Source organism: Punica granatum, chromosome 1 (assembly GCF_007655135.1).
Source record: "Punica granatum isolate Tunisia-2019 chromosome 1, ASM765513v2, whole genome shotgun sequence".
Taxonomy (NCBI): Eukaryota; Viridiplantae; Streptophyta; class Magnoliopsida; order Myrtales; family Lythraceae; genus Punica; species Punica granatum.
In genome coordinates, this window is record NC_045127.1 from 40,709,273 (window position 1) to 40,853,451 (window position 144,179).

Sequence of the window (144,179 nt, forward strand, 5' to 3'; positions counted from 1 at the left end):
ATTAGGGGTTTAAGACTTTAATTTTAAAGGTTTGATAAACTCACTTGAATGACCACATAGCTATTAATCTATTTAACATGATGGCAATCTGATTAGTGAAACTAGGGTGGATTCTGTTTTTCCCACTTCCAATTGATATATTTTCATACAATTCTCTTTCTGCTCTTTGTGACGATTTAGGTTGGTTAGTAGTTAATTAGTTAATTCTCTCAATTTGATTGCCTAGATAATAATAGAATCTAATATAGGTTTAGCACTTAATTAATCCTCGTGGGATCAACACTCTATTCATCACTATATTACTTGATTTGACCTAGTACACTTGCTGGTAGAATTCGCGCTTATCTTTATATATATTAGCAGCGGATCAAGTTTTTGGCGTCGTTGCCAGGGATTAACTTAATATTAGACCACCTTTAGTTCTATTGTTAATTTAGGCGCACATTACTGTGTGTTTGTTTCTTGTTCTCTTTGTAGGTATTGTATGAGCAGGAGTAGAAGTGTTGAACTTCTACCATTAGATCCTGAGATAGAGCGCACCTTGCACTAGTTAAGAAGAGTAAACATAAGAAGGGAAGAATTGCAGGTAGTTGAGATGACAAACGATGACATCAACAGCCAGATAAAGGGTGCTACCAACGCACTTCGAGACAATGCAATACCTACTATTATGGGTTCTGCGATCAGAAGGCTAACTATTTCGGCTAATAACTTTGAACTGAAGCCCGCACTCATCCAGATGGTTCAATCAAATCAGTTTGGAGGATATCCCAACGAGAGTCCTGATGAGCATATTTCAGGATTCCTCCAATACTGTAACACGGTAAAGATGAATAATTTCAATGATGATGTTATTAGATTACAACCTTTCCTTTCTCACTTAGGGATAAACCGAGAGCCTAGTTCAATTCACTGCCACAAGAGTCCATCACCACCTGGGCTGACCTCTCATCTAAGTTTCTCAGGAGATTTTTCCCACCAGCTAAGACTGCAAGATTGAGGAACGAAATCACTAACTTCACCAAGTTCAGTGGTGAATCACTTTATGAGGCGTGGAAGAGATTCAAGGAGGCAATCAGAAAGTGCCCACATCACTGATTGCCAGATAATCTCCTAATTGAGGTCTTCTATCTTAGCCTGGATGAGACGTTGAGGTCTCTAGTAGATGCTGCAACTGGAGGCGCACTAATGGGTAAGAATTATGATGAAGCAAGTGCTTTGATAGAAGAGATGGCCCCCAGTGCATATAATTGGCAGAATGAAAGAAGCAAATCAAGAGTGGCGTCAGTCAATGACATGGACACTATTGCTAATTTGACAGCCCAAATTTTAGCTCTCACTACCCAGGTAAGTAAACTCACCTCAGCACATTCTTTTAATACTAATCAGGTTGCTTTTTGTGAGTTGTCTTCAGGACCACATTCGACTCTTGAATGCATGTCTGGAAATCCCTCAACTTCACCCAATGGAGAGCAAGTGAACTTTGTCAACAACTTCCAACGGGGTAATCAAGGACCTTATTCGAACACTTACAATCCAGGATGGCGTAATCATCCTAATTTCTCATGGAGGAATGAGAATAATGCACTTAAACCGCCATCTGGATTCTAGAAGCAAGGCCCCGCTCAGAATGTTCCATCTCAGCAAAATCAATCTAGAATGGAAGAGCTCATGTTGAGCTATATGCAAAAGACTGACACCATGTTACAGAATCAACAAGCCACTATTCGAAACCTAGAGGGTAAGATTAGTTAGATTTCTCAACAGTTAAGTAACAGACCATCAGGGTCTTTACCTAGCAACACTGAGGAGAATCCCAAGGGTGTCAATTCTATAATGCTGAGGAGTTGCAAGGAATTGGACACAGTCAACAGAAAAGCTCAAACCCAGGATGAGAGTCCAGAAAAAAGACAAAGGTAAGCAAAAGGTGGAGGAACCAAGGCAGAAGTCACCAAAGGTGAAACCGTATGTTCCTCCTGTCCCTTTTCCAAGAAGATTGAAGCAACAACAATTGGATGCCCAATTTACTAAATTCCTAGATGTCTTTAAAAAGCTGCAAATCAAATCAACATTTCATTTGTTGAACTACTCCAGCATATGCCTTCATATGCTAGACTCATGAAGGATTTGCTCACTAAAAAGAGAAATATTGATGGGAGTGAGCCTGTGATGCTTACGAGGGAGTGTTATATGATTCTCTAGAAGGACTTGCCTAACTTATCACACAAACAAAGAGATCAGGGGAGTTTCATTGTCCCTTGCACTATAGGGAATTTCCATTTTGAGAAAGATCTTATCAATCTTTCAGGAAACTTGGACTTGGAGAATGCAAGGAAACTCATGTTACCTTGCAACTTGCTGACAAGAGTATCAAATACCCAAAGGGCATTATCGAGAATGTCCTGGTGAAGGTAGACAAACTCATATTTCCACATGACTTCATAGTCCTGGAGATGGAGGAGGACAAAGAGGTGCCCATGATCCTTGGCAGACTGTTCCTTGCGACAGGTAAAGCATTAATAAATGTGGAACAAGGTAAGCTTACTTTAAGAGTTATGGATGAACAAATAACTTTTAATGTTTATGATGCCATAAAGAAATTTGATGATGGCAAATCCCGTTACACCATTGATATTATTGATGAGCTTATCTCTGAGTCTGTGGAGGAGAAAGCAGATGTGAATATAATGGAATTAGTCCTTAGGGATCTGGATGAATGGAGTGATGATGATGAGCCTGAGGAAGAATGTGTGAAGAAGGTGTCAGAAATCAAGACTCGCTACTATGAAGAGTTGGGCACAAGTGCGACAACTCTCGGTGCTAGAACTTAAATCTTTGCCTAGCCATCTAAAATATGCATGTCTTGTAAGAGATGATACTTTGCCAATAATTATCTCTTCTTCCTTGACAGGTGATCAGGAGCAAAAGCTCTTAAGCGTACTGAGAGAGCACAAGGAGGCAATAAGATAGACCATTACAGATATTAAAGGGATCAGCCCTCTGATTTGCACTCACAGGATACTGTTGGAAACTGAGTGCAAACCCACAGTGCAACCACAAAAACGACTTAACCCAACTCTCAAAGAGGTAGTGAAGAAAGAAGTGCTTAAATTGTTGGATGCAGGTATTATCTATCCTATCTCAGATAGTAAATGGATTAGTCCTATTCAAGTAGTGCCTAAAAAGGGTGGTATGACTGTGGTTAAAAATGAGGTCAATGAATTAATCCTGACTCGTACTGTGACTGGGTGGAGAGTTTATATAGATTACAGGAAACTGAATGATGCTACCCATAAAGACCATGTCCCCCTCCCCTTCATTGATCAGATGCTAAAAAAGCTTGCAGGGCATGATTATTATTGTTTTCTAGATAGTTATTCTGGTTACAATCAGATTCATATAACTCCCACGGACCAGGAGAAAACCACCTTTACTTGTCCCTATGGCACTTTTGCCTTTAGAAGAATGCCCTTCGGTCTATGTAATGCACCTGCCAATTTCCAGAGGTACATGATGTCTATATTTTCTGACATCTTAGAAAATTTTATTGAAATATTTATAGATGAATTCTCTGTTTTTGGGAAGTCATTTGAATCATGTTTGACAAATTTAGGTTGAGTGCTTAAAAGATGTAAGAAGACTAATCTACTTCTGAACTGGGAGAAATGCCATTTTATGGTAAGAGAAGGAATAGTCTTAGGTCACAAGGTGTCAAAGAAAGGGATTGAAGTTGATCGAGCAAAAGTGGAGATAATAGAGAAGTTGCCACCACCTACTTCAGCAAAAGGAGTCAGGAGCTTCTTAGGACATCCTGGCTTCTACGAGAGATTTATCAGGGACTTTTCTAAAATCTCTAGACATCTTTGTAATTTACTTGACAAGATTCTGCTTTTGTTTTTTATGATAGTTGTTTGCAGGCATTCAATTTATTGAAGGATAAGCTCACTTCGACACCAGTGATTGTTGCACCTGATTGGGAGCTTTCGTTTGAGCTGATGTGTGATGCCAGCAACTATGTTGTAGGAGCAGTACTTGGGCAAAGGAGAGGTAAGGTATTTCATGTAATATACTATACTAGTAGAACTTTAAATGAGGCCCAGAGGAACTATACCACAACTTAAAAAGAGCTTTTAGCAGTCATATTTGCATGTGACAAGTTTCGGCCTTATTTGATAGATTCTAAGATCATAGTATACACAGACCATGCCGCCCTGAAATATTTGTTTGCTAAAGCTGATGCTAAACCTAGGCTAATTCGCTGGATTTTACTGCTGTAAGAATTTGACTTGGAAATTAGAGATAAAAAGGGAATTGAAAATGTAGTGGCTGATCATTTATCCCGTTTGAAATCTGATTGTTTAGATCTACCCATTAATGAAAAGTTCCTTGATGAACAATTGCATGCAGTAGAAATCCAAATATTACCCCGGTATGCTAATATAGTCAATTACCTGGTCAGCAAAATCACACCATATGATTTGTCATCTCAACAGAAAAAGAAATTTTTGCATGATGTGAAATACTATTTTTGGGACAAACCATATATGTTTAAATGTTGTGCTGACCAAGTAATTAGACACTGTGTGCCTGAAACTGAACAGCTTAGCATAATACATCACTGTCATTCTAAGGAAGCAGGAGGCCACTTTGGCGTGGAAAGAACTGCAACTAAGATCTTACTTGTGGATTTTATTGGCCTAGAGTATTTCATGATTGCAAGAATTACATTATGTCTTGTGCTCAATGCCAAAGGACTGTCAATATTTCTAGGAGACATGAATTACTACAAAACAACATTCTTGTAATTGAGCTTTTTGATGTGTGGGGAATAGACTTTATGGGTCCTTTTCCCTCTTCTTTTTCTAATAAATATATTCTTGTGGCTGTCGATTATGTTTCAAAATGAGTAGAAGCAGTTGCTCTACAAACTAATGATGCCAGAGTTGTAATCAGATTTTTGAAAAGGAACATCTTTTCAAGATTTGGGGTACTTAGAGCCATTATAAGTGATGGGGGATCGCATTTTTGCAATCGGCAGTTTGAAAAATTATTATCAAAATATGGAGTTATTCATAAAATTGCCATCCCTTATCATCCACAGACTTGTGGACAGGTTGAGGTGTCCAATAGGGGAAATAAAGCGTATCTTAGAGAAAACTGTCAATTCATTTAGGAAAGATTGGTCTTTAAAACTTGATGATGCATTATGGGCTTACAGGACAGCTTTCAAAACCCCTATAGGAATGTCCCCGTACAAGATTGTCTATGGTAAATCATGTCACCTACCAGAAGAGCTTGAACACAAAGTATACTAGGCCATAAAATACCTTAACTTTGATTTACAAGCTGCAAGTGAAAAGAGGTTGCTTCAGTTGAATCAGATGGCTGAGATGAGAGAAGAAGCATATGAAAATGCCATGATATACAAGGAGCAAGCCAAGCGATGGCATGATAGGAACATCCTAAAGCGAGAGTTTTTGCCTGGTCAGAAAGTCCTATTATACAACTCTCGCCTGAAGTTATTCCCAGGTAAGTTAAAATCTCGATAGTCTGGACCATTTGTTATTTCTAATGTTTTTCCCTAGGTGTAGTTGAGCTGAAGTTAGAAGACGACCGCACTTTTAAAGTAAACGGTCATCTTCTAAAGCATTACTTTGAAGGGAAAAACATTGATGGTGATGCCACTAGGGTGGATCTAGCAAATCCAGTTGAAGAACTGGAAAAGTCGACCTAGCGACTATAAACTAAGAGCTTCATGAGAGGCTGCCCATGTTTAACGCTGTTATAAAACTGTTTTATTTTGTTTTACTGACTCTCTAACATTAGTTTAGGGGACCACGACTCCTCCATGACCAGCCATGACTCCCTCTTGACCACCCTATCTCCTTTGGCTTCTTCTCCATGCAAGTTGCCTTATCTTCCATTCAAAATATCAAGCCTACAATTTCATTTCAACACTTCACCTTCACTTCACCATCAATGCATTTGGCTCTTCTTCATTAATGCATTTCAAGAAGTCTTCATCCCCATCTTCATTAAAAATTCGGATCCCCCCTAATCCGTGCCATTTAATCAAGCTTTTTCTCACTTAATTGCACTTAATCTTTACCTATATAAATCCTTTAAGTCATTAACCTAATCACAACTCATCACACATCATCTCTCTAGCATTCCTTACTCTTCAAGAAGCTCTCAACTTCCCCTTTAGTTCCAGCAAAAATCGCAGCAAGCAAGGGCAAGCAAAACCAAGCAAAACCCTCAAAGACTTAAGTCGGAATCATGGTATTTACCATCCCGCCTTAAATCCAAACTTCACCAAACTTTACATCCTACATGTTTTCGACCCCCCTATCCATTTTTGGGCTTACATTTTAAGTTTGAAACCTCCAACCCATCGAAACAGCCACCACAGAACCAAACCCAGAAAACAATCTTCTCGGGTCAAAAATGGCAACCCGAGTTTCAAGGCCTTCGAGTCGGTTTGAGTCGCCAAAACCCATCAAACACCTCCCCACACAACCCTAGGGTGTCAAGGAGTCAAGAAATCCAAGAAAAACTCGTCGGTTAACCTAGCACAAGAAACAGCTCGACTGCCCAGTCCGGTCGAGTTTTCTGACTGTTCTTGTGGTTTTCTTTCAGATCGGGGGTCAGTTAGGAGTCGGGAGCCGTTGACCATGTCTCAAAATTCAATCGGGAGACACCGTGGCGATTTCCGACCCGACTGGTGCTAGACGAGTCCGAAATTCCATACGTGCTCTGTTTTCCGTGATCTTTGCAGGGCTGTACGGGTTGACCCAATACTCTGGGACCAAACGACCACCATAGTCACCTCCGGGGGTCAGTTAGGAGTCAGGAGCTACTGACCTTGCCTCAAAATTCCATCGGAAACTTCCGTGGTGACGTCCGACTTGACTTGTGCCAATCAGGTCTTTTCAGTGTTCTAGCCGAGTCTGTTTGTGCATTTCGGGTCTGTTCAACGAAAAATAGCCCAAACCCGACCTAACAAAGGTCCAGCCCGACTTCTAAAAGTCTCATCTCGCATCCCGGGGACTAGGTATGACCATTCCTGACTTAAAAGACCTAGGTCTTTTACATTCTCGTTGCGTTTATGGAGTTATAAGGGGTTTTATGCATGTTTTATTTCCAAGTTTTAATCTTTATGCAATTTCCATGTTATATCATGCATGTTTGTCCTCGATTTACGTGCTAGCATGTCGGGAAATACTTGGATCGTAGTCGAGAAGAACATCCCGACCCGGGAAAGGCATGAGATCTCATGGGTTTCCCTCCAAGGGAGATGACCGAATGTTCTCTTGCTCTTTTCGGGCAAGGAAAGGTCTTCTTGGCCCGATCCAAGTTTGATTCTCGAGTTTCCTCGTGTTTTTTCACGTGCATGAAGTCGGTATTGTTTTATCGATTCCTTAAATAATATGTTTGTGCATATTTGCATGTTTGAATGTGTTATTTAAATCATGGCAATACCGACTTTCATTTAATCGTGTCATTTATCGTGTTTGTTGCTTGAGCATGCAAGAAATGATTCGAAACAAGACGGGAAAAACTCGTGAACCCCGATGTGGGCCATGAGGCTTCTCGGTTTTCTCCAAGGAGAAATGGCCGAGAGTCTCTTAGATTCATACGGGTTGCACGAAGCTTCCTCTCCCCGTTTTAAGTCCGTTCTCGGATTTTGTGTAATTTACAATTTACATTGTCATCGCAATATCGCATGAAAACATATTTTCCAAACAATGCATGCATGGATTCGGGTATCGATGACTCATTCGGGTCCATTCGGTCATGAGGGCATTTTCGGTCATTGGAACAAATTATCCTCGATCCTTATGAAATCGTCTTGGTCGTCGAGTCACGAATTGTTTTCATAATTAATGCATTCTGCACAACCCTTAAGCATTAATTTCATGAACAGGTTAATCAGGACGCTCACACGATTAATTCATTCAATTTAAACAACTTTGCACAAATTGGACATTAATCTATAACTCGCGTTGACGAATTACAAAACGGTGTTAATGCCATTTTCAAAATGCGCATACTTCTAAACCCGAGACATGCAATATGAAGTAACATGGACGTCTAGGAGAAACTTGTGTGTTTTGACTTGAGTTTCACCTGACTTCAGGTAATTCAGGTTGGAATACAGAAGTTCCTTTTAAACCACTTTCGGATAAATCGACCAAATTTTTGCTTTTATGGGGTTTTCGCATAACCCTGAAAGATCCAAGGAATTGGTCAACATCGGTTACAGGCCGAGGTGGCCCATATTGCGTTGTTTCCCTTTTCTGAAAACACATTTTCAAGTCAAGGGCAAGAACATCATTTTCTGATTTGGCGACATCGTAGGGTTAGTTTGACAGAAACACGACGGTGTTGGAATATGAACAGGCTACCTGTTCAGGTGCAGGTTCATCTGCATAGCCTTTCTTATTCCCACTAATGAGTTTCTATCATCCTAATATAGTTTAGGGTGCTAGTCGGGTATTCTGTATCAAAATGCAATTACCTGACTAATCATTTCACATGATCTAACCAAACACTAGAAATTTGTTAGGTGGAATTCTAGGTTCCAAATCTAGAGTCCAAAACACAAGTGGATGAATTCAGTGTAACTTCAGTGTTGCAACACCGAATCACTGTAAAAGCAATCCACACACATGAGACTTGATTACGGACACCCGGGATGTCGAGTTCTCAAACCAAAGCCGAATGCTAAAACATTAGCACGCGTTTGTTTGTTTAGGGTAGGATTTGCTTGCAAAATACCTCGGGCTAATAATTTGTTAAAACACGTACACTTGACAATAACAAAAACCTTGCCTGTTATTAACATGTTGCGCGTTATCTTTCTGCACTCGTTTGCCATGCAGGTCGAGCCTGATCCCTAGGCCGAATAATATTATGGTTCAACGCCTTAATAATCGAGCACAGGGTCCAACGCCCTAATCATCACTCGTAGGGTCCAACGCCTTATTCATTGAGAGCGCATGTCGAGTTTCAATTCTTTAGTTTTTCCCTAAATTCACAGTGAGTTGGAGCGGAATAATAACCGAACGCGAATCGACTGGAATTCGGCCATTTGTAATTTGTATTTATTGTTTTCGAAAGCATTGTAAGGATTTTATTTTACATTCATTCTGTAAGAATTCCAGTCGGTGAGCGAACGGTCCGAGAATCGAATTGATCAAGTCGGTCTAACGCTTGCCCAGACACGAGTAAATCTAAGATCTCGCGGTTTCGGTTCACGCAAGGATTCAACCTCCATGGTTCGATGAACTGTAACGCAAGATTGTGAACCAATTCCCCGACACACAAGTTTACTTCTCTATCGGCTTCTCTACCGATCGTTTAGTTCGTCGAATTTCCGGTGTCAAAATGTGCGAGCCGAGCACAGCTTAATTCACGTGGTAAATAATAAAACATGCAAGCCTAGCAAACCAGAGTACCGAAAGGGCGTGCGGGATATAGGCCCGCACGTAACATGAACCCCCGAACTCGGACTTTCCGGTTCCGCACAGACCAATACCTTAACAACAACTAGGTGTTCCATACCCCTAGACCTGGATAACTTATCCGCCCTCGACCTTCGAGTCGTAAAATGATAGGTGGCGACTCCTTCTTACGCGTGTCCGTCACGCATCCCCGGGAAGGTGAACACTACCAAGTCGCGCAATCCAAAAGCACACATGCGGGCCCCTATGAGAGTCCACATTCGGGTTAGTACAATCTTGGAGCAATATTTCCCAACCAAATTTGCATTTTTGACCTGCACTCTCGTCTCATTTAACTCCTTCTACATCATTTCATTCTTCCACTCCAATGTGGCCACTTTGTCTTCGGTTTCTGACAATTTTAAAAGAAGAAGTTCATTCTTCTCTTCGACATGGTTGAGCTCCATAACAACATATTCTTTTTCTTTCATCAAGACCCTCAATATATGCTTTTTATGCTTAGAGTCTTTAGGATCATACTGTTCGAACGATTTACAATCATTTTCCTACAATTTTAAAACTGATTATTAGCATATAGCTTATCACATCATAAATAATCAAAATAAAAACAGAAATAGTGGTACCTTCCAATGCTTGCAACGAAAAAATCTTATTCCAGGATTGCTCTCACTCCATGAAGTCAATAACGCGACTCTTACCTGGTGATGGCATTTCTTATAAGCCCCAAAGCTGTTATTTGCTGCAGAAGACTCACCCCATTCAATTGACCCACCTGTTGACATCTCAACTCACCTGCTCAGCTAATGCTTGCTTGTCGTCTTGCCCCGATTTCCAATTATCGAAATTGAGTGCAAGGGATGTCATTCATCAAGGGCTCAATTGAACACAACAAGAGAATCGCAGCTCAATCCAACCCAAAAACTCAGAAATTACCCAAGTTTCAGCTATGTTTCTTGCCCTAATTTTTTGCGTGAGAATGGTAGAGGGAGGAGGAAGAGATATCCAAGGGAAATATTTTTTGGCTTGCCAATTGGACTGAATGGAGTTTACGTGGAAGATAACAACCATTTGTACCAAATGTAACGGCCACATAAGCATATCACAGGGGAGTTTGGACGGAAGGAGACGGCGTGCTAGATAATGGAAGATTTTGAATCATTGTGTTTTCATAGAAATTTTTTAAAATTCGTGCTAGATTATGGAATTTTTTAATAGTATGTGCTTTTTTATGTTAAAAACCCTTATTAACATAGGAGTCAACTTTAGTTATATGACCATAACTTTGTTGAATTGATGATTTGTCATTATTTTTTGAGAAATTTTTATATGAAAAACTAAATTTTTTTTAGTGTTCTATCTTTGTATTATAAGATGTTTCATGTTTTCATATATTTATTTCATATATATAATAATTATATATATGTTATAGAAATAGTTTGCTTCTAAATGATCATAAAATTATTTAAAAAAAGCTTAAAGTTTCATAGAATAATCTTTGAACAATTACCTTCGATGAAGTTGGACTAATTAACTTATTCAATATTTTTTCTTTCAAATTTCTCTTTCAAATTTGATTTATTTTTATACTCAATTTCATATATTTTAATTTCTTTCACATGCCAGTAATTTATGGTGTAGTCCTATATATGATCAGTTAATTATTTTTCAATATAAGTTACATAATGACATCAAATTAAATATTTCATTGTTATATAATTTTAAATTGATCATTTTAATCATACTCATTATAACACTATTTAATGTGAAGTGGAGTCAATTTTACTTTATCATATATTTTAATTTCTTTCTCATGCCAATAATTTATGGTTTAGTCCTATATATGATCAATTAATTGTTTTTCAATATAAGTTACACAAGGACATCCAATTAAATATTTCATTATTATATAATTATAAATTGACCATTTTAACCATAATAATTATGACACTATCTAATGCAAAGTAGAGTCAATTTTATTATATATATGGTGGATATGGATTCCCAATTTCCCTTCAATCTAACAACTATGAAATTTTCATATTTAATTATAAAGGGCATTTTCAAAAAAGGAAAGTTAGACAAACTATTTTCCTTTTCACATATAGTAATATAAGTAGACAAACAAAGATCATAAATTATAATCCGGGATGTCGCCGTTTGGATTAAATGTTTTAATTTAATATATTTAAAAGTAAATATCTATACAATTATCATTAAATCTACTCTAAATCACAGTATCATAATACAAATAACAAATAAAATAGAAGTAAAAATAAAAAGCATATCATATGTCATACAAATCATTGTGAAAGGAAAAGAAAAGAAAAGCCCTATCATATATCATTGCCATACATATCATATATCATACAAATCATCGCCTTTTTCGATAAAAAAGAAAAGAAAAGAAAAGTCGTAACATTATGGACATGAAAATCGGCATAGAGACGGACCCGCCTCTACAAATTAAACTATTTTCGACAAAGGGGAGGAGGCAAGTGTCAATTTGCCTCATTTTTCGACATGGGTGAGGAAACAATTAGGGATATGTCAATTTGCTAAAATTCCGTAAAGGAAAAAAACTAAAACTTCAAATTATCCTTCACCACTTTAATCAGGTTTTCTTTTTTCTTTTTTTTTAATTGTGCCACCGAATTAATTTTTTATAATATAAATTTTATTTTAAGAATTGATCAAGAGTTGTAAGCACAAGTAATTGTTCCTTAACATAATCAAATAAGCTCTCAATACGACTTTCAGACACAATACTATTATTATTTTAACCATTAATTAAGGTCTTTAAAAGAATTTTCATTTCACTTTGTTGATGGAAAATTCATCCTTTATTTTTTGAAAATACTTTTATAAACTCAAAAGAATTTCAACTCACCACCGTGAGAAAAATGTGCGTTCCTAGCTCCTGCCATTCTATAATTTGACCTGAATTAAGATAATCCATCCGAATTTCATCTCATCGGGGCCCGCATGCGTGTGCGCAGATCGTACGGCTTGGGAGTGTCCACCTTCCCAAGAGACGCGTGACGGACACGCGTAAGAAGGAGTCGTCACTACCTGTTTACGACTTGGAGATTGAGAGCCGATGAGTTGCCTGGGTGTAAGGGTAAGGATACACCTAGTATGCTAAGGCATATAGTCTGCGGAACCGAGGGTTATGTATTCGAGGTTTTGTTAAGTGCAGGCCTATATCCTACACGCCCTATCGGGTACTCTAGTTTTTCTAAAGCTTGCCATTTTTAGTTTATTTACTGCGTTGATTAGGTTTCGCTCGACTCACCCGGTTTAACACCGTAAATTCGTGGAAATGATCTATTCGGTCTAAGAGACCTAAGAGGAGTGGATCCTCGAGTCAAGGGATTAGTCCACCGTCATCGCGTCTCGGCTAAACGGACCGTGATGGCCAGTTCACTGTGTGGACTGGGCCCGTGACCTATGTAATCCCACTCGTCTCAGGGACCCGCTCGGACCATTCACTTGCCGACTGGGGTTGTTACATAAATAAATTTACAAATAAATGTACTTACATTGTACTCTCAAACAAATGGATCCCGGCCAGTCTACATTCGGCCAATATTCCACTCCTACTCACAGTGAGGTTTGGAAGACCGAAAATGGAATTAATCGAACGAGAGCTCATGAGTGTCGGGGGTCGGGTCCCATGAGGACCGTGCAGTCCTTGAGGTATCCGTGGGGATCGGTCGAGCTCCCAGGTGATTGTCTAACCTCGTTTCATGCATCCCAACTCGAATCATCCTCCACTTGGATACTATTCGTGTCAAAAAGGGGTGACTCAAGGTTAGACCCAATTCCGCACTTGGGTCGCATGCGCTCAGGTGTATGAGGGCGTTGGACCCCATGATCTATGGTTGGGGCATTGGACTCCGTGCGTATTGTGTCCTAATGGAGTCAAACTCGACCTGAAAGAAAGTAGATGGAAACAAATAAACACAGACAAAAACAGATAAAAACAAACAAGTTGTGTCTTATTGTCGGATTTACATGATCTGGAGTCAAGGCTCGAATGTGTGGATGACTTTCAAGTTGTTATGTTTCGCGATATTGAGGGCTTTAACAGATCATGAATGAGGTGTGTTTTTGCCTAAAATCTGAAACCTGATGTTTTGCCTAATTGTTTCCCATGTTTGATTACGCCGGGTTTGAAATTAATCAGTTTTTCATGTTTTAACCCATAATAAGCACGAACTTAGGGAAATGGGAGCACGAAACACCATGAGGGTGTCAAGGTCGCTATACTTGTCCCACTAGGGACCGGACAACCTTTCGCAGGCTATTCTGCTCGTGCCTCTAGTCCAATTCCCTAAGCGCCCAAATCTACGCTAGGGTGACAGGAACATATAGACAGGAAAGGGGGGTAAACAAGTGACAATCGCACCTTGACAGGCACTCGCCCCTTTCCTTATTCGGTATGTTTCAATCATACTAACACCTAAGGTGTCGGCAGATCATAAACCGTTGGCTATGCCCTTGAACCGGAAAAATGTATGACTGTGTGTATGAAAAGTTGAGACCACTTGACATGGTATCAAAATTAATAGCCGGTGTCGACCCTTGGACCCATCGGGGTTGCGAGGACCCTAAAAGAGCAGAGAAATCGATTGCTCTACCTGAGAGTGGTCTAGAAAGAACTCATACATCCCGACTCGAGTTGTCTCAAATCGGGCCCAGACTCGAGTCAAGACACACGAGTGCTCCCTAGATGTCCATGCTACGGGTGTCACGTGTTTCGATACTTTTGTGAAATTATGAGTTTTAAAAGGGCATGGCCATCAGTTCGTGAACCATCAGTGTGATTACAGATTATTGGTTGGTTCGTGCAATTTATTAGAAAACCAAGTGGAATAATTAGCTAGGTGAAGCGCCCCGATTGTTCTGTGTGTGGAATTATTAGATTAAGTGAGATTTTGCAGAATACTTTAAATCTGTGGGTTTTAGACCATCAGACTAATCATGAATTAACCGCCTGAATAAAGCCTTAGTCCCAGATCATTTTGATTAACAGAAACGACTTGTGCCACGATAACCGAGACGGGTCCTCAAAGGCCAAGAGGGCCCGATCAACAGTGGCCGAGTCAACCTTGGGACCTGGTGGGCTCGAGATAGTCATCGATACACAAATCCATGCAAATTACTTGTAATTAATGCATTAAAAGTGTGATTAATCATAAAACTATTGTCGGTGTAGGGAACATGATTACTACAATCCGAGAAACGAGTTTAGATTGAGGAAGGGAGGCCAACACTTGACTCGAGGGGGGTCTAGAGGCTCTCGGCCATTTCCCCTTGAGGGTGGCCGAGGGCTCCCTTGACCCGACTCGAATCTCGTGTGGTCTTATCGCCTTGATTTCAAACGTTTCTCACATTCATCAAACATCAAACACGACAATAACAAGCATTTAAAAAACTGGTGCCGCCATGATCTCGGGAAATACAAACAAACTCTCAAGCATGCATATAAAAACAATATCAGTCAGAATCGATAAAACGACACTGGCATATAAAACGGAAAAACGTGAAAACACGACATCCATCAAAATCGAGGAAGAAGAGGTCGTCTTTGGGCTTAAAAGAGCCAAAAGGTTCTCAGCCAGCCCCTAAAAATGTGGCTGAGAGGCCCCTTGGCTCCCCCGAGCTGGGATGGTCTCCTTAGCCTTGATTTTAACCTCTTCCCGTCATGCTAACATATAATACACCGTTAAATAAGTAAGCAAATGATCTAACAAGATACTAAACAAAAATATGGATGGAACCGGTCGGTGACCGCCTTATCACCCCACAAGACTTGGAAAACTAAAAGTCCTAGCCCCTCTAAGTCGTGAGAGTGTTATACCTATGCCTCGGGGTGTAAAGGAAGTTCGGTGAAGTGCTGGAGGGTCGGCTAACCCGGTTGGAATGAAAGGACCCAAGAGGGAGGAAGGGCACCCGAGAAGTAACTCGGCTTAGAAGGGTGGATGGAGGTGGAACCAATGGTTAAGCACGGGGGTTTTGGACCCTTGGGAGGTCTCCGATGACTACTGCGGGTGGCGCTTGGGTCAAGTTTCCCTTAGCTGACCTGCTTGCAAGGAAGAAGCCGTGAGGGAAAGAAAGAAACCCGAGAGAGAGTGGGGTCACCCGAGTTGACTTGCTTGATGGGATGGCTCTCGAGACGTGACCTCCTTGTCACGGGGAGAGTAAGGGTCGTGGGTGAACCATCAATGGGTGTGGGCACGACTCGCCTAAGTCATGGGCATCGGAAATGTCATCGGGAAACCGAAAAACTTCAAGGGAGCTAACTTTGGAGCAGGTTGGAACGGGATGAAGGGAGCTTCATATGACAAAACAATACCACCAATGGACCCAGGAAGCCGAAAATAGGGGGAGTATGTACTTTGTTCGAGACTCGGGTTAACTCGGGAGGTGATCGTCGAAAAACTGGATGGTTTCCTAACAAAAATGGCCGGTCTTGGCCTCGAGCGAGTAGTTGTAGAGGGCTGGATGAGCTAGGGGTGAGGAGGGGAGTTTGAGAGGATTTTAGAGTGAGAAAGGCTTGAGAGAGAGTGGAAGAATGGAAGTGATTAACTTGTCTTGCACTTAGGGTTATATATGGATTCTAAGATGCAAAGTTAATGAATATTAGTGAAAATTAAGTGGAATTAGGAGGGAATCAATGGAGGGCCAGCCATGTTAGTTTATTGGGGAGGGGGAGACCTAGATCCACATTTTGTGGATGCTTGTTGAATGGATGGATGGGATGTGTACTTAAATATTAAATAATGGGGCTAATTTGAATAAAAATCTGTAGGTAGAGGATTTGCAATAAAAAAATGAAAGGAGAGAGGCCGACCATAGTGGATCTGGCCATGGGTCCCACATGGCTTGAAGAAGGGTCAGGAAAGCTCGAGTCTCGATCGGTTGCGCGTTCGAGTTTTGTGCGTCGAATGAATGACGCATTGTCGATGTATGCAAAGAGAGAATTCTGACAAGCTCACTATTGACATGTTTTGCTTAAGTGAAGGACTTGATGGCCCGGAGGCTCAGGAGTCAATTTTGCTCGATTCGAAGTTAACTGTTTTTTTCGCCTATTCGTGTGTCTACGTGTTGTACTGATCGTGTTGATATACTTTGTCGCTTGGGAAGAACAGCTGACTCTGTGACCTTCATCACAAATCGAAAACCAGAGACGTCTCGGGAACTTACAATCGGAGTTTTCTCACTATTTCTGAAGTTTATTGATGTGCCTAGAGACCGTTGTATTCTCCGTTTGTCGAAAACAGATCTCAAAGGTTTGTTGGGCGATGTTTGAGACCCTTATGGAGCCAATCGGGAAACCCATATGATTTCTGCAGTTTGAACCGAAATGATCTCCCTGGCCCTTGGGGTTGTTGGGATTGGTTGGTACAGACCCCGAGCATTAACATTTCGCCAAACGAGTTCCCGGTGCGAGAATTCACCTGAAATGGGCCCTCTTTCCACCTGAATGGGACTCGAGAGAACTGAACGACTTGTGTAGCGTGATCAGGCATAACCTCCCCAATCCTTGATGTCCCTGGGACTGGTCGGGCCTGATTTCAGGTACTGACATTTCGCCGAACAGGTCTCCGATTAAAGATTACTATAGAAAGGGGCTCTTTTTCCAACTCTGAACCCACTTGGGAGACTTGAATGATTCCCGAAGAACAATCTAAAGCCTATTCCATGGTCTTGATAACCCTTAGGTATGGCTAGACATGTCCTCGGACTTCCTTGATTCGCTTGTTGAGTAGTTGTCTCAGGAGCCCCGCTAGAAAAGTTGTCTGCGAATACTCGGGAATGCCTCGAGTCAAGTAGATGATCTGCAAAATGTGCTCGGAGGTGATATTCATCAGTTTGGCATCATGAGGGATTTTTAAAGTCTCATATTATATACCTTCTGATGTCCCGGCGAGCTGACGATGAATAGTGCTACAGTGAGTCGGTTCCCACTGACCTGGTATTAGAAGCTTATGTGGCATCTCTGGTTCCTTTCTGTGACTTTTTTGGGAATCCTGGGGTCTTCTCTGTCGTCATGCCCCGGGGTTATTTGGTTGGCCCTGGTGACCCGGTTATGAATAGTAACCCGGGTTTTGCCGAGCTGTCTTCGGTCGGAGCTCAGGAGCCATGGTCGAGTGCCTGTCGATGTCCCCTTTAGAGCCGATGGACCAAAACAAGGTATTGACACATGACATTAAACAATTAGTTTAACCAAATCTGATCTTCTTGACACTACCACCGTGAAAATGGAAAAGCAGGAGGGGATCGCTTCTCGTATTTGCTTCTCCCACCATGATTTTATTCTTGACAATTTACCAATTTTGTCCCCTTTCCTTTTCTAAATTTCATCCTCATCCTCAACACTCCTAACATATGTCGAAGCTAAACTGTCTATTATATAACCCTTAATTCTTTACTCTTTTATGTAAACTTTATCACTGCCATAATCCTAGCCTTACTCTCCAATCACTGCCCGGCGATAACATTCGGCGTTCCAGTCAAAGAATTAATCAACTGCCGCAAATGGGCCATAGTGATTTAGTGGGGATTATGGGCGTCCACCCCCTGTTGGGCATTCACCCCTTGCTGAGCCTGCTCGGCATTTTCTTGCACGTCATTGGCGTTGGGGCCCAGGCCAGCAACTGCTAGTGTATAGCATTGTCTTGCACGTCGTTGTTATCATTGGCGTCGTCGGCGCTGTCTTGCACGTCATATGGAGTAGATGTTGAACCGCAGCAGTAAGTTCGATGAGGCGAGAAATTTTTCAGACTTTTCGTAAGCTATCTCCTATGCATGCTCGTGTATAGCTTTGTTCATCGATGTGCAACTCGACTTTTTTATTACTACAAATGAAAGCAAAAGGGAATTAAGAAGTCGAATTTTCATGTGTACCTAGACCTTCACTTCGTTAACAAGCCCGAGGTCATGCTATTTGTGTATCGTCCTCAGGGAAGTTTGACAATGACGGGAACCTGGTCGACTAGAAGAGCAAGGAGAAGCTGAGGCAGCTGCTCGTATCACTGCTAATCACACGCTCAAGCTCAAGTGCCCCTGCTAGCTAATTAATTGGCATGTCAATAAAGCACGAAATCATCAAGCAAGACATGCATTTTTTTATAAATATAAACTTATATGAAGAATATTTTACTTACCTAGGTACATTGTTTCGGTGTGAAACGCATCATTTTTTCGTATGAGTAATTGCTTACAAATTACTAGTTGATAATTTATCGTATTCACTTGATCATTCTATTTAATTGCATGTAATAGTAGTAGTTATGAGCATGTCTACGTTTAAAATCTAAGGTTTGACTCATTTGTAACTAACCAGTGCTTATGCACGGCCAGTGCTCACTGTCTGTACGTAGAATTCGTTAAGGTCGTTGACAAGATAAAACGTTACTCCCACTGCTGCATCAATTCCACAGGCAAATTTGTTAAAAGGAGAAACGGATTTCTTTCTTAATTGAAAGTAATGAGGATTTTATTGTTATTTAAAAGAAAAAATTACTCTTGTAATAATACAATAATAATGATAATTAGACTATATTACCCACGCTTCGCTGCGGGGTTGAAAGCTGCATCAATATTTCTAATTCGAAAATCATGATCAAAGTATAATAGACCTTAAATGATCTAGTGCATCGAAAACTTCTTTTGTTAGGACAATAACTCAATATGACAACCACGCAATCGATAAAAACTCTCGACCGCACTAATCGAAGCAAATATCCCGCAAGTTCCGATTGAAAGAAACTATGCATTGTTATGTTAAAGCAACATAGTTATAATTGAATAAGCTATTTAGCATTATTACTTATAACTAGGCTATATCACCAGCGCTTCGCAGCGGGTTTGAAAACTATATCAATATTTCTAATTTGAAAATCATGATCAAAGTGTAATAATCCTTAAATGATCCAGAGCATCGAAAACTTCTTTTCGGGGCAATAACTCAATATGACGACCGTGCAATTGACATAAACTCTCGATTGCACAAATAAAAAGCAAATATCCCGCAAGTTTTGTTTGAAAGAAAATATGCATTGATACGGTAGAGCAACATAATTTTGATTTAAAAAGCTATTTAGCGTTATTACTTAAGTAAGCTATATCACCCGCGCTTCACTGTGGATTTGAAAACTACATCAATATTTCTAATTTGAAAATCATGATCAAAGTATAATAGACCTTAAATGATTCACTAATTTTAAGTGAATGAACTTTATTTTCATACGAGAATTCAATTCATCTCATGATCTGATGCGGCAGAAAACCTGGCAAGTCGGTACATGGAGAAAATTAGGTTCTGATGACCCTATTTTGAAGGAAATAGCCTCCAGAGCAAAACTCACCGCTTCGCCATGATTTTTCGATATTTAAGGCAAATTCCATCCTTTAGGGCCTCAAACAGGCAATTTATGTTAATTAGGGTGTTTTTGTAATTTTAGGAAAGTTTAGTTCTTTTATGCAATTTAGGTTTTCTTAAACCCTATTTAAGTTTTGTGTAAGCCCTAGAGCTGAAGGAGTCGTCTTTTGGATTATCAATAAAATTCAAAGCTTTCGTGTTTTGTCCAATCTCGGATCGATTCGAGTTTGATGCCTATTTCCTAGTATTTGTAGAATCAACAAGTATAGAAGGTCGTAGTTCCGGTATTCGTGCGCGAATCAATGGGTCTGTGACGGTTACTCGCGTTGTACGCTGCGTCAGTTGGTATCAAAGCTGCGTTCGTTCTTGGATCAACGATGCCACCCATGAGGAGGGATCGTGTGGAAGATGTTTATGACCATGAAAATCTGCAACATCTGGAGCAGAGGCTGGATCAGCTGGATCAGAGGGATCAGTAGAGGGATTAGAGGCTGGATCGTATAGTGGAGCAGCTAACACAGCAGATGGCTGCACTTATGGAGAATTAGAATCGGAGAAACCCTAATCCGAATTCTGACCTTAATCGAGAGGAAACTGAAGCAGAGTTGGAAAGGGAGAATTTTTTTGCTGATATTCCACGAAGACAGCAAAGAGGCCTAATCGAGGAAGACAGGCAGCAATGGAAGACGGGCATTCGGATTGATATTCCCGAATTCCAAGGGGGTTTGCAGCCAGAAGAGTTTCTAGATTGGCCGGCAACGGTAGAAGAGGTTTTGGAGTTCAATGGGGTACCTGAGACCAAGCGGGTACAGCTTGTGGCGATTCGGTTGCATGGTAGGGCGTCGACATGGTGGCAGCAGGTGAAGCTTACCCATAATAAGATGAGCAAACCGAAGATCACGTCGTGGGAAAAATGAAGAAAAAGATGAGGGCTACCTTTCTGCCCTATAATTTTCAGAGGATCATGTACCAACGCCTGCAGAACTTGAGTCAGGGCAGTAGGTCGGTGGATGATTACACCAACAAGTTCTACCAGTTGGTTGCTCGTAACGAGCTTCAGGAAACCGAGGATCAGCTGGTGGCGAGATATATTGGCGGGCTGAGAGTGCAGTTACAAGACACGGTTAATTTGTTCGACCCTATTAATGTGTCTTCCGCCCATTAGAGGGCCCTGATTATCGAAAGACAGCAGAAGCGAGCGAGCAGCGGGGTGTTCGGTGGAGGTGTTGCCGTTGCAGGAACCGGTGGGGCCGTCCGAGCTGGCGTTAGTAGTGCTGTTCTTGGACATCTGATGAGGCCTGCCAACATTGGGCCGAGTAGTAGTAGGGCGAAGTGCTTCAAGTGTGGCGAGCCCGGGCATCGACAATCTGAGTGCAGAAAAAGGGAAAAAAGGGCGATGTTTATTGAAGAGGAATTGTCTGATGACGTAGTTTATGTAGCTGGAGGCGATGGAGAGGTCGAGTTTGACGAGGAGGAAGAAATTGTGACTGGAGATGGAGTGCCCAATCTGGTGGTGAGGAGGTCTTATATGACCCCGAGAGCTGCGGACGAAGATTGGCTGCGAAACAACACCTTCCAGTCCACCTGCACCATCGAGAATAAAGTCTGTCGTTTCATGATAGACTCGGGCAGTTGGGAGAACATCGTATCTGTTGAGGCCGTGCAGAAGTTGATCCTGCGAAGTGAGCCACATCCCAAACCTTATAAGCTGGCATGGCTGAAGAAAGGAGGTGAAGTGAGTGTGTTGAAGCGCGCGCTGGTTACCTTCTCTATTGGCCCTTAGTATAGGGACTCTGTGTGGTGTGATGTTGTCATGATGGACGCGTGTCACTTGGTGTTGGGAAGGCCCTGGCAGTTTGATAGGAGCGTGAGCCATGATAGACGGACCAATAAATATAGCTTCACGCATAAGGGATTAAAGATTGTACTGGTACCGAACAGAGGTAGGGACGCTATCGAGCCCGAACCTGTGAATCCAGTTACCGCAACCAACTTGCTGTCCCTTGCCCGATTTCAGGAGGAGTTGCATGATGCAGAGTTTATGTTTGCTCTCGTGGGCAGGGAGGTTGTGGAGGAGGGTCTTACGTCTTGTGAGTCCTTACCGATCTTGAAAGAATTTCAGGATGTCTTTCCTGAGGAGCTGCCAAATGGTCTACTACCCTTGCGGAACATCCAACACCATATCGACCTGCAGCTTGGTGCAGCCCTTCCGAACAAACCACACTACAGGATGAGCCCGGCTGAACATGAAGAGTTAAGGAGACAGGTGGAGGAGCTGATATCGAAAGGGTTTATTTGGGAGAGTATGAGCCCGTGTGCTGTCTCGGCACTTCTAGTGCCAAAGAAGGATGGATCATGGCGTATGTGTGTAGATAGTTGAGCCATCAATAAGATAACGGTCAGGTATCGTTTTCCCATTCCTCGCTTGGATGATCTGCTTGACCAGCTGAGTGGTGCCAGGATTTTTACGAAGCTGGACTTGAAGAGCGGCTATCACCAGATTCGGATTCGTGTTGGAGATGAATGGAAGACCGCATTCAAGACTAAGGAGGGGTTATAGGAATGGCTGGTAATGCCATTTGGGCTGTCGAATGCGCCGAGTACGTTCATGAGAGTGATGAACCAGATTCTGCGGCCTTTCATTGGTCGGTGTGTGGTTGTGTATTTTGATGATATCTTGATCTACAGCGCCGACCCCGAGCAACACCTGGCCCACTTGCGAGAAGTCCTCTCTGTCCTTCGACGCGAGAAACTATATGCGGCGTTGAAGAAATGTGTTTTTATGATTTCAGAAGTTCTTTTTCTTGGTTATGTTGTTGCTGCTGATGGTTTGAGGGTTGACTCGTCCAAGGTCGAGGCAGTCAGGCAGTGGCCTAGACCTACGAGCATTACTGAAGTTAGGATCTTCCATGGGTTAGCCTCCTTCTACAGGCAGTTTATTCCTTATTTCAGCAGTATTATGGCTTCCTTAACTGACTACATGAAGGGAAGCAAATTCGAGTGGACTGAGGGGTAGAAATGGCATTCCAGAAGATTAAGGAGCGTTTAATGACCGCCCCGATTCTTGTCCTGCCGATTTTCAGCAGCCTTTTGAGTTGCATTTTGATGCATCAAATGTGGGATTAGAACAGTCTTGAGCCAAAACAGCAAACCAATTGCTTTCTTCAGCGAGAAACTGACGGGGGCGAAGGTGAGATACAACACCTACGACGTGAAATTCTATGCTGTAGTGCAGGTGGTGAAGCATTGGCGACATTACCTTTTTCACAAGGAGTTCATTTTGTATACCGACCACGAGGCCCTGAAGCACCTCCATAGCCAAGATAAGGTATCAGCTCGTCATGCATCATGGGTGGCTTACCTGGAGCATTTTACTTTCATGGTAAAACACAAGAGCAGAGTCACTAATCGCGTTGCAGATGTTCTTAGTCGGAGACGTAGCATTCTGAGCAGGATGACGGTTGAGGTACCTGGTTTTAGTTTGTTTACTGAGTTGCTTGAAATCGACCCCTATTTTTCTGTGACGCTAGCTAAAGTTCAGGCTGGAGAAAGAACATAATACGTGTTGCAGGATGGTTTTCTTTTCAGGGGAAATCAGCTCTGTATTCCTGATTGTAGTTTGCGAGCCCACATTATTCAGTAGCTACACGGCGAGGGTCATGTGAGGAGAGACAGGACTTTGCAGCTGGTCCAGTCATCGTATTTCTGGCCTACAATTCGTAAAGAAGTGGAGAAGTACGTGCAGCGCTGTAAGGTTTGTCAAGTGTCCAAAGGTATAGCAACTAAAGCGGGGTTGTACATGCCCCTGCCGATTCCCTCGCAGCCATGGGTGGATATCAGTATGGATTTCGTCCTCGGCCTACCCCATGCCCAAAGAGGAAATGATTCTATATATGTGGTCGTCGACAGGTTCTCCAAGATGGCACACTTTATTCTGTGCAAGAAGACCACTGATGCTGTGCGAGTTGCTCAGTTGTATTTTCGGGAGGTATACCGTCTGCATGGTCTGCCGGTCTCTATTATGTCCGAAAGGGACACCCGCTTCTTGAGTCATTTTTGGCGGAGCCTTTGGAAGATGGTGAACACCCAATTGAATTTCAATACTGCGTATCACCCGCAGGCAGATGGACAAACAGAAGTGGTTAACAGGTCATTGGGCAATCTATTGAGAGGTTTAGTAGGGGAGCACGTGAAGAGCTAGGATCAGAAGTTAAGTCCGGCGGAGTTTGCGCACAACCACGTTGTTAATCGCAGCACTGGTTTCAGTCCCTTTCAAGTGGTATATTCTGTTACTCCCCGGAGTCCCCTTGATCTGTTACCCGTGCCGGATAAGACCAGGGTTCATGGTAAGGCGGCTGACTTCGTTCACGGGCTGCAAGAGATTCATGAAGCTGTGCAGAATAATTTGAAGAATGCTGCCATGAAATACAAGGCTGTTGCTGATCGAAGGAGAAGGCACGTGGAGTTTGAAGTTGGCGATTTTGTTTGGATTGTCCTTACGAATGATCGATTTTCTGCTGGTGACTACCACAAGCTCGCTACTAGAAAGATTGGTCCTGTGGAGGTCGTTGAGAAGATCAATTCGAACGCCTATCAGCTTAAACTGCCCAGCCACATTCGTACTGCCGATGTGTTTAATGTTAAGCACCTGATTCCTTACACAGGTGATAGCTCGGACGATGACGATTCAAGGGCCTCAAACAGGCAATTTATGTTAATTAGGGTGTTTTTGCAATTTTAGAAAAGTTTAGTTCTTTTTATGCAATTTAAGTTTTCTTAAACCATATTTAAGTTTTGTGTAAGCCCTAGGGCTGAAGGAGTCGTCTTTTGGATTATCAATAAAATTCAGAGTTTTGTGACGTTACTTGCGTTGTACGCTGCGTCATGATCATTGCCAAATCAAAGTTCAATGAGAGTTTAATCTCTATTTATAGGCCAATGTAATATTGCGTTTCACCGAAAAAAATTAGGACATTTCTAGTATCACAATAAAGAGGCTATATAAATTAATGACCAATTGAAATAGGTATTTATATGCAAATATAGCTTCATTGTAATATCAACGGGATTATCCTATACTCTCATTAAAATGCTAAAGATGCAGATTAAGCAAAAAAGCACAACCCTAAAATTAGTGAGAACCAAATTACTGTTTTGGTGCGAAACGCATCATTTTTTCGTATGAGGAACTGCAGTGAAATTACTAGTTGATAATTTATTGTATTCACTTGATCATTCTATTTAACTGCATGTGTTGACATTAGTTATGAGCACGTCTACATTTAAAATCTAAGGTTTGACTCATTTGTAACTTGCGAGTGCCTATACACGGTCATTGCTCATTATCTGGAAGTAGAATTCTTTATGGTTGTTGACAAGATAAAACGTTACTTGAATGAGCATCTCCTGATGGCTTTTTGCCAATTGCCTTGTAAACCCCAGGTTCCCTTAAGAGTTACCATCAAGTTCAACTTAATCCCCTTGATGTTAACTCAGAAAAAAGTACTTAATAAAGGGATTGAAGAAATAAGAAATCATGTTCGGAACTAATCCAACTTAATAACAATGATAATAACAATAACAATTCTTTCATTCTTTTCTGCAGATACATGTTGGGCATTTGGCTCAATTGCTACCATTAAAGCGATGTACCGATGGAACGGCCAGCCTATTCCCTTGCTGTCACAACAAGACATAGTGGACTCGGAGCTGGTGTCCTCAACCATTTGAGGTCAGCTTTGCGATACTATCGCGATAGGGGGATTCATGCCCTCCATCATTTCCCTTTCATTGGGCGAGGTATAACCTAGCGCTTTCGTTCGTCACACCGGATGAGTCGGATACGTATAACTAAGTGCACTAGCAATTTAGTATGTATTTGGATTGCGTCTTACTTTATTTTTTGAAAATTTATAAATTTATATTACAGTTTCGCAAAAGATATCAAATTCGTGGCTGGCCTTACTTACGTCGCCTTGACGAGGATTCGCTGATGGAGGCCGTTGACCGGCGACCTATCATCATAGGCTTTCCGATTGATTCTGAGTTTTATTCCATAACAAGGATAATATTATATACTAAAACTATTTGCTCATTTTATATCTTTAACACCGAATTTGAATTTCACTCCTTAAAAACTATTATTTTTCTTTAAAGGAGACGAGGACATATTTACTAGACGGACGCACATAACGATGAGCACCATATCATGTTACTTATCGAATATGGTACAGAGTTGCAACGGGAAGGTGGAGACCGACTCGAGAGCCCTATTGGATAAGTCAGAGTAATCATGGGACAAGATAGTGTGATGATGGATTCGAAAGGATTTTGAGACACTCGGCAGGGGAGTACCGATCTCGGTAGCTTGCTACTTAGGGGTGATCGGTTTCGGGTACCATATTTTTTTCACGATAATCGGACCTTACCCTATAAGGGATAGGTTACAAGATTTTAGAACCAGATCCTATTCTGTTGAATTCTGGAACCGAAACCTACCTGGAACCTATGTTATACCACGGGTTCCGGGTACCCGGTGAAACTTGTAAATTTTTTTTGTTCCAGGTACCTAGTGCTTGCTAGTCGGTCTACAAAGCCAAGAAATGTCACTGTAGCTACTACCTGTGGGCTGTGGCCAATCGAAAGAGCTCGATTCCTAATTGGAACTCCTTGAAGAGGTTAAGTGGGGAGCGCACGGGGTCCCAACAATCGAGAAGGGGGTCGAGCAGGCCAAAGGGCCACTTGAAGGTGGAGGCCATCATGTTGAAAGAGTTGATGTACGAGTCGAGGCTCCTATTGGGGTCCAAGAAATCTCCACCCCCTGTGAGGAAGGCATGACCCCCAAGATCGGGTTGGTGCAACTGGGCGGCCCTCTTCCGCTTCCTCGAGGCGATCAAGATGGAGGCAGTGTCTTCATGGATAGAAGCGAATTGGCGGATTACGAGGAGGAGGGTGGTGAAGAGGCTGTTGGTGGACTCGTCGGAGGTGAGGGAGAGAAGAGAGGATGAAAGGAAAAGGAGGAGGAGGGCCAGGAGCAGCTTAAAGATCAGTAATTTTACCTTTCTTTTTCTTTTTTTTTTAAGTTAGTAACTATTAACAGGGTCTAGGTATTGGTTCCGGTTTTGAGTACCCCGTATGCAAGAATCGAAACCGGAACCGATTTTTACTGGTTTCTTTTTTTAATATTCGAACTCTACCCTATTTTCAATACGAGTTACCCGAACCCTACCCTAACGAGTTCCGACCGATTCCGGTTATACCACCCATGCACACCTCTGCTTTTGACCGGATTATATTTCATATGGCTACATGCATTCGGTGACGTATTTCGTGGTACCTTATATTTTAGACAAGCTACTTTCATTCTCAAAAACAAAGGTCACAAACTATAATCTGCATTGTAGTCGTTCATATTAAATGTTTTAATTTAATATATTGAAAAATTAATATCTCTACAAATACCGTTAAATCTATCTAACTCTATCTTCTATGAAATATTTCATACAAATATTTAATGTTCATAATTTTCTAAATAAATCCCTTTCTTATTCCTTTTACTAAGTATATCATATAGCACCTACAAAATTGCTTTTCCCTAGCTTATTTTCTTCATTATATTATAGGTGCTATACGTGTTTAAAGTAAGCTATAGTTGCCTAGCGCTTTTTTTTTTTAGCGCAATCGTATCTGCATGCCTCCTCGAGGTAGACATTCACTAGGGTTAAATTGTGATCATTATTTTTTATTATAATCGGACAAACCAATTTTTATTGTCAGACCTTATTGAAATCAAAGGTTTGCGAAAACTTCCTTATAGAATCATTATTAGTCCCAACTAATGGTTTCCCCCAACATAATTAATTAATGAACAGCTTATATTGCTCTAATTTCTCGAGACTAAAATGATCTCTAATTAATGACCTGTCTTACCTTTTAGATTTTTTTATTGAGATCATGATAAGTGGCTTGGTGCAAGATCTTAAGATCGCACTATCATGTCCACAATTTTCTAAATAAATTCCTGTCTTATTCTTTTTACTTAGTATGTCATATAGCACCTACACTATTGTTTTTTCCTAGCCTATTTTCTTCTTTATACTATATGTGCTATGCGTATTTAAAGTATGCAATAGTTACCTAGCTTCTGTATTTTTTGCACAAATGTATTTGTGTGCCTGCTTGCGCTAGACATTCACTAGGTGAAAACTATGGCAGCTAAAACTTAACATTGAGAGGCAAATTTTGAATTTAAGCAAGAGATAATAGATTTATGAGTTTAAAACTCTATTTTTTAAGAGTAAGGCTGTCTTAAGCTGGATACCATATGAGGTATTCAATATTTCAAGTAACGCACATTTAATCCAGAAAATTATATCCCAATGAACTCCATTCAATTTCTTATTATATTAATACTAAAACAAACAATTCCACCAGGAAAAAAGGTTTAAAATAAAGGTAACTAATGAAAAAAAATAAGGAAATAATCCTGCATATAAATGACATTAAATTTTGAGTATATTTATGGCTTTAAATTATGCAATTGTGAATGCAAAATGTCAAAATTCATTAGTCTCATATATAAAAATTATTCACTGGTAAAAATAGAGTTTTTTTTTATGCTTGATTTGACTTTGAAACTACATGCATACGCTCATAACACAAATCGGCAACAATATGGAGAAAAAAATCTCACTTAAACTTGTTCTGGCTTGCTAGATCATTATGCCTCATTAGCTGCAAAAGATACCGCTTTGTAGAGAAATTCTCCACCGGCGACCAATATGTATTGGAAGAGTACCGAGTTGACATGACCAATTTTAGTAATGCAATTTACAAATCATGCCATTTCTAAAATTCATATAAATGTGAATGTTTCGCTAGGACAACCGATGCTATTTCTAAGTACCTTTTTTAGTATTGTTCCACAATACGAAAAAATATTGAGATTAAGACACAAATAAGAAATTAGATTGTGACTTACTTCTTCCTTAGCCTGAGAAGTCATTGAATCAACTTGCATTATCATAATAAATAAAAAGGATGATAATTTGTCAAACTGGAAGTTTGAATTCTTTCATACTCTGATCATGTACATATATTTCTGGTTTATAGAGAAAAGAGGAAATATATATCTATTGCCTAATATACGTGTAACTAATGAGGCTAGCTATAAATATATGTGATACAACATATCTCCGCTAATCTTGGCAATATATCCGTGATATATCTTGTAATACTCCCTCTCAAGTTGGAGTACCAGGATCTCAAATGCCCAACTTGCCCAAGAGAAAGCGCAATCGATCTCATCCTAAAGCCTTCGTAAAGATATCTGCAAGCTGCAGCCTTATCGAAACATGCGAAGTCTTAATCACGCGAGACCAAATGTGTTCACGAACAAAGTGAGAATCTATCTCTATATGTTTTATATGTTTGTGAAACACCGGGTTAGCTGCAATATGTAGAGCAGCCTGATTGTCACAAAATAGTCGAGTAGGTTCGCTATAATTGATCCCAAGAGAATGGAGAAAACTCCGGAGCCAAATGACCACACTGACTGCTCTTGCCATGGCTCGATATTCTGCTTCAGCCGAAGAACGAGACACCGTTGTTTCTTTTTCTTCCAGGAGATGAGACACCCTCCTAATGTAAACAAATATCCTGTGATCGAGCGACGCGTCATGGGACAACTAGCCCAGCCCGAGTCACAATAGACTTCAAGTTGCAATGACCTTGGCCATAGAAAAATTCACTGTCCTGAAGACTACTTTAAATAACGTAGTACCTGCATCGCGGCATCCGTGGATCCTGCATAAACTGAGAAAAAATATGCACAGGATAGCTAAGTTCCGGTCACATAATCGTCAGATAAATCAGACGACCAACTAGCCGCCTATACTAACTAGGATCACTGATAGGGGCCCTTGATCCTGCTGACAACTGATGATGTTGCTCCATTGGGAATGAGGATAGTCGTGCACCAAGCATCCTGCACTCCGTGAGTATATTGAGCACATACTTCATTTGATTAAGAAAGAGCCCAGATTCCATTTTGTTTACCTTAATCCCGAGAAAATACCATACTGGTCCTAGATCTTTGATGCGAAAACATCTATCAAGATATCGTTTGAAGCATGTGCATTGTGTTGGTTTCACGGGGCCTACGGAAGCGAAAAATGAAGAGAAATTCAAAATTTTCTATCCGTGAAACTAGATCACAAGACCTATTAGAAGAATATGAGTAGATAAAGCGTGAAATTTTAAAATTGTTGACTGAGCATCCCACGCGTGACGCCTCTACCGATATTCACACCGACTTTCTCGACGGGTCTTCGAAATCGGTGGTGCTAGCGGCCAACTCTCGAAGAAAACACCAGTGCGACACCTAAAATTATTAAACTTAATTGGACCTAATGAGTTGAACAATTCAACTCAATTATGCCCATTTATATACATACATGTATATCTTATATATACGTGCATATAAATGTACATATACATGCTAATGCACTGCCATATATCTACACATATATATAGGCTTGGGGAGGGGGGCAATTTGCTTGTCCCACCGGTGTGGGATTAACCCAAAATGGGTTACCACTAGCCATGTGTCAAGATACATGGCATCTCATGACTTTTCCATGTGTATGTATAAATGTATACATGTGAATGGCCCATGTGTACATATAAAATAGGTTCTAATTAATCTAATAAATCAGGTCTAATTAATCGATAAATTTAATTTTATTAAATACCTGATTAATCGGTCGTGCCTTAAATCGTCTACTCACTATTAGATGATTTTAATGTTTCAAAATATCCCGTCGATTTAGTCATCGTGTGTGACCCTGTAGGTTCCCAATTACGTTGACAATAATATCGAAATCTCTATTTCAATATTTCAAACAGTGAGCGGCATCTAGCAATACATCACTGTTACTCAAGTAATCGGAAAGTCAATTTCCGACGAACCTTGTGACTTATGTTATCGTGTAGTATAATCCATTTGTCCTCTATATCTCTATTGAGCCCAAGACATGGTAAATATCATCCTTATATGGCTCAATCTCTTTTTCTTGGTTTACCGGGTAAGTTTATCCGAACAAATGAGCTCGATATCCCTATATCGACTCATCTAGGTATGCATACACTTTTAAACTCTACCCACTAAGCGGTCGTGAGATATCACTTCCGTTATGTAGGAGGGACAAATTCTATCTTAGTTACTCATATTCATTTCCATGCTCTGTGGTATACCCAATAATTGTCTTTATAACCAGCTTGTTCTGGTGGCATTTGACAGTATTAAAGTATACGACATTACATGTAGGAATCCATGGTGACCTCAAGTCAAATGACCAATGCACCATAGTCACTATGAGATCTGCTAATGATAATCACGTAACAATCCATGTAATAGTCTCATGGCAGGTCAATCCAATATACATTACTCCTAATGTATACTTATGGTGTGACTTGATATCTTCACATCCATGACCTGTAAGATTTAGTCATCAGTCAATACCCACACTAGTCTAACCGCATTATCATTGTCCTAATTAACGATAATACTTCGACTAGGGACGTTTAAGGATAGTATTCAGTAATTATGGGATCTCATAATCAAGTCACGCTTGATTCCTATTGAACATACTATTTCAAGGACGTTTTTGTGTAAAATTAATATTTAGCGCAATCCACACAATAACAGAAAGGCCTCATATTATAATAAAATACATGTCATATTACAGAACTGATGATATATTACCTCTAGGGTATACACCAATTCCCAACACATTGCTCATGGTTGTTGCCCACTACGAGAATGTCATCAACGTATACCAAGGTCGCAAGAAAAATGTCACCATGATTAAATGCAAAGAGCGAATGATCCGCTCCAGACTGCCAAAATCTTGATACCATTAAATTTGATTCATCATGATGGATGTCCAAGTCACATGTGCCACAAATCATCCGTCTCATCATTGATGACCCGATTAGCCTACTCTCGGCTGCCTACACCGAAGATAATACACGCTCGTTGGATCTCATCCAGTCCAATCGTCCTCCTCGTGGTGCGGTCCTATATTAGACAAAAATCAATGTAAAATATCACACAATAATCCAAATCTCAAGATAGCTGGAATGCAGAAATAAGATTGCAATTGAATTCCGGAACCAACAATACGTCCAAGAGAATGAGAGGGCTTAGACGTATTCGTCCATTTCTGCAAGCATCAGAAATTCCTCCATTCGGTGTATGAATTTTCGGCCTCTTGGTAAGTGGTCGTGACTCAATAAATAAATATGCACATCCTGTCATATGCCTAGAAGCTCCGCTATCAATTATCCAATCATGCCCAAAATTTATCGGAATAAAATTTTTACCAGTATTAGGATGCACATTATCATCATCGGGACCAAGGATATCAAGTAACTTCTGGAACACTGAGTCCGAAAGACGGGAAAGTCCGTTCAGCCCGTTGTTATTGGGCTACCTAGACTGCGCCTGGTAGGCCTACAGTCCACTAATCTAATTTGGGCCCAAGCTTGATTGCCCTAATTGAGCCTGATGGGCCTGCAGCCCATTGAATTGGCTCGAGCCCAACCCACCTCCACGCTACAACCCACCGAATTGGTTTTGTGCTCCCCCTGTCGTCCCTCCCATCCTTCTCCCCAAAAACCCTAATTTCCCTTTGTCCTTCGTTGCCTTCAACTCCTAGTTCGCCGGGTAGCTGTGTAGCAGCCAGCAGGAGCTCTTGATGTGGCCAAGACAATCACAGTGGTAGCATGTCTTTGTCCTAGTCCCGCTCGCTCCTCCTTTGCTTCCTCCCTGTCCTCCATAAGCCTGATTATTGCCCCCTTGCAATTCTGATTTTGTCCCCGCCACTCTACTCAGGAATACTGATCCATCCGGCGCGGCATTTTCATGAGATAAAGCCACCAAATTTTTCCTCTCTTCATGCGGGATCATTGCAAGCACCTTGTTCAGGGAGTGGGCTGGCTCGTGACTTGGTATGTTTGACCTCATCGTGTTGAATTCGGAGCCCAATCCCAACAGAAATTGATGGGTCTTCTCTCGCTCCCTCTGTGCCGCGTACATCCTGGCCGCCGAGCACGTGCAAGTCGGTATCTCCAAGTAATTGTCTAGGTCATCCCAGAAAGTCTTCAGCCATGAATAGTATTTTGGAACCGACATGCCTTCCTGTTTCATCTTTCCATCTCGGCCTTTAACTGATATATTCGTGTCTCGTTCACCTGCAAGTACCTTTCACGGAGATCCTCCCACAATGTTTGTGCCACCGTTGTACATGCCACACTGGATTGAAGCTCAAGATCTAGTGTATTGAATATCCACGATATTACTAGGGCATTGCACATATCCCACCGTGTCTGGTTGGGGTCGCCATTTGGTAGTCTTGGCACCAATCCATCCACCATTCCAACCTTGTTCTTGGCCGGCAAGGCTGTCATCATGGCTCTCGACCATGTAAGGTAATTCGAACCATTCAATTTGCAATTGATTAAACTCACTCCTGTATAATTTGATGGATTAACAGCAAAAACAGATGACTGGTCAACTCCGATAGCCTCAATGCTGCCCTTTCCTGATGATTCTTCACCTTTCTCCATCCCTGCAACACTCACAAATGGCAACAGCAACTCTAGACAAGGCGTGACTCGAACCCAGAACTGTACTGCTCTGATACAATGATAATTTGTCAAACTGGAAGCTTGAATTATTTCATTACTCTGATCATGTACATATATTGCTAGCTTACAAAGAAAAGATGAAAGATATATATATTGCCTCATATATGTGTAACTAATAAGACTAGCTATAAATATATGTGATACGACATATCTCCTCTAATCTTGGCAATATATCCGTGATATATCTTGTAATAAAGTACCAGCAAAGGTATCTGGACGAGGAACAATATAGAAGAGAAAAAGGGTGGGAACATAAATTCAGATGACAAAGAAAAGAAAAAGAAAAAGGAACGACAAGGTGAATTGGGCTTATCAAAAGTTAAATGAAATGGGGGTAGATGCTCGCTCGAGCTACTCCTTCGATTAGCCAATTAGAGCTAAACTCACTAAAAGATGTAATCGAAAGTGCAGCTTTACAATGGGAAAATAATTGGACCTTGAATTTATATCTAGAGAAGATTATCTCATTGGGATCATACTTTAAGTTACAATCTAGCTTCTCAGCAAAAGCTAAATGCGACTTAGTTTATCAGATTTTGAAGGTCCTTGAAGTACGTACCAAAATGTTTTACCTAATGAAAAATAAAATTGCATTGAGACCGTTCTTATTTTAAAAGAAAAAATTCTCGGTTTTTGCTAAATAAAAAATAAAAAATTATGAAGCTCAATGATTACATGAGTTCATTTCAATTTTTCAATTTGTTATCATCTCAAACTTGGAAAATACATTGAGAAATAGCAATCGGTTTGTCATGTATGTGTGCTTGAGTGAGTAAACTAATTTCACTTACCTTTTGGCTTGTTAGAAGTACCAATATGGTTCAAGTTTTTCCAATAATGCCTTTCAAATCGAAATATCCTCTGGCCAATCAGAATGTTCTACAGTTATTCAAATAGAACACAATAGAAAAGTTTCAAATCAATCTTATACAACGAATATGATATATTAAGTGCTTAAATGATTACAATAAACAAATTTCACTAGTTTGAACATTGGCAATGAAATTCAAGAAGTGAGACCAAATCTAGTAATGAGCTTCTATAGTTTCCAAATTTGAGCATGAACTATCGGAGAGATTTACTATAAGGAGGCAACCCCTTGACAGCATATACAGATAACCCCTTTAATGTTCAACGTGTTGACCCCTGATTTAATCCACATGAATAACGCAACTCTTCTATACTTCTCGAAACAAGAAGCAGGAAAACTAGTTCAAAAATTGGTTAGTGCCTATCAAAAAGTACATGAACAATAGCATATTAGCATACCAGGGCAGGGTAGTTACCAAATGTGAAATATCTAATGTGTTTATTCCAAATGATTGACCTCTTCAAATTTGAGCGCCACTATTCAGTGTAGTCCCATGTCAACCGCATTCAAGACAACCTAACATATGCGAAAAATGACATATTAGGCAATACAGATATCATACTTTAGTCACCAAAAGCTTATATGAGCCAAAGTTTCTTCAAGTTCTTCATTATTCAATCTCTTATGAACTTTTGCATTTCTATTTCATTATTCCAATGTGGGACAAATCATTGATCTGCCCTCAAGAACTGACTACGAGACATAACCACGAGCTAGACATTCTTGTTCCACACTCAGTGAGAGGTGGGACTACTAAGACTACGAGGCGGGCTTTCTTTCCACACTCAGATTTTTCAAAGAGACATTAGACTTGTCAAATTTCACTGGGCCTATAAGCGATTGGACCCATTTTCAACCAAAAAGTTTAAGCTAATAGTTTGTGATACCCAATTTCTTATAAACTCTTGGATTTATCTTCAATATTCCGATGTGGGATACCAAACAAATCACAATCAACATATTATAAGCTATTTGAATTATTCAATTCCGTAAATATCAGATTTTCATAAGGTGAGTGTAAGAAGAACATATGCTTCCGTCTTCCAGATGCATGTAAGTAAAACACACAGAGCATATTCCGGGAGAATTTCATATAGGAAAATCAACGAACGCTTTATATTCAGTGAGAAACTGGTGTCAGCACCCCATTTTGGTCCACCAGCTTCGACAGAGGACTTCCGATCAAAGTTCAGGTCACTATTCACGATCGGGAAACCGGAGGCGAACATGCGGGCACAGAGTCATGAATTACGGGAGAGAAGCATGGTCCACTAAAAAGGCAGAGGAGAGCAATCAGAAGAACAGACATACAACGAACCCTGAAAACAGCGGAGACTGGCACTGTGGCACTATTCATCGCCGGATCACCGGAGCGTCAGAAGATATATGATATGGGACTTTAAAAATCCCTCTTGGTACCAAAATGACCAATGGCGCCTCCAAGCGCATTTCAGAAGCCTCCTGCTAAAGCCGAAGCACCCCCGAACTCTCACAGACGCTTCCCCTGACAGGGTTCCCGGGGCGCCCGATCCACGAATAAGTAAACGACACCCAGAAACGAACCTGCACACACCCGAGGACCACCAGGACCATGGAACAAGTTTCAGACTGCCTTTCGAAGCTCGTCTTGGTCTCCCGAGTGAGTCCCGACCCGGAAAAGGGGACCCCGTCAAACAGAATCTAGCATTCAGAGCTTATTCGGTGAAAAGTTGACATCCGAGCTTCACACCACTCACTCCTTACAACTCCTAAGACTAGGGAAATCATTTCGGTTCGGACCAAGCAAGTCATACCGATCTCCCGAGTGACGTTTCAATGGTCACGAACGCCTCCCGACAAGCCTTCGGGACTCATTTTTGACAAACGGAGATCACAGTGGTCTCCGAACACATCAGAACACTCGGGAAACACTGAGAAAGCCCCGTTCGCGAATTCCTAGGTCATCTTCGGTTATCGATCTCCAGCCGGGGTCGGCGAGTAAGTCGTTTCGCTCAATGCGGAAAATACACCGGTGCGAGCCTTACAACACGCAGAAGTGCAAATAGGCGTCAGAAGTGGACAACTTCGCTCAGATCATTCAAATAGAGCAAAAGCGGCTTTCGAGTCCCCGAGTCATCCGAGCATTCGCTTTCAAGAAGCATGTCAATATTAGGCTCATTAAAATCATATTCACGCGCACATTGATAATTCGTCGTTCAAGTGAACCACGGAAATCGAACGCACGATCAATCGAGCCCCGAGCTTCTTCCGGCTTTCTTTCTAGTCAAGGGGGACCCTTGAGCTAGCCAAGCCAAGCCGAGCCAAGCCAAGCCAAGCCATGGCTTCTCTCTAGGGGTGGCTAAAAGCAAGCCAACTCTCCCCCATCCACCCATTTCAAAATATCTCTTACACACTTCCCATCCATCCTTCCATCCATCAACTCTCATTTCCCTTCTCTTCCTTTCCCCACACTCAACAAGACAACTTTCCCACCCTAATCTTCCCTCCAAAATTCGGAACCCCTAAGTCCCCCCATCTAATTGCACTTAAACTCATTAATTTGGCTCATTAAGGCATCCTATAAGTGCCTAATTGCAAAACACTTTAATCACAACTCCTCTTGCACTCTCTCTCTAGCTTTCTCACTCAAAACTCTCTCAAATTCCTCTCAAACTCCAACATTTCGTTCAGTCCAAGCACAGCCCGGCTCAAGGCCAAAATTACCGGAAAACTCAACCGTTTTCCGGCGACCGCCACTCAACCGGAACCAAACTTGACCAAACTTCATATCCCACATGTTTTCGACCTCCTTAGTCCATTTCCGAGATTAGTTTTTGCATTTGAACCCTCCAGCCCCGCGTTCCAGAGTTGAGCAGAATCGGGTTTCACGGGTGCATCCCGGGCTTCCTCGATGTCTTCTCCATCTCACGACTAAGGCGAGTCGTGCCATCACTTTCTAAGGGTTCCTCACGACCCTCACTCTCCCCCGTAACAAGGTGGTTGCGTGCCGAGAGCCGTTCAACCATGCACCTCCGCCATTTCTCTCATTTCTCCCTTCTCGGATCTTTCTAGTTTTTACCGATTTTCTTTGCATCTTCCAGGAAAATATAGGCATTCAATCCTCATGAAACCACCACAGGCATGATCCTCATTCAGTTAGGCGTCCAATGCCACCGACCTTGCATCAAAAGACCACCGGGAGCCTCCTGTGGAGCCGTTTCTTCATCGGGTGCCAGTCGGGTCTGTTTTGACCCGACTGGGCCTGTCTTTTTTTACTGACTCGACTTTGTTTTTGATTTCCGGAAAATTTACGCATGCTTTCCTTCCGAAACCACCACAGGTGCGATCCTTAGTCTCTTGGGAATCCAACGCAACTGGCCCTGCACGAAAATTGCATCCCGATCAACCGGTACAGCCCCGACAAGCCGGACTGCCAGTCGGGTCTGCCAGTCGACCCGACTGCACCGGTTCGGGTCTGTTCGTTCTAGCCGAGTCTCCCGACTCCCTTTGCCACTTCTTCGACTCTTTCCTCGTGTTCCGAGGCTAGGTAACATTTCTCTACGACTTAAATGGGTCTAGGTCTCTGATTTCCGCTTGTTATGGGGTGATAAATTGTTAATACACATGTTGCACGTAAACTAGGGTCTTCATGCGATTCCATGCACTACCATGCAATTTCATGCACGTTTACTCTCCGTATTATATCCGTATGACATATAAATGCATGTATCATGATGGGAAACGGCTTGGATCGAGATAGGAGAGACCCCTTGGCCACGGTAGAGTCATGGGAGCCCACGGTCTAGTCCCAAGGGAGGGACCCGTGAACTCCCTTGACTTACCCGAGGCTAGGACGGTCTCTTTTCCCCGAAACTAGCCGGTTCCCATGCCTCTGTCATCTATTTCCGCGTGTAATGTGTTAACATGACGGGAAAAAACTTAAGTTGGGGTTAAAGAGGTCGCCTTGACCCGTGTAAGCCACGGAAACTCACGGTTATTCCCCATGGGAGGTGGCCGAGAGTTTCCTTGGACCACACGGGTCCAAGGAGCTCTCTTTCGCCCTGAAATAAGTCGGTTCCCGTATTTATTTTATTTTATTTTATTTCGTTGTTGCAAGAGCCGACGCCGTTTTATCGATTCCCTTTAAATACGATATTTGCGTTTGCATTATGTGCTTGTTTGCGCACCCAAGATCATGGCGGCATCGGCTTTATAGAATGTGTGTTATTATCATGTTTGACGTTTTACGCATGCAAGAAACGGTTAAAACCGATTCTTGGAATTGATTGTAATCACAATTTTCATTTAATCATTGGTTTCATGTTAATTCGTATGCTAGGTACGTTAATATCGAACAATCATTTCATTGATCCATAACAATTGAGGTTCGCGGTCTCAATCATTAAACCACCTCACAAACGGGCAAAGGGGACGTATCATTCGGTTAATTAAATCATCTTGGACTAAATAATTGGATAAATTGATTATTAATTCGTAAGCGCGTCGATGGCTCACGGAACAGCGAGAATGCCCTTTTCCTTAAAAAGCCCACAATTTCAAAACACCAAGATGTGTAACACGAATAGAATCGACGTCTAGCGAGTACTCGCGTGCTACGACTCGAGTCCGGGCCCGATTTGAGGCGGCTCGAGTCGGGACGCGCGAGTCCTCCCTAGACTTCTTCGTGTCACACGATCTTCAATTTGTACACGAACATCACACGTTTTATTATCCAATGGCATAATCGTCATTCCGAGATTCACCGATATCCTAGGCGTTAGGGAGTTGGAAACACCTCGATCTATGGGCGAGAAAGGGCAACCCGTTCGGGTGCGAGTTTCATTCGCACGGCCCATTCCGTTCACTTTCGGTGTTTCTATCTTCCTATCGTAGATTCGGTGGTGAACATTTTATTTCAGTTACGAAATACGAAGAACCGGATTAATCATGGACTTGACTTAAACAAACATTAGATAATGGATAGGTGGAATGCTAGATTCCAATCTAGAGTCAAAACACGAGTTTGGCTAATTCGGTGAAACCGCAGTGTCACCCCACTGAATAAGAATTCTAAAACAAATTTACACACATAATTGACTTAGAACCATACTCTAGTCCACCATCTATGTTTGCCTAGGTTAGATACATTGTTTGTTAATCAATCCTGGTTAATAACCGATTAAATCACGTACACTCGACTTAATACACCACTTGTCTGTATTCACCGGTATTTGTCAGTTATTGTCTGTTTTTCGTCAGTTTTATCATTTTTCTTCCGTCTTCCATTTGTCTTTGCTAATTTGTTGCGGTTCGGGTCCGAACCCATAGGTTACGTAATACACGGGGTCCAACGCCTCAAACCACCGAACACGAGGTCCAAATCCTCCTAACTCACTGAGCGTGAGCAACCCGAGTGCGGAATGGGATCTAGCCTCGATTCACCATCATACTCCAAACATGGCCTATGTGGAAGGCAATTTGGATTGGATGTGTGAAACGTGTTTAGATATCACCCGGGAGCTCGGTTGGTCCGACGATTACAGCGGGAATCAACCGGTTCTCCTGCAGACCGTTGGTTCGATCGGACCCGACCCCCGGCTCCTTAAGCCCGCGTTGCCTTAATTCATCATCGGTTATTCAAAACACACGGTGAGCCGGAGCAGAATATTGGCCTAATGCAAACCGATCGGGATCCATTTACTTATTCAGTTACACTTTGTAATTATTCGAGAGAACATTGTGAGGATTTTATCTGTACACTCACTCATTCATTTGTAAGGATCCCCGATCGGCGAGCGAGAGGTCCGAGTGTCGAACCGGTCAAGTCGGTCTATTGTTACCAAGAGATGAGTAAGCTCGAATACTCGCGGTTTCAGTTCGCGCAAGGAATCGACCATCACGGTTCGATGAACTGTAACGCTAAGATAGTGAACCAATTCCTCGACGCACAAGCCTACTCATCTTTCGGATTCTTGGCCCAACTTGATCAATTCATCGACTTTACGGTGTCAAAACGGGCGAGTCAAGTGCAACCCTAAATCACGCGGTAAATAAACAAAACGGCAAGCCTAGCAAACTAGAGTACCGAAAGGGCGTGCGGGATATAGGCCCGCACGTAATAGAACCCCCGAATTCGGAATTTTCGATTCCGCATGACCATTGCCTTAGCATTTAGGTGTACCCCGTACCCCTAGACCCGGGCGACTCAACGGCCCTCGACCTACGGGTCGTAAACAGTAAGTGGCGACTCCTTCTCACGCGTGTCCCCGGGAAGGTGGACACCCCCAAGCCGCGTTGCATAGGTTTCGCGCATGCATGCCCCGACGAGATTAAAATTCGGGTGCGCACAACTGGGAAAAGGGTACCAAATAAACGATTGAAAGGACTAAAAATTAGAGAGAATAAGTTAGAGATGTATCATGGAGTGAGGTCTACATTATATGATGGGCGAAAACAGCCGCAAAGTTAACCGGGGAAAGCAACTGACCACGAAATTTATCGTGGATAGAGGGAGGCGGAGATGAGATGGAAGTGCAAGAGAAACTATATGGCTTGACCCCTAATAGTTTCAAACAGTTGAAGCAGGAAACGTTGGGTTGACAATTTTGAATCTTAGGAATCGACAGAGATATCCAATGAATCGAAAAAAGTAAATTCACAACTGAAAGTAACACTATTTCACGAAAAAAGGTTTGTTAACATAAAATAGGCAATGCTTATAGTAATAATGGAGAAGAGTTGATTCTGCCAACGCATTTACGGTAGTATTACCATTGACAAAGGTAGGCACCAAAGATCTGCTGATAAAGGGAAACGCTACAAAGGAGGAAAAACAAAATGTAGGCAACAAGTAGTTTAATTACCCAAATGCAGATGGAATCATCTATAGAATTTTGTGGGAAAAGGGAGGGAGAAAAACACCTGCCAAAGAAATTAAGATGGTTGTTAATGGAGCGAGCAGCAACGAGCGAGAGGGCACAGGAAGGAAGAAAATTAGGAATAAAAAAGAGTGTAGCGTAGTGGCAGAAGTCCATGCCTAGAAAGTCAGATGTTCCAAATTCGATACTCGGGTAGGACTACGCGTGCCCCTTCATTAGATGTGTACGATTTTTATTTCATTTTATTAAGTCCGTGAACTTCCTTTGTAATCGAAAAAAGAAGACAATTAAGAAAAGTTTGATGTTTATATATTGACGGCAGAAAACATAAGTAGATAGAAAGGTACAATAAGTCTCTAAGAGCATGTCCAGCAGGAGACAAAATGGATGCCGATGTCGCCACATGGTGGTAACGGCATCAGCACTCCCGTTGGACATGGGCCAGCGTGGTGGCACTCTCAGGGGAGTGCCAAGCCAATTGGAGTAGGCCACGTGCCTGCCCCTTTTTATTTTTTGTAGTTTTATTAATAACATGGCTCTTTGACGAGTTTTACTTTTTAAAAGATTTTCAAAAAAAAAGAAGAAGATAATTATGTAAAAATAATTAAAACTAACATAATAATAAACATAATTAATTTGTAAGGTTTAATTAATTAATTAATTTAACTAATTAACAATTATGTTTTACAAACACATAATTATACACATATATATATATATATAATTTTAATAGCGTGTGAGTCTCCCGTTGGCACTTAAATTGAATGTTTAATTTAAATAGTATGTGGAGTGCTAACCATTGGAGGAGATTTTTAAAATTGAATGTGAGTGTCTTGCCTTTTTTGGTTACAAAGGAGGCCCAAAATCTAGTAAAATGAAAGATAAATCCTAAATAACTAATAAAGAGGTATGAGTAGTCACATTAGGTATCGAGCTTGCGACACCACCAAGGTGGTAGCCCAGTGGAACGAGTTTTGTCTTCCAAATGGGAGGTTAAGGGGTCGATTCTCCACTTAAACACGAAAGCGCTTGTGTTAATAGACCATTGTCCTCTACCCTATGGGATTTGTTCTGGTCCACTGTGCATTTTGGTGGGGCCATTGTGACTTTGGATTGATATCTCACCGAGCCATTTACTCAATCGGACGAATGGAACATTTTATGGCAGCCGGCGGCTGTGAAGCCCTTCCAGCCTTTATTCAGCAATATATATATATATATATATCGAACCTGCGACCTCTAAGTCAACAGGCGAGGGTGTGCGCCATTGCGCTAACCCTCTTTTGATTGGGTGTCATGCATTTTGATGTGGCAAATATGTGGCAAGTAATGGCCCCATATTGGCACTCATTTGAGTGTCAAACATTGGACATACTCTAAGCGTGAAAACACACATGAGGGCTCCATAGTTTTCACACAGAGTTATAGACTTTTTCATTTAGTATTAAAATTTTAAAATATTTTTTATTTCTATAATTAATTTATATTTGTTCAGAAATTATTAAAAGATAATTATAGCTTTTGCAAAAAATTTAAAAGAATAAAAAGAAATTTATGTTTTAGACAACGTGTAGCAAGGGTACGAGTCTTGTATTACAAATGGGAGAAAAAGTTAGCCAATGTAACATTTTGTTACAGAAAATACCCTTTAAAATTAAAATAAAAACTTACGAACTAATAAATTGTTCAAGTTAAAGAAAATTAGCAAATTTAGGAAATTGAGAGGAGGGAGAGAGGGCATAACTATTATGAAAGTCAATAGGCATATGGGATGAGAAAAGACACTTTCAAAAGACACTTGGGGTAGGGTTATGTTTAGAATATTGAAAATTAGAGAAAAATAGTTACAATTTTTATAAAAAAATTAAAAAATAATAAGAAACGTTTATGTCGGACTCCACATAGCATGGTATGAGTCTTGTATTACAAAATGGAGGAAAAGTTAGTTGATGTAACATTTTGCTACCGAAAATTTCCTTTAAAATTAAAATGAAAACTTACGATCCAATAAATTAACTATTGAAGTTAAAAGAAAATTAGTAGATGTAGGAAACTGAAATGAGGGAGAGGGGGCATGACTGTGATGAAAAATCAAATGGCATCTGGGATGTGAAATGACTCTTCCAAAAGACACCTGCAGTAGGACATATATATTTGGATTTTTGAAAATTGAAGACCACAAGGTGGCCTGTACTTTATATATAGTATAGATTATTAAAAGTTATGTTTTAAGACTTCAGACTACACTGTTCTATTCGTTAAATATGATTTAACTGATTATTATGTGTCGTGTCAGCACCTCTTCGAAGAGAATAAAATGAGAGTATGAGAGCCAAGATGGATGAAAAAAAGTATGTACATGAAAACATTATGATTTCCCTCTTTTCAGTTGTATATTAATTTTATGTGATTGGATAAGTCTACGATTTAATTCTTTATATGCTAATACTACGATCACGGGCTTCATATGTATAAAGATTAACATATTTTGTTATCTCAATCAGATTGATGGTTTAAATTTTATGGGAAATTTGTAACGGGAATTTTTTGGTCTTGATTATTCTTTTTGCATCACTTACGATAGTATGGAATTTTATTTTTTTGTAAGTCTTAGCCTTTAATATGAATCATGTGAAAGCCTCTTAATAACTCAAACAAGTTACGTAATTCTATATTTTAAGAATATAAAATGAGTCAGCTTTATATCTAACATACTCATTATATGTTACTTTGCTAGAAGTTGTGGACCAGTTTTTAAGGTTGTGAACCTTCTGGTTGACACTACTAAACTATACATAATTATTAGAGGTTAGTGTACTTTTCTGGAAGACGCTCGGAGAAAAATAATAATAATAATTGGAGTACTGTAGTGAAGAGGAAGACCTAGATTTCGCAGTATTATATTATATTGAGCACAAAATTCTTTTCTAATCTCATGGAGTTAGTTGCTGCTTGATGATAAAACCAACCTATCGTTCGGTATTCTCATGCATGAATTCTGTTCGTTAGAGTTCCCACCAGTAGTTGACATAAGCTCAAACAAAGAAAAAGATCAGAGTGCTGCGACCAGGTGGCATCATCCATGAATATAATTTACTCTCACAGTTCAAAAAAAAAATTTGTGCCTTTGTAGATGACTGATTCTGAACCATCCATTCCTTGAAAAATTAATCAGATGGACAGGGTTGTTTGTACTGCATCAAATTAGAAAGTGGAAATGAATAGCCCCTGGGAGTCCAAAGGATCATGAACTGCCTATGTCACCGCAGTCCAACAGGATGTGTCTATTGAAAACTTACCCATGATTGCTCACGGGCATCTCTTGTGAAAAAACAAAAAATTATACCCATGATTCTTCAGGACAACCACTGGAAATATCTTGCAGTACCACATATTTCCTTTCGAAAGAAGAGGTTTCTATTACCTGCAAAAAGATTAGCTGGTGACCAATTAATCAATTGGGCCGACCCCTTAGTGGGACAATCCGGTTCTACTGAATTAGTTGGAGCCTAATTGAACTTTCGGATACTAGGGTTCGCCCCAAAAAAATATTAGCTTGTGACCATTTAACCCCTTATCTCCTAATTCTATCCATTGTTTACAGATGACTGATAATCATATTCTTGAGATTTGGGGTTGGTCACGGATATCCGGTGAATGCTAGAGCAGCACCTACCAGATTTGGCTTACATTCTGATCATTGATAATGGCAGGCTTCATTTGTCGGGTCTCAGTAGGTACTTGCACGGTAGGTACTTGCATGGACGATGTTAAGAAGGAAGGCGAGCCAAATGCAGCAAGAAAACATAACTCCCAACATATAAGGATTGGATGGTATAGATACGGTCTGTCCGATGATTGGACCGACACTATTATTTTGGCTTCACGCGATGTACTAAGGAAGAGTATCGTTTTCTTTCCTCCAAACAGATGATTGTCTGACCTTTCAGTAATATCTCTACCCTGAGAACATTTGGTTTCGGTCGAGTACTGACCACTTGATTATAATGAAAAGGTCTAGGAATTATAACAAGAGGCACTTCATGTGGATCACAACGTAAGAGAACGTTTCCATGACGATCAAGAGAAGCAACAACCCATTTAAATGGATATCTTATAAAGTTATTGAAAACGTGCAATGCACGTGCCATACATACCGCTAATAATTAAAATTATCCAATAATAACTCCCTAAAAATAAAAGTTCGAATAATATGCTAATATGATAATTTTATATAGTTTTACTTGTGACACGTTGGATCTTCTCAGGCAGTAGAGTTAAATGAGTTCCCAATGTCTATCACGAATCGGAATCTGACGTCCGCCTTTTCAAGTCTCTCCATTGCGGTGTTTACATAGTCCATCTTAATAACTTCGATGTCCGACGTGATGTTGTGCTTTGCAGCGAAATTTATCATCTCTTGTGTCTCCTTCAGCCCACCCATCAAACTCCCCCCGACAAGCTTCCGACCTGTAATTCATTAATCATATCTTTAGTTCAAAATAGATGATTGTATTAGAAGTCTCATATGGTCTACTTCATGATATTACAAATTCAAAGTAATAATTCACGATAAGAGCAGGCATACCCGAGAGCAGTGGGAAGGCGGGTAACTGGAGTGGCTTGTCCGGTATACCAACCATAAGTAGCTTGCCATGGCTCTTCACCAGACGAATCAAAGGTAGGAGAGGATGAACTACCGGGACTGTATCGATGATACCATCCATTGTGGCCATAGCGGACTGTATTAATTCATAGCAAAATATTAGAAAATCAAGAGCACAAAAAGTTTATAAAGAAGGTTGTCAATATATATATGATTGTAACCGAAAATGGTTAGCATGTCATATCATCATGTACCTGCATTTGTTCATTGTCTTGACTAAGCATGAATGCGTCAGCTCCGAGGCGCTCCATGGCATACTGCTCTTTCTCGGGGCAGATATCGATGACAGTCACCTTGAGGCCCATGGCCTTGGCAAACTTGACGGCAATGTGGCCCAATCCACCGAGCCCGACCACACCGAGATGAAGCCCGGGCTTATCAAGTCCATAGTACTTCAATGGACTGTAGACAGTGGCCCCAGCACATAGGAGTGGAGCCACCGCATCGAGCGGCAGACTGTCGGGAATCGCCACCATGAAGTGCTCATCCGCCGTCATGATGTTGGAATAGCCCCCGTAGGTCAAGGTGCCATCATGGTATATGCTATTGTAGGTGGGAATGAATTTAGGGCAGTAGTTTTCGAAATCACTGTCACAGCTCTCACAGGAACCACATGACCCGACCAAGCACCCAACACCAACCCTGTCACCAGCCTTAAACTTCGTCACCTTGGAGCCTACTTCTTCCACCACTCCCACGATCTCGTGCCTGCAGGAGATAGCGCATGATCTTTAGGCTTCAATTGATAAAATGGCTCATGCCGCCCACCGATGCTCGCGGATTTGGAAAGATCACTCATGTCAACATATTAGAAGATATTTTCGTATACATACCCTGGCACCATAGGATACATGGCATCTCCCCATTCGTTTCTAATGCTATGGAGGTCGGAGTGGCATATCCCACAGTACAACACCTTGAAGGTAACATCATTCTCTCCTGTTGCCCTGCAAAAATAAATCATACATTTCAACCAAAGAATCCATACAATATAACTACACTTTTCCATCAACCGCAAAATAAGAGAAAAATCAAATCTATAATTGGTATAAGAGCCAATGTATTAAAGAAAAGTACCTTCGAGAGAATTGGAAAGGAGAAAGATGGCCGGAGGTGTCCCGGGCAGCCCAGCCGAAGGCCTTCACGGGATGCTCTTGTTCGGGCGATTTTGCCATTTGAGATCGGTGTTGTTACGTGCTCCGGGAAGGAAGATTTTGCTATCTGTTCTAGGAACAGAGATATGTGCTTTGATGATACGGGAATGTGTAAAGCGAAGTGATGAATTATGAGAGGCAGAATGAGGGTATTTATAGTGGTGGTGGGCTAATTATAATAATTGATGAGAAATTGAAGAAATTAATTTTAAATTTTTTATGCTATCAGTCAAATTGTTTCCTGCACTTTCTACACGTTGACAAATGCACAAAACAGGTAGGATGACGCATATTCTTTCCTGATAAATAATAAGCTCTAGGTTGGATAATTGATGAGATTATTCATGCCCTTTTATTAGTTATTAGAATTTATATTTTATTATATTAGTTCAATGGACTTCCCTGGTAATAGAATAAAAAATATATATATTCACTCACTATTAATTACAAAAAATATACATGAAATCATAATAAACTCCACATAGGAGAAGCATGATGCGTGTGGGCCCCACGTATAGCACCACATCCGATGGCTATTATGGTCGTATTAACATAATACGGTGTCATGCTAGAAATTATCGAAAATATATTTACATGTATTTACAGTTGCCCATCTGTCAAATCAAGAAACAAACAACAAATTGTAGGCAATATGATCCACTTGCGAAGCCAAATTGTAGGCAAACATAATGAGAAATCCGACTTGGTTTTACCTAATAATAATATCATATCATCTACAAGTGAAAGCCAAATCTATTAAATAAATAAACAAATTTATCCTATAGCATGCACACATATAATACACTAGCCACGGCACTCTCGTTCTGTACAGATTTGTTATTTATGGTATAATTTAGTATATCTATCTTATTGTTTAAGTCGATCATAAAAAATAATAATAGATGATTGATATAAAATAATTATATTACATGACATAAATTAGGGCAAATTTCATATGAAATTATAAACTTTCATACTTACCTCACATTTATCGCGTAATACTTGTTCTTTTTATTTTTAAGCATAAAACCACCAGCTTTCATTTTTGTTTCATATCTATCATACTAATTTATTTTCTGATTTTTAGCTAATGTGGATCCATGTTATTGTCTTTTAGCTGGTGTGGCATTACCATGTCGCAGAAATATTAAAATTAATATAAATACTATGAAGTTCTGAAGATTTAGAGAAAAACTACAAAAACGACCTGAAGTTGGTAGCTCGCCGAGGTGAGGGACCTCAACGGCGACCCCCACCACTCGGGATGATGTCACCGGCAATCAAAAAAAGTTCCAGTGGCCTCATGCTGCTGGTGAGAGGCCGCCTGCAAGACTTCCAACTTTACAATTAAGCCCGAGCTTGAGATCCAAGTCTTGAGCCTAATTGAAGAGGTAAGAACCTTGCCAGCGACCTCAGAATGGTCACATTAGCTAAAAGACAACAACACAGATGCCACATTAGCTAAAAAATAAAAATATATATACATAATTTTATGATAGATCTTTGAAAAAAAATATTTTAGTTAATAAATGAATTAATTGTCACCAAAAAGAAAAGGTAAATTAATTTCAGCACCTCTATATACATACATATATATATATGTATGTATGTATATGCATGTACACAGATATAGGCATGTCTCTTAAAAGTTTAATTTGCCTGCTTTTTCGATATATTCGGCTCCCCATAGTTAGGTTAAATTACTTTTTCAGTGAGTGTCTTAATATTCAAAAATTTAATGTGCTTTAATTAGTTAAATTCGAGTCGAATCAATCCGTTAAAAAATAAATATAACCCGGTCAAGTGAGATTACATGGATACACATCAGCATGCCCATAATTACGTTATATAACTTTCAGTCCAGCTAGCGCACACAAACATCATGTATATGTATATGTCGTTTGTTTTCATATATATATATATATATGTTGTCTTGGAGCGATCAGATTACATGGATACACATCAGCTTGAGCTGTCAAATATATTTTAAGCCGTGAAAGAGGATATGCACATTTTAATCAACGGTGGGTCGGAGAAGCGATCAATGGCTAACCCCGACAAAGACAACAAAAGATAAAAAAATATCAGCCAACCAAAACTCTTTCTCGCTCCCAGTTTGGCGTTAATCGAAAGAAGGAGGGGGTGCATATTGATATACGTCGCTTTCTCATTCCTGCGTGTCTATGACTAAGTTGGTCCATCCTTCAATCATGCATATTTCCGGCGATCAAATAATCTATTAATGCATAATAATAAATCTATAGATTTTCTAAAGAAAAGTTTTTTCCTATTCTTGCAATTGTTTTTACGTTTGACAGCATTTTAATAATTTATCGTATCATATTATATATTTTATTTAATCTTTAATAAATAAAATGGCAAAAAGAAAGAAATTTTGTTTGTATGCAAATTTCATTATTGGGCGATTTAAAATCTATCTATCTATCTATCTTTTAAACTCACATAATTTTCAGGTGAAGCAAAATGCGTATGTTTTTCTTACTCTAGCATATTATTTTTTCTAGTTTTACATTATTTTAATAATTTATTATATCATATTGTATTATATTCAATTTATAATAAATATAAAAACAATTTTATTGTTTTATTAGGTGAATTAAATTAAAGCCTAATATGTTATGTCATTCGTTAAAAGGAAAATGAAATAACCGATCATATTAAGTTTTCTTTTTGTGCTTGATCTCCCTTATTACTTCTCTCATAAAAAGTAAAAAACTGAATAATAGAACACGATAGACTCGGAGACATGACCCAATGATCATGATTTTTTAGGCAATGGTATTTATTCTGTCTGTCATATCTTATAAATAATGACAAATATTTTCAAGAAATGCCTAAATATTACAACAATAAACTTCATTAGTAAATTAGTAAAATAAAAAAGGAGATAATACAAAACCCTTATATGAAGTGGCAAAATATTGTACACCCGTGACAAAGTACATCTAGCAAATCTTAAATTACCTTTTCATAAAAGGAAAAAAAAAAAGAAAAAGAGGTGTAGTGAAACAAACTCTTTCGCCTGCTAATCTAAAAGATTCATGTTTCATTTTCATAGTAGGATTACATTTTGTTCTTTTATTATTTTTTTATTTTTTTATACTAGAATCATAAATTTCCCCTATATTTTCTGGAGAATAATAAGTTAGTTCACTTTTTTAGAGAATTAATTCACTTATTAACTAAAATATTTTTTGGTGAAAGTAATTCAGCTTTGTTTTTAGTTTTTCTTCAATGTTTGTATTTCATCGTATTTTTATTATTTTAATATTTTGGTGACCTGACAATGTCACATCGGCTAAAAGACAACAATACAAATGCCTCTTCAACTAAAAAATCAGAAAATATATTTGTATCAGATATGATATAAAAAAGTTAGTGTTATTAGGGTTAAAAATAACAAAAAAAATCGATTATAAGAAAGGCTCAGGGGCCTAATACAATGAAAAAGAAATCATAATCTATATCTAATCTATATCTATATAAATATTAAAAGATGAGGCAAAATACCAAATCGTGACACGTAAGATGAATGAGGCATTATATTGAGTGACTATTCATGTGTTAAGCAATCGATGAAGAACACTTGACATAATATTATAATAATATGTCATTAATATATATTATGAAAGTATCTATACTATGAAAGAAGGTGTAAGGTATAAGCAATATATTTGATACAATCTTCCAAATTATTCTATAATTTTGAATTATGATTATAAAGAAAATCTTTTTTGATAATGATTCTAAAGGAAATTTGAAAAAAATAATATGTGAAAAGTATCTAACAATTATCTTCTTTCGTGTTGACTCTTCTTCCTGTATTGCTCTCTCAATGAATAAAAATTTATCAACAAAGATATTAAAAATTGAGAAAATAAAAAATTATTGAATCATATGTTATTAACAATGATCAATTTCTATGCTCAAGCCTGACGACTTGTATCTAATAAAGGGGCACATATGGTCCCATTGAATATCGAAATTGGAATCTATTAGTTATCAGGCGAAAGCGTGCATTACTGTGTTATACCATCTTTTGATAATAACAAAAATATTTCATGATAGATATGAGACAAGTATGAAAGTTCATAATTTTATATGAAATTATGCCCTAATTCATGTTATGTAAAGTCAGCTTTTTCTTTATACCAATTATCTATAAATATATTTGAAGATCGACTTAAATAATAAAATATATTTACAAATTTATCTCATGAATACCAATCCCACGCGAAGCTTAGGATGCCATTGTTCGACGGTTATCTTCTACTTCTATGGCAGAGGAGGTTTCGCGTTGTGTTGAATCTCTTATCTTGACACGCACTGCTCCGTCAGCATGGGAATGAAGCCAAACAAAAAAGTCAAGAGGTGGACCCTTCTGTACTTAAGTTATTTAAAATTAGGGTAAATTGTACTGGTGGTCAAAAAGTTTTATAAATGTTTAAATATGGTACAAAAAGTTTTTTTTCTACTTGATGGTACAAAATATTTCAAAGTTATTTCAGTATAATATAAACCATCATCTCGCCATTAACGTCGTTAAGCCGTCCTTAACAAGATTGTACATTTTGCACCATCATGTAACTTACGTAAAACATTTTGTACTATTAAGTTACAACTTCAAAACATTTTGCACTATCATGTAACGTCCCACAAAAACTGATTTTGCACAATCAGCGTCGACTTGATGGCGTCGATGATGAAATGATGGTTTATACTATACTAGAACAATTTTGAAATATTTTGTACCATCAAGTAGCAAAAAAAAAATTTGTACCATATTGAAATTTTTGTAAAATTTTTTGAACCACCAGTGCAATTTACCCTTAAAATTATTATTCAATCTTAAGTTATTATGGAATATATAAGCTGTTGCCTAGTAACTTCGAGTAGTTAAGCTGCAATTGTATCCGCATGGGAAAATTTTCACATGAGTGCGTGTTAGTTGAATTTTTTTCAAGCATTTAATACATTAATTTTAGTGTTTTTAATACTTTATTATTTGTAATAGACTGCATAACTCTCTAAATACCTAAATTGAAAGAGAAAAGAGATTTGTACTAATCGTGAATAGTAAAAGTATTATATATTTGAACAAAACATTAAATACTTGAATTGAAATTACTAAATGTGTTATCGTGACATTATGTCATGTCAGACAGACTATATTAAGGATTCAATAGATGGGAATAAACCCATTTGTCCTATTATTATAAAATAATATTTATGTCACTTGGCTCTCCAACTTGCTTAACAAGTGGTAAAAAAATAAAAAAAACCCAGTGCATAAACTTCGTGATCTGTCTGGCATCTTGTTGGCCAAGTAGTAGTATAAATAGGCCATAAGCGTCAAGAAGGGGGACCGGCCAATAGAAGAGGGGAAAAGAGAGTGTACGAACCAGTGGCCAATAGAGAGGAGAGAGAGATAAGGAGTGAATATGATTAAGGGGACTTAAACCTCATTGTTCTGGGCGCATTTCCATTCAATAAAAGTTCATCGGTATGATTTTTGCATCAATTTTGTATGATAGAAAAGTATTTGATTGTGCTTTTATTTTTTTGTGGGTTAGGATACTTTTATTTGGGACTTCTTGGATAAAATCCTTTTCTTGTCATTTATTATTTAAAAATTGTGAAATATGTTTTGAGTAATATTATGGATAAGTGTATATGTAGAGCGAAATGAGAGAACTTTTCAAATGGGAAGTTTATTGCAATGATTAAGAAAGCAAGGGATGATAAATTAAAAAAAATTTGCACCGATTTTGTATGACAGAGAAGTATTTGATTGTGCTTTTATTTTTTGTGTGTGAGGATGTTTTTATTTGGGACTTCTTGGATAAAATACTTTTCTTGTCATTTATTATTTAAAAATTGTGAAATATGTTTTGAGTAATATTATGGATAAGTGTATATGTAGAGCAAAGGGAGAAAACTTTTTAAATTGGGAGTTTAATGCAATGATTAAGAAAGCAAGGGATAATAAATTAAAAAAAAGTGACTTAAGGAGTTTAGCCATAGTTAATTGGAGTAATGTGCTATAGAGGGTAATTTAGTACGATGGGTAACAAATGAAGTGAATTAGCCAACATGGGGTGCAAAAAGCACCAAACTATAATTAATTGCCAACGGGAGAAAGTGGAAGAGTAATGAGGTCGGAATTGCAAAACGACATTTTCCAGCTTAATTACCATAACTAGCTAGTGATTTTATTTTTAAACCAAAAATAAAATGGCTAGAGAAAACACTTCCGAGAACTGATTATCTAAATTGAGTGTTTATAGATCCTCAAATATTGTAAACGGAAAAAAAAAATTCTCAAATATCATTACTTGGATAATGCTGCCCTACTCATTTCATTTTTTACACTTGCTTTCATGTTAGTTGTTATTCTAGCGCTAGTATGGTACCTCCTACTTGGCATCATGACAATAATTAATTCGATATTCTACGAGACTGGATGAGTTTGTGTTTGTTATATATATCATGACTAGGATATATAATTAACAAAACAAATAGAATTGACTATCTTCCGTTGCAAGGGACAATCTTTTTCTTTTAGGTTAATTTCATTGTATGGTATGATATTTTGAAAATTTTCACCATATAGCACATATCGTATTAATTTTACAAAATTGCACGATAGTTTGAAAATTTTTAATGGCATACCATGACGTCAATTTTTCATCGATTCCCTCATGGAGAGATGACGTGATCGACGTTTTTGGCTCATTCTTGCACTGATAGACTTTTTGTGGGTCCTGAAATTTTTCATAATACAGTACGAAACTTTAAAAATTTTCACAATGTAACATATATAGTATTAATTTCACCAAATCGCACATTTTATATCATGAGAAAAAGCCAATGGTGCCCATAAAAAGTCCAGTTGTGCAAGGATGACCCACAATATCGGATACGTCAGCTTTCCATTAAGAAATTGACTGAAAATTGACGTTGTGCTATGCCATGAAAAAAATTCAAAATATCCTGCAATTTGATAAAATTAATACGTATAATATTTTCAAAATATTGTGCAATACAATAATATTTACCCTTTTCTTTTTTGGCTTATTAGGTTTATCGGGAAGAAAAGACTATCTGCTGAAAAAAAAAAGGTACATGTTGAAGTTCAGGCAAATATATATATTGACAAATTCCTATTAGATATTTCCATTTAATTTATCTTTGACTTGACATGAAATAATAATTAGCCAATTTGAACCGGAAACCCCTCTGGGATTTCGACGGTAGGATTTGTAATTAGAGGTTGAAATATTATTAAAGGAAACACCGGTGAAGTCATAATCGATGGTTCGATCAAGCCAATAATATTCAAGTCATAATGTGGCTTGTGAAGTATTTGCAACTTTTAGCATGAGATCAAATTTCATTTCTAACTAGCACCTTTAATAATCTATCTATATATACTATTGTTTCACTTGGAATTTGCGATCCACTCTCCAGCTGCCACGTGGCATTTAGGTTGCCAAGCATGCCAGGACGCAATCGCAAGATGTGAGTGAAGGCGAAACCACCAGCCATCCTCACCGAGCTAAAGCATTGCACCACGGCCCCCGGGGTCCATAAGATTAACCGGCGACTGGGTTTAGGTGTGATGAGGTGTGATGATGTTGGTCGGGAGGTTGTAGAGGTGTTGCAGACAATGTCACAGTTTCGAGGGTTAAGTCGTTTAAGTTCTCCCAGACGTGCACATCATGTTTAGTCCAATACTTAAATGAGATGGCTCGGAAGCCGGTCTATGTGATGTCGAGACGGCTAGGGAGCCAATCTAAGTGATGATGGTCACTGCCTAGGGAAGGCTTATGAACATGTGTCTCGGCTAATTGTAGCCAAAATGGATGAGTTTTGGCTAAGAAGCCTCGACTAGGGTGATGCCTCCTTGTAGGTGGGACTCGGCTAGAGGCAGTCAAAAGTGAAGTCACAACCCTAAAGTCGCTCATGGAAGGATCAGATCATGGTCCCCGAAAAGCTCCGTGTTTGCGGGTCTCGACTATAAGGTAGCCGAAAAGAAAAGCCTTAGGCCAGAAAGCCTTGACTTGATAAAACCATTTTTAACCCTGAACTGTCCGAATGTGTAGAAAGGATAGAATGGAACAGAGGATTCTAGTGAGGAAAGGTGAGAGAAAGAATGGAATGATATTTTCCAAGGGATAGGTGAAAAATAATGGAATCGAAGGTTCCAGGACCAAGGAGACGAATGGAAACAAGAGTTTCACGAGGTAGGTGACAAAGATCAAAGGTAGAAATGGTGCAATATGTAGAAATTGAAGTGCCTGTGCGATAAAGTAAAAGACAGATGAATGTAAAGATAAATTAGATAAGCATTTTGTTGTGTTTGTTGCGGGGACAATTACAATGAATGGCCACGTTTGCTCTTATAACCTAGGAGACCTAATTCGAGCGACATTCGGCCTTATTTTAACCAAATAAAGAGAGCAAGCAACTATCTATTAATTGCCTAATTTTCTTGCTAAAACTAGGAAAGAGAATATTATAGTTAGTCATGGAGAGCAATCTCCAATTATTCCTAATTATAAAGAAAAGGAAAGGAATTTCATCCTCCATGCATGTCCAGGGAAGCACCCAACCAAGCTTCCATTTCTATGGACATTCTCTTACCATATATGATGTGTGTGTGTGTCTATATATATATATATAGTTTGTTGGAGTTGGAGATCGACTGCAGGAAACGAGAGCTCTTAGGACCAGTTGGGAAATAGAAGTAACTAGCTGGGAAGTGCAAGTAGCCAACCTTAAGTAGAAGCTTGCTACAGCTAGGGAGAACTTGAGTACGAGCGAGTAAGAGTGCTCGTCTGCTAAGCCCACCTTGCTGCGAGAATGGAGATTCTTCGTCCTCTAGCCAAGGAGAGTCCAACCCTGAGGTCAAAGAAGAAGTGGATATATGCCACCTTTGCCTCTCATGCTAAGGCATAAGCCAACCTCTGTAAGTTTGCAGCTGGTCTTTCTTGAGTTTGACTAGGACCAGCCTTAGCCTTGATAATGAAGAACTGACCCATTGCATTGACTTTTCGGTGATTGGCCGTTGTTTGACCTTATTGTCGATGTAGCAAAATGAAGTAATAATACTTCAACTATGCTTCATCACTCTCTCATGATGGAGTTATTCTAGATTTCTAATGCTGAAGTGTTGAGGTAGGTTGAGAGCATGGACAAGGCCGGGTTTCGTGTGATCTCGCCTCGCCTTGACCTTGACTTGAAATACTAGCTAAGTTGGCTTAGGGTAAAATACAACTCCACATTGAGCTCCTCTTCCTTTGTCACATGAAGAGACGGCATGAAGAGACGGCATAAGCATAGCTAGCCTCGAATGTTAGCCATGCTCAGCCTACTTGAAATGAGTAGGACTTTCTTTTCCCATGCATTGCATCATGTTTGCCTTCCATGTTCCTAGGTCTTTCACATAGCTAGATAACTTGCCTAGCCAAGTGGATAAGTCCAAAACATATATCTTTAAATTAATCGGCCAATTAATGCAAGTGGAAGAATATGCAACATGAATCACAAGTGACGAAAAATGATAAGTAGACCGTGTTCTTGGCCACACCACATAACAAACTTTCGGCCTTATATTTTAGCAAGCCGAAATTTTGTGTGAATGGAGAAAGCAATCAACAAATTACAACCCAAAGAAGTCACTGAGCTTGACTTACTTGGAAAAGAACTATAATCAAACATTGTTGGCGCTCAATGTGTTTGTTTCCTCCCAACCTAAGGCTATATCGTAAGATGTCTTTTGCCCATCACTCGGAGAAATATAGGTGTGAGGTCCACCAGTGGATGACCTCTCAACTAGGAGTGATGTATATATCTAGGGGAAGTCATTGGATGCTCGAACCATTGATGCAAAGTCTTTACAAGGGCCACAGTTCTGCAATCTCAGCTTCAGCTCTGTTTCTTGTGCAATATCGAATATCTTCCAGGCTGAATTGGGTTGAGGTGGAAACAAAAAATTTGTAGGGTTGTCTCTTGGCTTTACACATCACTTAGAACCACCTCGATTCGAGTCTTGTTGAGAAAGATAGGAAACTCAAACTGAAACTGTACAGAACTAGAAAATTTGGCCACCAACACTTATTTGTTGCAACTGAGCATCTTATGAGTAGAACTTGGTTGAGATGAAAATATTAAAGTCGTAGCTCATTCACTCATCTTTCTTCAGAGCTCTGAATCACCTCAATCTGAGCGTTCTTCGATGATGTATGACTATTCTCATGTGACTATATAGATTTGGCAGCCAATAGCTCAACGAGCGGCTAATTTTGTCACTACCTTCGCCGTGCTACATCAATCCTACCTCAGACTCCATTTCATAGGTTTAGAGTCCAAAATGCTATCCATTTGGTCACAGCAATGGACTTATTCGCGATCCCTCAGCGTTGAAATAATTGACAACTTCTATTTTGGACATAGGCTTAGACTTTGCCTTGACTCCTCAAGTGTAGATACCACCGAATAGCGCTTCTTGGGTGCTGCTCCAGAGCTTGAAGTGTCTCTCAAATGCGTGGATTTCTAGATCTTTTTTCATGGTCATAGCCTTAGATATGGCTGCAACTCCTCGAGTGTAGGGAACAGCAGGAACCGCTATTCTTGTTCTACTTCTTGCTCAATTTCAAATATCTTCCAAGCCGAAGAAAGATGAGTGATTGATTTCAAAACATAAGAGTTCTATATTTACCTCTTATATTTTCATAGAATTTTGAACCATCTCAATATGAGTTATATAGAGGAAGATATGAGGTTCGGCCTGAGACTACGCAAATTTAGAAAAACTGACTACGAGCATTTCATTGTTGCAGCTAAGACTTCTCTGCACAAAACTGGATTGGGGCCAAAAAATAAAAGTTGTAGAACTCCTTCTTGGCATTCTACAACATTTGGAATCATTTCAATCCAAGATTCTAGGAGCAAGATATGAAAAGCAGCTTAAACTTGGAAGTTTGGTCCTAAACCGCTTTGCGTTTTGATCAACCTGGCTGAACACTTGGTATCAATGAAGTTAATCACGTCTCAAGCTTTTCCCTGACGTGGAAGAATATGGTGGGGTTGCAACCCCCCAAACACTAGCCCCTCTAGGTACATTGATCTTATTCACGATCATAGACTTGGCCAAGACCCCCTCGAGCGTAAGATTTTGTGAGGGTAAAAGCCAAGATTATGAAATTGTCTCCTTACGCTGGAACGAAACTCTGATGATAGAATTATCAATCCATGGTGTTAGTCGATGATCCTCCAATTTTGAACCTTAGACCTTTGATGTGAGCTGAAAATTATTATTCTTCCTTTAATTAGAACATGTTGGCCTCCCTTTAGAATGTTTAGGCCTTTCAGTTAGAAATCAAGGTCATAAGTTTGAATGTTGAAGCCATCAAATTCGGAGGTAGTCCAGTCATCAACCACAAGATAGGTTCAATTTCAATCATTATCCCCCTTGCCTTTGTGGCTAGTGTATCATTGATCTCTACATCGGCTGCCACCTCCAACTAAGGTTTTGGTTCTAGCCGACACTATAGCTTGACCTTAGTTGGGGCTGCAAGTGGTTGAACGAGTTCCAACTTGTCAGCTTGTCAACGCCATTACTCGCAACGCTTTTGGATTCGTGTCAGTGCTCGTGGACTCTTAGGATAGACCAGCCTCTTTCATTGGTTGACCGGCACATCAGCGGGCGAGACTAGAAGTCGCTCTTGGGCTAGAACACGTTGGATGACTAATTGCAGCTACTTCGGATGCTCATTATTAGTTGGAGCCTTATGATTTATGTCGGGGGATCTATCAACCCCACAAGCGTTCGAACCACTCGGCTCTTTCTACTCGGTCACGGCTGGAGGATAAGCTATTGTCCTTCGATTCTAAAAGCTGTACAATGCGTTTGTTTTCGGAGTTAAAGTCACGAATTTGTGATTGTGATTGTGATTGTAGAAGAAGACAAAAATATATGGGGCCCACCAGTTTTACTTTTGAAATATAAAATGAATGGAAGGTAGAGATAATTAATTATAATGGGATTGTATTTTAATAATATATGGGGCCCACCAATTTGACTTTTGAAATGTGTGTTTTGTTGTGTAGTGTTTTGAGTTAAAGTTAAAGTTAAAATCTTAAATCACGACTTTGAAAACAAACGGAGCAGTAATGTTTCTTGGGTTCAGCCTTGAATACGGCCATAACCCTCCCCCCCCCCCCCCCCCCCCCGACCGTCTTGGACACTTGGCTACTTTCCATTGGTCATAGCCACAATACCAACTAGAATCCCTCGAGCATCTTGGATGCTCGGCTGTTTACATTTCATGGTCGCTGCTAAGCTGCTGTCAGTGGTTGATCTCTGAATTGTCTTGGGGTTGGGTAGAATCCACTAAGACGACTTCTCCAAGTACAAAAGTAATGCCATGCTAAGGTGACTTATTAGGCTAAAACGGGTGCACCTCATGCATCTCCCTTACTTGCCACTTTCTTTAGATTTGACGTCCTTAAGTCAAGAACAGAGGCAATGGGTTGCTTAGCTACGATGGACCTAGCTCATCAAATGGCAAAATGGGAAGTTGTCGAGTGAAGTATCAGTAAGAATAGGCCACATTTTTAGTTGGTTACGAAGAAATTCTAAACCTCTTCAAATCTGAATCGCGTAGAGGTGAACGCACAAAAATTATAGATCTCCCTCTTAGCTTTTCCGTGGAGCTTGAAATCACCTCGATCCGAACTTCGTGGAGCAAGCTATGAAATTTAGCCTAAAATTGTGCAGAATCGGAAAAAACTGGCCACGAGAACTTCTTTGCAACAACCGAGCATCTTTCAGGCTGAATTGGACTGAGGTGAAAATAGAGAAGTTGTAAATCTCCATAGCTTTTCATAAAATTTTGAATCACCTCAATTCGAGCTCGCTAGAGTGAGATATGCTTTAATTCGTGAGACCGCGCAGAGCTGCCAACGAACTCCCTTTTAACTTGTTGCAACATATCCCACTGTTTCCTCCTTTGCTATCCTATTATAGCCAAAATAGACGATGTTTGTCGTCAGGTCGTTGCCAAGTAAGTTGAGAATCATTTATCGTCACGGCTGGACTATATGTCAGCTCTAAATCGTCACGGCCTTATTGGGCTTGGCTAGATGAAGTTCTAACTTGCTAAGCTTGGCTAACTGAAAGTTCTAGCTCCTCTAGCATGAGTTTGAAATGTCAAGAGCAGCATAGTGTAGGCACAAGAAGCTTGAATTACTTCGTCAATAGTTTCAACCCTGTGTGCCATGTCTTCTTTGGATTTGATAGCCAACAAGTTAAAATTAAGGCTCCTTGTTTGGTTGGAGCATTATGTGGTGTAGTCTTTGTAGATTTAGCCATATGAATCTTAGGCAACCACACAGACTTAGTTGTAGCTGTTCTAGATGCAACTTTGGCCTCTGATGTGGATTTCTCCAAAGACTTTCATGCAACCAAACGAGCTTGACTAGCTATAGCACCCTTTGAGCTAGCCACCACATTTGATTGTGTGGCCCTTAGTCTCTCGTCACGCTAGCGCCATATCTCTCGGCACTTTTGGGTCCTAATTAAAGGATGCCTAGTACCTCATCTCTTAGGGTATGTAAGATTCGATTGTGGCTCCTTAAATGTGACCTTCATGTCTATCTCAATCTCGCGAGCTCTAAAGGTTCGATGCCCTTTGGGCAATGGCCATAAGAGTGCCGGCCACCCCTCGAGTATTGCGGCCGCTTAATCTTCTTTCCTTAGTCACAGCCATTAGATCGACCGCAACCTCCCGAGCATTGTGGTCACTTTGTTGTTTCTCCTTAGTAACGGCCATTGGGTTGGCTACAAACCTCCGAGCATTGTGATTGCTCGACTGAATGCGCTTAGCCTTACCCTTTAGATCGGCCAAAACCCCCGAGCATTGTGGACACTCGGTTATTTGTGTTTGGTGCTTACGCTTGTACTCTCATCTACGTCAGCTTGTCAGGAAGGAGGAGCCCTTGCTGCGCCTTTCATAATTCGGGTTGGTGTACGCGTAAAATAGGGCATCTCCTTTCAAAATTGCCTAGATAAGTAGCTAACATTCTTTTAGCTTGCTTACATCGTTGCTCCTAGCATTTTTTAGTTTGGGTTAATGGTTGAGAATCTCTAGAGTACGTGACTCTATGCCATTCATACTTTGGGACTGAGGCTACTAGCTTGACTTGCATTTGCCTAAACTAAACTCTCTTGGCTTCCAATCCAGCCGAGCTAGAAGGTTTGGTGGCCATGCTTGTAGAAGTACCATATGGTTTAACTGAGCTACAAGCTAGTAACCTCGTTGGATTGACAAAATTGGCAACTACTTGTTGGGTAAGACTAGTGGAGTTGTTAGCTGATGGTTTAGTAGATGACCTAGCTGCGTTATGAGAAACAACTGGGCTGGCAGCCAGAGGTTTGGCTACACCTGTAGAGTAGTTGGCTAATGACTCTTTGCCTGCATTAGAAGGGTTCGTGGTTACTAGAGTTTTGGTCGCTTCTCCTTGTGAATAGTAAGAGCTGTTCACTGAGCGGCCTTCAACCTATCGAGTTACCGACATCATTGTTTGTGATGCCTTTGAATCTTGGTCATGGGTTGCCGAAGCTTGGAACCATTGTTTCTCTACCATTAGCGTCTTGAATTCGCGTTAGGAGATACTTTTAGCCTTTGTCTTACTAGAACCTTTTCTCCTTCTAATTTGGCTGCGTTGACTAAGATGGCAGCCAAACATATGGCCATGCTAGTGGATTTGCGGCAGCCAACGACTTGATCGCTTCAGCTAAATTAATGGTCGGTGGAGCTGCAACCTCGTTAGTATAATTGTTGACCAGTGATTTAGTTGGTCTGACTAAACTAATAACCAGTTCCTTGATGGCGGATGGTTTGGCCACACCTGTGGAGTTTATGGCCATTGGTTTCTTGTCTTTGTCATCAACTACGAGCATTAAATGAGTGCTAGATGTTGACTCATTGACAAAGACTTTGGCCATGTCGGCCTTTGTGGCGACATGTGCAAAATCCTCAAAATCATCTCGGCGCTTGAATTGTTTCGAGGATCTGCTCGATTTATGATCCCCAGCCCTCTCTTTGGGTGAATCTACCTTGGAACCTATTGGAGCCAAAGATGATGATGATGAGTCTTCCTTCGCAAGCATCTCATCGACATTTTGGCTTAATTGTGATGATGGGATGCCCAAGGTTGGCTCATCTATAAAAACTTCATTCACGCCGACCTTGGAGTCGACATGTGTGGAATCCCCAAGATTATTGTGAGGTGGCTCTTGGTCAAGATTTTGCTTAACCTCTTCATCGAGTAATGCCTCTTCATTGATATAATTACCTTCTTGACAATTGAGCGCTTCAACTCTTGGAGGTAATTGAGAAGAACGTGATGAAAAATCCTCTACAAGGCTTGGAGGCGGCGTAATAGCCGTCCTCATGTTCTCCTCAGTTGCTAAATTAGGAAGCTTCATTATCCCTTCTTGCATGGTTGAATGGACAGCCGACATCTTGGCTGCATCGATAGGCTTAGCAGCTGAAGGTTGGGTCGCATATGCTTGCAAGGGTGAATGTGGCTGGTTGTAATCAACTAGCTCTTATAGATGTGTAGCCGTAGCTGACTAATATAACGTAGCTCACTGATGTTGCAGCGGCTAATTGATTTGGGATCCAGCTGGTGGTGGCTAATTTGTTGCAGTTCGTTGATGTCGCTGCATCTGATTTTAAGACGGTAGAGTAGCCGAACTCCTATGTTTCGAAGACACTAGATCAAGAGGCTCCGCGATAATTCCTTCTTGTGTGATGGAATTGATGGATCATGTGTTAGTCGCTCCGATAGAGTTGGTGGTTGATGGTTTAGCTGCCTCCGCTAGAGAAGTCATAAGCAGCCGATTAGCTTAGTCTCCGCTACCCCTCGATCGTTAGTCGAATAAACCTAGACCACGTTTTTCTTCGGGCAATAACGGTAGGGATGGTGGAACATGCTTGGATGAAGGAAAAGGCGATTGTTGAATATTTGCCAACTTTACACTTAGCACGTATATTTGGAAGTCTTTATGCAAGGTACTAAACTTTCAGCAAAACTCTTCAGTAAATAGATCATTCGATTGTGTGTTGTTGATCTTCACGTATATGTACCAGCCACGTAGCAGAGGAGCTGTCGATGACGAGGAATAATTTGATGATACCGACAAGTAACCCATTGTTATTGAAAGAAGAGATGATGCCGATTGCTAATTATAATCAGCCAGCCTTAGTTGATGTATAGTCGCAGCTGGCTGATGTGTTGCAGTTGGCTGGCACTGTTGCGATTGATGCACTAGCTGAAGTATCGTAGCTAGCTGATACTGTTACGGCTGCTGCGCTATTTGGTTAGCCGGTGCTATTGGCGGCACTTGTAGCACTTGTCATTGATGAATCTCAGGTCCAAATGATCGATACATCACAGCCAACAGTTGTTGCTGCTACTGGAACAGTTGAGGTTTTGTGGGCTGAACTTGTTGCTCTAATAGATTAACCAAAGGGGCATTATGAGTTGTTCGTACCTGCCACTAATTACATGGATGTGCAAGTTGAGGTGCTGGCTGGTATGTACTGGCAACTGGTGGCACAAACTATTGTAACTGATACACTATTAGCTGGTTAACCTGCGGCTGCGAGTTCAGCTGATTCATGTACTAGCTTCCTTGCTGAGTTGAAAACAGCATTGTTTGTTGCAATGGCCTGGATATATATGTACATTCATACATATGTACGTATACTTAATGTATGGAAAACCAACTTATCTCATCCCTCCCTAGGAAAACATATAATAGAATGGTCTAGACACACACAAATATGGGTAGAAATAACATTATTAAAAATAAAAAAGAAAAAAAATTGAAAGAAAAGAGGTGGTCTAGAGAAATATCCATCCGCTATCGATTAAACTCTAATTCCCACACAAAGATAAGTCTAGGGGCAAAGTCGATTAGAGCCTGAGTCTCCCTGAGAAAAACTTCAAAGGGAAAGTATACCCAAGTTAAGGGATAAGATTGATACGTGCATATATAAAAGGTTGAGCTCCAGTATGCTCCCTCTCTTAAATAAAATTTCTGACATATAAGGAGAAGAAATGCTTTGCAGTCCTCAAAATTCAATGTTACATAATCTTTACTTCTATTCAAATGATTTCATGGTTATAATATATATATATATATATATATATATATATCTTGTATAAGTTGAAGTTCCCTTTAAGAAACGGATTTGTGTTTGAAGAACATTTGATCTACTTTGACTCATAACTTAATACCAATTATGGAGGGATTTGTCGGCAATATTTTTCTTAATGTGATAACAACGTGATGTCTCAAGCACAGTCGATTATTTCCTCTTTATAAGCATGTCGTCTGCTCATCAAATTCATGAGGAATCTATTTTCAAGTTATTCCTAAATGATGAATTAAAGAAAAATTAATATTATGAAGAGATTAAAGTCAAGAGTCAACCATATTTCTTTGAAATATTGAGGAATTGTATATTATTTCTAAACTTTTAGATACATATATTCTTGAGCATTTAATATCACCCTTGACTTATCCATGGCCTAATGACAATTTTCCCTTGCACCTTTAATGTTTGAATATTCAAAGAAACGAGTTACAACTATCCTAGTTTTATTGTAACATCTTCCAATATCATTAAAGAGACATGATCTTCAATGACAAGTTAGATGAATACATTGCTTCATCCTAAGAAGTTACAAGATAAAAATATGAACGCTTCATCCTAAGAAGTTACAAGATAAAAATATGAACTTACTGCTCATGTTCAATTGTATTAACCTTACATTGTATATCCATAGAATGTTTACCATATTGGAAAAAAAAGGTGATAATAAAGAAAATCCGAAAAATCTAATGCGAGTTCTTTTTTTTTTGTAGGGAAGTGAAGAAAGCCTACGAGATTATATCCAGCGATTTGTGGTCACTGTGATCGAGATTCCACAAATGGAAGAATCAACAGCAATATTTGCATCTACAAACAAGTTAAGAGACTCAAGATTTAGCTACTCGCTCTACAAAAGACCCTTGAAAGACTTGGAGCAATTATTAGAAAGGGCACAATGTTGCCACGAAATGGAAGAAGTCACGTCTTTGAAATGTGCATCAGAAGGGCATGAACCAATGGAAAAGATATAAGATCAAGATTATCTAGAATAGGAAGAGGAGAACATCACCAAGTGATAGTTTGACTTTCACAAAATTCTAAGCAATTGAGATATCGAAGTTTGAAGTGAGGAACTAAACCTTCATGGTCATTAAAATAAAAGTTATGTTGTATCATTATGATAAATATATACACCTAGGCACCGATGTTCGACAAACTTGTAATTGCAAGGTCTACGGACTCAATAAAGACTCACGAGGTCAATAAAGAACCTACATGTTTTAATATTTTAAGGTCTACGGATCCAATAAAGATCCACGAGGTCAATAAAGAACCTAAGAATTTCAATATTTCAAGATCTACTGACTTAGTAAAGACCTAGAAGGTCAATGAATAACCCATGAATTTCAATATTTCAAGGTCGATGGACCCAATAAAGACCCATAAGGTCAATAAAGAACTTAAGGGTTAAAAATTTTCAAGGTCTATAGACTCATTAAAGACTTACGAGTTGATAATAAAATACATAAATCTTAAATGCAAGAGTCACAAAAAAAAAAATCTATATCGATAAATTAGTAAATTCTATTGATCAATTTTAAAGAAATTTATAAGTTAACAAGTTATATGCCTCGGGATGCAATAAAAAGATCCATATATCAATCATTAAGGATTTGTGGATCATCATGAAATATGAGCGACTAAAACACTCTTAAGTATATGAACCCAAAATTGCTCAAAGGTTGATACGACAACTTGCAAATTCAAAAATGGGTGATGCAACCTAAGTCTCCAGATCAACACTTAGGTTGGGGGCAAAAAATATGGGTTCGTAAATATGGGTCTATAATGGGCCTGGAAATGGACATGGGTTATCGTTCAATGTACATATTAACACGTCCAACCGATGGTCAGTGGCCGACAAAGCCTAGTTGCCCACTTGAATAAGAAAATATGAAAATAACTTCGTGTATCTCAACCTTTACATGTTATCTTAGTTTTATCCCAATGTAGATTTTTTTCTGAGGTACCCTAACATTAATTGTTTGGTTTCAAATCCATCCCACCGTAAAAGTTCCGTCCATTTTTTACGGAAATGCTGATGTGACTCGTTAATTGCTTGACAGAGTTGATGTGGAGAGTGTATGGGCCCCGATATAAGGGAAAAATTACACAATATATCCCAAATTTTTTGTTATTTCTCAATTTTATCCTAACCTTTTGATACTTTCTCAATTTTTCCCAACATTTCGATATTTTTTTTTTCAGTTTTATCCCAATCTTTTACTATTTTCTCAATATTATCCCAACATGTTAGGATAAATTTGAGAAATTATAAAAAGATTGGGATAAAATTGAGAAATAAACAAAAATATTGGGATAAAATTGAGAAATATTAAAATATTTGGATACATGGTGTTATTTTTCCTTGTATTAGGACCCACGCACTCTCCACGTCAGCGTCGTGAAGCAATAACGAGTTACATTAGCATTTCCGTTAAAAATGGACGGAATATTTACAGCGGAATAGATTTAACACCAAACCATTAACGTTATGATACCTCTGGAAAAAAAATCGACATTGGAATAAAATTAAGACAATACGTAAATGTTGAAATATATGATGTAATTTTTTCAAAAAAAAAAATATTATCCCTGTAAAGATGTTGGCAAAAGATGGACAACTTGCAATATTTTATTAATATTAGTCTCTTATAAATGGAGCCTTGGTCCATTCGTCCAAGCAGAGAAAAGGAAAGGAGGAAAAGCTTCTCCAGTGAATGTGAGGGACAAGACGAAGGCAGGGCCTCCACCAAAGGGTAGCTCAGCAAATAGACTTAACACTTCTCTATGATGAGAAGAATATAGAGGGAAAGGAGAGCATTAGAGGTTACTTCTAATAGGAGTGGGAGCTCTAAATATTCTTAAAGATGTGTACTCATTGTATGTAATATTGAAGTTGAATTTTTGTATCAACAATACATACATATATATATATATTACAAAAAGGAAAAAAATTACCCTTGGGATAATTTTTATTATCCCAAAAATGCCCATCATAAATAATATAAAAAGTTAATAACCATTAAAAATTAAGAAAGTTAAGGTTATATCTATAATTCTAAACTTATTCTTAATTACTCATTCCTCTCTCTTACCTTTACTTTCTCACACTTCCTCCCTCTCTCTCTTCGCTCTCACATACTCTTTCTCCCTTCACACTCTTTCCCTCTCACTAATATCAAATACATTCTCATAATCTCTTTAATTCATTTCATCAATTAAAATTTTTAATTGATAATATTATTTCAATCTCTAACTAATAAGCAATATTATATTTCAAAAATAAAAAAAATTACATAAAAAAGTTATGTGATGCTGTGTGTGATCTTGCTTATTGATTTGAAAATATTCTCCGAAGGTGTTGATAGAGATAAGTCTTGGGGGGCAAATTCTTTCTGAGCCTAAGTCTCCCTGAGAAAAACTTCGAAGGGAAAGTATATCCAAGTAAGGTGATAAGACTGACACGTGCATATATAAAAGTTGAGCTCCAGTATGCTCCCTCTCTTAAAATCCGATGTTACATCATCTTTTATTTCTATTGAAATGATTTCATGGTCTTAATATATATATATATAATATATGTAAATATAAATAGAGTCGACATCTCAACACCTGAAGAACGACTACATATCTTGTATAAGTTGAAGCTCCCTTTAAGAAACGGATTTGTGTTTGCAGGACATTTGATCTACTTTGACTCATTACTTAATACCAATGATGGAGGGATTTATCAGCAATATGTTTCTTAATGTGAACCAACGTGATGTCTCAAGCACATTCGATTATTTCCTCTTTATAAGCATGTCGTCTGCTCATCAAATTTATGAGGAATCTATTTTCAAGATATTCCTAAATGATGAATTAAAGAAAAATTAATATTATGGAGGGATTAAAGTCAAGAGTCAACCATATTTCTTTGAAATATTGAGGAATTGTATATTATTTCAAAAGTTTTAGATACATATATTCTTTAGCATTTAATATCCCCCTTGACTTATCCATGGCCTAATGACAAGTTTCCCTTGCACTTTTTTTTTTTTACAACTATCCTAGTTTTATTGTAACATCTTCCAATATCATTAAAGAGACATGATCTTCAATGACAAGTTAGATGAATACATTGCTTCATCCTAAGAAGTTACAAGATAGAAAAAAATGAACTTATAGCTCATGTTCGATTGTAATAGAGGAAATCATGAGCAATAGAAAAAACAACGATCTCAAATCCTAGCTTTCCTTGTATAGATGTTGTATTATAATCCTGTAGTTATTACTTTCTATATTCACATCATGTACAGATCTATATAATGCAATACAATACACCTCGAACATCAAGTTGAGGTTTCAGCTCAATTCATCTAATCTCATATGGTATCAGAGCCTACGATCAAGTGATCTACACAGCCGATCTCGATCAGGCCAACCTATACACTCTTCCTAACCTTTTCTCCCCTTTTTCCCGACCTTTAAACCAACTATGGCTGACTCTATTTCAATTCTTAACCTTCCCTCCTCTATTCCTACTGTTCAAGTTAAATTGAATGGTCGGAATTATATGTTCTGGAAGGGCATCATGAGCCCCTTACTCGAGACTTATGGTCTCCTCTCCTATGCTGAAGGCCGAGTACCAGAACCCAGCAAAACTGTCCAAGGACCAGACGGTAGTGACTTGCAAAATCCAGAGCATCAGAAGTGGGTATCTAGAGATAAGTTTGCACTAACCTGTATCATGCTTGCAGTGACTGAAGAAATTGGCGTCACCATTCTCTCCGCCAAGACATCCCACAAGGCTTGGCGCTCCTTGGAAACAGCCTTCCTCAGTCATACAGCCGTACAAGAGGACCTCTTGGAACAGCAATGGCGCAATCTTCGCAAAGGCTCATCGATGTTGGGATTTATCAATGAAGTCAAGAAGAAAGCCTTTAATTTCGCCCAAATCGGTAAACCTAAGACTCAAGCAGAAGTTAACCGACGTATCTACACTGGCCTAGGACCGGAATAGGAGCCCCTTATCCTAGCCAAATCAGACACAATGGTAACGATGAGTATCGATGAGCTCACCTCGCTCCTCATGGGGCACGATGAACGCCGCTCTTATGCTGCCATGAAGGAGCAGCCAGCCTCAGCTCCTCTTTCTAGGATTCTCGGACCACCTCCCACAGAAGTGAATTTTGCAGACGGTCGAGGTGAGAAATGAAGATTGCGGTAAAGGGAAGAAAGGGAAAAGTAGTGGCAAAGGAAATGGAAGTAGCTACGGCGGCCACAACACTGGGTTCTTCGGCAGCAGTCGTGGCGGATCCTATTTCGGTGGCTACTGGAATGGGCACGGGCAAGGAGGAGGCTTTCGGGGGGGGGGGGGGGGGGTCTGGTTTTCAAAGCAACAGGAGGGGAATGAATAACCCTAACCCTAATTCTTTCGCAGGACAGGGATGACTTGGGAGCGGCTCGGGTCAGCATTTCAATCCGACCCGGGGCAACCCGAACCGAGATCCGCAAAACACTAGATCCGACACCTTCTCTCAACCCGGATCCTTCTTGCCTTTTGGGCCCTCTCGGTCCGGTCCATTCCAAGCCCAGTCCACTCTGGCATTTCCTTACAGTCCAGTTTCTTCATCGGTCACGTGTCAGAACTGCAACAGACCTGGCCATATTGCCCCATTTTGTCAGTTCAATTACTCTTCTAATGTTCAGGCTAATCTTGCTGAAGCTTCTTCATAGGGAATTCATGATCTCGACTGGTACATGGACTCGGGTGCAACACATCATGTCACCTCTGACCTTGCCAACCTAAATATTTATGATGAGACACTGAATTCCGATCATATCTATGTTGGAGATGGTAAATCTCTTCCCGTACTTGCCTCTGGTTCTTCCACTATCAAACTCTCTTCTCGTCCTCTACATTTAAATCATATTCTATATTCCCCTAATATATCCAAAAACCTCATATCTATATCCAAGTTTGCTCGAGATAATACTTGCTTTTTTGAACTTCATCCTGATTGTTTCATTGTTAAGAATCAACGAACTTATCAGGAGCTTTTGCGGGACCCGGTTAAGGATGGACTCTATTGTTTCCACTCGAGAGACAGGCCCACCAGTCATCCTCAGGCTCTTCTCTCTACTTCTATCTCCAGTAGCTTATGGCATCAACGTCTTGGTCACCCATCGTTTCCAATTGTCCGTCGAGCTCTAGGTTCTTCCTTACAATTAAATAATGATAATGTTGGACTGATTTGTTCTGCATGTCAACAAGGCAAATTAATAAATTGCTCTTTTCCTCCTACTATGCATAAGAGCAATTCCTTGTTTGAACTTATTCATACGGATATCTGGGGACCAGCACCAATCTCTTCTCTTATTAGGAATGTCTACTATATTCATTTTCTTGACGATTATAGTAAATTTTTCTGGTTTTATGTCATGAAAACTCGATATGAAGCATTACAAATCTTTCGTGCCTTTCGGCTTCAAGTTGAAAATCTTTATGGACAAAAAATAAAATATTTCCAGTCAGATGGTGCAAAAGAATTTCTATCCACTGCTTTCCAGGCTGAATTACAAGCCAATGGAATTTTTCATCGTATTTCCTGTCCTCATATGCCTCAGTAGAATGGCTCAGCTGAACGCAAACATCGTCACATAGTAGATATGGGTCTTTCTCTTCTTTCTCATTCCTCCATTCCTTCCAAATACTGGGACTATGCCTTTAAAACAGCTATCTATCTGATCAACCAATTGCCCACCAAGTCCCTACAGTTCAAATCTCCCTATGAAATTCTATTTGGTCACCCACCTAATTATGGTCATCTACGGGTATTTGGATGTCTTTGCTTCCCTTATTTGCGTCCTTATAATCGTCACAAGTTGGAACCTCGCTCCCAACCATGTGTCTTCCTTGGCTATCCTTCAAATTACCTAGGATACCGGTGTCTAAATCCTATCAGTGGCCGTATCTTTATATCTCCTCAGGTTATCTTTGATGAACGCTCCTTTCCGTTCAGAATTGGTGCGCCTATCTCAGTGGAACATGGACGGCTATCCTCGGGCTCTACTTCTGCTACTGGTACGTTCTCCTCTGATATCAATAATATTTCTTCTCTCCCTTCCGAGACCACACACATTCCTGTTCCACTTAATATTTCTTCCCTCCCATCCACATCCACATCCACCACCTTGACAGATGTTGCACCTGAGGTCATTACTCAGTCCGCTGGTCTTATTGACTCTGTTGAGGATGTTTTGGCTACTACTGCTCCAAATGAGACTGAGCAAGCTCCTCCTCTTGTTCCGCCTCCTACTCAGAATACACACAGAATGGTGACAAGGGCTAAAGATGGATCTCTTCCCCCTCCACGCTTTGTTATCTCACGCCATCCTACGGCCTTTTCTGTCTCTACTGCTTTGCAGGAACCGCGTTCCTTTGCTCAGGCTCGTAAACATTCTCAATGGCAAGCTGCCATGCAGGAGGAGTATCGGGCATTGCTCCATAACAAAACTTGGGATCTAGTTCCATCGTCTCCTAAACAAAATATTGTTGGCTGCAAGTGGGTATATCGAATTAAGCAGAAGGCAGATGGAACGATTGATCGCTACAAGGCTCGCTTAGTAGCTAAGGGGTTTAATCAGCGAGAGGGTGTAGATTATGAAGAAACTTTCAGCCTTGTCATTAAACCTGTCACCATCCGAACTATCCTTTCCATTGCTGTCTCCCTACAGTGGCCTATCAAACAATTGGATGTGAAGAATGCATTTCTTCATGGGCATCTTTCTGAAGAAGTTTATATGTCTCAACCTCCGGGGTTCATTGATCCTTCTCGGCCTAATCACGTATGTCGTCTCTGACGTTCTCTGTATGGTCTTAAGCAAGCACCGCGTGCATGGTTTCAGCGTCTACGCACCTTTCTTTTTCGACTTGGATTTCGAGACTCAAAGGCCGATTCTTCTCTATTCATACTTTGGCATTCCACTTATGTTATGTTTCTCCTGGTTTATGTTGATGATATCATCTGAACTGGGACTCAGGGAGCTCCCTTTCAGTCTATCTTGGAGGCATTACAAAAAGAATTTGCGATGAAGGATCTCGGTCCACTTCATTTCTTCTTGGGCATGGAAGCTAGGTCAGACTCTACCGGTCTTTATCTTACGCAGTCCAAGTACATCCATGACATCCTTATCAGGACATCCATGCTTGATTGCAAACCTATTAGTTCACCTGTTATCGCTAGCTCTCAACTCTCTCTTCACAATGGTCAGCCATTTGAGGACCCTTCTCTCTATCGCAGTGTGGTTGGCAGTCTTCAATAGCTGTCTCTTACTAGACCAGACATTGCATATGCCGTTAACCAGGTATGTCAATTTATGCATAAGCCTTATGTGACTCACTGGCTTGCAGTCAAGAGAATTCTGCGGTATCTTAAAGGTACTATTACTCACGGACTTTATCTTCGACCGAGCTCCGTTTCGACACTTCACGGTTTTTCTGATGCTGACTGGGCGGGAAATCTTGATGATCGACGGTCTATCAGTGGCTTTATTATCTTCCTTGGCTCTAATTCGATATCTTGGAGCTCTAAGAAACAACGGACGGTTGCTCGCTCTAGCACAGAATCTGAATACAAGAGTCTTGCTAATGCTACTGCAGAGATAATTTGGCTCCAGTCACTCCTTCAAGAGTTGGGTTTTTCTCAGTCTCGTGCTCCTACTTTATGGTGTGACAACATCTCCGCAATTTATCTCACTGCGAACCCAGTCTTTCACGCTCGAACTAAACACATTGAGATAGATTATCATTTTGTTCGGGAACGTTTTATGCGAGGACAACTACACATTCAGTTCATTAGTTCTGATGATCAACTCGCTGATGGTCTCACCAAGGGATTACCTTCCGCGCGCTTCTCTACTTTTCGATCCAAGCTTCACGTGGAAACCTTCCCGTTAAGCTTGCGGGGGAGTAATAGAGGAAATCATGAGCAATAGAAGAAACAACGATCTCAAATCCTAGCTTTCCTTGTATAGGTGTTGTATTATAATCCTGTAGTTATTGCTTTCTATATTCACATCATGTACAGATCTATATAATGCAATACAATACACCTCGAACATCAAGTTGAGGTTTCAGCCCAATTCATCTAATCTCATAGATTGTATTAACTTTACATTGTATATCCATAGAATGTTTACCATATTGGAAAAAAAAGGCAATAATAAAAACCAGAAAAATCTAATGAGAGTTTTTTTTTGTGGGGAAGTGAAGAAAACCTACAAGATTATATCCAGCGATTGTGGTCATTGTGATAGAGATTCCACAAATGGAAGAATCAATAGCAATATTTGCATATACAAAAAGGTTAAGAGACTCAAGATTTAGCTACTCGCTCTACAAAAGACCCTTGAAAGACTTGGAGCAATTATTAGAAAGGGCACAATGTTGCCACGAAATGGAAGAAGCCACGTCTTTGAAATGTGCGTTAGAAGGGTATGAACAAATGGAAAAGATATAAGATCAAGATTATCAAGAATCGGAAGAGGAGAACATCACCAAGTGAAAGTTTAGGACCTGTTTGGTTTCAAGATGGTATTTTAGAATCACAATTCTAACTTTAACTCTACCCACTACAAAACAAAATAACTCATAAAAAGTCAAAGAGTGGGCCCATTTATACTACTTTTTTCCACAGCAAAACAACATAACACATACAAAGTCAAAGGTGGGCCCCATTTATACCACTAAAAATCAAAATCAAAATCTGATTTTAAAATCATACTATGAAACCAAACGCAACCTTAACTTTCACAAAATTCTAACCAATTGAGATATCGAAGTTTGAAGTGGGAAACTAAACCTTCATGGTAATTAAAATAAAAGTTCTGTTGTATTATTATGACAAATATATATACCTAGGCACCGATGTTCAACAAACTTGTGGATTCTAAAATCGCAAGGTCTACGGACTCAATAAAGACCCATGAGGTCAATAAAGAACATACATGTTTTAATATTTTAAGGTCTACAGATTCAATAAAGACCCACGAGGTCAACAAAAATCCTAAGAATTTCAATATTTCAAGATCTACTGACTTAGTAAAGACCAGAACGTCAATGAAGAACCCATGGATTTCAATATTTCAAGGTCGATGGACCCAATAAAGACCCACAAGGTCAAAAAAGAACTTAAGGGTTAAAAATTTTCAAGGTCTATGGACTCATTAAAGACTTACGAGTTGATAATAAAATACAGTTATCTTAAATTCAAGAGTCACAAAAAAAAATCTATATCGATAAATTAGTAAAGTCTATTGATCAATTTTAAAGAAATTCATAAGTTAACAAGTTATATGCCTCGGGATGCAATAAAGATCCATATATCTGTGCGCACCCGAATTTCGTCTCGTCGAGGCACACATGCGCGCGCCTATGCAACGCGGCTTGGGAGTGTCCACCTTCCCGGGGACGCGCAACGGACGCGCGTGAAAAGGAGTCGCGACTTGCCATTTTACGACCTGAAGGTCGAGGGCCGGCAAGTTACCCGAGTCTAGGGGTACGGGGTACACCTAAAATGCTAAGGCAATGGTCTGTACGGAACCGAAAATTCCGAATTCGGGGGTTCTATTACGTATGGGCCTATATCCCACACGCCCTTTCGGTACTCTAGCTTGTCTAGGCTTGCCATTTTAATTTAATTACCGCTTAATTAATTTCCGCTCATCTTATGCGTTTTGACACCGTAAATTCGAAGAAACTCTCTGACCGTCCACTCTCCGACCGGGATTTTTACATGAATATATGTATAATATAAAACCTTATCACAAATAAAACACAAATTACAATGACTGAATTCCGGTCGGTTCGCGTTCGGCCATTATTTCACTCATGCTCACCGTATGGTTTTGGAAAAGACCGAAAATTAAATTAAATGCGCACTCGATGTATGGGGCATTGGACCCGTGATCGACGGTTAGAGGCGTTGGACCCTGTGTGAATCGTGTCCTAAAAGATCGGGCTCGATCCGCATAACAAATAATTATAAAAATGTAACAAGCAAGCTCAAATAAACAAACAACGGGTTTTGTTATCGCCGAATTTACGTGAATTAACTGATTATTAACCGAGGTATCTTGCCATACAAATCCTACCTTAAAACAAACAAAAGAAGTGATAAATAAGGCATGTAGCATTCGGCATCATTTTAACGGACTTGCTAGACATGGTGTCCATAGTCAAGTCTCGAATGTGTGGGTTATTTTTAAATTATTCTGTATCGTGACAATATGGCTTTTACAGATTAAGAGTATTTTCACCTAAAACCCAAAACCTAACCCTCTATTTGACTATTGCCCATGTTTGATTTAGGTCGAATTTGAGATTAATCTATTTTTCCATGTTTTAACCCGTTCTAAACACAAACCTATACTAGAGTGACGGCAGGACAAGAACCGATAGTCATCCCCCTTGAATCGAAAAATATGTGTGTGTATGAAAAATCAAGATTACGTAGCACGTATCTCGATGCTTTTGAAATTATGAATTTAAAAAGGGAGTGACTAACAGTTCTTGAACTATCGACGCGATTACAGATTATTAATCGGTTCATACAATTCATTTAAAGTAGTCAAGTGATTTAATTTAGCCAAATTTAACGTCCCTGTCAGCACCCCATTTCGGTCCATTGGCTCCAGGGGGCAAAATCGTCATTTTTTCAATTTATTACCTTTTTTTAAAAATAATAATAATAATAAATATATATATATATATATAAGTTTTTTTTTAAAAAAAAAAATTTCAAATCCCGGGCAGGGGCTGGGCAGCGTTGACCAGCTGGCTGTGACCCGCTAGTCCCTTTTTTAAAAAAAAAAAGATTCGATTTAGGCAGGCCGGGCAGCGCTCGCCGGCTGCCCGCGACCCCGCCGGCCCAGGATCCCTAATATCGCGGATTTTCACGATTTTCCGCCAAATTGGCCGAAATCTTAACGGAAAAGGGGATGGAATTGCAATTAAATGAAACAGAAATACAATTCGGATGAATGCAAAAAGAACCCAGAAGAAAAAAACGAGAAATTGGCTCTGGATTTGGCGGATTTGAAGATCGATTGAGTTTGGAAACCCTCGCCGGAAAACCCCAAAATTCTCCCCGATCCCGACCGCTTTAACTCCGGTGAGGCCCAGATCGACCTCGGCGAAGCGTCGGCGGTGTCCAGAGCCATCTCCCGCGCCCTCTCGTGCCGTCGTCGCGGCGTCCAAGGGCGAGAACCACCGCCCGCGGCGCCATCGCTGCCGTCCTCCTCAGACCCCGACCGCCTTTCAGTTAACGGTCCTCGGCCCAATTCTTGCTTCGCAGGTCTAGCCTAGAAGTTCGGCCCATTCGGCCCAACGCTCCAATTCGGCCTAGCGTCTCTCCCGGGCGGTTTCTCCTTCGGGCGGGCCAGTCCGATCCGACCCGATTGTCCGGCGATTTTTTTTATTTTACAGAGAAGCTCGTCAACTTTCCGGACTAGGTAAATTCTCGACTTAGTGGCATGATTAGGGCTCCTTTCCTGAATATTAACACATGCTTGATGGATATAATGTGAAATGAGTGTTCTTGGGTCGCGTGGGTGATCGGATTTGGCCCGAACTCGATTTTACGAACTTTCCATTTTGTCACATTTCAGTTCAGAGGACGCATTTTATTTTTTTTCAGATCTGCTCCTAACTCTTAAAATTATTTTCAATCAAGTCCCGGTCATTTTACTATTTTCCAATCAGTCCTTGGATTTTTCAGAATTTTTCAAGCATCCCAAAGAACTTTCCAAGTGGTTTCAGTTTAGTCCCGGGGTCATTTTTCACTTTTTTCAGATCTGACCCGAATTCTAAAAATTATTTTTAATCAAGTCCCAGTCATTTTATTATTTTCCAATCAGTCCTTGGATTTTTCAGAATTTTTCCAAGAATCCCAAAGAACTTTTCAAATTATTTCAGTTTAGTCCCGGGACCATTTTTCACCCTTTTCAGATCTGCCCCGAACTTCAAAAATTCTTTTCAATCAAGTCCCAGTCATTTTACTATTTCCCAACCAGTCATGGAATTCCCATAATTTTTCAAGAATCCCAAAGAACTTTCAAAGTTGTTTCAGTTTAGTCCTAGGGCCATTTTTTGTTTTTCCAATTTGTCCAGATTTTCAAATTCATTTCAAATAAGTCCTAGGGCAGTTTCAGTAATTTTTACACAGTCCCCATTTTTTTAGAATTTTCAAATCAGTCCCCAATTTTTTAGAATTTTCAAATAAGTCCCCAATTTTTTTTCAGAATTTTCAAATCAGTCCCTTCTCTTTTAAAATCGTTCAATTCAGTCCCTTGGACCTTTTCTAAAAATATCCGACCCTTTGTTACTTGGATCACCCACCGACAATGTATGTGCCCCATTTAAATATTTTATTTTTGTAATTATATGTGTACTGACAATGTCGGAAATTAGAGTTTATCCGACGGTCAACTAATAGCTATCTCGACGGCTCGAAATCCATAGACTAAAGCATTCGGCAAATTTCTAATTAACCTAAAATTCTACATACGGGATAATCGGGACGTTAAATTTGGCTAAATTAAATCACTTGACTCTTTTAAATGAATTGTACGAACCGGTTAATAATCTGTAATCGTGTCGATAGTTCAAGAACTGTTAGTCACTCCTTTTTTTTAAATTCACAATTTGAAAAGCATCGAGATACGTGCTACGTAATCTTGATTTTTCATACACACACATATTTTTCGATTCAAGGGGGATGACTATCAGTTTTTGTCCTGCCGTCACTCTAGTATAGGTTTGTATTTAGAACGGGTTAAAACATGAAAAAAAAACAAATTAATCTCAAACTCGGCTTAAATCAAACATGGGCAATAGTCAAATAGAGGGTTAGGTTTTTGGGTTTTAGGTGAAAATACTTTTAATCTGTAAAAGCCATATTGTCGCGATACAGAATAATCTAAAAACAACCCACACATTCGAGACTTGACTATGGACATCACGTCTGTCGGGTCCGTTAAAATAATGCCGAATGCTACATACCCTATTCATCATCCCTTTTGTTTGTTTTAAGATAGGGTTTGTATGCCAAGATACCCCAGTTAATAATTGGTTAACTCACGTAAATTCGACAATAACAAAACCTCATTGTTTGATTATTTGTGCTTACTTGTTACATTTTTGCACTTGTTTGTTATGCGGGTCGAGCCCGATCCTTTAGGACACGATTCACATGGGGTCCAATGCCCCAATCATAGATTACGGGATCTACTCCCCTAAACACTGAGTGCGCATCTTAATTTCAGTTTCAGTCTTTTCAAACCACACGGTGAGCACGAGTGTAATAATGACCGAGCGCGAACCGATCGGGATTCAGATGTTGTAATTTTTATTTATTTGAGAGGACAATGTAAGGATTTATATTGTACATTTATTCATGTAAGAATCCCGGTCGGAAAGTGGACGGTCGGAGTGTTTCTTCGAATTTACGGTGTCAAAACGCATAAGATGAGCGGAACTTAATTAAGCGGTAATTAAATTAAAATGGCAAACCTAGACAAGCTAGAGTACCGAAAGGGCGTGTGGGATATAGGCCCACACGTAATAGAACCCCCGAATTCGGAATTTTCGGTTCTGTACAGACCATAGGCCTTAGCAATTAGGTGTACCCCGTACCCCTAGACCCGGGTAACTCACCGGCCCTCGACTTTCGGGTCGTAAACAGGTAGTGGCGACTCCTTCTCACGTGCGTCCGTCGCGCGTCCCCGGGAAGGTGGACACTCCCAAGCCGCGTAGCATAGGCGGGCGCATGCGTGCCCCGACGAGACGAAATTCGGATGCGCACAGCTTGGCAACTCCACTGGGGGCTTTTTAGAGGGTTCGGGCTCGTTCTCGCTTGCTTTGTTTGCTTGTTTATTTATCGCTTTTTGCAGTTTTTCGCTTATTTACTTTACGCACTTTTATTTCTCGCACACGCATTGCATATCATACTAGCTTCTAGGTACCTATGGGTCGCGTCCCACGACCGGTAATAGGAGCATAGGTTAGATAGGGGTTCGAAGTAGGGGTACGGCGCGCAGTTCGACTGTCGCTTAGGCCTTGAAAGGAATACCGCTCGATTTCAAGGAATTGACACCCTTGAGTCGGGGGCCCCCATCCCTAGGTAGCACGGTCCTTGTAGTGCCGAAACCATGCATACTGCAGGAGCCCCATGCCATCTTTCAACCCGACTTCAATAACAGTCCATCGAGTCGGCATGCGCGCCATTTGAGTCCTTTTCTGTTTTGAGAGAGATGTACATTGTATACATTAAGCCGTGGGCATTTATTTTATGTACCCATGTATCATATAATTTCAAAATTAGGTGTCATTTGTATTAACTAGTCCTAAATCGGTTTTCCTTTCATCTTGGTAAGAGATGGCGCGCTCGGTCTCCTTTCCACACCTCGACAGGGTCACGCCACCACTCGAGGAAATCAGTCACGTTTGGGCTCATCTACGTCAAGTCGACCGCGATTACATCAAGACCTTTGTTGGGGATATATCAATACTAGCCATGTGTCGAGTGGATTGGAACTTCTTGGGAGCAGCGGTGACATTTTGGGACCCAGTCCACGCCGTCTTCAACATCCAAGGTACCGAGCTCACACCTACCATCGAGGAATATCGCACTCTCGTCGGAAGAATTGCAGCCACCCGTGACATTGTGGAACCTAACTTCCACACCACCCGACTTATTTTGGTATCGCGTCTACTCGGGGTGCATAGGTCTCAGCTACAAGCCGAACTTGTATATTCTGGTGGCACAGAGATAGTCACCTTGAAACTCCTCCATTTTATTGAAATACGAGCGCGCGAGGTTCAAGGGGATCTTTTACAAAAAAAATTTTGTCATGCAATCTTATTCTTAATTTTTGGGACTCTATTATTCCCTCGCTCGGCCGGTCACATTGACGCAGTCTTAGCTAGCGTTGTCCTCCAAGTGGTTGGAGGCCGCGAGTACGAGGTGGCCTTGTTTGCCGAGACCATATGGTCCCTTGATCGCGTTACAAGAAAGACCGATCGAAGGTTGAGAGGGTCCCCAATCCTTTTGCAAATTTGGCTCCAAAGCCATGCAAACCCCTTCGGCCTTGTTCGTCCGGTTATGTTTTTTATACCTCCGGAGTCTATCATTTCGCGGTTACTACCTCTGTTGCGTGTGAAGGAACGCAAGGTCTCCGAGTGGATCAAAATTTTTCGCGAAATAGCACCAAAGGGCTTTAAATGGCGCGCCGCGTGGATGCCACCCAGACCCATGACCCTTAAATGTCTTGATTTTAACGGAGTACCACTCGTGAGCCATGCAGGGTCCACCACCTATTTTCCGGCGCGAGTAGTGAGGCAGTTAGGTGGCTTATAGACGGTTCCCAAAGGTATGGCGCGAACCAAGTTCGAACACACCTGGCGGGAGGACCAGACGTTCATAGATCGCCTAAGTGAAATCGAACGGGTTATGACCGCGTGGCAGACTACGGTCATCGAGCATCCTTACTTCCCCGAGCACCCGACCCAAGATGAACGGGACTTTCAAGCCACGGAGGAATATATCCTCCGCTTTTATCGATGGGGTCCATCAGAGAATGATGATTTCACAGACTCTCCTCCGGTCGAGAGTAGCACATCATCCGGGGCACCGGTACCGGACATGGCCATCCAAGCCGAGCTCGCCAATCTCAGGGCTGAAAGGGACTGCCTCCACCAGGAGGTCGCCGAGAAGAATGAGCAGCTTGGCGATCAGCACCAACTACAGAAGGAGCTTGCCCAAGCCCGCGCCCAACTGCAGAGGCGTGATCAGGAGTTGGCGCAAGTGAACGCTGCCTTGGAGAGGTCTAGGAAGAGGGCCCGTGGAGGTCCACGCACATCCTAGGATAGATACCTCTACCAGGCCCTCACCTGGAACCGGTGCTTTCCATGGCAATGGTCGCTTGCACCTCGGGCACGTTGGAAGACCGACTTAGGACTATCTTTTCAAAATTTGTATTGCACTTTGAACCATTCGGAGTTAATACGAATGACAACATTAGTTTTTGAAAATTCATGCATCTCATACATTCCCTTTCTTATTCATTACTTTGCATGTTTATTTTAAAGAGAATTTTCTTGTATCGAAACTCACGCACTTATGGAATCTAGGTATTAACAACTGGCGGCGCCCCACCGGTATCCCACACGCTTCCAATTAAGAATGGCAGAGGAAAATCAACTCGCTATCTTCGAGGGGAATACACCACCGACGCCAGTTCATTCTCCACGGCCCACAATGAACGCGCCACCACCACTTACCACTGCAGGCGCGCCACTTGCACATCATGGGACTCCCTCGGCCCATCTCTCGCAACCGATTTCAACAAGCATGTCACTACCGCCGGGGTACGCACCACCACCACCTGGACACTCGCCGCCACCACCGATGTACGTGCCATCGTCGGCAACTCAAGCACCACCGCTTGCCCATGATCCTACTCGCATGGCCACGCTCGAGGGCAACGTCACAACTCTTCAAAACACGGTTGACCTAATGGCCGCTAATATGGCCGAGATGATGGCCTTGCTCAGGGGGCCAAATCGCGCGTCTTCGAGCTCCATCCCGCCTCTCGCACGCGGGCCAACTGTCGATCCCGCTCCTTGGGTCCCGCCAACCCATGCATCAGAGGGCGACATAGCGGCCGCCCCCCGCGCCAGCAATTATCCCAGTGCCTGCTCCTCATCCGAAGCACGCGCCGGCAATTCACCCGGTCGACTTCGGCCATCCTCAGTCCACCATTCCAGTAACCGCCTCACTTCCGCCCATGACGATTCCCGTGCCGGATCCGATCATGTTCGCACCACCTCCCGTGTCCGTGCCAGCTCCAGCTACCGTTTATACTGCTCCTCCGCCGATGGGCTTCCCGGCATCGAGCGCACCTGTTCCTGCTCACACAACTGAGTCTTTCCCTCACCAAACTCCACAATCCCATATCAGCCTCCCCTACCAAGCTCCACCTCCCATAAATATTACTTTCTCCGAACCGGGCACGCCGACTCAAGCGGCCCCCAGAGCTCCACCCACAAATTTCTTTCCCGAAACGGAGACCGAACAAGAGAGGAGAATGAAGAAGATAGAAGAGACCATCGGGGCCCTCCAAGCTAGTGATCCCCGACATAGCACTAGTTATCTAGATTCGACTCTCTTCCCGGGGATGCAGCTACCCGCGAGGATCAAAATACCCGATTTCCAGAAGTATGACGGAACTAAAGACCCGCGACACCACCTCCGTCACTACAACGGAAAAATGCTTCAATACTGGGACTACGAACAGTTCGTCATCGCGACTTTCCAGGAGACAAATGTCGACCACTATTTCGCTTGCTTCGCAAAAATGCAGCGATTAAGTGGGACGAAGAATGTCAGAAGGCCTTCGACACTATCAAGGCATACTTGGTTCAACCCCCGGTATTGGTCCCGCCTACTCCAGATCGCCCTCTTGTTCTCTATCTGACAGTGCGCCGGCAATCCCTAGGATGCATGTTAGGGCAGGAAGACGAGTCCACGCACGCAGAACATGCCATTTACTATTTAAGCAAGAAGTTCACCGAAGGGGAGTCCAACTACCCAGAGATTGAGAAGATGTGTTGCGCGCTGGTGTGGGTCATGCAGAGGCTCCAGCAGTACACTCTCTATCATACTATCCTCTTATTGTCAAAAGCGGATCCCCTGAAGTACTCGCTCGATAGTCCATCTTCCATGAAGAATATTTCAAAGTGGCGATGTCAGCTGACGGAATACGACATTGAATACGTGCCCCGCACATCAGTTAAGGGGCAGGCAATTGCGGATCACTTAGCGGAGTTCCCAATTGAAGACGACACGCCGATCAACTCTGACTTTCCGAACGAAGGGATTCTCCAAGTGGACAGTGAGGAGAACAAATTCGCATGGAGGATGTATTTCGACGGCGCAGTAAATTCCACTGGGTCCGGCATTGGTGCAGTGCTAATATCCCCCGACGGATGCTACTATCTGGTTGCAGCAAAGGTTGATTTCCCCTGCACTAATAATATGGCCAAATACGAAGCATGCATCCTTGGCCTGCAAGCGGCGATCGACTTCAAGGTGAAGGAACTGGAAGTGTTCGGCGATTCTATGCTTACAATTTTCCAGACGTTGGGGCAATGGAAGACGAAGGACGCAAAGCTAGTGCCATATCACGAGTATCTCGAGGAGTTAGCGGAGAACTTCGAGAAAATCTCATTCACATACACACCGCGCATCAAGAACCAATTCGCAGATGCACTTGCGACGCTCGCATCCATGGTGAGCATCACGAAAGAAAATCTCATTGAGCCACTCGAAATCGAGATTGCCAAGGGCCCTGCTCACTGCGACGCAATCGAGACAACTGATGAACAGCCGTGGTATGAAAACATCAAACATTTTCTGCAAACCGGCCAATACCCGACATTCGCCAACCAGCGCGACAAAAAAACACTTCGGCGACTCGCAGCACATTACTTCCTGAGTGGAGAGGTCCTTTATCGCCGTTCCTTCGATGCCACACTACTCCGGCGTGTCGATGAAATTGAGGCACAACGCCTTATGGGAGAGGTACATGAGGGAAGTTGCGGACCCCACATGAGCAGGCTCATGCTCGCCAAGAAACTTATGCGTTTGGGTTACTTCTGGTCCACCATGGAAGCCGACTGCGCCAAACACGCCAGACACTGCCACTTGTGCCAGGTCTACGCCGACCAGATCAAAGCACCTCCCAATGAGCTACATCCGATGGCAGCCCCATGGCCCTTTTCAATGTGGGGCATAGATGTGATCGGCCCTATCAATCCCAAAGCATCCAACGGACATCTTTTCATTTTGGTGGCAATCAACTACTTCACCAAGTGGATCGAGGCCATAACGCTTGCTTCGGTCACCGCAAAGGCCGTGGCACGCTTCCTCAAGTGCAACATCATCGCCCGATACGGAGTCCCCACGACAATCATCACTGACAACGCTAAGAACTTGAACAACAAGATCATCGATGAGCTCTGCGAGCAATTCAAAGTGCAGCATCGTGACTCCACACCGTACCGTCCCTAAATGAACGGTGCGGTGGAAGCTGCGAACAAGAACTTTAAGAAGATCGTTGAAAAAATATCAGTGACCTATAAGGATTGGCACGAGATGCTCTCTTTTGCTCTCTTAGCATACCGAACATCTATCCGCACTTCAACCGGGGCAACTCCGTACTCTTTGGTCTACGGCATAGAAGCCGTCCTCCTAATCGAAGTGGAGATTTCTTCCATGAGGGTCTTGGCCAAGTCCGAGCTCGAAGAAGCAGAATGGGCGAAGCAACACTACGAACAGCTCAATCTCATCGACGAGAAGCGGCTAAGAGCACTATGCCACGGCCAATGCTACCAACAAAGAATGGCCCGAGCGTTCAATGCAAGAGTCCGCCACCGCGAGTTCAACCCTGGTGACCTTGTCCTGCAGAAGGTTCTTCACATTACACTTGACTCTCGGGGCAAGTTCGCATACAAGTATGACGGGCCCTTCGTTGTCAGGGAAACCTTCTCTGGAGGAGCAATTATCTTAAGTGACATGGACGGGACCGAAAATGCGCTCCCAGTCAACGCTGACGCTCTCAAGAAGTACTATCCCTGATAGCTTTCTTGGTCATTCTGCAGCCTCTTCATGTCCCCGCAGGCTGCAAGCCACATTTCCGACATTTGTCTTCTTCTGTATTATTCAGACTCCACGCTCATGTCTCCTCGGCGCTTCTTGTTATCAACACATGTACTCTTTCCATCTAAGATCACCTTTGAGAGAAAATAATAAATTTCTCGCTAGGTCGAAAACCTCCTCGAGGCGACCTAGGCAAAAGTTAGGGAACGAGGGGCACGGCTTAAAATCCCGCAAAGGGGAGTCGTGGCAAAAGGAGAGCATAAATCATATTCCTTGCTAGGCTGAACACCCGCAAAGGGCGGTCTAGGCAAAAGTTAGAGGAATCGAGAGATGCGATCGGACCCTATCTTGGGCGGTCGTAGTAAAAGGAGAGCATTCATGAGAGAAAAGTCAAAATAAAATACCCCGTCAGGTCGTCATGCGTTTTGCGGCCTGGGCAAAAATTAGGGGCAATTGTCGGTTTGACCACGAAAAAACAGCAGCACCCCGCGTGAAGCTACAACTAGTAGTGGTTCGGCAGTTCTCAACGCAAACAAACTCTCCTTGACTCTCAAGGCTCGAGATGCGCCTCGAAATGGGGTCGAATCGTCGTCTCCTTGATTTGAAGGATCCTAAAGATCCTTCCATTTACCTTTATTCAAAGTTCTGTGGGTCATGCCCTCATTTTGCGAAAAGCCTTTCTTTTGGTCAAACATGAGTTCGGGACATGGCCACCCCTCAAATGGTCACCAAGTTCAGATCCCCGAAGCATTATTACATAGATTTCCTTTGCACATCGTAATTCCAGCAATTTCACGCGACTAACAACGACCGTTAGCTGCCACCCTCCTATGCAGGTACGGGCATGTGGATCCTAAGAGGCGTCTCTCCCTGACGGACTCATGTCTGCCTCATGCGACAAGATCGTAATCTAAAACCCAAGCGAAGGACCCTCAAGGAGGCACCTAACACCATCATCTGACAAATCCGTTGGCATTATCGGACCCAAGTCAACTCTCTCGCGTTCTCGGGCCATCCTCGATGACCGAACCCACTTTTTACTGCTTTGGGTTTGGACACCCACCGTTTACTGCTTTGGGTTTGGACACCCACCATTTATTGCTTTGGGTTTGGACACCCACATTTACTTCTTTAGGTTTGGACACCCACAATTTATTGCTTTGGGTTTGGACACCCACCTTTTACTACTTTGGGTTTGGACACCCACCATTTATTACTTTGGGTTTGGACACCCACCTTTTACTGCTTTGGGTTTGGACACCCACCGTTTACTGCTTTGGATTTGGACACCCACCGTTTACTACTTTGGGTTTGGACACCCACATTTATTGCTTTGGGTTTGGACACCCACCATTTATTGCTTTGGGTTTGGACACCCACTTTTTACTGCTTTGGGTTTGGACACCCACATTTACTACTTTGGGTTTGGACACCCACCGTTTACTGCTTTGGGTTTGGACACCCATCCTTTACCGCTTTGGGTTTGGACATCCACATTTATTACTTTGGGTTTGGACACCCACCTTTTTACTTTCTTTGGGCCCGTAAACCCATCTTTACTGCTTTCAGGGCCATAAGCCCACCTTTATTGCTTTTGGATCATAAACCACATCTTCACTGCTTTCAGGTACATACGTTTATCCAACTCCCTCCCGTGAATCCAAAACCAGAGAGAACAAGTGGCTATGGGGAAAGACGACAGGACGGTCGCCGAGATCAAACGGGGTGCTTCTTATGGTCTTTGCCTGCATCCTCTATCCGAGCACACAACCGAAGAGGGGCAAGCTGTCAGCACCCCATTTCGTTTCATCGGCTCCAGGGGGGCAAAATCGTCATTTTTCCAATTTATTACCTTTTCTAAAAAAAAAGAATAATAAATATATATATATATATAACTTTAAAAAAAAAAAGATTCGATTCGGGCAGCGCTCACCAGCTGCCCGCGACCCCGCCGGCCTAGGATCCCCAATATCGCGGATTTCCGCGATTTTCCGCCAAATCGGCCGAAATCTTAACGGAAAAGAGGATGGAATTGCAATTAAATGAAACAGAAATACAATTAGGATGAAGGCAAACAGAACCCAGAAGAAAAAAAAAACGAGAAATTGGCTCTCGATTTGGCGGATTTGAAGATCGATTGAGTTTAGAAACCCTCGCCGGAAAACCCCAAAATTCTCCCCGATCCCGACCATTTTAACTCCGGTGAGGCCTAGATCGACCTCGGCGAAGCGTCGGCGGTGTCTAGAGCCATCTCCCGCGCCCTCTCGTGCCGTCGTCGCGGTGTCCAGGGGCGAGAACCGCCGCCCGCGGCGCCATCGCCGCCGTCCTCCTCAGACTCCGACCGCCTTTTAATTAACAGGCCTCGGCCCAATTCTTGCTTCGCAAGTCCAGCCCAGAAGTTCGACCCATTCGGCCTAACGCTCCAGTTCGGCCCAACGTCTCTCCCGGGCGGTTTCTTCTTCGGGCGGGCCAGTTCGATCTGACCAGATTGTCAGGTGATTTTTTTTTATTTTACAGAGAAGCCCCTCAACTTTCCGGACTAGATAAATTCTAGACTTAGTGGCATGATTAGGGCTCCTTTCCTGAATATTAATGCTTGCTTGATGGATATTATGTGAAATGAGTGTTCTAGGGTCGCGTGGGTGATCGGATTTGGCCCGAACTCGATTTTACAAACTTTCCATTTTGTCACATTTCAGTCCAGAGGACGCATTTTATTTTTTTCAGATCTGTCCCGAACTCTAAAAATTATTTTCAATCAAGTCCCGGTCATTTTACTATTTTCCAATCAGTCCTTGGATTTTTCAGAATTATTTAAGCATCCCAAAGAACTTTCCAAGTTGTTTCAGTTTAGTCCCGAGGCCATTTTTCACTTTTTTCAGATCTGACCCGAATTCTAAAAATTATTTTTAATCAAGTCCCGATCATTTTATTATTTTCCAATCAGTCCTTGGATTTTTCAGAATTTTTCCAAGAATCCCAAAGAACTTTTCAAATTGTTTCAGTTTAGTCCCGGGACCATTTTTCACCCTTTTCAAGTAGGAAAGGGGCAGATCTGAAAAGGGTGAAAAATGGTCCCGGGACTAAACTGAAACAATTTGAAAAGTTCTTTGGGATTTTAGAAAAATTTTGAAAAATTCAAGGACTGATTGGAAAATAGTAAAATGACCGGGACTTGATTGAAAATAATTTTAGAGTTCAGGGTAGATCTAAAAAAAAAAATGCGTCCTATGGACTAAAACACTCATTTCACATTATATCCATCAAGCAAGCATTAATATTCAGGAAAGGAGCCATAATCATGCCACTAAGTCGAGAATTTACCTAATCCGAAAAGTTGAGGGGCTTCTCTATAAAATAAAAAAAATTCCCGGACAATCGAGTCGAATCGGATCGAATCGGACTAGCCCGTCCGAAGGAGAAACCGCCCGGAAGAGCTGCTGGACCCGATTGGGGACGTTGGGCCGGAATGGGCCGAACTTCTGGGCTGGACCTTCGAAACAAGAGAAATGGGCCGAGGCCCGTTAGCCGACGAGCGGTCGGGATCCTCCAAGAACGGCGGCGACGACGCTGCGGGCGGCGGTTCTCACCCCTAGACGCCGCGACGACGGCACGAGAGGGCGCGGGAGATGGCTTTGGGCACCGCTTGGGCTGCACGGTGTCCGATTTGGACTTCACCGGGGTCGAAACGGCCTGAATCGAGGGGAAAAGTCGCTTTTCCAGCAAGGGTTTCCGAAATCAATCGATCTTGTAATCGGCCAAATCGAGGGCAAATTTCTCGTTTTCTCTTGCTGGGTTTTGTTCCTCCTCTTCCGAATTGTCGATCTCTCCATTTAATTGCAATCTCTTCCCCTTTTCCGTTAAGATTTCGGCCGATTTTGGAGAAAATCGCGGAAATTCAAGATTTGGGGGTTCTGGGCCGGCAGGGATCGCGGGCAGCCGGTGAGCGCTGCTCGGCCCTGCCCGGCCTGCCCGAACACTTTTTTTTTTTCTGGGCCGGGGTTCACGGGCAGCAGGTGAGCGCTGCCCGGCCCTGCCCGGTTCACCTGAATAATTTTTTTTTTAAGAAAATGTGATAAATTGGGAAATGACAATTTTGCCCCCCTGGAGCCGATGGATCGAAATTGGGTGCTGACAGCTTGCCCCTCTTTGGTTGTGTGCTCGGATAGAGGATGTAGCCAAAGACTATAAGAAGCACCTCGTTTAGTCTTGGCGACCGTTTGGCAATTCTCCTCGTTTTTGCTAATATGTGGGCCTGTTGCAAAATAGTAAAAACCATAAATTAGTAAATGTGGACGCATACTTGAAGGACATTAAATGTGGACAAGAAGTCCAGAAAGCGATATGGACACGAAGTCCGAAAAGCAATAAAAGTGGACACGAAGTCCAAAATGCAGTAAATGCGGGCACGAAATCTGAAACGTAGTAAATGAGGATATGAAGCCCAAAACAGAGTAGGTGGGGACACGAAGTCCTGAAAGCAGTAAATGAGGATACGAAGTCCGAAACGGAGTAGATGCGGACACGAAGTCCGGAAAGCAGTAAACGAGGACACGAAGTCCGAAAGTGGTAGATGAGGACACGAAGTCCAAAATGTAGTGAACGCGGACACAAAGTCCGGAATGTAGTAAGTGAGGACACGAAGTCCAAAAATAGTAAATGCCGACACGAAGTCCGAAAAGCAATAGATGTGGACACGAGGTCGCGAATGCAATAAATGAGGACACGAAGTCCGAAATGCAGTAGATACGGACACGAAGTCCGGGAAGAAGCAAATGAGGACACGAAGTCCGAAAAGTAATAAATGCGGACACGAAGTCCGGAAAACAGTATATGCGGACACAAAATCCGGAAATGTGGACACGAGGTCCGAAATGCAGATGCGGACACGAAGTCCGGAAAGTAGTAAATGAGGACACGAAATTCGAAAAACAGTAAATGCGGACACGAAGTCCGAAATGCAGTAAGTGCGGACACGAAGTCCGAAAAACAGTGAATGCGGACACGAAGTCCGAAAAACAGTGAATGCGGACACGAAGTCCGAAAAACAGTGAGTGCGGACACGAAGTCTGAAAAACAGTGAATGCGGACACGAAGCCCGGAATGCAGTAAGTGCGGACACGAAGTCCGAAGAACAGTGAATGCGGACACGAAGCCCGGAATGCAGTAAGTGCGGACACGAAGTCCGAAGAACAGTGAATGCGGACACGAAGTCTGAAATGCAGTAGATGCGGACACGAAGTCCGGAATGCAGTGAATGCGGACACGAAGTCCGGAAAGCAGTAGATGCGGACACGAAGTCCGGAATGCAGTGAATGCGGACACGAAGTCCGGAAAGCAGTAAATGAGGACACGAAGTCCGAAATGCAGTAGATGCGGACACGAAGTCCGGAAAGAAGTAAATGAATGCGGACACGAAGTCCGAAAAGCAGTAAATGCGGACACGAAGTCCGGAATGCAGTGAATGCGGACACGAAGTCCGGAAAGCAGTAAATGAGGACACGAAGTCCGAAATGCAGTAGATACGGACACGAAGTCCGGAAAGAAGTAAGTGAGGACACGAAGTCCGAAATGTAATAAATGCGGACACGAAGTCCGGAAAGCAGTAAAATGCAAGAGTAAGAATCACTGTTATGGGATAGTGTAGGGCGATCTGTTCGGTGTTAAGCCGGTATTGTATTGAAATGATGCAGTGATAACCACGCCCTATCGCTGGTTATGCGCCTATGGGTTTGTTTGGCGAAGTTGATGTGTGCTCCTTTTCGGGCCCTTCACCCGGATAGAGACTGCGACTTGTCGAACGAGACAGACATACGCCCCGCTCGGGGGGACGCCTCCCGGGACCTGTACACTCAAACCTGTATACAGGAAAACGATAACCAACGGTCGTTGTCAATCGCGCAGAACTTGCTGAAATTGCGATATGTAAAGAAATTTATGTAATGATATTCCAGGAATTTAAATTCAGTGGCATTTTGAGGGGTGGCCGCGTCCCCGAGTATGACATGTATTTGACTTAAAGGAATGGCCTTTGCAAGGCGGGCATGACCAGCAGAGTTTTTGTATGAAGGTAAAAGGAAGAATCTTTGGGGATCCTCTAAATCAAGGATACGACGATTCGAACTCATTTCGAGGCATGTCTTGAACCCGAAGAGTCGAAGAGAGTTTGCTTGCGTTGAAAACCGCTAAACTACTACTTGTCATAACTCCACACGAGATGTCGCAGCTCTTTCGTGGTTGAGCCGACAATTCCCCTAATTTTTTCCTAGGCCGCAAGACGCGTGACGACCTAGCAGGGTATTTTATTTTCATTTTTCCCTCATAAATGCTCACATTTTGCTACGACCGCCACGGCTCCCCTTTGCGGGATTTTAAGCCGTGTCCCTCGTTCCCTAACTTTTGCCTAGGTCGCCTCGAGGAGGTTTTCAACCTAGCGGGAAAATTATTCTTTTTTCTCTCAAAGGTGCCCTTATATGGAATGATTGAATGGAGATGGCATAAATGCTGATAACAGAAAATGCGCTGAAGTGAAACGGGCGCGGAGCCTGAAGAATATAGAAGAAGACAAGTGTTGGAAGTGTGAGTTGTAACTTGCAGGGACATGCAAAGGCTATAGAACGACGAAGCACCCAATCAAGGATAGTACTTCTTAAGGGCATCGGCGTTGACTGGGAGCGCATTTTCGGTCCCGTCCATGTCGCTTAAAATAATTGCCCCTCCGGAGAAGACTTCCTTAACGACAAAGGACCCGTCGTACTTGTATGGGAACTTGCCCCGAGAATCAGGTGTAATGTGTAGGACTTTTTGCAGGACGAGGTCATCGGGTTTGAACTCGTGGTGACGGACTCTCGCATTGAACGCTCGGGCCATTCTCTATTGGTAGCATTGGCAGTGACAGAGTGCTGTTAGCCGTTTCTCGTTGATGAGATTGAGCTGTTCACAACGTTGCTTCGCCCACTCAGCTTCTTCAAGTTCGGTCTCGGCGAGGACCCTCATGGAAGGAATCTCCACTTCGATCGGGAGGACGGCCTCCATGCCGTAGACCAAAGAATACGGAGTTGCCCCGGTTGAAGAGCGGATAGATGTTCGGTATGCCAAGAGCGCGAAAGGGAGCATCTCGTGCCAATCTTTGTAAGTTACTGTCATTTTCTCGATGATCTTCTTGATATTTTTGTTTGCAGCCTCCACTGCATCGTTCATTTGGGGACGGTATGGAGTGGAGTTGCGATGATGCACTTTGAATCGCTCATAGAGCTCATCAATGACCTTGTTATTCAAGTTCTTGGCATTATCAGTGATGATCGTCTCGAGGACTCCGTATCGGGCGATGATGTCACGCTTGAGAAAACGTGCCACGGCATTTGCAGTGACTGAAGCAAGCGTTACGGCCTCGATCTACTTAGTGAAGTAGTCTATCGCCACCAAAATGAATTGGTGTCTGTTGGATGCTTTGCGGTTGATAGGGCCGATCACGTCGATACCCTACATTGAAATGGGCCATGGGGCTGCCATCGGGCGCAACTCGTTAGGCGGTGCTTTGATCTGGTCGGCGTATACCTGGCACAAGTGGCAATGCTTAACGTGTTTGAATCAATCGGCTTCCATGGTGGACCAAAGTAACCCAAACGCATGAGTTTCTTGGCAAGCATAAGCCCGCTCATGTGGGGTCCGCAGCTCCCCTCGTGTATCTCTCTCATGAGACGATGTGCCTCGACTTCGTCAACACACCGGAGTAGTGTGGCGTCGAAAGAACGGCGATAGAGAGTTTCTCCACTCAGGAAATAATGTGATGCGAGTCGCCGAAGTGTTTTTCGATCACGACGGTTAGCGAATGTAGGGTATTGACCAGTTTGCAAGAAATGCTTAATGTCTTCTTACCATGGCTGCTTATCGGTCGCCTCGATTGCGTCGCAGTGAGCAGGGCCTTTGGCGATCTCGATCTCGAGTGGTTCGATGAGGTTTTCTTTCGTGATGCTCACCATGGATGCGAGCGTCGCGAGTGCATCTACAAATTGGTTCTTGATGCGCGGTGTGTATGTGAATGAGATTTTCTTGAAGTTCTCCGCTAACTCCTCAAGATACTCGTGATATGACACTAGCTTTGCGTCCTTCGTCTTCCATTGCCCCAGCGTCTGGAAGATTGTAAGCATAGAATCTCCGAACACTTCCAGTTCCTTCACCTTGAAGTCGATCACCGCTTGCAGGCCAAGGATGCATGCCTCATATTCGGCCACGTTATTAGTGCAAGGGAAATCAACCTTTGCTGCAATCGGATAGTAGCGTCCGTCGGGGGATATTAGCACTGCACCAATGCCGGACCCAGTGGAATTTACTGCGCCGTCGAAATACATCTTCCATGCGAATTTGTTCTTCTCACTATCCACTTGGAGGATCCCTTCGTCCGGAAAGTCAGAATTGATCAGCGTATCGTCTTCGATTGGGAACTCCGCTAAGTGATTCGCAATTGCCTACCCCTTAACTGAAGTGCGGGGCACATATTCAATGTTGTATTCCGTCAGCTGACATCGCCACTTCGAAATGTTCTTCATGGAAGATGGACTATCAAGCAAGTACTTCAGGGGATCCGCTTTTGACAATAAGCGAATAGTGTGGTAGAGCATGTATTTTCGAAGTCTCTGCATAACCCACACTAGCGCGTAGCATATCTTCTCAATCTCCGGGTAGTTAGACTCCCCTTCGGTAAACTTTTTGCTCAAATAATATATGGCGTGTTCTGCGCGCGTAGACTCGTCTTCCTGCCCTAACATGCATCCCAGGGATTGTCGGCGCACTGTCAAGTAAAGGATCAACGGACGATCTGGTGTCGGCGGAACTAGCACTGGTGGCTGAGCCAAATATGCTTTGATAGTATCGAAGACCTTCTGACATTCCTCGTCCCGCTCAATTGCCGCATTTTTACGAAGCAGACGAAGAGTGGTTGACATTTGTCTGTCAGGTTTGCGATGAATCTTGCAATGTAGTTCAGCCACCCCAAGAAATCTCGTACTTCGCGGGCCGTCAATGGCGGATGTAGCTCCCCAATTGCTTTCACCTTGTCCGGATCAACCTCAATGCCTCGCTCACTGACCACAAATCCTAACAGTTTCCCTGACTTAGAGCCGAATGTGCACTTCGTCGGGTTGAGTCTGAGCTTGTACTTCTTGAGGCGGTCAAAAAGGCGCTTTAAATTAACAAGGTGGTCTTCTCCTTCTTTGGATTTGGCAATCATGTCGTCAACATAGACCTCGATCCTTTGTGCATCATGTCGTGGAATAGCGTGACCATCGCCCTCTAATATGTTGCTCCGGCATTTTTGAGGCCAAAAGGCATGACTCGGTAACAGAAAGTGCCCCACATTGTGATGAACGTCGTCTTGATCTTGTCCTCTTCGGCCATCCGAATCTGGTTGTACCCGGAGAAGCCATCAATGAAGGAGAACAACGTGTGGCGTGCTGTGTTGTCGACTAAGACGTCAATGTGAGGCAAGGGGAAGTTATCTATGGGGCTAGCTTTGTTGAGGTCTCGGTAGTCGACACAGACTCTAACTCTTCCATCCTTCTTCTCCACGGGCACGATATTTGCTACCCATTCAGAATAATTGCAAACCTCCAGGAACCCTGCGGTGATCTGTTTGATAATCTCCTCTTTGATACGGAGGAGAAGGCCGGCACGTTGCCGCCGTATGTGCCATCGCTTGGGTGGAAACCTCTATGTATCAAGCGGTAGGAAGTGCTTGACTATCGAAGGATCTAAGCCCGGCATGTCAGTGTAGGACCAAACAAAGACCTCTTGGTAGTCGGTTAGAAATTCGATCATCCTGACTCGTTGTGTAGGGTCGAGACCCGTCCCGATCTTTAGGATGCGAAGTTCTTCTTCGGTACCCACATTGATCTCCTCTGTCGGCTCCACGAAAGTGAGTTGGCGGTTCTCAAGGCGGCGCAAACTCTCTTCTATCTCGGGCACTCGACCATCCTTGTTGAGTCCTTCCCCGAAGTATATGGGTCGGGACTCTTCAAGGAGTTCCTCGGATGGGTTCGAATCGACGCGTCGAAGACTCAGATTCGAGTGGAGCCTGACGATTTAAACAAATTGTCTTAGAAATTTTAAAGTGCTACGAATGAGTGGGAGAGAAAAAGAAAGTAGACGCGAGAATTCTAAAAAATGCATGTAGGGATTTTATTAATGATGAGGGCGTGATGCCATAACAAGAATCCATCTTCCGTCGTGTGGCTTATGGCTATGCCGACACGCGGGGAATATCAAAACATAGATGGCCTTACACATCGGCGATTACAGCCGAGTAATACGGGACTGAGGTCCAGTTATTGAGTTCCTCATTTTCCTGCGCAAGGCGAATGTAAGCCCCTGGAGTAGTCTCCTCAGTGACAGCGCATATGGTTGGCAGGTTAACAGGCTCGCTGTCTGAATCCGAGAAGGGACCGTCAAGAGTACCTTCGACAATGTGCGGCGGCCCAGGAAAAAAGTAGGAGAGCGGATGAACCGGGATGCCCCTGTTGATCTTCCTATAGCGTGCAGCGAGACGGTGAAGGTGCATGCCCCTGCGAGCCTCAATAATCTCGTGACAAGAAGGGCGAAAACCGAGTCCCCTCATGTTCTTATATTCTTCAATCTCGATGGGACGACTGATCCTCTGACCACGTGCTCCGAGTCCGCTGCTGGGGATGTAGTTATGGCGCAGCAAAACCTTTCCAATCATACGGTCAGCGCGGGTTGGACCGATCTCTCCGTAGTCCCGAATGACGGAGATGGTTTCAAATGAATGGAAGGGGAGGTTCTCATCATCCCCAATGCTGACATAGGGGACAACCATCTCCTTGTAAATGGCGTAGTCCTCCTCACCCTTGACCGTGATGAGTTGACCTTCCGCGATGAATTTAATCCTTTGGTGTAGGGACGAAGGAATGGCGCCGGCCGCATGGATCCACGGCCTCCCGAGCAACAACCTGAAAGCATTCGGAATGTCTAGGACTTGGAATGTAACAGCGAATGAGCAGGGACCCACCTCGATCACCAGGTCGATCTCTCCATTTACTTCCCTTCGCGAGCCGTCGAAGGCTCGAACCGCAGTCTTGCTCGGACGGATGCGATTAAAGTCCACGTTCATCTGCTTCAGCGTGGAAACTGGGCAAACATTGAGCGCCGAGCCATTGTCAATCATGACCCGACCGATGATGAAGTTATTGTACTTGCAGACAATGTGTAGTGCCCGCGAGTGTGCCCATCCCTCTGAAGGAAATTCATCATCTGAGAATGAAATGTTGTTGGAGAAGATCGAACTGATAGTTTCCTCAATCCGCTCCGGAGCTGTCTCTTTGGGAATCTGTGCTGCCGTCGGAACCCTTAAAAGGGCTTCTCGGTGTGCCTCTAAGTTTAGGAGGAGAGCAAGTAGCGAAATATGGGCCGGAGACTTGGTCATTTGCTCTACCACCTTATACTCGCTCGCCTTAATTATCTTCATGAAGGTCTCGGTTTCCTCTTTAGTCACCTTCTTCTGGGGGATAGACGAGGCTTCCGGGGCGACTCCGGGCACTGCAGGGGCTTTCCCTTTTCTTGCAGCCTCCGGGTTCTCGTACACCCTGCCCGAACGCGTCACGCCCATGACGCTGAACTGTTGCTCGATATTTCCGACGCTCCCTTCGTAAGTCCATGGGACCTTACTATCCTAATACGGCTCCCTCGCCGGGATTTCTATTACGAATGGAGTGGGTGCAACACCGAACCCTGCGAACCCTACAGTGGTTTCTGGGGGGACATATTCAATCACGAACGGGGAAGGGCCCTCCTGATTGGCCTCGTACTCCCCAATAGTGGCGACATTGATCATGTTGATGGTGGGTCCCGAGCTCGACCCATGATCAGGAAAGGGATTTGCCTACACATTTGGAGGCCTGGCAGCATTGAATACCAGCTTCTTTTCATCAATCATCTGTTGGATTTTCTCCCACAACTTCCAACAATTGTCGGTATTGTGGCCGAGTGCCCCCGAATGGTATTCACAGCGCTGACTCTGATCCTAGATGGTCGGGTCAAAACCAGAATTAAGTGCTATTGGTTGGATCTGTTTGCCTGCAATGAGCTATTGGTATATGTGGGAGAGTGGCGCCGGCAAGGGCGTAAACTGTTTACGTTACGGAGTTTGCGTTGCACCGCCTTGTTGACCCTGTGGGGCTGGGGCCTGTTGCGTCGGCTGAGGAGTTCTCGAAGCCGGAAGCCTGTACTGTGGGGTCTGAGGAGGAACGGAAGCGTAATGATGGACGACTTGTTGCGGGGCCGATGGAAATGCTGTCAGCGGGGCCGAATAATAAACCGGCAGAGCGGAATGTTGAGACGGATAGGGCGGAGGCGGTGGAGCATACACGGGGGTGGTAGACGGTGCGGGCGTGAAACTCATCGAGTACTGTTGCGGCGCGTTGTGGCCCGCATTGACGGCATTGACCGATACCTCCTTACTCCTTCTGCCGCCAGTGGGGGTGGCCGTTGAGGCAGTCTTCCTCGAGGACTCTCCTTCCCCTTTCTTTGTAGGACCCTCGATCCTCCCAAGCTTGATGCCCAGGTCAACCTGCTTCCCAGCCATAATCATCTCTGAAAACGAAGACTTGTGGCCCATAAGATGGGAATAGTAGGCCCCCTTGAGTGTCTCGTGGAACATCTGTATTTGTTGCGCCTCAGAAATAGGGGGACAGTGTTTCGCAGCTTCCAAACACCATTTCGTGGTGTATTGCTCGAACTTCTGAACCTCCTCCATTTCCATGGTGCTCAGCTCGAGGAAAAATGGAGGCGTATCCATGTTATATTGGTACTATTCTACGAATTTCTTCGACAGTTCGGTCCAGGAGGGGATGTCTTCTGATTGGAGCGACATGAACTAGTTGAGGGCTGGTCCCGACAAGCTTTACTAGAACGTAGCGATGACGAATTGTTCATAGTCCCAGTATTGAAGCATCTTCCCACGATACTGGCGGAGGTGGTGTCGCGGGTCTGTAGTTCCGTCGTACTTCTGGAAGTCGAGCACTTTGACCTTCGGGGGTAGCTGCATCCCCGGGAAGAGAGTTGAATCTAGACAGCTAGTACTGTGTCGGGGGTCACCAGCTTGGAGGGCTTTAATGGTCTCTTCCATCCTCTTCATTCTCCTCTCTTGCTCGGTCTCTATCTCGGGGAGGAAATTTGTGGGTGGAGCTCTAGGGGCCGCGTAGCTCGGCGTGCCCGGTTCAGAGTAAGCGATATTTATGGGAGGTGAAGCTTGGTAAGAAAGGCCGATATGGGGTAGTGGAGCTTGGTATAGGGGAGGTTCAGCAGTGTGAGCAGGAGCCTGGGCAGTTGTAGGCAGGAATATGATCGGTGGTGGGACAGCGGAAGTCGGAGCTGGAATCGACGCAGAGACCGAAACTAGGACTGGCGTGGAGATCGGTGGGGGTACAAGCATAGGCGGTTCCAACATTGTCGCTGAAGGGACAGGAGTGACCGCCGGGAGATTAGCCGGGTGCGAGAAAGAAGGTGGTGCTGGAAGATTGTTAACCGGATGGACCGCCGGCGCGTTCACTATCGTTGGGGCAGACGTATCTCCATTATCAGGAATCAAGGTCGGCTGGGCCCATGGGTTTGGATCGACCGCTGGCCCGTACCCAGGAGGTGGGGTGAAGCTCGAAGAAGCGCGATTTGGGCCTTTGAGTAGGGCCACGAGCTCGGCCATATTAGTAGCCATGGTGGTAGCCAGTTGATTGACCGTGCTCTCGAGTACTACAATACGTTCACGATCATCAACTGCAGAGGATGGCCGCTCTCTTGAATATTCCGGGTGTGTGCCCGAAGATGCAGGTGGCGGAAGATGAGTTGGGGAAGCTCCCCGATGTGCTGGTGGCACGCCTGTAGGGGACACGTGTGGTGGTGGCACATGCATAGTCGGTGCTTGAGAATGAATTGGGGTGAGCGGCGTATCCTCCTCAAAGATAGCTAGTTGACTTTCCTCTGCCATTCTTTGCTGGAAACGAGTGGGATATCGATGAGGCGCCGTCAGTTGTTAACACCTGGATTCCATAAGTGCGTGAGTTTAATGCAAGAAAATTATCTTTAAAATAAACATGCAAAGCAATGAATAAAAGAAGAAATGCATGAGATGCATGAATTTTCAAAAACTAATGCTGTCATTCGTATTAACTCCGAATGGTTCAAAGTGTAATACAAATTTTGAAAAGATAGTCCTAAGTCGGTCTTCCAACGTGCCCGAGGTGCAAGCGACCGTCGCCATGGAAAGCACCGGTTCCAAGTGAGGGCCTGGTAGAGGTGTCTATCCTAGGATGTGCGTGGACCTCCACGAGCCCTCTTCCTAGACTTTTCCAAAGCAGCGTTCGCTTGCGCCAACTCCTGATCACGCCTCTGCAGTTGGGCGCGGGCCTAGGCAAGTTCCTTCTGTAGTTAGTGTTGATCGCCAAGCTGCTCATTCTTCTCGGCGATCTCCCGACGGAGGCGATCCCTTTCAACCCTGAGATTGGCGAGCTCGACTTGGATGGTCATGTCCGGTACCGGTGCCCGGATGATGTGCTACTCTCGACCGGAGGAGAGTCTGTGAAATCATCATTCTCTGATGGACCCCATCGATAAAAGCGGAGGATATATTCCTCCGTGGCTTGAAAGTCCCGTTCATCTTGGGTCAGGTGCTCGGGGAAGTAAGGATGCTCGATGACCGTAGTCTGCCACGCGGTTATAACCCGTTCGATTTCACTTAGGCAATCTATGGACGTCTGGTCCTCCCGCCAAGTGTGTTCGAACTTGGTTCGGGCCGTACCTTTGGGAACCGTCTGTAAGCCACCTAACTGCCACACTACTCGCACCGGAAAATAGGTGGTGGACCCCGCATGGCTCACGAGTGGTACACCGTTAAAATCAAGACATTAGGTCATGGGTCCGGGTGGCATCCACGCGGCGCGCCATTTAAAGCCCTTTGGTGCTATTTCGCGAAAAATTTTGATCCACTTGGAGACCTTGCGTTCCTCCACACGCAACAGAGGTAGTAACCGCGAAATGATAGACTCCGAACGTGTGAAAAACATAATCGGACGAACAAGGCTGAAGGAGTTTGCATGGCTTTGGAGCCAAATTTGCAAAAGGATTGGAGACCCTCTCAACCTTCGATCGGTCTTTCTTGTAACGCAATCAAGGGACCGTATGGTCTCGGCCAACAAGGCCACCTCGTACTCGTGGCCTCCAACCACTTGGAGGACAACGCTAGCTAAGGCTGCGTCAATGTGACCGGCCGAGCGAGGGAATAATAGAGTCCCGAAAATTAAGAATAAGATCGCATGACAAAATTTTTTTGTAAAAGATCCCCTTGAACCTCGCGCGCTCGCATTTCAATAAAACGGAAGAGTTTCGCGGTGACTATCTCTGTGCCACCGGAATATGCAAGTTCGGCTTGTAGTTGAGACCTATGCACCCCGAGTAGACGCGATACCAAAACAAGTCGGGTGGTGTGGAAGTTAGGTTCCACAATGCCGCGGGTGGCTGCAATTCTTCCGACGAGAGTGCGATATTCCTCAATGGTAGGTGTGAGCTCGGTACCTTGGATGTTGAAGACGGTGTGGACTGGGTCCCAAAACGTCACCGCTGCTCTCAAGAAGTTCCAATCCACTCGGCACATGGCTAGCATTGGTATATCCCCAACAAAGGTCCTGATGTAATCGTGGTCGACTTAACGTAGATAAGCCCAGATGTGACTGATTTCCTTGAGTGGTGGCGTGACCATGTCGAGGTGTGGAAAGGAGACCGAGCGCGCCATCTCTTACCAAGATGAAAGGAAAACCGATTTAGGACTAGTTAATACAAATGACGCTTAATTTTGAAATTAGATGATGCATGGGTACAAAAAATAAATGTCGACGGCTTAATGTATACAACGTACATCTCTCTCAAAAACAGAAAATGACTCAAATGGCGCGCAGGCCGACTCGATGGACTGTTATTGAAGTCAGGTTGGAAGATGGCATGGAGCTCCTGCAGTATGCATGGTTTCGACACTACAAGGACCGTGCTACCTAGGGATGGGGGCCCTCGACTCAAGGGTGTCAATTCCTTGAAATCGAGCGGGATTCTTTTCAAGGCCTAAGCGACAGTCAAACTGCGCGCCGTACCCCTACTTCGAACCCCTATCTAACCTATGCTCCTATTACCGGTCGTGGGATGCGACCCATAGGTACCTAGAGTTATCATGATATGCAATACGAGCGCATAAATGAAAGTGCGTAAAGTAGATAAGCGGGAAATTACGGAAAGCGGTAAATAAACAAGCAAACAAAGCAAGCGAGAACGAGCCCGAACCCTCTAAGTGTCCCCAGTGGAGTCGCCAAGCTGTGCGCACCCGAATTTCCTCTCGTCGGGGCACGCATGCGCGCGCCTATGCAACGCGGCTTGGGAGTGTCCACCTTCTAGGAGACGCGCGACGGACGCACGTGAGAAGGAGTCGGCACTTGCCATTTTACGACCCGAAGGTCGAGGGCCGGCAAGTTACCCGGGTCTAGGGGTACGGGGTACACCTAAAATGCTAAGGCAATGGTCTGTACGGAACCGAAATTTCCGAATTTGGGGATTCTATTACGTATGGGCCTATATCCCACATGCCCTTTTGGTACTCTAGCTTGTCTAGGCTTGCCATTTTAATTTACTTACCGCTTAATTAAGTTCCGCTCATCTTATGCGTTTTGACACCGTAAATTCGAAGAAACACTCTGACCGTCCACTCTCCGACCGGGATTTTTACATGAATATATGTATAATATAAAACCTTATCTCAAATAAAAGACAAATTACAATGACTGAATCCTGGTCGGTTCGCGTTCGACCATTATTTCACTCATGCTCACCGTATGGTTTTGGAAAATACCGAAAATTAAATTAAATGCGCACTCGGTGTATGGGGGCATTGAACCCCGTGATCGACGGTTAGAGGCATTGAACCCTGTGTGAATCGTGTCCTAAAGGATCGGGCTCGATCCGCATAACAAATAATTGTAAAAATGTAACAAGCAAGCTCAAATAAACAAACAACGGGGTTTTGTTATCGTCGAATTTACGTGAATTAACTGATTATTAATCGAGGTATCTTGGCATAGAAATCCTACCTTAAAACAAACAAAAGGAGTGATAGATAAGGCATGTAACATTCGACATCATTTTAACGGACTTGCCAGACATGGTGTCCATAGTCAAGCCTTGAATGTGTGGGTTATTTTTAGATTATTTTGTATCGTGACAATATGGTTTTTACAGATTAAGAGTATTTTCACCTAAAACCTAAAACCTAACCCTCTATTTGACTATTGCCCATGTTTGATTTAGGCCGAATTTGAGATTAATCTGTTTTTCCATGTTTTAACTCGTTCTAAACACAAACCTATACTAGAGTGACGGCAGGACAAGAACCGATAGTCATCCCCCTTGAATCGAAAAATATGTGTGTGTATGAAAAATCAAAATTACGTAGCACGTATCTCGATACTTTTGAAATTGTGAATTTAAAAAGGGAGTGACTAACAGTTCTTGAACTGTCGACGCGATTACAGATTATTAATCGGTTCATACAATTCATTTAAAATAGTCAAGTGATTTAATTTAGCCAAATTTAACGTCCCGATTATCCCGTATGTAGACTTTTAGGTTAATTAGAAATTTGCCGAATGCTTTAGTCTACGGATTTCGAGTCTTCGAGATAACCATTAGTTGACCGCCCGATAAACTCTAATTTCCGACATTGTCACGTTGTATACATAAAATTACAAAAATAAAATATTTAAATGGGGCACATACATTGTTGGTGGGTGATCCAAGTAGGAAAGGGTCGGATATTTTTAGAAAATGTCCAGGGGACTAAATTGAACAATTTTAAAAGAGCAGGGACTGATTTGAAAATTAGGATGAAGTTTCGGGGACCGATTTGAAAATTCTGAAAAAACTGTGGACGGTGTAAAAATTACTGAAAATATCCCAGGACTTGTTTGAAACGAACTTGAAAATCTGGACTGATCTGAAAACAAAAAAATGGCCCCAGGACTAAACTGAAACAACTTGGAAAGTTCCTTGAGATGCTTGAGAAATTCTAGGAATTCAAGGGCTGATTGGAAAATAGTAAAATGACTGGGACTTGATTGAAAAGAATTTTTTAAATTCGGGGCAGATCTGAAAAGGGTGAAAAATGGTCCCGGGACTAAACTGAAACAATTTGAAAAGTTCTTTGGGATGTTTAGAAATATTCTGAAAAATCCAAGGACTGATTGGAAAATAGTAAAATGACCGGGACTTGATTGAAAATAATTTTAGAGTTCAGGGTAGATCTAAAATAAAAATAAAAAAAAATAAAATGCGTCCTCTGGACTAAAATGTGACAAAATAGAAAGTTCGTAAAATCGAGTTCGGGACAAATCCGATCACCCACGCGACCCAAGAACACTCATTTCACATTATATCCATCAAGCAAGCATTAATATTCAGGAAATGAGCCCTAATCATGCCACTAAGTCAAGAATTTACCTAGTCCGGAAAGTTGAGGGGCTTCTCTGTAAAATAAAAAAAATTGCCTGACAATCGGGTCGAATCGGATCGGATCGGACTAGCCCGCCCGAAGGAGAAACCGCCCAGAAGAGCTGCTAGACCGGATTGGGGACGTTGGGCAGGAATGGGCCGAACTTTTGGGCTGGACCTGCGAAGCAAGAGAAATGGGCCGAGGCCCGTTAGCTGATGGGCGGTCGGGATCGCCGAGAACAGCGGCGATGCCGCTGCGGGGGGCGGTTCTCGCCCCTGGACGCCGCGACGACGGCACGAGAGGGCGCGGGAGATGGTTTTGGGCACCGTTTGGGCTACGCGGTGTCCGATTTGGACTTCACCGGGGTCGAAACGGCCGGAATCGAGGGGAAAAGTAGCGTTTTCCGGCGAGGGTTTCCGAAATCAATCGATCCTGTAATCGGCCAAATCGAGGGCAAATTTCTCGTTTTCTCTTGCTGGGTTTTGTTCCTTCTCTTCCGAATTGTCGATCTCTCCATTTAATTGCAATCTCTTCCCCTTTTCCGTTAAGATTTCGGCCGATTTTGGAGAAAATCGCGGAAATCCGCGATTTGGGGGTTCTGGGCAGGCGAGGATCGCGGGCAGCCGGTGTGCGTTGCCCGGCCCTGCCCGGCCTGCCCGAACACTTTTTTTTTTTAAGAAAAGGTGATAAATTGGGAAATTGGGTCTATAATGGGTCTATAATGGGCCTGAAAATGGACATGGGTTATCGTTCAAGATACATACTAACACGTCCAGCTGATGATCGGTGGCCGACAAAGCCGAGTTGCCCACTTGAATAAGAAAATATGAAAAATAACTTCGTGTATCTCAACCTTACATGTTGTTTTAGTTTTATCTCAACGTAGATTTTTTTTCTGAGATACCCTAACATTAATGGTTTGGTTTCAAATCCATCCCACCATAAAAGTTTCGTCCGTTTTTTACAGAAATACTGACGTGACCCGTTAATTGCTTGATAGAGTTGACGTGGAGAGTATGTGGGCCCGATATAAGGGAAAATTACACAATACATCCCAATTTTTTGTTGTTTTTCAATTTTATCCTAACCTTTTGATACTTTCTCAAATTTTCCCAACATTTCAATATTTTTTTCGGTTTTATCCCAATCTTTTACTGTTTTCTCAATATTAGCTCAATAGGTTAGGATAAATTTGAGAAATTATGAAAAGATTGGGATAAAATTGAGAAATATTAAAATATTTGGATACATAGTGTTATTTTTCCTTGTATTATGACCCACGCACTCTCCACGTCAGCGTCGTGAAGCAATAACGAGTTACGTCAGCATTTCCGTTAAAAATGGATTGAATATTTACAGCGGAATAGATTTGACACCAAACCATTAATGTTATAATACATGTGGAAAAAAAATTGACATCGAAATAAAATTATGACAACATGTAAAGGTTGAAATATATGATGCAATTTTTTCAAAAAAAAATATTATCTCTGCAAAGATGTTGGCAAAAGATGGACAACTTGTAATATTTTATTAATATTATTCTCTTATAAATGGAGCCTTGATCCATTCGTCCAAGCGGAGAAGAGGAAAGAAGGAAAAGTTTCTCCAGTTAATGTGAGGGACAAGATGAAGGCAAGGCCTCCACCAAAGGGAAGCTCGGCAAATAGACTTACACTTCTCAATGATGAGAAGAATATAGAGGGAAAGGAGAACATGAGAGGTTACTTCAAATAGGAGTGGGAGCTCTAAATATTCTTAAAAGATGTATTCACTTGTAATATTGAAGTTCAATTTTTGTATCAACAATATCTATATATATATATTACAAAAAGGAAAAAAATGTCACTTGGGGATAATTCTTATTATCCCAAAAATGCCCACCATAAATAATATAAAAAAATTAATAGCCATTAAATATTTAAAAAGTTAAGGTTATATCTATAATTCTAAATTTCTTCTCAATTACCCATTCCTCTCCCTTCTCTTTACTTTCTCACACTTCCCCCCCCTCTCTCTCTCTCTCTTCGCTCTCACATACTCTTTCTCCCTTCACACTCTTTCCCTCTCAACAATATCAAATACATTCTCATAATCTCTTTAATTCATTTCATCAATTAAAATTTTTAATTGATAATATTATTTCAATCTCTAACTAATAAGCAATATTATATTTCAAAAATAAAAAAAAATTACATAAAAAATTTACGTGATGCTGTGTGTGATCTTTACTTATTGATATGAAAATATTTTTCGAAGGTGTTGATAAGAAAATACTTTTTTTTGGAAACTGCAAAGTTATATTAAGAGAAAATAAAATAACAGCCAATTTTTTAATATAAATAATTAAAAGAAGGAAAAGGGACGTTTGATTTTGAATATATTTTGAATTACAAACCAAACATCGTAGCTTTTCTAATTACAAGCGACACGGTCGGAGTGCACTAGGAAAATCTTCTAACTATTATTATTATTATATTATATATATATATATTCTTTTTACTATTATTATATTATACAGATATATATATATATATATATATCTATGTACACACAGATACATATATAAACCCCAAAGGTTAAAGCCCGGAAAAGCCCTAAACACTGAGCACCCACTGGCAGGACTCCACCGACCCTCTCTACGGTAGAGCTCCCTTGCCGACTCTCCCTCCGGCCCCCTCGCTCGGCAGAAGCTACACCCCCCCACCCCCCCCCCCCCCCCCCCCCCCCCCCCCCCCCCCCCCCCCAACCCCCAGCGCCCCTCTCACGCGGACCTTCCGAGTTTTTCCGCTGCCTAGGTGAGTTCCCGCGTTTGTTTTGCTTCGGGCGGTTTCTGAACAAAGGTAGTGAGCGAAGAGGCGAACTGTCGTCATTTAGGTTCTTTGCAGTTTTATAGATTGCTGTCGGGTCTAGTCATTGGATGAATTGATTCTTGATTGCTGCTGTTGTTCCAATTTGGTCGGAGGACGCGGCTGCTGCTTGCCTGTGTCTTTATCTCTTTCTGTTCCAAGTAATTATAAGTCCGTGTTTGATACGAAGAGGTGGAAACGTGGAGGTTCATTTTGTTTCGGTTTCTAGTTTGTGCAATGGGCAATAGTGTTGGCGGGCATTGAGGCTCGGTAGAGTTGTTAGTTAGGTCAGTTCGAGGATGACCACCCTGTTGAGTTTATTGTCTGCCTCTTTCGGATGGGACTTCCCGACTTTGTGGTGGAGGGAGGATCCAGCTATCTTTTTCTGTCTGAAAAATCCGTTCCGGAACAATAAAGCGTCTTCTTGTTACTTCATCTACTACTGCCTAATAATAAATAATCAAATGCGTAATCTTGTCCCGAAAAACTGTGAATAATTTACTCCAAAATGTTGTCCTTATGCACAGTTTGTGAGGTAAATTTCTTAATCCGCCAGATTCGGCTCTCCATTGGTTATTCTATGAATCAGATTGCTGTACATTGATTTTAAAGAAATTAACTAATTGCGGGTATTTACTTTGCTTCTTTGGCTTTTCTATAATTGCGTTGGCAGACCAGAGCTGAATTGATATGGGGGCTTCTGCAAATTGTTTCTAGGATTGCAACCATCAGATATCCAACGAAACAATAGCGGAAAGACATGCAGCATAATCTTCAACCAGGGCTGGCTGCGGAAACTGGTCTTGAGATTCCTCGGAATACAAGGATGCAGGTGACAGGAAAGAACCCCATTCCTCTTGGTGACTCTCAGTACTTTAAGTTACAGAGAATGAGCAGCCAACAAGCAGTGCGCCCTGTGCAAACAACTACTACTAAATTCCCATTTGCTAAGCTGTTCCCTTTCATTTTGCCACAACTCGATAAAGATAGAGCGATGCAACTTGAGGCTCTATATGAAAAGCTAAAAGTGAGTCTTTCACTTGTGTTCTTCTGTCTACTGTTTTGCTTAACATGAGAGAAGTATATAATCATGTTTCCTTGTTGCCGTTGTAGAAAAATGAGATTGCCAGAGATCAATTTGTCCGGATGATGGGAGGTCTTGTCGGAAATGAGATGCTGAAATTGGCAGCAGCAAAACTTAGTGCACAGGTAGAATGTCTCTCTTGATCTACTTCTATGATGAGTTGATGTTAGAAAAGGTCACGTTTACTGAAAGGTCATAGATCAGGTGCTAAAGTTATGTTTGCTGGAGAGAATGGTAAGTAAGGGTAAGGGAAACGAAAGAGAGGGTGGAAATTTATATTAGGAGAGCTCTAACAATTCACTCGGTGGAATATTACATAACTCATTTAGTGATTTTGACTTCTCTGTCAGAGGAGATGTACCCTTTTCCTCTTGATCACTAGCAACCAAGTTTTAACTAGTGGGTGGAACCCAACATAAAAAATCGCAACTTTTCAGCACTTGATTATTAAGTTTCTTCGGCTTGTAGCCCTAAAACACAAGACATTTAAGAGTATTGCAATTTTGCAGCCAGGGGTTCACAGGTCGGAAATCCAGGTCCAGATATCAATACCGAAGGACCATACTGGACGAGTAGTTGGATTGCCAATTGAACCTCAAACTGTGAATCTGCTCCACCAGAAAAGTAGTGCTGAAGAAAATAAGTCTAGTCACTTATCAAAAGAAAGCGAAGAAAATAAGTCTAGTCCATCTTTATCAGTACCGGTGCACCCCTATAAGGAGAGAAATGCTCCAATTACTCGAGATACAGGGCGTTCTGTCAGTATTCAGGTACATGTCTTTTTCTTACTATTCAAGGTAGTGACAACTCTTAAATGCCTGTCATAAGGGAACTAACTAGCAGAAAGATATAGCTCCAAAAAGAGCATAGCCATGTTCCATTTTGATAGGCAAAGCTCCATACTCCGTCATATATGGTTCTTCCCCAGTTTACATGCTAGGCATGACTGCATTCTTATCCTTAAAAAGCCGGGTCAGTGCAAGTGGCATTCTAGACCCAGTTGACACCGTGACTGGGTTCAATTGCCATCTCTGGGGGTATTTGTAGCCCATTCCCTTTCTTATACTGTATCATAATGTATGTCCATGTTCTCATGATTGGATAAGTCATATGAAATTATTTATTGACAAAGAGTCATTCGATGCGAAATTTCCTATGGTATCTTGAGGAAAATGCAAACTCATTGATCCAGCTGCCTGTATTTTCCTGTCGGGGAAATTCTTGACTACATGTGGCTGATTTGCAGCACAATTCGCTCGCAGTTTTGCTCCTTATACAGCAAGTGGATTGTAGCTTATCTGACTATGCACTTTTAGATCATGTGATACCCTTAAACCTACCAATCAAAAACACAAGCCCATAATTCCAACAATCTCCAGCATCTCCTTGCTTGATGATAGTTTGTTTCCTTTATGTTCTGTGGACCTATCAGTAAAAATATCAAGATGAAGGAATTAAGATCTATAGCAATATGATCAAGGTTGTGATGAAGAATTCGATTCCCAAGAAGTAAACATTCAAAGAAAATAAACGTAGTCTGCTTATTTAACAAGCTATCACTTAGAGACACTCAGGAGTCCTGATCGCTTGTCGCAGATAAGATTTGTTAGCATTGTTGAAGACACCGCATTTTTTTTTTTAATGGTTACAATATTTGATGGCAATCCGTCAGAATTAAGCTTTTTGCATTAGTTTAACCCTAGACATAGAAATTTGAAGAAATTAACCCTTTCTGATTGTAATATGATTTGTTTTTGTTACATCAGCTGAGCTCGCAGATGACATCCTCACCAGCTGCAATGAATGGAAGCTCACTTACAAAAAAGCCTTATTTTGGCCAGAATAAGCCACTTGAGATGCCTGATACTTCTCTTCAACCTTTGAGGTTTACTAACTCGCTCATAATTGGTCAGTATGATTCTTTTGATCTAGATTTCCATGTTTTTTAAAAACGTTTTGGTTGATTTTTACAGTAAGAAGCAGAAAATATCCGGGCCCATTGAGGATCTAAGCATCGAAGAGCTCAATGATGTCACTGCCGTTAGTGGGGTAAATCTTAGGGTATGTAACTTTCCATATTTGTCAACCATCTTTATCAGCTGCTGTGACTCGATGTTAATGAGGTTTTGTCCGCTAACATTGTCTTGGCTTTAGGAAGAAGCAGAACAGCTGCTTCCCAGGCCTAGAGAAGACTCTCAAGTGTCAGAGGGATCCCTCAGGGCGGTAAGGGAAGAGAAGGAAAAGCTACTTTTGGAGAAGGTTCCCCTTCAGAAAAAGTTGGCAGAGATCAGTTAAGACCATTCTACTTTTTCAGTAGGGGGGAAAATTTGGCCTTGTATGATACATTTGAAAAAGGAAAAGTAGTTCACGGTTTTCTCACTGAAAACTACAATTTCTAAAGCAGTTGTGCTTTTCCAGCTGAAATCATGTCAAACAAGCATTATTTATCATGTGTCAAATCTATGAATGTTAAAACCGTATATGTGAATCCTCATTATCTATATTTTAAACGACTATTTAGATGTTTTGCCAAGATGTACTTTTGAGTTCAAGTCATTAAATAAGTGTAATGAAGAATTATTTAGATGCTTGAAGCTTTCTTTTCCCCTTAAAATTCTTCCGGATGAAGAAGTGTCTTAACATTTTATTTGGTTTCTGGTTTGTGACAGTGGCCAAATGTGGTATGAAGAATGTTAGCAAGGATGTGGAACGGTGTTTATCACTAGTAAGTTGCTCCTTGTGTTGCTTCTTTTTTTTTTCTTTTATCTTATGAATAATTCTCGAACTATGTATATGATCTCACACACACCCGAATCTCAGAGTGTGGAGGAAAGGATGCGAGAATTTCTATGCAATTTAATCAGATATTCAAAGCAGGTACAATTTAGTTCTTTCTTGCTATAACATGATTTATCAAGCCATTTTATCTACTTCATGAAGTGAAATGTTGGTGCAGAGGGTTGATGTCGAGAAGCACAACCGCAAAATAGTCATCACTTCCGATATACACCAGCACCTGATGATATTGAATCGTCGGGCCAAGGAGGAACTCGAGAAGAAAGAGGCTGAGGCTGAAAAACAACGGAAACTTAGCGAGGTTTGTTTCTTTCTTATCTTGTTAATGCATGTGTTGGACCTGATGATGGGCCAGACCAGGTTGGGCGCATATGGCTGGCCTGAGCTGGAATTTAACAGGAATTTGACCCTACTTTTATGCAAGATTGAAACACATTAGTTACTTTTGGCCTTCATGGATGATGCCTGAATCCCTTTGAGCATCCGGTTTATTGGAGGAGCCTAGCCCACATGAAACATATCATGTTATTAATAATTTAAGGCAACAGTTGCTGGTTCTTATTTCTTTTTCACTTTTAGTAATATTTGGAGTTTGGACTGGTTCGGCTAGGCCTTGGCCAGGAATTTGGCCAGTGAAAATCTTTTAAAATTTTTATGGGTTCACGACTGCCCGGCACATGATCAGATATTACTGGGTTTTGGCTGTTAATTGACATGACTGAAATTTCGGTACTATTTTGCAGCCAGAGAGCAATTCTGGGCTGGATGGTAAAAAAGAGAAGGATGAAAGTCGAGGGAAATCCCGTAAGGTATTATCATAGCAATCCCCTCTTACCACCACTTGTATGTAAAGTTCCCATGAGCAGTGTATAAAGTTCCCTTGAGCAGTTTCTCTGGGGTCTCTGTTAACTGTACAGGTGAATAAACAAGAAGATGATAAGATGAGGACAACAGCTGCAAATTTTGCTGCCCGAGCTGCTGTTGGAGGAGATGACCTCCTGTCAAAGTGGCAACTCATGGCTGAACAGGCCCAGCAGAGGCGTGAAGGAGTATCGCAGTTCAGCGGCAAGTCTAGCTTGACTTTTGGGCGAATCACAGCGGACAGTCGAGGCTCTGAAAGAGGACATGCATCTCTCATTGCTTCAGGTATGCCTAAGTTAGATTACATATTACTGATAACGTGGATGTTCATCTTTTTGCTACAAAATTTTCTAATTTTGTATGTTATAATTGTTTCTAAGCGATTCCATTCACATTCGATGCTGAACTAGTGTGATTTCCTCGGACAGCTATCTGAATCATGTCTGCAATTGTCATTGCTTGTGTCGACAGGAGCTGTGAGGAAACAAGGGAAGAACCAGACTGCAGCCCCTCAACAAGGGGTATCTCGTTCTATCTCGATCAAGGACGTGATTTCAGTCCTCGAGCGGGAACCTCAGATGTCAAAGTCGACTCTGATGTACAAACTGTATAACAGAACTCCTTCCAATCCAGCGAGGGATAGCTGAACTGTGATTGATCTAAATTCATGTCCTTTTTCTGCTTGCGGGAAATGGGCAATGCAAACATTTTTGGTAGTATATAAGGTGTAAATACGAGGCTTCTCTGCCGAAGTTTTGATTTGCACTGCTGCTTCTTTTCCTCAGGAGAAACAGTGTCTAGTAGCATTTTTGTGCTTTCTACATTGGCAAATTCAGTGTATGACTAGTCTTCTTTTTAGCCCGTTGGGGTGGCCTTCTCTTTTTACATATTCAGGTTAACATTTTGTAAAGGGAATAAATATATTTATAAATTTAAAGGGAATGACGACTAGTAATTTATTTGTTGATGTATATAAATTACATTCATCAATTTTTACTAACTAATTTTGCAATTTATGATTTTAGTTATATTTTGCAAATTGAGTTTATAAATTTGATAATAATAATTATAGATGTGAAATATTATAATAGTTTTAAGTACTTTTTTTTTTGGCTAACCCGGGTATTCGAAATTCGCCCGATTAATTTTCGAGACTCCGTAAGGCAGGGCACGAAACGAGCAGTCACGTTAAAGGTGCTCTGGTAGTTTCAAGGGATTTCGAACCCGAGATCGGATAGATATTTAGGTGCGTTTGGTTTCAGAGTTAAAGTAATTTTGATTTTGATTGTGGAAAATGACAAATGATTGTGTAGTGTGTTGAGTTAAAGTTAAAAGTTAAAATTTTTAACTTGAGAAATGTGTATTTTTATTGTGTAGTGTGTTGAGTTAAAGTTAAAGTTAAAATTTTTGTGATTTTAACTGCGAAACCAAACGGAGTGTTAAGCTCCTCCTTACCACTAGGTCAAACTCCTTGGAGTTAATAATTTTAAATACTTATCATTTATCAAAAAGGTTATTAACAGCAGAAAAACATTCACTAGTGAATATAGAAATAATATTTTACTAGCAAATATAAAAGCGCAAGGCGTCGGGAATATTTCAAAATTGGAAAGGAATATTGAAATAAAATATTATTAGGTTTCTTGCATATTCTTTAAGGGAAAATTACAGTAATGGTTCTAAATGTTTGTCATTTTTTTACTTTGAATCCTAAAAGTTTGACTTGGGTAAAACAAGTCCTAAAACGTTTTGAAATGTGGCAGCTTTGGTCCTATTTGTTACGGACTGTTACTGAGCTGATGACATGGACATAACAACGTCAAATATGTCCAGTTTGCTGTTAACGAGATGACGTGGCCATACGGATCAAACCGGGCCATTCTTTCAACCCGGCTTGAAACCTGACGGGAACAATATTATCGACCCGATCCAACATCAAGAAATTGAAATGACCGACCGCTTCTTTCCCAAATTGAGCCGGAACCCTAATTTCACAAAATGCCGGAAATCCAAACCAATTGAAACCCTAATCCCCCTAATCCTAACTGAAATCGCCAAAATATCCCCTGCAATGCGGTTCAATTGAAACCCTAATCGCCTCCTGCAGCCAAATCCCCGTGCAAGCTGTTTGATTTGCTCTTCGAAATCCCGTGCAAGAATAGCATGGAAGCTGTCATTCGACGTGGGATAGGAAAGGAAGCTTCCAGAGGAAAGACATCTGGTTCGACTCTAGCTGATTCGAGGGAATCTTCAACCTTTTCTGGTGGCAATGCAGGGCTTTGTAGCTACGGATTGCGAGTCCAATAGAAGATATCACACACAACAAACAATCCAGGTAGAAGATTTGTTGGTTGCCCAAGGTACCGAGATAATGGAGGGTGTGGTTATTTTAGGTGGATTGACCATGGATTTGAAGCTTCTGAGCAAAAATCGATTGTTGAAGAGGAGATTTCATCATATGAATGGGAAATTAAGTATATGAAATTAAAGATTAAGGAATTAGAGTTGGAGTTGAAGCACCGACATAGTCATGGTGATATTAAGGTAGTTGTTTCTGCAATTTGTATCTCAATTGTGATTGAAATTTTATCTGGGATGTGATTGAAGTGTAAAATCTATATTGGCAAGTAAGATGATGGCCTGTAGATGGTTGTTACATTTTTCTAGTATGTAGGCTTGTACTTTGTACTCCCTAATTGCTAATGAAATACGAGCTCTGAGTGGATATGTTATGGAAAATATTGCCAATGTTGTTCTCTGTCTTGATATCTTATGGAAAGTGTGTTGTCTCGAGGGTCGATATGGCCAAAGTTGCCATCTGGTTGTGTGCAGATTCTGCAGATTATGGCCCCTGTGTTCTGATAATTCTGTTTTGAGAGTTTTGTGAGTGTATTCTGTTCTGAAACTATTATGGTATTGAAATGAAATGTTGCTGATAACTGTCCTGTGGCCAAAAGTTCTGATCATTTTGGTATTGTGGTATTGATCATTATGGGCCACATTCATGTAGTTGAGAACTATCATGTGGCCAAAAGTTCTGATCATTCTGGTATTGTGGTATTTGAATAGACCTACAATGAAACCGAAAGGTAAATTTCCTTCTCTTATTCTTCTTCTTCTTCTTATGGACAGTTACTTCAACAATATTTGAATAGTACCTACAATGAAACCGAAAATGATCAGTAATGAGGATTAATGAGCCTCTCTTCTCCTCCTCTCCTCCTCGCTTATCCTCAGTAAATGAACATGAACGGTAAATTTGCTTCTCCTCTTATTCTTCTTCTTCTTCTTATGGTTAGCTACTCCTCAGTAAACTCAGACTTCTCCTCAGTAATAAAATTTGCTGCTCTTCTTATTCTTCTTCTTCTTATGATCAGCTACTCCTTAGTAAACTCAAGCTCTAATTCAAAATTACATTCATTTTTTTTTTTGCTATTAAATTGATCAAGCTTGGACCTTACTTCTCCTCAGTAAATGAATGGGAAATACTAGCTTCTCCTCTTATTCTTCTTCTTCTTCGGGTAAGCACCTTGCTCCTCAGCACCTTATTCTTCGGGTAAGCACCTTGCTCCTCAGCACTTGGTTCTTCGGGTCTACATCTTCACGAAGCTTGCTAGCTTCTTCGGGTCTACGTCTTCACGAAAGCGGGTTGAGAAGTCGGGTTGAAAGAATGGCCCGGTTTGATCTGTATGGCCACGTCATCCCGTTAACGGCAAACTGGACATATTTGACGCCGTTATGTCCATGTCATCAACTCAGTAACGGTCCATAACAGATAGGACCAGAGCTGCCACATTTCAAAACGTTTTAGGACTTGTTTTACCCAAGTCAAACTTTTAGGACTCAAAGTCAAAAAATGACAAACATTTAGGACCATTACTGTAATTTTCCCTATTTTTTAATGTGCTTTCGGACACTATTCAATTTATTACTTAAACAATTTGTCTTATGTTATTCTTTTCTTTTTAGCTTTTATACGCTCATAATTAATTCCAGTATATATAGAAGCATATATAAAATCGCATGTAATTAAGTTAGAAAAAGAATTAAATATTTATCAGGAACTACTCCCGCAAATATTTTTAGATAATTAAATAAATTGAGCATAAATTATTTTAGTTTTTGTATCTCCATTTGAATTAAATAATTATGAAAGGTAATAACTTATGACAGAGTACTTCCATGATTGTTAGACAACGTAAGTGACATAAAACTTCAACATATACCTGCCACTATATGACTCGAGGAGATACTCGCGGGTTTGCTTAGAAAATCTCAAATCTCGTAATATAAATAAGTGGAATGGATGCACGCAAATAAACCATATATATCAATGACTTAATCGAATTAAACATTTCATGGCAGATTTGAAGAGTCGATTGATTACAAGGAGAAGCCAATTAAAAAACTCTTATTGGAATAGGTTTAGTTTATATATGTGCCGGTATATAGATATGTAAGGTAAAATTAAACCTAGTAGAAGGAGGTCATAGTCCTACAGTTAACATGTGTTTGTTTGGACTCTTTTTTTTTTTTTGAAATATTTAAACTTCATTTTAATCACTGCAAAGTATGCAAATTTTAAATACTTACATTATGTTTGGATTAGCGGAAGAGGAAGGGAAAGAGAGGGGACCTCTCGCTCTCCCTCCTACTTGTTGATCCGACTCAAACCCTCTGATTTCCCCCCCAAAAAAAAAACCTGGCAATTTCCCCAAAATCCATCAGAGATAGAGTTATTCATCCCCCTCTCTTCGTTCTTCGTCTGAAGGACGATTAGAAGAAGAAATTTACGTGATTTTCCCAAAACCCAGCAGAGACAGACTTATTCAACCAATCCCCTCTCTCTTCGAATTGCTGATTTCGCTTCAGAGAATATCTTATTAAAATTTTCTGCACCAATCGATGAGTGACACATGTAAGACTGAATCTTAAAGATAAAAAGAATATTAGACACTTGTACAGTTATGATCTTATGTCAGTGAATCCGACAACCAATAATAAAACAACCGTGATTGTTGTTTTTGAATGTCGTAGAATATTCAAAAGACTTAAAAGACAATGCAAGAATACACTTGAATCTAAAATAATCTCAATTAATATACTAAGGGTTTCTTGTGATCTTACAAAAAAAAAAGCGATAGTAAGAAGGAAAGTAAGTTCAAACTATGTTTTAGGCCTTGTTCATTTGTAATTTTTTTCAATTAATTTTTAAGAAAACAATTGATATTTGTGCTTTTTGCAGTAACTATTTGTCAATATTGATATGATCGAAAATAAATAATCAACCCATGTTAATAAGAATGAATATAAATATAATAATAAAGGATGTCAACACCATATATTTTATCAAGTACACATAATAAGCATTACAAATTCTGAGTGAGATCAAAGAGTTGAAAACCGTAAATACTTAATTCAGTCTTATGGAAATGCAAATGGCTATATATTAAGAGACAGTAGTCTTAATTCAGTCTTAAATAAATACTTAATTCAGTCTTATGGAAATGCGAATGGCTATATAGATAATGAATTTTCATGCCTTTTATTTAAAAGATATTTAGTATATCGAAGTTGAAAATATATAACATATTTCGAGGAGTTCTTTCTAGTGATATAGAAAACTTCTAAGTTTTTAAAAAATGTCTCAAAATTATATATATTAATACAGATAAATAATTTAAACAAATATCCAAAATTATTGACCCTAATGCAAATAAACCAAATCTAGTAAAAATTCATTTAATTAGAATTGGAAGGTCAGTTAATATGAAGTTAAGGGTTTTATGATTCAACTTACACAATGTAATCACATTTTGCTCATCAATTTTTGTTGAGATGTGTCATATTCAACGAAGAACTCGAAGTCCTAGAGACCGGAAGCGGTAACAAGATTATACGAAAAAAGAAGGGCCAAAACCGCAAATTTTGCTGAGATTATATGTTCTATTCTCTAGGGATTTTGTTATATCTCCTAGATTTTTAAATATGAAAATTATCTCTAGGTGATATTAGGGATAAGTTTAGAGTATCTTTGGAATATTTTAAAGGGAGAAATATCTTAGGATTATATTAGGATATATTTGAGATATTATTGTTAACGATATGCCCTAGAGCCAGTTTGTGTGTTCGGATAATTCCTTTTATGACACTGAAGTTTATTTTATTATTCATATATTGTCTATATTTATTAGAATGAAGTCCTTAAGATACTTTGAGCTTTATACTTAAAAGTTAAGAATATGAGTGACGGAGTAGTTCAGTAAGAATATCTTTAAACTGAGCACGATCGTAGGAGACTTAATTGGGCATTATCTCTCCATATAGATCGTCATTTCTGTATGTATCCATGATTAGTATATGGATACTAATGAAAATGGAGTAGTGAGTCTCATGTTATCTGATAATCGTTATCAGGACAGACATGTGGATGCTTATATGATAAGACATGTGGATCGAGAAATTCTTGGCCGAGATAGATACACTTGAATAGAAAAAGGTTTATGTTTAAATACAAAAGATCTAGGAATGAAACTAGAGAATCCATATGATCGGCTAAAGGGTTTTACATTTACCATGGCCCTAGGTAGATCAGGATCTTGTAGTGAAAGGACTCAATACATTATGTATACGGTCATAGGTTCATCAGAATGTTTTAATTATACATTTGTTACGATTTGGATTATCATTATATGCTACTAGGCGTCACTCATGAACTCTAGAAGCTAAAGGCATTTTGGGAATTATGTTTTTTATTATGGAAAGAGTTTTTGATAATGTCAAACGAGTTGATTTTATAATCACATTGCCACTTGATGATGAACCTAGTTAGTCACACACATTGAGCGTGATTAAGTGAAGAAAAACATTAATTCTAATTAACAAAGTTAATTATGAATTAATTATCGAATGAGGCTTGCAATGTAATTGCAAGGGTGCTAGCAAATCCTAAAGCCGAATCTAACATCAATGTTAAATCTAACTAAGTAAATACGAGAGTTTCCTTGTTTTGAAAGGTTTTATAAATAGATTGTCTATTGGTGGAAACTTGTGTCAAGGATGATATTGATCTTTCTTTCTTACTTGGAGGGCAAATCATTAGATGACTTAAAGTACAAGGACTAATTTGTGATTAATTAATTAATATAGATTAATTAATAATTGCAATTAGATCCATATGGCAAATCTAAGAATCTATATATAGATATAGTGTATTACGATTAACCCTAGGTGTGTGTCTCGTTTATTCCCAAGACCCAAAAGTGAGAGAGAGGAAGAGAGGCTGGCAAAGAGCTCTCAGCTCAGCCGCACCTCTGCTCGCATCGATCAGGGGCTATCTCTACCTTGGTTCGGTTAATCGGTGTTTCCCAAGACATCCTCGAAGCAGTCTTCTCCTTCTATGGCGATTCCCTTCAAGTTTGGTGACCAAGATCAGAGTGGAAGGATCGAGAGGAAGCTATTCTTGGTGGTAACACGTTCGTCTAGACAAGTTAGAGATCGGACAATTGGATGTTTGCATTAATCGATCGAAACAAACCGAATCTGACAAGAGTAAGTACAAAGGTAGTAACTTTATTTGTGGATTCATTGTATCTCGTTATCTATTCGTTAGAAGGTAATTTTCTTGTTGAGATGTGATCTTGGAGTTTTGATTAAAACGGGCATGCGATAAAAATTTGATTTTTACCGATTTTAAAGTTTCCACTGGGCGCGTACTCGGTTTTCTAACAGTGATATCAAAGACATCATTCTATTTGAATAGATACGAATTATGTGCCTAGGGTTTTGGTGATTGATTATGATTTATTGAATCGTCAATTGAATCAACCTCGAAATCGACACAAGAATCGTTCTCATGGTCGAGATCTTGTCACGAAACCGTGGCAAGCCTGTGGCTGTGGAGGGACGTCCATGGCTATGGGAAGGCCTCTTGGCCTCACAGTCAAGTAGGATGTCTAGGGTCTCTTTAAGCTCGTGACTTCACAGCAGAGTTTGAGGTGCTTCCGATCTTTCATGGTCGTGAATGTGCTTTCGAATCGCGTCTGTGCAAAGTCGTCGATGGTAGTGTTTAGCCCTTCGTGGACAAGAACAGTCACTGCTTAGGGTCATGGGTGCTTGGGGATGGGGGTTTGTCTGCTCACGGGTGGCTGGCGGTGGCTCAGTTATTGCTAGGTTGCTCGGTTACTGCTGAGCTGCTCTCGATTGCTGTCGGCTCCTCTCGACTACTGCTGAGCTACTCGGCAGCTGCTGGGTTGGCCACGGCTATTCGTGGCTGGGCTACTGCCCCTCTCGACTGATCGTGGTTGAGCTCTTAGACCGGTTATGCTCTAAGTTGCCTTGCGGTCGGAAGCGTAGCGACGACACATGGGTTGCGGCCATCACAATAAAGGAGATTTTGATATTTTCGTAAATAAGATTTGTGAGATAATTAATTACCAAAATCGTTTTCATAAAATTTGATTTTATGGAAATTGGATATTTGTGACTTGTTTGGTTTGCAAATATGATTTTAAAATCACAATTTTAACATAATTCTACCCACAACAAAACAAAATAACTTATACAAAGTCAAAGAGTGGGCCCCATTTATACCACTTTTTTCATAACAAAACAAAATAACTCATACAAAGTCAAAGGGTGGGCCCCATTTATACAACTCTTTTCCAAAATCAAAATCTGATTTTAAAATCTTACTTTGAAACCAAACGCAGCATTGATATCTTGTTCTAATAAGATTAGAGATTTGATATTTGATATCAACTAGGGCAATTTTGGAAGATATACTAGATATATGATATCTTGTATATTTTTCAAAATTGATAACTTCCTCATATGTGATATTTGACTATTTTGTAAAGAGCTACTTAAATTGATACGAAATTTATTTTTCTTTTATGTTATTAGTTTCCTTTTATAAATTTCGAGTTTGGTGTGCGATTATGGACTTTAGGAAATTCTGCTTAATTTTTATGGCTCTAGGATTATGCTAGTTGTAAGTCCATGATCATGCTTTTATCGATTCCGAGTATATATTTATGCATATGATGTGTGAATAGGATAATATGCAAAGTGAAATGAAATAGTAATTAGGTCACCTAAAGAAATTCTTTCAAATTAAATATTAAGTTGAGAATGGCACGAGGTTATGAACCTCTGTCATGGCTTTCCACCAAAGCATTCCCCAGAGAATTTTAGTTTGTTTCATTGTCGGTTGTGGGACACATGAGGGCATGAGATAGACTAAGTGATCTTTTTACGTGAATGTTAAGACATGTGATGTTTAGATTGTCAGTTGCTAATAATGGCAGACACCTGAGATAGCTAAAATCTAAGGCTTGGTGGGTTAGACTTAACTCTATACGAAGGACCAATAACGGCATGCACCTGAAGTCTGGAGTAGTAGGAACCGAATTGATCGAGCCGTACATAGAGATGTACTGAACAAGGAGTTGTTCCCTTGTTTCCAATAATGGCAAGTACTTGAGGAAATTAGCATTTTATGATAATTCAGTTACCCGCTAGGAATCTTTCCCAATTAGGATTTCTGTTTACTATTTTGGAAGTGTAGGATTCGAAAAGATAGTGGAAGACCATTTTAGTTGAAAGTCCATGATCATTATGGTTGGTATACATAAATTCACTTATTTTATTTTGTTATTTTCTACAGTCATGATAAGTATGAAATCAATGAATCCTCTCTCGAGCATACTGAATGATATCTGGCTCATTAGGCCTAACTTTTCGAACTGGCTCCATAACTTGAACATTGTCCTGAACATAGAGGCTTAAGGATACATCCTAGAGACTCAGGCAGTTGATCCTCCTGGTGAGGATACCAGAGGATCAGTTGAGCTCATATGAACTGTGGTCGGTTGATTATATGAAGGTTTGCTTCTATATGCTTGCTTCTAGCATGAGAACATGAAGAGCGCTCAAAAGGTCTTGAAAAATCTTAAGAAACTTTATGGGGAGAATAGTAGGACCGCACAATATGAGATATCAAAGGAATTGTTCCGTGCAAAAATGCAAGAAGGGACTGATGTTGGAGCTCATATGCAAAGAATGATCAGGCTGATTCAGCAGCTTGAGAAACTCAAGTTCCAGATGGATTAAGGACTTCATGTAGATTTAGTCCTTCAATCTCTCATGAATTCTTTCTCAAGGTTCATTGTGAATTTCTACATGAATAAGCTATCATGTTTGCTATCTGAGCTGCTGAATATGTTGGTCATTGCCCAGAGTGCTATGAATAACAAGATGAAGAATAAGGAAATAGCTCTTGTGGCTGCTACTTCTTCCAATAAGACTGGTAAGAAGAAGAAGAAGTCCAAGAATGGCTCTATCCTTCCGTTGTCAACAGGAGTCTCCAAGAACAAGGGCAAGGCAAAGGTCGTTGCGGATAAGGGAACTTGTTTTCACTGTGGCAAGGTTAGACATTAGAAGAGGAATTGTCCTCAGTACCTCGCCTCGCTGAAGACAAACAACGGAAAGAAACCTTCGGAAGGTATGTCTATCTCTTGCTATGTTAGTTCCAATGGTTCATATAGCTCATTTACTGCATGGGTTCTTGATATTGGTGCGAGCTCTCATGTTTGTACTTCTATTCATGAACTAGGAAGTAGCAAGGTCCTCGAAAGGAATGAAGTCTACCTGAAGATCAGCAATGGAGCAAGTGTTTCGGCCAAAGTTGTAGGGTCGACTTCATTACGTCTAGATAGACATGTTTTATTTCTAGATCGTGTTTTGGTTTTACCGAACGCCTATCGGAACATAATTTATGTTTCTCATTTGACTAGGAGTGGATATTTGTTTGATTTTAAACATTATGTTTGCGACATTTATTATGATAATAAAGTTGTTGGCGTTGGTTACTAACACAATGATCTTTATTATCTTAAAGCTAGAAACGAGATGCTTCCGAGTACGATTGAGATTAATATCGTATCCAAATCTGCTCCAAATCTAAAACAACTTTGGCACCTTGACTATGACATGTTACATAGGGAAGGATAAGTAAGTTGGAGAATGTGAGACTTATAGCTCCATTGGGTTTTGAACCTAATCTGACTTGCAAGTCTTGCCTTCAAGGAAAGATGACTAAGACTCCGTTTGTAGGACAAATTGAGAGGGCTAAAGAAGTTCTAGAACTCATACATAGCGATGTGTGTGGTCCATTTAATAAAATAGCTAGGGGTGGTTTTTGAGATAGCTAGGAGTACTAAGTTTGGTGATTTCCTGAAGAAACATGGCATTGTTTCTCAGTTTACGCCACCAGGAACACCACAGTTGAATGGAGTTTTTGAGATGAGGAACCGTACCTTGTTGGACATTGTTCGGTCGATGATGAGCTATACAATTCTCCCCATTTCGATGTGGGGATACGCACTACAATCCGCATGTTACTTACTTAACATGATTCCATCGAAGTCGGTCTCTACCACTTCGTATGAGATGTGGAATAGTAGGACACCTAGTCTTAAGCACATTAAGATTTGGGGTTATCCTGCATTCATTAAAAAGCAAGAGACTGACAAGTTGGAAACCCGGTCCGAGAAAGGCACGTTTGTTGGATATTCGAGTGACAGCCTTGGATACTATTTCTACTTCCTTACTGAACAAATGGTTGTTATCAGTATTGATGCAATCTTTTTGGAGAAACAGTTTATCCAGGAAGGTGACATGGGAAGACAAATAATACTTGATGAAGAGTCATTAGTTCCATAGAAAGATCAGACGCCCATTCTGATGGACATTGATAAACCATTTGAGACATCTACTCAGATGGAGAATGTCACAGAACCTCAAAGGTCTGATAGGATGACTCTTCCTCCCGCGAGATACCTTAATCTTCGTGAGATCGTGCAAGAGTCGTTCGTCTGTGGAGGTAATGATCATGAGGATGATCCTACCAGTTATGAGGAAGCTATATTAGATATAGATTCTTCTAAATGGCTATAGGCTATGAAGTCCATTATGGACTCCATGAGCAAGAACCAAGTTTGGAATCTTGTTGACCCTCCTGAAGGTATAGCACCTATAGGAAACAAATGGGTTTTCAAGAGAAAGATTAATGATGATAGAAAGGTTGAGGCCTATAAGGCTAGGTTAGTGGTGAATGGTTATCGCCAATGGAAAGGACTATGATGAGATTTTCTCACCTATAGCCATGCTAAAGTCCATCATAATACTACTAGCCATTGTTGCACACTATGATTTTGAGATTTGGCAGATGGATGATAACATTGTCTTCCTTAATGGAAACGTTGAGGAATACATATTCATGGACCAAACCAAGGGTTTTGAATCCAAGGATAAATCCAAGGCGTGCAAGCTTAAGAGATCCATTTATGGTCTTAAGCAAACTTCGAGGAGCTAGAATCTATGTTTTGATGATGCCATAAAGTCCTTTGGTTTCATAAAAAACGAAGATGAGCCATGTGTATACAAGAAGGCTATTGGGAGCATGATTGCTTTTCTTGTATTATACATGGATAACATTCTGCTGATGGGTAATGATTAATGATGTTGGTATGCTTGCTTCTGTAAATGTCTAGTTGACTAAGACTTCTGATGGATTTGGGAAAACTGACCTATATTAAGGGTATTCAGATCTATGGAGATAGACCAAAAAAATTGATAGGTCTATCCCAAGCCCTATATCGGATAAGGTAGTGAAGCGGTTTAACAAGCAAGATTCTAGAAGAGGATTGCTCCCTGTGAGACTAGGTATCTATCTCTCCAAAGCGATGTCTCCCAAGACTCTTGAGGAGAGAGAGAAGATGGCACATGTGCCTTATGCTTCGGCTATAGGTAGCATGATGTATGCTATGTTGTGTACAAAGCCGGATATCGCGTATACTGTTAGTGTGACTAGCAAGTATCAATCAAATCCAGGATCTGATTACTAGATTGCAGTCAAGAACATCCTTAAGTACTTGATAATGACTAAGGATATGGTTCTGGTATATGAAGGAGGTGAACTGAGACTTGACATGTTTATAAATTCTTATTTTCAATCAGATGTGGATAACAAAAAGTCTATCTTCGGTTATATATTCACATGTAATGGGGGTACAATTAGCTGGAAGAGTTTTAAGCAAGAGACGACTACATATTCCACTACAGAGGCTGAGTATATTGTTGCATCTGATGTAGCAAAAGATGCATTTTGGATTCGGAAGGTTGTGACGGAGCTCGGTGTTGTTCACTCTATATCATCACCATTAGAACTCTACTGTGATAATACAGGAGAGATCCTTTAGGCAAAGGAACTGAGGTCATATAAGAAGTCCAAACATATTGAGAGGAGATATCACATCATTAGAGAGATTATTGAGAGAGACAATGTAGTCATGCAGAAAGTAGCTTCAGCAAATAATGTCGTTGATCCACTCACGATGGCCATGACGCAACAACAACTAGAGAAACATCTTGAGAAGATGGGTCTTAAATACTATACTGGGTGACTCTAGTGCAAGTGGGAGATTATTAGTGATATACCCTAAAGTCAGTTTATGTATTCGAAGAATTGCTTTTATGATAATAAAGTTTATTCTATTATTCATATATTGTCTATGTTTATTAGAATAAATTCTTTAAGATATTTTGAATGCTTCATTCTTACAAGTTAAGAATATGAGTGACGGAGTAGTCGGTAAGAATATCTTTAAACTGTTCACGATCGAAGGAGACTTAACTAGGCATTATCTCTCCTGATAGATCGTCATCTCTGTATGTATCCATGATTAGTACATGGATACTAATAAAGATGGAGTAGTGAGTCTCATGCTATCTGAAAACCGTTGTCGAACAAACATTTGGATGCTTATATGATAAGTGGTCAAACGTGACTCCTAGATAATATTCCCATGGTAATTTACCAATGTCAATTAATATTATCTAAACCGTATCAGTACATATAGTCCTTAAACCTGAGATGGAAGCTATCTCATGTATAGGTAATTAGAATTTGTTACTGTTAATGTATTTGTGCTCAGCATGAGTATTCGGCAGGTAGTGGTTCTAGCTAGTTATACTTGGAGGTAGGTGCCCGATCAAGATGAGATTTATTAACCAGAGTAAACAGGGAAAAATGTCCTATGGATGTGAGTTTTATTATGGATTGAGAAATCCTCAATCGGGGTAGATACACTTGAATAGAAAAGGGTTTATGTTTAAGTACAAAAGATCTAGGAATGAAATTAGAGAATCCATATGATTGGCTAAAGGGTTTAACATTTACCATGGCCCTAGCTTTATCAGGATCTTGTAGTGAAGGGACTCAGGGTATAGTGTATATGGTCACAGGTTCATCAGAATGTTTTAATTATACATTCGTCACAATTTGGATTGTCATGATATGCTACTAGGCGCCACTCATGAACTTTGGGAGGCAATGACATTTTGGGAATTATGTTTTTTTTATTACGGAAAGCGTTTCTGATAATGTCAAATAGGTTGATATTATAATCCCATTGCCACTTGATAATGAACCTAAATAGTTACAGACATTATGAGTGTTTAAGCTATGAAAAAAATTAATTCTAATTAAAAAAGTTAATTTGGAATTAATTATCGAATGAGGCTTACAATGTAGTTGCAAGAATGCTAGCATCTCCCGAAGCCGAATCCAAGATCAAGGTTAAAACTAATTGAGGAAATACGAGAGTTTCCTTATTTACAAAGTTTTTATAAATAGATTATCTATTGGTGGAAAATTATGTCAAGGACAATATTGATCTTTCTTTCTTATTCGGATGGTAAGTTATTAGATGACTTAAAGTGCATGGACTAATTTGTGATTAATTAATATAGATTAATTATTAATTACGATTAGATCCCTAGGGCAAATCTATGAATATATATAGATATAATACTTTACGATTAACCCTAAGTGTGTGTCTTGTTTATTCCCATGATCCAAAAGTGAGAGAGAGGAAGAGAGGCTAGCTAAGAGCCCTCAGCTCAGCCGCACCTCTGCTCGCATTGATCAGGGGCTATCTTGGCCTTGGTTCGGTGAATCAGTGTTGTCCAAGACATCCTTGAAACGGTCTTCTTCTTCCGTGGCGATTCTATTCGAGTTTGGTGACCTAGATCCGAGTGGACGAATCGAGAGGAAGCTATCCTTGGTGGTAACACATTCGTGTGGAGGAGTTAGAGGCCGGACAATTGGACGGTTCCATTGATTGATCGAAACAAACCAAATCCAATCATAGTAAGTTCAAAAGTAGTAATTTATTTGTGGATTCATTTTATCTCGTTATTATTCCTTAGAAGGTGATTTTCTTGTTGATATGTGATCTCAGAGTTTTGATTAAAACGGGCATGCGATAAAAATTTGATTTTCATTGATTTTAAAGTTTTTGCTACGCGCATACTCAATTTTCTAACAATTGTGAAGGTATTATGTCTATTTAAATGGAAAAGAGTCTTGCATCAAGACTACAAGTAGTGTGGAAATCACGGGTAAATCTTTTGGAAATTCTCGGGTTTACTCTCTTAGAGTATTTAGATTCATAGGATGAGATAGTGGTGAGAATTGTAAGATTCTTGTCGGATTAGGTCATGTAACAGGGCTAAAAAACACGAAGGTAATAGAGTTGTAAGATTCTTTTCGGGTTGGGTCTTGTAACGGGGTTGAAAATCACGATTATAATCTCGAATGTGTAATTTCCAATTTATTCGATCTAACGGAATCTCCATATTTTGTCCGTTAATATATCTCTCACTTTGAGAGTTTTACAATGTATATTCCGATTATGTTATCTTGATCTAAACTTATCGAATCCGCAGGTTTCCTAACCATCTTTGTAAATTATAATAATGGATAATTGATTATAAAATACCTATCTTATATTTTTTACTAGACATGTGGGTCAAGGGACCCCACTTAACCTGTATAGATGTTTTTCCTGGTTGATCCAATGGGGAAGGCCCCGCACCACGTGTCACTGTCTAGTTAGTTCAAATTAAATATATAACCATAAAGAAAGAAGGTATAGTGCGATAAAATATATTCTCGCTTGATAACTTAAGAATTTTATATTCAATTCTTATAATGCGATTACTCATACACTTTTAAAATTTTTTTTATTTTAAAAAAAAATGTGATGTCATATATCATTATGTAGGTAAAATTGTCTGTAAAACCCACATGGCCTGTATATTAACAACTTGTATTATTAATTATCGTAATATTTTATTGTAAGATATATAGCAAAGTATAATTTTCGCCATTAAAGGGGTTCCCAAAGTTGCAGTAGGAAAGCTGTTTCTTAGAAAAGCCTCTGTTCCTCCCCCTTATTATTCTCACCTTCCACTTTTGCTCTCCCATCTCCCTCCATATTTCCCAATAAAACTTCAGCCCTTCTTCTCCTACCAACACACACATACATATATCTACAAATATATAGATATGGCATATATATTTGGGCTCTAGCTTAGTTCTTGCTTGCGGGTCAATAATTTTCTCCATCTAACAACGCGAAAGATGGCTTCAGCAACTCAAAAGCAGGAGGTTGAAGACAATGACAAGGATACCGGAACCAACGGCTGTGCTGATGAACGTTCAGAAGGAAATAATAGCGACGATCAGCGAAAAAATGAGCAACCCCCACCAAGAACGGCGATTGCCCTGAAGGATGAGCCCGTGAACGGAGAAGCTGAGACCCCGATGCCGCCACCCCTCCGGGCCGTCCCAGCCGCGGCAGCAACAATAAGTCATGCCCAATTAGTGGTAGCACAACCCAAGAGAGCAACCAAGGTAATACATATGTTGAGGCTCTTTATATTTTCCTTCTTTAGAAGCTTTGAGTATGCAAATGGAAAAACATGTATAGTAGTAAAAAAGAAAAAAATTGAGAGAGGATGGAAATAATGATTGAATGGATGAAGCTAGCTAGAAGGAAAAGGTTGTAATAAAAGCTTTAGATATTATCCTTATATTTTCATTCCAATTTCTTTTCATAAGATTTTTTTTATTTTTATAATTAGGTAATCACAGAACTTTTACGTGTTGATTCGTCGCCTATCACTTGGTTCTTGTTCTGTCTCGTTAAATCTTTGTGAAAAATGTATAACATATATGCGAAGGGTTTTCGGCCGGTTAAAGTTCAACATGACAAACGAAGCAATTTATGGAGGAAATTTTTGTTGCATTTTATAAGTTGTTGAGCTCGTGCGGAAATGCTTCATGTAGTCAAGTGCTCGTGCAGCTGTTGCAGTTCTTTTAGAATTTTTACCGGAGGAGGATACTTACTACCGATCGATAACGATATTAATTATCAGGGAGAAAAACTAATTGCTCGCTAGTGACTTACACCTAGTACTTCCATTCGGTCAATGAAATGCTCAACAGATTTTCATTAACAAATTGACTCCCTTTTGTCACGAATTGATGATAGGACCGCCACACCAAGGTGGAGGGACGAGGGCGGAGGGTTCGAATGCCTGCTGCTTGCGCAGCTCGGATCTTCCAACTCACACGGGAACTCGGCCACAAGTCCGATGGGGAGACAATCCGGTGGCTCCTCGAGCATGCAGAGCCTGCCATTATCGCCGCCACGGGGACTGGCACGATCCCGGCTATCGCCATGTCCATCAATGGCACCCTAAAAATCCCCACCACCACAACTGCCGTGACCGCCACAACCACTGTCGGAAAGGAACCGAAAGTTGTAGACTTGACTGCAGCCAAGAAGAAGCGAAAACAGCCCGCCGACAGTGACTACATTGACGTGAATAAAACCGTAACTGCTAATAATTTATCAGTTGATCTTCCTTTAACAGCTCAACAACAACACCACCAACAGTTGGTTCCGCCACAGGACCTTGTCCCGGCCATGTGGGCCATGCCAATAACGTCGACCGGAATCATGCCGGCCGGCACGTACTTTGTGCTCCCGAACCAACCCCACCTTGTCACATTTCCAGTTCCAGCCTCAGCGACGCCAGTGGTTGGCGTGGCAGCAGCGGTGGCATCAACAAGGTCAATTGCATCCTTAGTGTCAGCCACAGGGGTTACGGTTGCGGCTGTACAAACCGTTGGCCAAACAGCTCAGTCGGTTGGCGGTTTGAATTCTAAAGCCTCGGGGTCGAAGTTAGCCAATGATGCTTCGGTTATGGCTCCAAGCTCGGCCGTCACGACTGGCCCTGCTCAGACATTGAGGGAGTTTTCTTTGGAGATTTATGATAAAGAAGAGCTTCAGCTCATGAGTCGCTCTTCTGTTTCAAAGCATTGAGTGATTGATAGGATAGGAAAATCGATATCGAGCCAATCTAATTTATTTTCCTTGCCTTTCTTCTCAGTAGATTAGGTCTTACTTCCAGCATAAATTGCCATTAACGATGATAATAGATTCTCACATTTCAGTTTTCACTATAAAGAGTTCAAGAAATGTTTAGGTTTATGGATGGTGAAGCCTAACAACCATACCGTCTCAAAATTAGTTATCAAAAAATAAATAGGCTCTATAAGACTAAGATGTTTTCGGTAATTTTTTACATGTGAGATTCCCTTAATTAATAGGACTCGTGTTTTTCTGAACCGCAATGGTTCTTGGAGCTGGTGTGGGCGTAGGTAGTCTCCTTTGGACTATAAAAGGTGCATCAATGGTGAGAAAGGGGATATGTAGGGGCATAAGTCGCCATCCGAAATCATGAGGTCTCAAATTTGATCATCGTCAGTAGGAGTTCCATGCCTATTTATTTAGCCTTGTTATTTATATTCTTATATTAGGTCATACGCCTCCTTTATAACCCAAAAAAGAAAGGCTATATCAATAATAGTCATATGTTCATCTTGATAGAATGAACTTGATTGGGGATAATATGCTTTTGCAATACATTCTCAATGTGTTTAAAACTCCTAAAATAGTATGTTCATCATAAAATTGATACCTTACTATAAAAGGGGTGATCTAACTAGATTCTCAAATACTCAAATGAAAACACGCGTTAATTAGAGTTATTGTCTCATATTAAAAAAAAACAAGAATTCACCATCTAATCAGTTCAAAGATCGATAGGAATATGAGCAATTGTTACTGGTTAAATTGCTCATAAACTCAACGAAAATTTAATATATTATTAGAGTGGATTTCATATGAAGTGGTGCTTAATGTGGTGCTCACACCACACTCAGACTTTAATTTTTGAAATGAATAGAGAGCTAGAATGTAAGAAGAAAATCACGGGCAAAAGAAAACTCACCTAAATGTTAATGACAATCGAGTCCAACACATCGTAATTGCAAGTAAGTTGTTTTACCATTGCCCTAGACTTTGAAATGTCATTCAATTCTTTACCAAATTGGCATGAAAATGTGAAGGGATGACTTTGAATACAAAATTACAGCCAGCCTGGCGTTGGTTTCATGGGCTTCGGGGGGAGGGACGCACGTGCGCACGTGAGAGAGGAGGCACGGACTTGGGCGTGACTGCATGCGGGGTCCACGGCAAGCAGATTAGGGTCACGTGGGGGCCCACGGGTTTCGTGGTGGGTCAACCCGATGACTCAGCGCATTAAAATGGGAGAGGGGGAAGGCAATGGGAGAGCATGTAGTGGTGGGGTCCACTCCGTGGGTCGTGCAAGCAAATAAATTAATAAATATTAACAATTAATAAATGCATTGATTTAGATAATTCATCATATATATCAAAATTCATATCGAAAAAAATGATTCAGTATTTATTCTATTTAAATAAGATTACAGATTCAAATCTCATGCAAATAAAGAAAATTTCCTAAATAGGAGAATTTATCTCTTAATTGCCGTATTTGGATTAGCGAAGACGACTTGACTTTCATATATCAACATATATACGAAAATATAAAATATTAATAAAGAATATGGTGCTATATAGTTGGGGGCCACCTCATCTCCCGCTGTGTCATGTGACGGGGGGAGCGCGGGACCCAAGAGGGAGGGTGTGGGCCCCCAAGGCTGGACCGGCTCTTTTTGCTTTGCACTGTTCACAAGGCGGCGCGTCCTGCGCCCAGCGTGTGGTCCCCATCCTCGAGCTGGAGCGTTAGGAGTGGGGGAGGGGTCCCGCCCCGCTGCTTCGTTTGATGGGCCGCCCTACTGGCCATGAGAATGAAGAGTTTTCTATGGACCGATTGTTGCCACGTGGTGCGTGTTCAGTGGATGGTGGTGGGGACCTATCGTGTGAGAAATTTACAGACGTGGGCCCACTCACGTGCCCTTTCTTTACTTTGCTATCTCGGGTAGAAGACAGGCAAGTAATGGGAGAACTAAGAAGACATTTTACTTATAAAAACAAAAAAGAGAGGGATTTCAAAAAAAAAAAATTTGTAAAACGTGATGATGGTAGGGATGATTAATGGCATCGAATCCCCGAAGGATGGAGTCGGGTTAGCTTGCTACGGTAACATTTTCGTCTGGTCTAACGATGACACGTGTTTTGTTCGTAGACTAAAATATCATCCTGAAAATCTTTCGGTGAAATGGAAGACGAGGAAGAGCAATAAGATCAACCGTATAATCTGCCTTTATTTTCCTCCAACACAGATATTGGGGTAATGGTATTGCCCTTCTTTTCATATATTATACTTTGATCCTAGGATAAATAAGTGAACCGGACTAAAACACCTGTTTATGCGCATGAACTGGTAGAGAGGACGGAACACTTTTGGACAAATAGGAGAGGGGCAAGGAAATACAAACTTCTCAATTAAGAGGTTGACTGGAAGCAGTTTTTAGAGGTTAACAAATAGCACATGAGTTCAAGATATAGTATTTCTTTTCCTTTTGTAGTCGTTGATGGTCGTACTCTCTAGATTATACTTGTAGATGTACTAATACATACTGTTGGAAGCATATTGGTTAGACCAATAAAAATTGACTAGGGCTATTTTCACCCCTAATTGCTATTACACTTCATTTGTTATTTGTTGCACCAAAATGCCCTCAATTGCAATATTTATGACTTTAATATATATGGAAACATAAATCACTCTCCCAAGTCTGTCATTTCCATTCTTAATTTATTATCTTTGGTCATTAAATTGCATAAAATCATATGTATACAGTTTGTAGTCCTGATTTAATCGTTTTCACGATATAATCATAACATCGAAAGAAAGATTATAAAATTATGAAATAAACGAACTTTTTGTATTAAGTTATACTTACAAAGGCAATCCACATCCAATATAGAATTATAGAAAAATTCACCATAAAAATTGCTATGGACATTCAACATAAATAACAAAAAAGTTGTAAAATAAAAAATAAAAATAGAAAAGAGCACATCATAAACTTCAAGTCCCCATCCCACAAACTTACATAATCCTATCATAAGTTTCAAACTATTTTGCAATTAATAAGTTTCATTAAATAAAGCCTATGCACGAATTTGTTTGATGTTGTTATAAAGAACTTATGTTTGATGTCATGGTCGACGATCGCGAGTCTCAATTATGTGTCTGTGTGCACCTAATGAGTGTACTACGCACAGGAGATTTTCTTATTTATTTACAATAATCTGTCTTTCCTTACCTTTAGTGAAAACTACTTTATTTGAATATAAATACTTTGGTTTTTTTTTTGTATATTTTAGCATCGAGATAAAAGAGTAATCAAACTCTGGATAAATTAGATTTGAAATATTTACATAATAATATTTTTGAGTTGATTCAAACAGTTCGATGTCTATTCCCTTTAAGCAATATGTCTCGGGTTTGAGTCTTGTGTGAATTGGATTAGTCGAGGCCATACTTCTGGATATCATGGTACCCACTTGTCGGAGAAAATTGGGGAGTGTGAGAGGACAAAATATCCCACACCGGTTGAAAGGAAAATATGAAAAAATTTTATAAAAGACAAAGGCCTAGTAACCCATTGGCTTAAGCTTTTGGGTTGCATATGGGATCGAGTCAGAATTAGGCCCATTTTAGTTGAAAATTTATCCAACTGGTATCAGACCCCATGGTTATAATCCTGGGCGTGTAAGGCCGCCCTTTGTGCGGTGTAAGGCGCGTATGCATGGGGGTCTATATGACATATTGGCTCGAGTGTAAGTGTAACGTGCGCCTCGAGTAGGCACCCATTGTGTCCGATATCAGGACTTCAAAGTGAGGGCGGGTGTGATTAAAGTGTGTGTATATGAGTGGTCCCGTCGAGTGGTTTAGGTCACGTGGAACGTGTAAGACGACATGATACCACGTGAGGGCAGGATGGTGGAGAAAATTGGGGAGTGTGAGAAGACAAAATGTCTCACACCGGTTGAAAGGAAAATATGAAAAAAGTTTATAAAAAACAAAAGCACAGTAACCTATTGACTTAAACTTTTAGGTTGCATATGAGCTCAAATCAGAATTAGGCCCATTTTATTTAAAAATTTATCCAACACCACTGAAGTAAGAAGTTTTTTTTTTATTTATCATACAACAATTTAAGATACATCTAAAATAATAATGTTAGCAAATCTAGCTACCATAAAAAGACATAATAGTTTAATATAGTAAAATGTATGCGTGAGTTCAAAAAAAAAAAGAAAAGGAAAAGATGGACTTGAGAGTTAATTAGGGCGTCTAACCATATTTGTTAGAAACGTGGGATTAGGGGTAATTTGCACAACAAGTAGTAAATGAAGTGTATTAGTCAAAATAGATGTGGAAATAGTCCCAGCCTAAAAATATTGCAATCAATGTTAGCATGAATAGAGTGTGTTTGGATTGAGAGTTGAGTTGAGTTGAGTTTTGTTTTTAATTGGTTTGTAATGATTGTATTGTTGAATTATGAGAAAAAGTGTGAAAAAGTAATAAATAATTGAGAGAAAATAATGATTAAGTAATAATTGTGTTGTTGAATTGTGAAAAAGTAATGAATAGTTGAGAGAATTTAATATTAAAAATTGAATTAAATGGTTAAAAATATTTTAAAAATAAAAAAGTAATGATTGTGATGTTGAATTGAAGATAAGTGGAGTTGAGTTGAGTTGAGTTAAACTTTGTTACGAAAACAAACGTACCTAGATCTTTTTAGAACCAATTCAAAATCTGTTCCCAATAAGAGAAAATTGTGCATTAGTGAAGTGCATTAATAGGGACAATAATGTAAATTGATTTTGAATATACGAATAAACGTAATATAAATTTCATGGTTCATATAATTCTGTATAGATACAATTTGTATGAAATATTATGATTAGTATTGGTGATTTAAAAAAGTGATTAATAACTTTAAAAGATATTTTTATAAATTATACGAATTTTAAAAAAATTTCAAATACAACAAATTGTTTTTAACAAAATAGCTTAAATTTTAATGTTTGTGAACTAATTATATTAAAAATATTACTGCTAAAAAATGAAGAAAAAAATTGCATGAATGAATTAAGATCTTTATAGGAATTGAAGTATTAGATATTTTTATAATTAATTTTATATATTTGTATGCTTTATACTTATAAAAGTTAATAGAATGATGAAAAAGTATGAATATATAAGATCAAAAATCAATAGAATGAGATCTTTTTGAAAAATATTATTAGAAAACAAAATTTATGCATCGCATAGGTCATTTAGACTTGTTTATCGTAATGTCAACTAATCATTATTCCTTTCTTTCATACATGAATGAATTATTTCAAGGCTATAAAGAAGAAAAAATATGTGAATCATTTCCAACCAAAAGATAAAACGTATTTTCGTTGGAAAATAGTTTTTTTTTTAGTTCTTTATTCTTTCTGGCTGGACCCTATTAGAAACAGACCCCAACTTGTTCCTTGCCCTGAATCCTTACTAGGAAATGTCTATAGAGATATATATTATTAACATCTTAATGATATACTTATATGAGTGCTTTCCACGCATTTACAGATCTCATTTCCTCAAGTCTATGAAAGGAAAAATTAAAGGGGGACGAAAAGGTTCTAATTGGAACCAATAGATTTTACATTCGAATTTTTTCAATTGAATTTCTGATATCACTTTATTTCCTATTCTAGTTAATAAATATGATAAACATCTGTTTTGTAATTAGTTTGATATAAACTTTGAACTCATTTTTCTTCTAATTAATTTATCATCTTGGATAAAGAAGTGTAATGCAGTATCTGTTATTCTCATATAATAATTTAAAAGTTTTAAGTTTGATTTTCATCAAGGGGCTACCTATATCCTCTATTTAGTTTTTATTTCTATTTCATGTATTAGGTTTATCAATCTCTTTTTCAATTGAAAAACTTATGATCCTGGAGGAATCGAGTTGGATAAAGTTAATGGACTAAATGGATAAATTACAAGATTTAATTACTTTTTTTTTATTGGGGAAGTCGGGTGATGTAACAGAGCATATGGGCATGTCCCATGAGACAGAAAATTGTGAAATAATGACTGCTCTGGTGCTTTGTCATAAAAGTCTCTCAAAGACAACCTTTTGCTTGACATGCAAAAGTTCCTATGTCTCTTATCCCACAAAAGAGCCTTCCTATGAATGTCCTCAAAATTATAGTGGCCCCACAAATTAAATCCATCTTTGGAAGATCGATTCATCTTTTTTAGTTATAAAAGAGGCTAATAATCTATTAACAAAAGAAAAATTCTAATTCTAATATTTTTAATAAAGGAGCACGGGAACTTCAACAACGAAAATCAAATTTGCAACCTCTTAATTGACAGATAAAAGTGCATGTTTATGCGCTACACAGTACTCCCTCATTCTTGAAGCTGGATTAATCTTTTGACTTCCCTTAGGGCCATGAATCATTTTCCATACGTGTGGTAATACCATGGTTAAATTATAAGTTCCATGTGTGTTATAACAATCCCCTTGGCATGGTCTAATAGATAAACCGCAAAGTTTGCAAAAAGTGGGAAAAGAACATGATCAACTGCAGTAAAATAGTGCAAAATACTTCTATATATATATTTTTTTAAAAAAGGGCCAGTACTTCCCACAACGAGATGCCTCAACCTTGGAAATATTCCCATCTAGGTCCAACTTGACCCCATCTCTTTGGCATCTTTAGCTGAGAGGTGAATGTCTGGGAATACATACTTGTAATTGGACACTAGAGTGACCTCTTCTCCGTACGAAAAACAATTTACTAAAGCTGCTAAATCATCCATTGTAATTCCTAGGAATTCCTAGGCGAATGTCTAGGGATACATACTTGTAATTGAACACTAGAGTGACCTCTTCTCCATACGAAAAGCAATTTACTAAAGCTGCTAAATCATCCATTGTGATTCCTAGGAATCCACTGGGAAGTAGAAAAGAGTTTGAGGTCACATCCCAGAAGCTCACTAATGCTGTCATTAAGGAGTTATCGAAATGAAATCTCCTAGAGACTACACTAATCAGCTCATAAATCCCTAAAGTATGCCACTTTTCTACTATTTATGGCCTAGCCAGTAGGGAGCGCAATACTTCTTCATAATCAGGGTCAAGTGAAGGCCAAACCTGTATTGGGTATTTGTTGGTGCCACTCCTCTTGCTGGGTCAAGAAAGATTAGTTTATTCAAGTTACTAGAAAACCACGATATCAGCTCCTTAACGTAACCTAACTGTTGGTTTATCAAATTAGTCGGCATTTCAGTAGGAGATGGGATGTTAGGTCCTATATTTTTCACATTATAGCCCTCTTCATTAATAGAAACGAGGGTTTCGAACTGGGGATGCCAATCTACCAGGTGATTGTTAATGAACTACTGATCCTCTAACTTCGCTCTAGAACTTTTTTGAACTTCTTCTGCCGACGACGAGACATTGTTGCTACTTATCTGGAGATTATCCTTCCTGAGAAAGCAGACTGCAGTGCCAAGGTCGTGGAATCGTCGACGTAGTGGTTTGGGAGTAAAGAAAGAAATGGTGGCAAAGAGTCATGAATCTTTGCGTGAAAATGCTTTCGATTTTCCCGCTTGTAGGGGCATCTGTTACTGGAATAAAATAATTTTCGAAAACTCGTCACGTGGCCAAATCAAGTCATTAAACGTGTCGGGAGCATTTTTGTAAATTACAAAAGTTGGGTGTATCAATGTAATATTGATGGAACCCCAAAAGAATGACGTCGCTTTAGATACAGTAAGTCGACGCAGATTTTGAGCCTATAAATAAACAGAATCTGAACATAACTGTGTATGACACTGTATGACTCAGATTCTGTGACTAAGTGACTTCTAGAATTTGAACGGTGACGACGTCGTATCCGAATCATAACTGCCTCGGAATCTTGATAGTCACGATGTCATCTCTGAATCACGATTACTGGACAGTTTACAGATCGAGAAGATAAAGCTTCTCTGAGGTGGACTGGGTCAAAGTTTTGGATAATTATCACGTGGGGATAAAATGACAGTTAAAAGCAGTTGGATAGCAAGGAGCCACGTTCTAAAAGGATTAGAGATGAGATTTTATAACCGTCAAGGTGAGAGGAAAATCTATAAACCCCAGAAGATCCCGCAAGATTTAGAAGTACCAACAACTTATTCAACAGACAAAATCTTTACATATTTCTCAGCTCATACAAGCTTTTATCCTTAGTAGTATGAGTAATTTAGATATCTCGAGTTTGTAGTGGTAGAGCGATTCCTTCAAAGATCAAGTTCACAAGTCTGTGACGGCATGATCATATCCTCAAAGACACAGTCACGACTCCATCAGCTTGTCGACAGAAGGCCTCACCCCCATCCCACGACTATTCGCTTAGAGCGTCTCAACATGGTTACATTCCTTTTACTTCGCTTATAGGCGACCTCACACCTAAGTTCAGAACCTAAACTACCTGCCTCGATGGAAAGCAAAGTAGGTCATCCTCTATAATTTTGGTTTGAGTCGTTTACATATCTTTCTTTTCATTATAATTCCATCAGTATATCTTTCATATGCAGTTAATGAAGTACTTTTCCTCATTGTGTCTGCTTTCATTGAGTGAATCTCTTTAATACACAGTCTTTCTATGGAATGCATTACTAAAAGAATCAACTTGAAAGGAAAAGAGGTTTTCTAGTTTTCTTTCACTACAGAGGAATTGGAAATCGCCTTTCTCCCTTCACCAAAATCAAACAACGATAATATACGAGCAAAAATTAATCAAGGGTCGTATCAGAAAGGGAATTAAAACCATGTAGTGACACTCTTTTTCTGGTTAAAACTAAAGAGCTTTGGTTTTGATTAATAGAACTTTTCGTTTTTTTCTTTTTTTTCATTCTCATATTGTATGCTATCTCATGAGCTTCCTTAATAACCTTGCCTCAATAGCTGATAAAAGAAGAATCTGCTATTTTTATTTTCTCCTTACGTTCCAAGATTAAAAAAAAAAAATTTGCCTTAAGATTCAACCGGAATTTTCTGTTAATTGAAATTTAAAATTTGGTAGTGACGATTAAAATTAGTCTAATATATTAGAGATTAATTTTTACTGGAAATTTAATCTTTTGTTGTTCTTAATGATAAAAAAATATTAAAAAAGGAATAACTATTATATTCAAATAAACTCATGTGACGCACTGGACATAACAATAGTATATATCAAAACTAATTACGTATGCAATTAATGGCTCTAATAAATGTTATCATTATTTTATAAATATTTCTATACCTATATATTTATTTACTAAACAAAAGTTTTAATTTCATTATACAATATACTATAAAACTAAAATTATTATAAATAATACACTTATTGGAAAGATAGAAAATTAAATATTTAAAATGGGGGTGTCATAAAACTTTCTGAGAAATGTGCAATCAAGCTAGTCTAATTGTCTATAAGAAAATCCGTCAATGCATGCCAAGCGAGATAATTATTGCACAATTATAATTGAAAAAATTCAAAATTAGCATGATCATATTAACTGATCATAGTCAAAATATTAAAATTAACATTGAAGATATTTTATTTTACTAGGAAGCAAACATAATTTTCAAAAATTAGAATAATTATTATAAAAAATGATATATAAATGTGTTAAAATAAACCTACAACACAAACGATAAAAGCGGTAAAAAGAAATTTGAGTGACCGTATTTGGGAATTCCCAAAAGAAAATTATAGGCCACTAATTATATATTATGGTCTTATAAAAGGAAAAACTTGTGATACGGTACTTTGAACTTAAGTTACAAGCAAAATAAAAGTAAAACTTTTCTTTTTACCACAACAAAAAAATACTACTTAAACATAAGGATATCATAAACAATTTTGAGAAAAAGGGGAAAACAATTGAGAATTGTATTCATAATTTCGAAGACAAAATATATGTGACAAGTATGTATTAACAAATATAAACTTATGATGCATATTTTTCTAAGATGATTAGTTGCAAATTATTATTTAACTATTTAACTTACTCTCTTTTTTAAGATATTACTAAGGATTATGATTTTGAAATTAATAACAATATTATGGATTTTAATAAGAAAATTCGTGTCTCAAATTGTAAACAAATACAATAATAAAGGGTAAATTACACAAAAAAAACCTAAGTTTTGTAAAATGTCTCAATTTTATTCTAAATTTTGTTTTGTAACAAAACAAATCATAATTTTTCTAAATTGTCTCAAAAATGACCCCCGTTACAAATTCCGTCAATTTTGCATACGTTGATTATTAACTTCAGACATAAATCAATAAACAAATAAGATAGGTTAAATAAAAAATTTAAATTTTCAAAAAAGTCTCAATTTCATCATAAATTTGATTTGTAATGAAAAAAATCATATGTTTTTACTCCTAAAGTCGGTCCCGGCTAACATCTCCTCTCATGGATCATTTCTGAGAAATTTTTAAAATATGTATTTTTTAAATTACTAATCAAAATTTGGAACAAAACTGAGACTTTTCTGAAAATTTAGGTTATTTTTGTAAAGAAAAGAGAAGATGATCAGATGATATGTAAATTTTGTAGGTCCCGTGAAGTCCACATAGGCAAATAGACGGCAAACTTAATAGAATGGTAACGGGAGGTCAAATATGAAACGATTATCAAAACATGTGATTTTTTTTGTTACAAAACAAAATTTAGGACAAAACTAAAATATTTTACAAAACTTAAGTTTTTTTGTGTAATTTGCCATAATAAATAATCTAGTGAATGTGAAAACAAATTCCAGCAAAAGAATGGGGCAAAAAACTAGTGATATTGAGAATTTACTCTTATCAACCTTGGAGTGTTAAGTAACCACCTACCAATCATTTTTCTTAGGGGTTTTTACCTAAAATGGCCCATGGTTAACCGTTTTTTCAAATCTATCCTATACTTTTTTTTGTCAAATCTATCGCATGATTTACTTTTTGCATCAAATTTATCCCGACGTTATCTTTTCCGTCAACATCTAATGGCCGTGCTAACGTGGTAAGTGGAGGGATAGTGGGCCACACTTGCCACGTGGGCGCCACGTCAGTACGGCCGTTAAATGTCGACGGAAAAGATAACGCTGGGATAGATTTGATCCAAAAAGTAAACCATGAGATAAATTTGACAAACAAAAGCATATAATAGATTTGACAAAACGGTTAAATCATTAGTCATTTTAGGTAAATTCCCCTTTTTCTTATGTTAAGAGAGAGAAAAAGGGAGAATAGATGAACGTAAGTTTCAAGTTAGGGTACATGTCAATAGTTGATCAAGCAGTATGGGTCTAAGGATGAGAAACGAATTTTTCCTTATGTAAGTACATGTCATAGTCATGTGACCCTCTTCCCCTTCCTGTAAAATTTACACATTTCTAACCCAAAAGCCAAAAGTAGCTCTCTTACAAATTCAAGAATTTCTTTTAATATTTCGATATGAGATAATAACTCTCAAATGGTAATGTATGGTTTTGATACTTTACCTAGTCGCATCACATGGACTTGAATACTCTCCCTCAAAAACTTATTATGGGGGGCTCATACGGGCGCTTAGACGCGCAACCTGCTCTGATACCATGAAAGTTTTCAAACATGTAAAATCTTCGTACACTTAATAAGCAATTAGATTCATTTTCAACCCAAAAAATCGAAGTGATAGGTTGTAATATTCAATATTTTATAATTTCAAAGATTTTATTTTAATATAATGTGAGAAAATAAATCTCAACACATTCAAATTAACGTTACATTATCTTGAGTGACCAGAATGAGTCTACCTTTCTTTAATGTAAGGGTTAAGTGGATCCCATTTAAAAACTACCGCAAAAGCATATACAGGAGAAAATGCACAATCAAATATTACAAGAGTGGAATAAGCAATTTACCCGCATATGAGAATCCACCACCGGAGAGGAGGGACAGAGCCAATTGGATAGAGAGGATGGAGGACGTTATTTTTGCTAAGCCACCAACACTGCTAATCATGTAGGGTTTGCTGCAATGCTCTCGTAGCCCTGTACATGGTCAATGCCTCCGAAGAAGTTGTGGCATCACCACACTATATAATTTAGTGTCTAAGTAGCCCGAGAGGGATTGGGTGCGACGCCCCGATGGGGAGAGGAAGCCATTGCCATGTGCACCAATCGAAGACTGAGAGGAATATGGGGAGGGTCCCTACAACCACCAGGACGCCATCATCACATTTCCAATGCAAATTGATCGTGCATCCTCCAACCTGCCCCGATAAGTTGATGGGCAAATTACGCCGTATATCCTATGGTTTCACCTTTTTTTTTTCAAATTTATCATATGTTTTTAAAATTATCAAAAATATCTCATGGTTTACATTTTTTTCCAAATCTATTATACCGTTATATCTTCCGTCAACATTTAACGATCTCGCCATTATGGCCCTTTACCCGGAATAGATTTGAGAAAAAATTAAAATCATGGGATAGATTTGAGAGAAAAATTAAAATCATATGATAGATTTGAGAAAAAAAATTAAAACCATGGGATAAATTTGGAACCTACTTATGTTTCATTAACGAAAAATATAACACCTGAATAGATTTGAAAAAAAATGTAAACCATGAGATATTTATGATAATTTAAAAAGCATATGATAGATTTGAAAAAAATGTGAAACCATGGGATATATGGGATAAAAATCCTCAAGTTGATTCGACCCGAACCTCAAAGAAAATATCCGAATCGGACCCATCATCAAATGCCCCAATCCAAACCCCTAAACTGTTGTACTTCATCAAGATTGGCTCAGATCCAGATAGATCGGCGTCAATGACCCTGAATCCGTGTAGTTTGTGTGCTAGTGAAGTGGGAGAGACCTCGATCTAGGGTCGATTTGGTTGAAACAGGGCTATTTGAGCACTGTTCAAGGCGGTGTAGAGGGGGAGGAGGCAGCGGCTCGACAGACCAACAATAGGTAGGCAGTGGCTTAGACAAGCTATAGGAGAACAAAGTCGTGGCTTTGCTTGGTCCTCAGCGTGGAAGAGCAGCACCGTCTTCGGACCTTCGATGCTTCAGGCAGGGTCTGACTAAGGTCCTCCATCAATCCGATAGGTGAGGGAGGTAGAGGGAAGAAGAGAAGGTTAGTAGGAGGCAGAGCCATCGGACGCGTTGGCGGTAATGGGAGGGGACGACTGTGATTTTATTCTTTATAAACGTTTTTAAAGAGAGAGAAGTTAAAGAGAGACCTAGGAAGGTCTGTTTAGTATGGCAAAGTCAGAACGAGTCTATCTTAAAGTCTCGGAGTGGCTAAAACAATAAAAGTAAATGTCAATGACCAAAATTGATACTTAATTAGAACAAGTCTATCTTAAAGTTTCGGAGTGGCTAAAACAATATAAAGTAAATGTCAATGACCAAAATTAATATTTAATCGAAATGTTACTGGGCAAAGTTTCTTTTCGCAAAAGTGAGGGAGTGGAGTTAGGCCTACTTCGATTAGAAGTACATGCTACTTCCATTCTCTTCTCAAAATCCGTATATGGTAAAGATGAAAATTATTTTATTTGGATTATAACTTCAAAAAACTTGTTGATTAGGAAATCTAGTTTGCTATATGACAGCTAAAAATCTTTTTGTTTTTCACTTATAAAGGAGATTCATAAATTTGATACAACGAAATAAAAATTTTAATAGCGTATAAAAGGATCCAAATAGTCTCATTAGATATTGAATCTGAAATTTTTTAATTATTAGGTGAGAGCGTGTGAATGTGCTACACGTTCTTTGATATAATCGCTAAAAGTCTTTCATTTTCCTAGAAGAAAAAAGGATCAAGAAAGCAACCATTAGGGAAGTGCAGATTTATTGTTCGAGTTTTATTGCAGCTATGCTGTTCAAGGCCTCTAAAATATAAAATACTTCTCTTATTCTGTAAGGTATTCAAGCGAATTTAGTAAATTAAGAAAATCAATACTGAAAGAGTTTTATCTTTTAATGAACTCAAATTAAATTATTCAAGATACTTATTAAGTTCCTAGATAATAGAGTGCGTAAAAAAAATTGTATCTCAATTTTCTATGGGTGGGGCCGACCACAAAACAGCTCTCAAATCTCAATGACAAGTCTCTATATATATGCCCCATAAATACTTCATGATTATCATTACCGATATGATTAAGCGCTGATTAAGCTTGAACTAGCTCTTTATATATCGGCACGTGCACAGCCAAAGCATAAGGTGCTTTCTCTATATGTGTGTCTGAACGCTTGTACGTTCTCACTCTTCTTCCTTACTGAATTTTCTTAACTCGAGGATTTGCTCGGGCATCGTATATTTCCATCAACACACTTCACGAGTAGAGAGGTCATAACGAGTCAACTTTTGAATTGATGACAGGATCAAAACAGCTCTCAAATCTTTTCTGTGGGTGGGGCCGACCACAAATTTTGGGGAGGGAAGATGGGCCCAACCCCCCCCCCCCCCCCCCCCCCCCCCCCCCCCCCCCCCCCGGGGCCTCGCTGTGGGGTTTTTGTGCTCTTCCTTTACTTACTGCTAGGAGGGAAATGGACGGCGGGTCCCGCCCACCCAAAAAAATAATAATAAATAACAAAACAAAAAGAGGAAAGAAATGGACGGCGGGTCCCACCCCATAAGTGGCAAATTTTGGAGGTCTAAATCCAGGCCCAATTGAGAAAG

The 144,179-nt window shown here is 40.6% G+C and overlaps 5 protein-coding genes, 1 long non-coding RNA gene and 1 other non-coding gene across 7 annotated transcripts; 4 read left to right on the forward strand and 3 right to left on the reverse strand.

Moving 5' to 3' along the window:
* Window positions 1–993: 993 nt before the first annotated feature.
* LOC116193389 lies at window positions 994–1,100 on the reverse strand. Its single transcript, XR_004154296.1, has one exon. It is a non-coding gene; the product is annotated as a small nucleolar RNA R71 (small nucleolar RNA).
* A 19,134-nt stretch (window positions 1,101–20,234) lies between these two features.
* On the forward strand, window positions 20,235–22,417 carry LOC116206072. The gene is made up of 6 exons (XM_031538814.1): window positions 20,235–20,332; window positions 20,501–20,717; window positions 20,816–20,980; window positions 21,023–21,592; window positions 21,875–22,146; window positions 22,261–22,417. Exons 1-6 carry the CDS (start codon window positions 20,235–20,237, stop codon window positions 22,415–22,417), a joined length of 1,479 nt encoding a protein of 492 aa, XP_031394674.1.
* Window positions 22,418–45,381: 22,964 nt separating this feature from the next.
* Window positions 45,382–47,246, reverse strand: LOC116189090 (8-hydroxygeraniol dehydrogenase-like). The gene is made up of 5 exons (XM_031518621.1): window positions 47,039–47,246; window positions 46,795–46,908; window positions 46,156–46,669; window positions 45,884–46,037; window positions 45,382–45,765 (listed from the first exon to the last, which is right to left on the reverse strand). Exons 1-5 carry the CDS (start codon window positions 47,134–47,136, stop codon window positions 45,560–45,562), a joined length of 1,086 nt encoding a protein of 361 aa, XP_031374481.1. The 5' UTR covers window positions 47,137–47,246; the 3' UTR covers window positions 45,382–45,559.
* Window positions 47,247–52,511: 5,265 nt separating this feature from the next.
* Window positions 52,512–66,470, forward strand: LOC116195492. Its single transcript, XR_004154667.1, has 3 exons — window positions 52,512–52,639; window positions 54,218–54,257; window positions 65,084–66,470. It is a non-coding gene; the product is annotated as an uncharacterized LOC116195492 (long non-coding RNA).
* A 31,521-nt stretch (window positions 66,471–97,991) lies between these two features.
* On the reverse strand, window positions 97,992–99,068 carry LOC116206077 (extensin-like). Its single transcript, XM_031538829.1, has one exon. The coding sequence runs from the start codon at window positions 99,066–99,068 to the stop codon at window positions 97,992–97,994; it is 1,077 nt and encodes a 358-aa protein (XP_031394689.1).
* A 7,144-nt stretch (window positions 99,069–106,212) lies between these two features.
* LOC116193072 (transcription initiation factor TFIID subunit 4b-like) lies at window positions 106,213–112,161 on the forward strand. The gene is made up of 13 exons (XM_031521825.1): window positions 106,213–106,402; window positions 107,127–107,480; window positions 107,567–107,662; window positions 108,047–108,307; window positions 109,304–109,422; window positions 109,511–109,598; window positions 109,692–109,827; window positions 110,207–110,262; window positions 110,358–110,414; window positions 110,494–110,634; window positions 111,077–111,142; window positions 111,251–111,479; window positions 111,666–112,161. Exons 2-13 carry the CDS (start codon window positions 107,214–107,216, stop codon window positions 111,839–111,841), a joined length of 1,692 nt encoding a protein of 563 aa, XP_031377685.1. The 5' UTR covers window positions 106,213–106,402; window positions 107,127–107,213; the 3' UTR covers window positions 111,842–112,161.
* A 15,279-nt stretch (window positions 112,162–127,440) lies between these two features.
* On the forward strand, window positions 127,441–129,570 carry LOC116192201 (transcription factor TCP9-like). Its single transcript, XM_031520677.1, has 2 exons — window positions 127,441–127,956; window positions 128,597–129,570. Exons 1-2 carry the CDS (start codon window positions 127,684–127,686, stop codon window positions 129,431–129,433), a joined length of 1,110 nt encoding a protein of 369 aa, XP_031376537.1. The 5' UTR covers window positions 127,441–127,683; the 3' UTR covers window positions 129,434–129,570.
* Window positions 129,571–144,179: the final 14,609 nt, after the last annotated feature.

Excerpts from the sequence above, each read along its gene's own strand:
- LOC116206072 (XM_031538814.1), top strand. The coding sequence starts at position 20,235 with ATGCCACCCATGAGGAGGGATCGTGTGGAAGATGTTTATGACCATGAA. Across the intron at positions 20,981-21,022 it reads GAGTGCAGTTACAAGACACG|AGGGCCCTGATTATCGAAAG; the intron begins GTTAATTTGTTC and ends TCCGCCCATTAG. Across the intron at positions 21,593-21,874 it reads GGCTGAAGAAAGGAGGTGAA|GAGGAGTTGCATGATGCAGA; the intron begins GTGAGTGTGTTG and ends GCCCGATTTCAG.
- LOC116189090 (XM_031518621.1), bottom strand. The coding sequence starts at position 47,136 with ATGGCAAAATCGCCCGAACAAGAGCATCCCGTGAAGGCCTTCGGCTGG. Across the intron at positions 46,038-46,155 it reads AAGACAATGAACAAATGCAG|TCCGCTATGGCCACAATGGA; the intron begins GTACATGATGAT and ends GAATTAATACAG. Across the intron at positions 45,766-45,883 it reads CGCCTTCCCACTGCTCTCGG|GTCGGAAGCTTGTCGGGGGG; the intron begins GTATGCCTGCTC and ends AATGAATTACAG.
- LOC116206077 (XM_031538829.1), bottom strand. The coding sequence starts at position 99,068 with ATGGCAGAGGAAAGTCAACTAGCTATCTTTGAGGAGGATACGCCGCTC.
- LOC116193072 (XM_031521825.1), top strand. The coding sequence starts at position 107,214 with ATGCAGCATAATCTTCAACCAGGGCTGGCTGCGGAAACTGGTCTTGAG. Across the intron at positions 110,263-110,357 it reads TGGAACGGTGTTTATCACTA|AGTGTGGAGGAAAGGATGCG; the intron begins GTAAGTTGCTCC and ends CCCGAATCTCAG. Across the intron at positions 111,480-111,665 it reads TGCATCTCTCATTGCTTCAG|GAGCTGTGAGGAAACAAGGG; the intron begins GTATGCCTAAGT and ends TTGTGTCGACAG.
- LOC116192201 (XM_031520677.1), top strand. The coding sequence starts at position 127,684 with ATGGCTTCAGCAACTCAAAAGCAGGAGGTTGAAGACAATGACAAGGAT. Across the intron at positions 127,957-128,596 it reads AACCCAAGAGAGCAACCAAG|GACCGCCACACCAAGGTGGA; the intron begins GTAATACATATG and ends AATTGATGATAG.